Here is a 123,519-nt window from a genome sequence, read left to right on the forward strand (position 1 = left end):
GTGTAGACCGTTTAAGTGACTGGGGGACTGCCTAATTTGAATAAAGACATTTGATTTCCTAAAGCACTCTTGATTCTCGCAAAAATTATGTTTATGCTATGCGTTTTTTACGACCCCACTGGTACATTGTGTTCTGTCTGATTTTTCTTTTTGTTTTTATTATATTATTACTAGCTGTACCGGCAAACGTTGTTTTGCCTTAAAATAAAAAAAAAAAATATGAAAAATAGATGTTGGCCGATTCTCAGACCTACTCAATACGCTCACAAAATTTCATGAGAATCAGTCAAGTCGTTTCGGAGGAGTATGGGAACGAAAACTGTGACACGAGAATTTTATATATAAGATGGTAGTTGATTACTGGGATTCGTCTGTGGTTTTTTTATAGAATAGGCTGTCTCATCATCATCATCTTCACGCCAAATGTCATTAAAATCAGTCCAGCCGTTTATTCGTGTCTGTGGTTACAAAATTGCCTATGTCCGTTCTCAGCTTAACACCAAAAATTTCATTAAAATTTGGCCAGCCGTTTAGTGGTGATAAGGTAGCAATAGGTCTGGCTATTTTCTATGTATATTATGTATGTAAATACAAGTAATATCTTTGTATTTTTTTTTCACGCCGGAAACGGCAGGGCGTGTTTGGAACTATTATAATCTTAAGACCATTATGTACACATTTTCCAGTAAATAAATTGAATTGAATTGATTAGTTGATTACCAGGACTTCGTCCATGATTTTTTTTTATTAAACTTAACGCCAAAAATTTCATTGAAATCCGGTCAGCCGTTTACTCGTAGTAAGGTAGGAATAGGTCTGTATTTACAAAACAAAATATATCTATGTATTTGTATCAGTTATCTAGTACCCATAACACCAGTTTTAGCTAGATTAACTTGGATCTAGATGGCGCTGTGTGAATTGTCCTGATATAGTATTGTAAGTATGTTCGCATCTGTATTTATATTTAATCACATAAATTTTCTTTGTTTTTTAATTTGATTTTCAAATTTTCATAATGCACATCCCACTTAAATCTCTGTTTGCCCAGAGAAAAAGTGCGTCAAGGTGTTAAGTCCACCATGTGCACTTTTATTTATGTATTTGTGTTTTAATAAATAAATAAAATTAACTTTAAATTTCTATTTGGCACCAAATTATTTTAATAACTACTAAGAATTATTTTAACACTTCTAAGTATATTTTGGTTTATATTTAGAATATCTCTGTTGATGTTTATGTTACTTAGCTGGTTGGAAACGCTTTTTCTTTGTTTAACTTTGATAAAACGTAATAGACCTACCTGCCGATTCGAATCACATAAAAAATGGACAACGGTCACGCGAGGCACCTGTTTCTATAGCTTTTGTAGAAGTCCAGTTTGAAATGTTTATATTGTTATGCCCTCAATTGATCGTCTTATTTATTTGTGTATTTATTACACAAATAAACATCTACACTAATGTTTACATTGCTTGAAGTATACTGTAAAAATAACGACTTTTTACAGTCTACTTCTAGGTTTCTACTTCTTCAAAGGCAATCAATTACACAATTAATTACACAAAAAACATATATGTACACTAATATTGCCATTGCTTGAAGTTGACTATAAAAATGACGACTTTTGACAGTTTACAAATGGTATTGGTTTATTTTTTACAATAAATTAGTAATTTATTGCACAAATATACATCTACACTAATATTGTCGTTACTAGAAGTACATTGTAAAAATGATGACTTTTACAATTTACAAATGGTATTGCTTTATTTGTACAATAATAAATTGTATGATTTTTTGCACAAATATACATATACACTAATATTGCCATTGCTAGAAGTTGACTGTAAAAATGACGACTTTTTACATTTACGAATACAATTTAATAAATGGATAATATCAAAACATAAATATAGATCAATACAAAAATAAACCTATAAAATAATTCATTCATTCATAATTTAAGAGCTGTGCTCTTGTCGGTGGAGCTCCATGCCACCTTCCACGATCTTCTATCAGTCCTTTTAGCTGTTGATACGACACTAAATAATATGATATAATTATATAAATAGCAAAATATTTTAGCTCATGGATTATTTTACTTTAATATTTTATTATTACATTATTACTTACTTATTAGATTATTACTTTATTATTATAAGTATATATAAAATCTTATATTTATATGACTAAGTGAAATTTAAGGACTCCATACAAGATCGGTACTTAACGAGTCTTAATTAAATAATTACATACTGTTAATAATAAATTCCACGTTTGATAGAGGGCGTATACAATAGTGTTGTATAATAGTCGATAGTATATCACTACCAATAGGGTTGTCCGTGATATTTCAGATCATAACATCGATAGTACTCGGTAAACACTTTTCTTACAAATATAAGCTATTTGTATAATAATATCAGTTATTTTCACGGACATTTCCTGTATGATATTTTAAAAAAATTGTCTTAATGTGTCTTATTGGTGACTTTAATTCCCGGATATGACATGGTATAAATAAAAGAATGCGAAATGAAAAATGACACGTCTCCACCAGTTAAAGTCGTGATGCAATTTCCTTAACTTCGCAGGGTAATATTGTTATATTGACTGCCTAAAGCAGTGATTCCCAAAGTGGTCTATATCGACCCCCAGTGGTCTATGTCAAACTGCAAAGGGTCTACGACAGCGGTCATCTTGTTATTTTACTTTATTTTTAACACTAAACTTTACTACAGTTAGAAATTTACAAAAACTGGATACCAGTTAAGAATGGGGGGTCTGCCCAAAACCGAAAAATATGGCAAGGGGTCTACGACACAAAAATGATTGGAAACCTTTGGCCTAAAGGATACCCAGCAAGTGGTACTACCCTAAAAAATTCAGTGAACATATCCTTTGATAACAACAATCATTCTCTGCACCACCTCTTTTTTGGTGTCTGGTAGAAAATGTTGTTTGGTTGTCTGGTAGAGAATGCCACATGGTGTTAAGTCCAAATGTACTGTACTGTAATAATAATCGCATTTCGAAAAGAAACGTGTATGGAGCATATCAGTTGAACAATTTCAATCTATAACAGACATGGGTAGACATTTTGTTTTTATGTATACATAAATACGCAGTCTCTAAGTCAGTGCTTCCCAGCGTGGGGCCCCACATCCCCCACAATTTGATTATTGAGGGGGGCAATTCTAAGTACTCTTTATTGAAATTATATAACGTAAATTTCAATTTTTCATTATTTACTTACAGCCTCATTAACTATTCTCTAGTGATTTTTCCCTAAAACCTATTATTTAAGTTTCTTAAATGAATAATTCAATTTTTTATCATTATCATTTATAAAACTGTAAAAAGGCTAAGGTGGGGTATGGCACTAAAAATGTTGGGAAACACTTTTCTAAGTAGTGTCATACGGAAAGTATGATATCGATAAATTTGATAGATTAATGATTGTAGGACAACACTAGTCCTCAATACCTAGTCCTGCCAACGCACGTACAATGAAGGCAGTAGGTCGGCGGTCGGTGGGTTGTGGGACGTCGCAATTCAATCATTTAAGTAGTGTTTGACGTAACTCCTACATACGTACGCTGTAGCATGGTGCTGGAGACAGTTTCATTAACGTTTCGTTTCACTCTTAAAAGTTGCCGCGATTTACAAACTATAACTTAGTATTTCAGCTGTACCACATCATGACATAGTATACAACATACTCGCTGTTGCTGTCTGTCTGTCCCTATATGCTTAAATCTTTAAAACTACGCAACGTATTTTGAAGCGGTTTTTTTAACAGATAGAGTGATTCAAGAGGAAGGTTTATATGTATAATACATGTACGCCCGTGCGAAGCCGGGTATAGGCCAGCTAGTTGGTAATATATTAAATCATTAATAACAGTATTAACTTAAATGTAGCAATTGTTAAATGTAAATTTAGTAACTGTCACCCGCAACATGCTACAGCGCACACAGTATAAGTGGCACTGTTTGACGTAACTCCTAGAGTTATAATAGGAAATTTAGGGCAGACATTCCGCATTTTGACGTGGGGTTACAATTTACTATATTTGGAGTGACTAGTTCTGTGTCAATAACACGTAAATAATCGATGGCTGACCTTTTATAGAATAGAATAGAATAGAAAATCATTTATTCAAATAAACTTACATTGAAGCACTTTTGATTAGTCATTACATTTTATTATTTATTTATTTATTTATTTAAGCTTTGCATTCCATAATTTTACAGTAAATAGATAGACAGGTACATTTCAAAGTAGGTTAATTATGGACCCTGTTGGGCACAGCAAGCGGAAGAGAGGAGAGGAGGACGAGTTATTTTTTATATAATATATAATAATAATAAAAAAATAGTAATAATAATTAATAATTTGAAATTGTATATATTTAATTACTAAAATTGTATAATATTTAATTCAATATGTCATTTTTATATTCTAAAATTGTATAATAACATTTTTAATCAATAATGTCTTGAGATTTCTTATAAATATTTTATCATTTTTTATCTCTTTTAAAGAAAGTGGTAGGTGGTTATATATGTTTATGGATGACACCAGAGGACCACTTGAATGTAGTGCTAACGTGGAGGAAGGAAGAAGGAGCCTGTTTCTGTGTCGTAAATTTTAATCTACCGCTCGTTCGGAAAGCTGTCTCATCACAAGAAGAACGAGTTTATATAATGATGTTTGAACCTGTTTAAGGGTAGAGTTGCGAATGAATTATTATTAGGACTAGCTGCACCCGTGACTTCGTCCGCGTGGAATTTAACTTTGTTTTTCTAAATTAAAAGTAGCCTACGTTACTCCTTATTACATCAGCTACCTGCCAATAAAGGTCCCGTCAAAATCGGTCCAGCCATTTCAGAAATTAGCCGGAATAAACAGACAGACAGACAAAAATTATAAAAAATGTTATTTTGTTGTATGTACCGTATTTATATTCATATGTATGTAGTAAAAAACTGTTATTTCAATGTAACAAAGAGACACTGCCGCTTCAAAATTCGTTGCGTAGTTTTAAAGATTTAAGCATACATAGGGACGGACAGACAGCGACAGCAACTTTGTCTTATACTATGTAGTGATAACCATATATACGTAGTCGTGCAAGATCCATCGATTTTGCTTCGCTCATTTGGTATTCACGTCCGGAGAATTAAGGGCGACGGGCGACGGAAACAATAACTTCAAAGGAGTGGAGGAATAAAAACGTACATAAATGCCTCGTAAAGAGAGATATTTATTAGACGGGTTAATGGGCGACACCAATTTATCAAATTGCTATTTCAAATACATAACCCTGCACAATTAACACAGCGCCATCTAGTTCCCAACTAAGCAGAGCTTGTACTATGGGCACTAAACCTGATATAAATTCTTCATTCATTGATTCATTCATAATTTAAGAGCTGTGCTCTTGTCGGTGGAGCTCCCGCCACCTTCCACGATCTTCTATCAGTCCCTTTAGCTGTTGATACGACACGACTCCAACTTTTTCTTTAGCTTGCTTGATATAGCTGTGTCTTGGTCTTCCCCTTCCTCTCTTTCCATCTATTTTTCCTTCTATAATGTTGTTAATTAGTTCGTCGTGTTGTATCAAGTACCCCAACAGTTTTCCCCGCCTATTCTCAATAATATCTATGATCTGTCTCTTTTCTTTAATCCTCTTAAGCACTTCTTCATTCCTTATTTTATCTTTCCAGCTAATTCTTTCCATTCTTCTCCAACACCACATTTCAAAGGCTTCCAGTTTGTCTCTTTCCTTTTGTGTCAATGTCCACGTCTCAAATTCTTAGGTACATTTTAAATATTACATAACATATATAAAGACATCCAGACCAATATAAACAATTATACTCTTGAATACATTTGTATTCATGAGAATGATTTGTATTGATTATACCGTGCGGGGAATCGAACTCGCAACCAAATGTATCTAAAGTTATACTTCCCATTTTTTAGAAATATATATTCTATACTCATTACTGTGAATTGAACCTGCGACCATTGAAAGCGGTGTAAACCACTAGACCATCAAGGCCGTGTGGCCAATAACACAGCACAAGTCTAGAAATGCTTGTGACGAAATTCTATAGTGCGTGCCTTTGCGTCGTAAACGCGGTGTGGAGGCGAGCAGATCGATAGCATATGGTGAAGCGAGAACGACTTTAGCCAAAAATGTGTTTTAGGTATTGTCCGATCACAAAATCTAGATGATACAATTGAAAACTAAATTTACTGTTATTTGTTTAACACGTTAAACACCGCATGCCCACCGGTGGATCACTCCGCAACGAAAGTAAGTTTACACGTTGGGACCGGTTGATCAACTGCGGGCAATTGAAATAAAACTAGGGGGTTAAATAATGTCTACCTCAAATTATTGTACACTGAAAACATATTTAAAAAAATAAAATACGTAATTAAATATAAAAGTAAGAAATAAGATTTTTCAACGTGTTAATGATTTTCAGCCTCCGTAGAAAGCTGCTTTGTCAATGTAAGAATATCACACCAATTTTATCGGAAATGGTTCTGTCCGTTGCCACTTTGAATTTAGATTAAAAAAATACAGTAAGATTCCGTTATTCTATTCCTTTACAAATGATACATTGATTTTTACTAGTTTGGCCCTATTTCTTCATTAGTTATTTAATTTCAAACAGTTTCGAATTAGTTTTCTCGGCAATATATATAGACATACGTCCTTTGCCCTAATTGGGCAATTAACCCAATATTTTCTTAAAAAAAAAATATACTCAGCGAAAAGTATTACAGTTTCCACGTTACATATCGTCATTTAAAACAGATAGAACTACATTTATGCAACCTCTTTGCTATATTGAATTTAATTACTAAAAAAAAAGAAAATATTCTAAAATAATATTTCAATATGTCATTCATTAGCGGCTTTTACACGACACGTTCTTTCACGCGCGATCAGAAGCGCTCGGGATTTAGCGCGGGAAATTTAGCGCACGCATTCGTGAGTGACTGCATTTAATTATTCATATTCAGTCTTTCGCGCTGTTACCGCGTATGTTTATTTTTTTTCGGACTACTCTATTTCGCCGCAGCTGGCTTTTACAGCTTCACCGGACGATAGAGGACGAGTGTAGATGGCACTTCAAACCCGCGAAAGGACTTATGGAGCGGCTGAAGGTCAACTCCTGCCTGACGGATACGACTTTAGCCTGAGGGCACCGCTAGTGGTTCGAACCTCGGCTCAAACCGTCGGTCGTAATATCATGTTTCGATGTCATTTCATATTTTATATTCCACAGATTATATTTACCAAAGACACGTCTAAGACTTATAAATCATCAATAACTCTACAATTCTAATATTTGCTCTAATAGACAAACGTCCGCCATTTTGCAATGATAACTGTTACAAAAAGGCGCTAAAACACGCACGGTAGACGGAAACAGGAAAACGCGAGCTGGCGGCGCGCGGTCTTTCTCGTTCTTTGTCTACATTTTACATGCAGATTCTTTTCTACGTGAAAGGCATTGAATATGGAGCGGAAATACAATCCCTTTATAACAGAACATATTAGTCTCACTACATCATCTGCTTCTTCCTTATCCCATTTATTTGTGGTCGGCGTAATATGTTTTTCGCTTCCATTCATCCCTGTTCGCAGTCAGCGCGTTATTTACTTCCTTTCTTAGCATATCATCTTTCACACAGTCCATCCATCTCTTTTTTGGCCTTCCTCTGCCCTTATAACCATCCACATTCATATGTAACACCTTTCTTAAAATATTATCCTCGTTCCTACGCTTTACATGTCCATACCATGATAATCGATTACTCTTCAACCTCTCTGACACCGGTGCCACTTTCATACTTCCTCTGATGTATTCATTCTTTATCTTGTCCATTCTTGTATTAGTCTCACTACATAAAACAAAAACGTTGTCGCTGTCTGTACGTCTCTATGTATGCTTAAATCTTTAAACGGATTTCGAAGCGGTTTGTCTAATTATAAATAATTACACACAAGTTTCTTGCTCGTTCTTCTTGTGATGAGACAGCTTTCCGAATAAGCGATAGATTTAAAAAAATGTTGACTATTCAAAAGTGCTTAAATTAAGTTTATTTGAATAAATGATTTTCTATTCTATTCTATTCTATTCAAAAAGCTGTAAACGTTGTTTATAATGACATTCTGTAGTATGTAGGTATATTTATTATCAGTATTGCACCCGTGCGAAGCCGGGGCGGATCACTAGTTATTGTATAAATCTATTTATTTACATAAGAACAAAGGTATTAACAGCGTCTACGTCGTCTGGGATTAGTCACGAATATATATTATTATCATTATATATCAAGAAGTGCATGCAATTTTGATCTTTATGTGTACACATATGAGTCCCCATTCAGTCGCCCGCTTGCTTTTCAGCCGTGGTGGAATTGATGCAAACATAGCTTGTTGTTGGGGTGAGATGCAACCCTTATACAAAAAGGAAACTCGACGTTTAATATTCAATGACTTCACTATTAGATGAATATGCATATCCTCACGACTAGAATACAGATATGGTCGATAGAGGTATTGCCAACGAGAGAGATAGAGTTATCGACGATGATAAATTGGAACAAATGAAATCAAAAATTATTTATTCATGTAGGACATTTTAGCCGCTTACGTACATCAAGTTTTTGTATTAATATTTTTTCCAGTGCAGTATTGATTCAATTGGGAAAAACTGGCAAGAAACTCAACTGTATTTTTCTTTTTATAGGTAGTTTATTTACTTTGTATACTTTATAGGTGTCTATGTCTAACATTAAATAAAAATGCCATGCCACATGCCATGCATGCATGGCAATAGTTGCATGCACACAACTATTGCCATGCATGCTCGTCATTTGAGTAATCGTTCAGTGAGTAATAAACAAGGAACAATATTAAAGTATTACAACTATCTGGAGTTGTATTATTATTATGTATTTAATTTTACATTTTATAAATTCAAATTCAAATTAAAAATATCTTCATGCATGTAGGTCTATTACAGACTCTTATGATATGTCAAATATACCGTCAGTTCGGAATGATTTCGAGATGAGAAGAACTGACAAGAAACTCGGCTCGTATTTTTATATGATAATTATATTAATTAAAACAAATAGCTCATAAAATTAAATGAATTGGATTGTTGCCATTGAAGGAAATTTACTTCTTCTATTGAAACTTTGAGTTAATTCATTAATTTAGGTTTCGTGGGCAATGTTTCCCATGTTACTAGTGAGCGAGCAGTTTTTGTATTAATTTTTATCATATTTTTAAATCTTGGTAACGGTTCTAACGACTTAAATCATATTGTGTATTCGTATAAGGTTCAATTTTCAAATACGTGTATGTATATGTATATAAAATTTGATCCGAGATAACAAAAATTAAAAAAAAATCTAATTATAGTTAAAGCTATAAAAATTGATTTGTTATTAATGCAATATTATTCATTACTATCGGGCAATGTTTCATTATGTATAAAAATAATCAAATCGTTAGCTATTAGCCGGAGCTGCCATCGGCGCACTTTGCTCGTACAAAACAGTGGTGCCCAAAGTGGTCCTGGTGGGCCACCAGGGGTCACGTTTTCGTTGTTGTTTAATAACTGGTATTTTACAGGTTGTAATTGGAAACCCGCGAATGGGGTATAACAGTTTGTTAGTAATATAGACGGATAGCCCCATTGCTAGTAATGTACCATGTCAAGTTGACCTCCGCTTGGAATCTATCATGATAAATTCCTGGTGAATTTGTCACGATGGGCTAACTGAACTGATTTCATGGTTATCTTATTATCTTTCACTGGTGCCCTGCCAGCTCGTCCGTTGGTGTTGGCGGGTGTACTATTCTTTTATCATCCAATAAAAAAAATGAGATATCACGTCAGATTATTATTTCTTATAAATAGGCTAATAATGTTCTTTTGTTAAATCTACTACATCCCTCTCATTTACATGTATAGATATTGTTTTTTAAATTGTTGATTTGCTAAAGTTATGGTACATTATTATTAATGTATAATTTTATTTATTAAGTCTATAATCATATTAATCTAACAAATAGAATAGAAGAAAGTGTAATATTTTTCCGTTTCGGAAATTCTCATCTTTACATTAGTTTGTCATCTTCACTTTTTTTACGAGTTTTGGCTGTATAAAAGAAATGTTGTACTCAGGGTCCCTTGAAAATAGCGAAATAAAAGTGAAAATAGCGAAAAAGGTTTGGGAACCTCTGGTATAAATTATCATAATGAGCTCAATAAGAATTTTACGAGGGGCGTCCCATCTACATTGCGTCTGGCTCGACGTCATTACCATTGATGCCAAGCGGATCCGAGGATATAGCGCGACATCTGTCGGATTGTGAAGAAACAATTCTAGAATTCATTCTGAAAAGCTACGAGGTCGCACTAGAGGTGGGCTTTGAATGAACGATTTTGTCAAACTGTTATTTGTACGTGAACGATTAAACTACACTCGCGAACAAAATTATGGAATCATTTACTTGGAATTGATAACTTACTATTTGATCGATCCCCCGTCCAATTCAAACGGGGATTGAAATTACGACGACCTGAAACGAGGTTCGGATCCCTAGCGGTGTCCTCAGACTAAAGTCGTATCCGTCAGGCGGAAGTTGGTCTTCAGTCGCTCCATAAGTCCTTCCGCGGGTTTGGTGTGCCATCGGCACTCGCCCCCTATCGTCCGGTTGTAAAGGCCAGCTGTGGCCAACAGCATTAGAGTAGTCCGAAAAAAAAAACATTTGAAAAGTTAAACTGTTAAACTAAATTGATACCAAATTCATTTAAATCACACACAATTTTGGTATCAATTTAAAGTTTACAGTCTAACCTTTCAAATGGTATCATTTTTATTATTCTTAACTAGTTATTATTAAGTACTCAAAATCGCGCGGAATCAATTCCAAGTAAGTGATTCCATATCAACATTCCATAAATGTTTCCAGATCTTGTCAAACTGAAGAGGAAACGCAACTACACATCCTATGTGGTTGTAGCCCATTCATGCATAAACGAAATATCTCCTTTGAAAAGTTTACGCTCTTTCCCGAGAAGATAATAACCATCGCTCGAAAGAATATCCTTCAATTCTTATCCCTGACGGGTCTAGGTAGCGAACTCTGAAAAAGGGCAAGCACAATAGATCTATGTAGGTCGCAGTACTACAGGTGCTACAGGCACCTGACAATAGTCCAAACAACCCAATAAAAAAAAAGTGATTCCATACTTTTGGTCGCGAGTGTAGTTACAGTTCCCAGATAAACTAGTTTTCGTAGACCACGGCGTCGCGATCTTTAGTGATCCGATCGAGACGGTCACTCCAAAATCATTCGTTTACGTTGACCAATCGTTTGTGTGAAGTAATAGTTTTTTCAACGATGACGTCTAGTCGAAAGTTAGCCTGTTTTTTAACTAGTTTGTCGTCGACGGTAAACGGTATCGTTGCATCGACTGTAATCGACAACCCACTACTAAAAGAATTAGAGTACTTTATTTCTATAGAGGTTATTATCTACTACCATAGAGTACGAATTTTTTGTTTCTCTTTCTACCACAGAATATCCTATCGCACTCTCTACTGTCTGATCTGTGAAGCAGTTTCTATCTGCTTTGTATGCTTATAGGAATGCGCTGAGCCAAGGATATACTAAAAATCGGTACAATAAAAGAATCAATATCTTATATATAAAATTCTCGTGTCATAATGTTGGTCATAGTTCTCCGAAACGGCATGACCGATTTTAATGAAATTTATATGCATACTTAGTAGGTCTGAGAATAGGCTACTATCTTTTTTTCATACTCCTAAGTGATAAGAGTTGTCCACCTCTAACATTATTTTTTTATAAAAAATTTCACCCTTCTATCACGAATTCCAATTTTTTAATAGCGTTTTTAATGTGTATGGCAAAACAACATTTGCGGAGTCTAGCTAGTTGGTATATATATTCTTTAGAACTGAACAGAAGAGCACTGAATGGAATCGACTCGAAGGTACAAAGATTCCGTTTGCCTATATAGAATCACAAAAAAATCTTAACAGCGCCTTTTAAGAAAGAAAGAAAGAAAGAAAAGTTGACATTGTTGAGTAACGACATCTAGCGATATAAGTGGAAACTGTTACTGACATTATTATTTGACATGATATTTGTTTGACTAAATTATAGCTATTCTTTGGTCTATTAAACGATATTACTAAATGGGCGACATGCAGTTTATAGCAGCTAAAAGCCATTATTGACAATAAATTCCCATCTCCATAAATTTCAATTGTACAGACGTAGACTTTGTAAGAAGGAATGACTTTGTAACAAGAAATGACTTTGTAACGTGTTATAAAAGCAGAAAAAGAAATGGATGTACTGTGTAAAAGATATGGCAAGAAAGGGAGTGCATAACGAGATGACTGCGAACAGGGATGAATGGAAGAGAAAAACATATTACGACGACCACAAATAAATGAGATAAGGAAGAACCAGATGATGATGCTTTTGTAACAACGAATAAAAAAAAAAGTAATATCCTTTTATAAATTTGACGTCATCATTATTTATACGTACAATTAGGATTTTTATTAACTTATTTTTAGTTTTACTTTTTCTTTACGTAGATATACAGATTCAATTGAGAAGAATTGGGAAGGAACTCAACTGATTGACAATAAAAAGAAATAAAACGTGGTAAGATCGCGTGATAATCGCTAATTGTAAAGGGAAAGTAAAACTAAAAATAAGTTAGTAAATAAACGGAACCCATCTGATGCGACTTAGTCTTTGATCGCTCACAACCTTGTATTTTAATGAAAAATTTCGATAAAATCACATCGCAAGTAAATAATATACCAAATGTAGAAAATCTTATAAAAAGGCGGATTTCGGAGAATCTTGACATCTCTTTCAGACAACTCAGTTAGTTACGGTTTCTTAGACTTTGACATCTCCCTCTGACAGTATTACCTAGTTAACTTTTTGTATATTATCTGAGAATAAATTCCTCGTAAAAATAAACCTATTTACATAAAATGAAAATCGTCTGTCGCTCGCAATTATTCCGAGCGGTTTCACATCAATATATCGGAGCTCTTTGGAAGGGTATAGGGCAGTGTTTCCCAACCTTTTTCGTGGCATACCCCACTTTACCCCACCTTTTTAAAATTCTTACAACCCCTATGTAACATACATAATTTATAGCATGAAAAAGTACAATTGTTCACTTAAGAATCTTAAATAATAGTCGTTAGAAAGAAATCACTAGGAAATTGTAAATGAAACAGTAATTAACTTTCCAAAAATTTTTTTAGTTGAAAGCTAATTACAAAGTGCATTTAATTAATTCATTCATTATTTCTATTTCTAATAATTCACGTGTTATTAGGAAATTGTTAATAAAACAGTAAGTAAATTTTCAAAACATAATGAAGATATGGAATTCAAATTCCATATAATTTTAATGAACTCCATTTTCGAATTGACCCCCTTAGCAATCTTTAAGCAAACAAGATTGCTAAGGGCGTTTTGGAAACACTTTGGGAACCACTGGTATACAGAGATATGTCCTGAGATTATCGGCTAACGTTCGTGAAATGGAATGGTTCGTTAACTCGTTTATTCGGCATACATTTCTGGGTTCTAATTAGTAATATATGTTTTACTGCATAAGGCTATTTAAATATGCTATGTTGAATATATATGTTTCCGTATATATGTATACTAGCTGTTATACGCGACTTCGTTCGCGTGGATTTTTTTTTTTAATTACCTTATTTGCTTCTTATAACATTAGGTATCGTATGTGATAATACCACCAAAATCGACCCAGCCGTTTCAGACATTAGCAAGAACAAACAGAATTGTCTGTTTGTTCTTGCTAAAAAACAAACAAATTTTTTTGTTGTTTTATGTAAGTACCGTGTATTCAAAATTCGTCTTAAATGCAAGACGCACATGAAAATAACATATATATATATATGAAAACAACATATGAACGTATCATATGCACTTAGTGAAAATGTATTGATTGAAATGACAAACAGACTTTCAAATTTTAATTATTTGTGTATATTTTATTATTAATCATTAGACAATAGATTTATTTGTAAATGAGTAATTATTGGTTTCATGTGCATCTTGCATTTAAGGCGGATTTTTAAAAATATATTTAAATAATTTGTTAGAAGAGCAACGTAGCCTGTTATAATATTAGTGAAATTGGATTATAATATGATTTGTACCGTGCGAGGAATCAAACCGGCGAACATCGGACGTAAAGTGGTATGCTAACCCGCTAGAGCACCGAGGTCGTCGTGTTAATATTATATTATTAATGTTATAATAATGTTGTAACAGTATATATATGTATAAATATATATATGCAATGTGTGTTGTTCATTATTATTATTATTATTATTAATTTTTTACCATTCTATTTTAGCGCCACCTACCAATGACAAGAGTATTTTTTGATTTAATATTATTATAATTTATATATTGTGTATCAAAGTAACAAAGGTTAAAATGTTCTGCTTTTACTATATACATAACTGTAATGATCATATCATTGCCAATGAAATAGACAAATGAAGACTTTTCCGGTTTAATTTTTTCATCCGCGTACAAATTATTTTTTTTATTTTAGCTAGGCAAAGGAAATTAAAGATTGCAAATCTTACTCGTTGGAATAAAGAAATCATTCCAGCATAAATTAAGAATATATCTGTACACAAATAAAATTTGAGTGTCTGTTTGTAATATTGAAATAACCGTTTTTTACTACATGCATATGAATATAAATATGGTACATACACTAAAATAACATTTTTTACAATATTTGTCTGTCAGTCTGTTTGTTCCGGCTAATCTCTGAAACGCCTGGACCGATTTGACGGGACTTTTATTGGCAGGTAGCTGATTTGAAGGAGTAACTTAGCCTATTTTTAATTTTTGAAAAAATCTCAAATTAACTTTTTTGTTAAACTCCACGCGGACGAAGTCGCGGGTACAACTAGTCTGGAATAAAATAATAAAACAATGAATTTTAAATTTTTTCTTGAATATAAAAACATATAGAACTCATAATAAATTATCCGTTACCAGTTTAAAGGGCAAGTGCTTTGTTTCAAGATGGTAAGTGAAACCCACACGTTACCTACGCCATTTTTAAGGATTATTTTGTTAAAAGAAAATATTGAAAGACATAAAATGGCTCCCATCAAGGTGGGGATGTGATATTTAGAACAGGTCCCTTCCCCTTACAACTGCATACATTTTGTATAGTAATGAAAATATTTTTGTTTCATTCAATATTAATTTGTTTCAGATTGCAAACCGTCGAAAAATATATACATATTCACAAAATGAACGCGCTCTACTTATGGTAAGTTTTTTTTAATATTTTTAAATCTATATATATAAATGAATTGATGAAATGAAATATAAATTAATGATGTAAAGGGAGGGGACGCCCTAAGAAAAGATGTATGGATTGTGTGAAAGATGATATGAATAAAAGAAGAGTATAGCTCAGATATGACGACCGATAGAGATCCGTGGAAGAGAATGACATACTGCGCCGGCCACATATAATTGGATAAAGGCAAGGCAATGATGATGATATGATGATATAAATGAATTGCTGTTCGAAACTCGAGAACGGCTGAACCGATTTGGCTAATTTTAGTCTTGAAATACTCGTAGAAGTTTCGTTTCTATATTATTACCATTATTACATGTGGTACAATATAGTACAATATTTCAGTGGAGCTTCCTCCCGCGTACACTTAGATTGTGGAATGAACTACATGCCGAGGTTTTCTCGAGAGACTACAGCATGGGGTTTTTCAAGAAGGGTATATTAAGGTTTCTTAAGGGTCAGCAACGTGCACTCCAAGTGTTTTAGGCGTCTATAGGCTACCGTAACCGTTTACCATCAGATGGGCCGTATGCTTGTTTGCCATCTACGTGATATAAAAAAAATATTATAACATAAAGTCGCTGTCTCTGTCTGTGTGTCCCTATGTATGCTTAAATCATTAAAACTACGCAACGGATTTTGTAGCGCTTTTATTGTTAATAGAAACAGTGATTCTAGAGCAAGGTTAATGTATATAATATATGTACACCCAGGCGAAGCCGGGGCGAGTAACTAGTTATATATATATATATAGATGTTACACTGTCGTTATTTCGTTTTAACTCCCAATTTAACACATCAAAGTTGAAGGAATCCATCTCGTTAATCTCGTACCCAACAAATTTTCGTAGGTGTTACCAAATTTTCCCAGCGCGAGATCAAATGTCAGACTTCAAACGGCTCCGAAGATTTACTCGATCTCTTAAATATGTAAAACACCATCCTATTTATATTCTATCATGGTATTAAATAATAAAATAAATATGATCTTATTATTTAAACTATACATATAAATAAAATTGGAGTGTCTGTTTGTAATATTGAAATAACCGTTTTTTACTACATTCATATGAATATAAATATGGTACATACACCAAAATAACATTTTTTATAATTTTTGTCTGTCCGTCTGTTAGTTCCGGCTAATCTCTGAAATGGCTGGACCCATTTTGATGCGACTTTTTTTGGCAGGTAGCAGATGTAATAAGGAGTAACTTAGGCTACTTTTATTTTAGAAAAATAAAGTTATATTCCACTCGAACGAAGTCGTGGGCATCTAGTATATATGTACCTTTTATTTGCTGTGTCGTCGGTTAGTGATGTAAAATATAAAGTAAATGGAAAAGGGAATGTGTCAAGAGAGATGTGCGTGGTGATTATGGTGAAGGTAGACAGTGATTGATGGCCACCCACCTTCAACCTAAACAACTGAAACAAAGTTCAATCTAATCAACATATATTTATGTAAAAAATATAGCCACTTTTGTTATATGACAATAACTAGCTACTTGCCTCGGCTTCGCACGGATATACATGTATTATACATATAAACCTTCCTCTTGAATCACTCTATCTATTTAAAAAAACCGCTTCAAAACCCGTTGCATAGTTTTAAAGATTTACGCATACATAGGGACCGACAGACAACGACAGCGACTTTATTTATACTATGTAATGATTCAACATAAATATAATAATACTAGCTGTGCCGGCGACTTTGTCCGCATGTTATAGAGATCTTGACCAAATATAGAATATATATTCAATAATCTAATCTAAAAAAAGCAAAAAGTTTCATCGTTCCAGCTTCAAATATGACGAATTTCCATGTCAATATTCATCCCCTATTTTATTTTACCCCCTTAAGAGTAAATTTTTTACAAACTTTGAATGTCATATTTAGTTATGTTTAATCAACAGCCTAAAAAATAAGTTTCATGTTTCTAGCTTTGAAAATGACTTACTGAATACTTTCATACAAACTTTCATCTACCCTTTCAACCCTTTAAACCCTATTTTCGCGTTATATAGTCGCCTATATCCTTTCTCAGGGTCTTGACTAGGTTTTGCTGTTCAGCGTACCGTTTAAATATTTAATTTAATATACATAAAAAAGAGTAATCATCAAGTAAGAATAAAATTATTTAAAAGAGCAACATGCAAGTTTCTTGCTCGTTCATCTTGTGATGAGATAGCTTTCAGAATGAGCGGTAGGTTAAAAAAAATGTTATGACTATTCAAAAGTGCTTCAATATAAGTTTAAATAAATGATTTTCTATCCTGTTCTATATAAGTTTCTAACAAATGAAATCAAAATATCTTTATACATGTAGGTCTATTACACACTCTTAAGATATCTTAAATCTACCATCAGTTCGGAGTGCTTTCAGGCTAAGAAAAACTGACAAGAAACTCAGCTCTTATCCTTTTCAAATGAGCTTATACATATTTACAAAAATACAGTTTTATTTTTAATTTATTAAAGTACAATAGAGTGACCACCAACAGTATGGTACTGCAATATTATCAAAAGGAAATAGTGTTATCATTTTTTACTACAAATGTTGATGGTTAAGTCTTTGATAATGACTAAATTTTTTTTTAAAGGATGATGATAATTGAATGGTTCACCCTCCTGCGTTAACGGTTTACGCTGGCGGGGCACCAGTGGAGAATGATGGGATGAACATGAGGTCAGATCAGTTAGCCCATCGTGGCAAATTACAAGGAACTTATCACGACGGTTCCAGGTGTACCACGGTCGAAGGTCAACCTGACATGGTACATTGCTATCAGTAGGTTCCTCAATCCACATTACAAACAGTCCTCTTCAGCCTTGAATAAAAGGTTATGAACTATGCTTCAGTACTATTAGACCTTCAGAATTGCACGTCGCTTGCGTGGAGATCGTAGTAAATTATTTTAACTACTTAATTACGGTTTAGATACTACAACGCTGTTACGGTAGCTCTAGACCAGTGTTTCCCAACGAGAACCCACGACCCACACGGTCGCAATTTGATTGTTAAGGGAGACAAATCGAAATGGAGTCTTTCTAAAATTATATGAAATGTGAATTTTATTTTTTCATTTATATTTTGAAAGTTGACTTACTGTGTTTCGGTAACAATTTCCTACTGATTTTTTTCTAGAACGTATTATTTCAGTTTCTTAATATATTTTGAAAGTTTATTTACTGTTTCATTGACAATTTCCTAGTGATTTCTCCCTAAAACCTTTTTAAGTTTCTTAAGTGACCAATTATTTTTTTTAATTATAGAAATTATGTAGGTTGCATTGAGAACGGGGGTAATAAGAATTTTAGAAAGGCTAAGGTGGGGCATGGCTCAGTAAAGGTTGGGAATCACTGCATACCCTACCAAAGAGCTCTCCGATATATTGATGCGAAACCCCTCGGAATAATTGCGAGCGACAGATAATTTTCTTTTTTACGATGAATTTATTAACAGATAATATATAAAAAGATAACTATACTGTCAGAGGGAGATATAAGGAGACTCCGAAATTCGTATTTTTGTAAGATTAAGGAGGATTGGGGGTCATGGCTAGAAAAAGGTTGGGAAACACTGCTCTAGGTTATATTTAGCCTAGCCGGGAAAAGTGGGGAGTAGGTATGGGGAGGAATACTAACAGTACACCTCCATTCATTATTTGCGGGCAATTCATAGCACCGGGCCCTCAATGAAATTGTAAACTCATACAAAATACTTTCTTAATGCCTCCGAGATATACTTCAGTATTTATAATATCTTGTTACAGCTGAACTGTTTCAAAGGCAATTGTTTGCGTAAAGTAAAGAAATAGAAATAGAAATAATTTAAATTTAAATTTATTTATTCAGATAACAGAGATCCAATTTGTTAGTAACAATTGTACTTAGCCTATGTTAGTATATCTAAAATTACATATTATCATTTAAGGGCCCCCGTAACAATTTGGGTCCAAAAACAGAGTATTGGGCTGTCAAATTTATTGCACAGCATTTTTAGAATGCAGTTACTGCTGCCCCGCAGTCTGTGCAATAGAGAAACGATCCGTTTGCGTCTGATGGCATACAGGTCGTCTGTTGATGCTCCTGCAAACATTGTGGATGCACTACAAAAGCGCGGCAAACTCAGAATAATCTTTATTCAAATAAACTCATTACAAGCACTTTTGAATAGTCATATTTTGATTCTACCACTCATTCGGAATGCAGATTCGTCACAAGAAGAACGAGCAAGAAACTTGTGTGTTGCTCTTTTTAATAGATGTTTTTTTTTATGTAAATAATTACAGTATAACAAGTACAACAAAGGATTTATTTAATCTTTTTTAATGTAATTTTAATAAGTTGACGTAATAATATTACCTTGGACAATTCACACAGCGCCATCTAGTTCCAAGGCAAGCAGGCCTTGTGTTATGGAGGCCGTTCAAGTTTTACATGAGCAGATTTACTACAATTATTTACCCCTCCAACCCCTTTGTCAGGAAAAGTAAGAAAATCTTACCCCCTACCCCATGCTTACGTAAACAGTTTTCAATTTATGTATTGTCTTTTTTGGCAAAGACAATGTGGGCGTTGCCGTTTTTGTAAAAAAGTAAATAATTACTGATGACGTAATCATCATCTCTACCCCCCTACCCCCCTTGTCATCCAAAATAAGCAAATTAAAAGTGAGTGTGTGTGTGTAAGATCCTCTATACTATCGAATAAGTACAATCATAATATATATTATCTTAATAATAATAATAATTTCAGGACAATTCACACAGCGCCATCTAGACCCAAGTTAACCAAGCTAGCTAAAGCTTGTGTTGTGAGTACTAGATAACTGACACAAATACATAGATATTTCTAAATACTATACATAAAATATTATACATACAAAACACCCAGACCGACACAAACTCATGAATACAAACGTTTGTGCCGTGCGAGGAATCGAACCCGCGACCATCGGAAGTAAGGCAGTGTATTTAACCACTAGACCACCGAGGCCGTCGAATCTTGCTTTACATAGTCAATTTCGAGAGATAAACTTTAGTAGATCTGAATTTCCATCCATGTTTGCAGCTAGCGCTTCCGATTGCCAAGTTTAAAGCGGTTTATGATCGTGACAATGTTACAAATGCTGGCAGGATACCGACACCTGCCTCCTCTCATTACCATACTAAACAGATTGCCACAAATACGCAAGCATCCTCCTTGACATTTAGAATTATTATATACTAGCTGTGTCCGCGCTTTCACTCGCGTGAATTTCATAGCCTATAAAATATCTTATTCTGATGTATAAGTAATGTCACGGTGAAATTTCACCAAAATCCGTTCAGTCGTTTTTGCGTGAAAGAGTAACAAACATACGTCCATACTCACACTTTCGCGTTTATAATATTAATAAGAAGATCAAATCTATACAAAAAATATAGTTGAGCTGTCTGTTTATAATTTCAAATTAACAGCTTATCATTAAATGTATATAAACGTATTTACGGTACTTACATCAAAATATAAATATAAAACATTTGTCTGTCTTTTTTTTTATATATAATACAGGGGACAAACGAGCATGCGGCTCACCTGATGGTAAGTGATTACCGCCGCCCATGAGCACCCGCAACACCAGGGGAATTGCAAGTACGTTGTCGGCCTTTTAAAAAGGAATAAGCTCTTTTCTTGAAGGTTTCAATATCGTATCGGTTCGGAAATACCATTGCTGGAAGGTGATTCCACAATGTGGTTGTGCGGGGCAAAAGTTTCTAGAAAACCGCACTGTGGAAGACCGCCATTCATCCAGATGATCAGGATGGTATTTCAGTTTCTGGCGGGTGGTACGGTGGTGAAACTCAGCAGCTGGTATTAATCCGAACAATTCCTCAGAACTGTTCCTGTCTGTTTGCTCTTGCTAACATCTGAAACGCCAAGGCCGATTTTAATGGGACTTTCACTCGCAGTTAGCTATTAAGGAGATACACCGCTTTACTCTTGATAATCGCAGGTTCGATTCCTCCCACAATGCACATATTTGTATTAATTTATATGATTGTTTGTGTTGGTCTGGATGTTCTATGCATATTATGTCTGTATATATAACATCCTAAACCTTTAAAACTCTTGTGATTTCTGTTGATAATATAGTAACCACAAATTTTACTATTCCGGGCGTTTTGCGTCAAATTTGACAGAGGACAGAGGCAGCTCATGCTGGCGCTGGAAGGACGATTTGTTATGACCCCTTCGACCTGTGAAATATAGCTGACCGACGCTGAATCTCGCCCGGTATACGTTTGTTTTTATTCGGACAAATGGTCCAATTTTACGAGCGAGGTATGGTATCATTATGATAATACCACAGAGATACGGACATATATGAATACTAGCCGTTGTTTTGCCACATATATTAGTATCACTTTAAAAAAATGGAGGTATGATAAAAAAATATTAGTTTAAAATTTTGTGCAATAAATATTTATATATATGTTTTACTAGCTTTTGCCCGCGGCTTCGTTCACGTTAATTTATACCCTTAGGGGTGGAATTTATCAAAATCCTTTCTTAGGGGATGCCTACGTGATAGTAGCTTTATGCATGCAAAGTCTCAGCCCGACGGTAGGGCGGTAGGCGGTAATAAATACAATAACAATATTTACTGCAATCTTCTGTTTTGTACATCATTTGAGTCCTATTTCTAAATCACAGCAGCCTTTCAATTTATCAAAGAATTCAAATTCAAATTTAGAACTAGTACATTTTTTTATAATATATTTTCATAAAGTATTTATAAGTTGCTAGTACTTTGAAGATGTTCACAACTTACTTGTGTTTCAAGTCGGTAATAAAAAACAATAACAATATTTACCGCAATATTTTGTTTTGTACACCATTTGAATCCTATTTCTATATCACAGCAGGCTTTTAATTTATCAAAAGAATCGGAAAAAATAAAAAACAATAACAATATTTACCTCAGTATTTCGTTTTGCACACTTTTTTGTAATATCTTCATAAAATATTATTATATTTATAAGCTGCCAGTACGTCGACAACAATCGCCATCTACTTGTCTTCCAAGGCGGTAATAAAAAACAATAACAATATTTACCACAATCTTTTGTTTTGCACACCTACTATTTTCAATGTAACAAACGCTGTGGGGTGGCGGTCGATGTGACCCCATTCTTACCACCGCTGCTTACAAAAGGTAAACTTATTCAAATATCAGATTCAGCATAATATTACTGGCGTGTGTATTTCCTCAAAATCGGTAAAGGTGTGCCCTCTTATTCATAAAAACGTAATCCTACAAATTCATTTTAACTCTATGAATTTTTTGTCACATTCTTTTGAATGAAAAATATAGTTTGAACGAAAAGGACAGAACAGTACAATAGATAAAATAGGTTTACCGTGTGTGAGATGTTTTTTTTCGGACTACTCTTATGCTGTTGGCCGCAGCTGGCCTTTACAGCTTCACCGGACGTTAGGGGGCGAGTGCAAATGGCACTCCAAACCCGCTGAAGGACTTATGGAGTGGCTGAAGGCCAACTCCTGCCTGACGGATACAACTTTAGTCTGAGGCCACCACTAGGGGTTCGAACCTCGGCTCAGGCCGTCGTAATTTCGATCCCCGTTTGAATTGGATGGGGGATCGATCGGAGGGGGATTGGATGGGGGATCGATCGGAGTGGTATTTGAAAAGTGTATGTTATCTCTTATACAACGGACTGTGTTCTGAAGAATTGTTCGACATGATGCCTACGGCCACCTTTTACCACCGCACCGCTCGCCATCGACAGGTGTTTGGGAAACTACTCTGCTACCAAAATGTTAGGGAATATATAGGGGGATTTAGTGTTTCTGGCGTACCTGTATGGTTCTGCGGATTTCTTGGGCTTCAGGGTCTCGAAGATATCTTCGCTAGCTTTCACACACTTTCACAGTAGGTATCACAGTAGGTTTAACACAGTAGGTTTCCAGTTCTAATTTATTTCAATTCACAACAAATGCGCGCGCGCGTCAAGGCCGCTGTACGGTCCGTTTGTTACTAGTTAAGGGAGGGGAAGGAAAGACGCGGGAACAGAAAACTAACGGACTCTAATATAATATTATATCTGTGCTTACGATGTTACAGGGTAGATTTTGAACAACAGGGAATACATCCCCACACGCTGGAACCTAAGTGGTTCCGAACAGTGCGATTTCAGAGGAGTTTCCACCCGTGTACACTTAGATTGTGGAATGAACTTCCTGCCGAGGTTTTCTCACGAGACTACAGCATGGGGTTTTTCAAGAAGGGTATATTAAGGTTTCTCAAGGGTCGGCAACGCCCACGTGATACTCCTAGTGGTTCAGACTACGGTAACCATTTACCATCAGATAGGCCGTGTGCTTGTTTGCCACCATAAAGTAGTATAAAATCAAACAATTTTCGAAGCTTTTGAAGTAAAGCCAAAAGGTATAGATAATATCTTATTTTACAAATTTTATTTTATACTACGATGGTGGTAATCGCTTGACTTGAAATTTAGTAATTATTATTTGCCCATACAAACTTTAATCCTTTCAAGTTTTATGTTCACTATAAAATGTATGTAATCGTTTCAATAATTCATTTATATTATTATTTATTAATTTATATTACATACCCAAAAACATCAGATCGATAAATTAATAATCATTCATTCATTCATTCATTGAACGCGAGTTCTCCCACCCCCTCCTCTGCAAACATCAAATCAGTCTTGCGATTTTTTTTTATTTATTCTAAAACTACATCAGAATATATTTAACAAATAAGTAAACCGAAATTTCTTGCTCGTCTTCTCGTAATGACTCTGCTTTCTGAATGAGCGGTGTTAAGTTCATTTCAATAAAGATTATTTCTATTTCTATAATTATTGTGTCCTATAAAACAGGAAAGGGTTATGCACACACAGGGACGTCGTATCGTATCATCATCATTACATAGTATAAAATAAAGTCGCTGTCGCTGTCTGTCCCTATGTATGCTTAAATCTTTAAAACTACGCAACGGATTTTGAAGCGGTTTTTTTAATAGATAGAGTGATGCTAGAGGAAGGTTTATATATATAATACATGTACACCCGTGCGAAGCCGGGGCGAGTAGTTAGTGATAAATATATGCTAAAATAATAATTTTCAACACTGAGCAATAAACATAAAATTATTTCAAAATAGGAACTAATTTTTTTTTTTTGTGAATGATTTCCTTTAATTATTACAGTGGATTTTACAAACTGAGTCGCTGGTACTTTTAGTCTAGACTGTGGTTTGTGCTAGTCATAAACACTGGTTTGCACAGAATAAGAAATTCCCACCCAAGCAGCGGACGCCGCGTCGTCCTCCCGATGCATTTTGCATTTTTTTAAATAATATATAAGGTAGTGTTTTGTGTGAAGACGTCTAAAAAGATTGATAACTGTTTCTATGTTCATTATAATAATAATGCTGTTGGCCGCAGCTGGCCTTTACAGCTTCACCGGACGTTAGGGGGCGAGTACAAATGGCACTCCAAACCCGCGGAACGACTTATGGAGCGGCTGAAGGGTGGCCTTACACATATACACACTCTGCACTTACTTGGTTTCGGCCCGTAAGTGTGGAGAAAACCAGCAAAAGCAGAGAAAAAATAAATAATAATAATAATCTTAGGACAATTCACACAGCGCCATCTAGACCCAAGTTGAGCTAGCTAAAGCTTGTGTTATGGGTACTAGATAACTGATACATATACATAGATTTTTTTGTATATACATATATATTATACATAGAAAACACCCAGACCGATACAAACAATCATACTCATGAATACAAATATTTGTGCCGTCCGAGGAATCGAACCCGCGACCATCGGTCGTAAAGCGGTGTGCTGGACCGCTAGACCACCGAGGTCGTCATATTTGCCTAACATATTTGCCCAACATGCCTAATCCTTGTTAATATGTATTTACTTAGAACATTTATCTAAAAGAGCAACACGCAAGTTTGTTGATCAGTCTTCATTTGATAAGTCTGCGATCCGAATGAGTGGTAGAATAAAAAAATGTGACTATTCAAAAGTAATTATATTAAGCTTATTATAATAAAGAAATAATGTATAGTTTATTTTAATATACATTATTTCTTTTTCTATATAGCTACATCTATCTGCTATTGCATTCACTAAGCAACTTTATTTGCAAGCACTTTTTAGGCCAGAAGTTAAGATGTGGTACAAGTGTTTACCTATACTTTCAAAGAGATTCCAGTCCTGGATTAAAAAAAATATAAGTATAATTTATATTAAAATGTAAGAACATACATTATTTTGATGACACCCTTAAATTACATACTATTTTTATTACTTTAACCTCACAGGACACTGCAAACATATAGCAAACCTAGGTACAACAAAAATCTACAGATTCTACCAAACTGAAGAGGAAACGCCAGTACACATCCTATGTGGTTGTAGCCCACTCATGCATAAACGAAATATCTCCTTTGGAAAGTATACGCTCTTTCCCGAGGAGATAAAAACCATCGCTCCTATCCTAAAAATATCCTTCAATTCTTGTCCCTGACAGGTCTAGGTAGCCAACTTTGAATAGAGCGAGCACAATAGATCTAGGTCTCAGTGCTACAGATCCAAGCACCTGGCAATACCCCAAATAACCCAATAAAAAATTTACCTTTAGGCTTAAAATTAGCAGCAGTATAACTTAACCTATAGCTATTTGACGACTTCGGTGGTCTAATGTTTTAGCACACCGCTTTACGTCCGATGGTCGCGGGTTCGATTCCTCGCACGGCACAAACATTTGTATTCATGAGTATGATTGTTTGTGTCCTTCTGGATGTTTTCTATGTTTAATATGTGTGTATTTACGAAAAAAAATTATATCTATGTATTTGTATCAGTTGTCTAGTACCCATAACACAAGCTTTAGCTAGCTTAACTTGGGTCTAGATGGCGCTGTGTGAATTGTCCTGAGATTATTATTATTATTATATACTGAGCGGAGGCATTTTTAGCAAATATTTTATAGTGGCATATAGGTTTCAATTGTTTTATTATGTTGGTGTGTTATATTATATTGTACTAGCTGTAATCGCGACTTCGTCCGCGTGGAATTTAACAAAAAAGTTAATTAGAGAATTTTTCTAAAATAAAAGTAGCGTAAGTTATTCTTTATTACAAAAAGTCCCGTTAAAATCGGTCCAGGCATTTCAGAGATTAGCCGGAACAAACAGACAGACAGACAAAAATTGTAAAAAATGTTATTTCGATATATGTACCGTATTTATATTCATATGCATGTAGTAAAAAACGGTTATTTTAATATTACAAACAGACACTCCAATTTTATTTATATGTATAAATTAAAGTCACAAGTCGTGGCCATATCTAGTCGGCATAGAGTATCCACTAGTATACTCTATGGTAGTACGTAATCACTATAAACCCTAGTTTGCACTGAATAAAAAATTCCCACCAAACTGGCTCAGCGACACAAATTTGTACGTAGCTGTCGCAGGGTTGTCAACCCTCAATTTATTTATTATAAATGTAATAATAATAATAATAATAAACTCTTTATTGTGCACATAGAAGAAATACAATAAGAAAAAAAAAAACAATAAATAGAAAATTATGAACAAAAGGCGGTCTTATCGCTAAAATGTAGATAGGATAATTACAATAAAATATTGAAATACCGGCCATACAATATATACCAATTATATTGTTTATTAGCTTTGCCCCTTTATTATTGTAGTTTCATCAAAATACGTTCAGAAGCTAAATAAAGAGAAAAAAATCTATCCATACTCACAAACTTTACAAATTATAATTTTGTATATGTATAGCAATACAATTATTTATTTATTTAATTATCTTCAATGTACAAAAATAATGTGTACATATGGCGGACTTCGCATCTTACGGCGTTATGTACCAGGCAACCATGAGTGGTGCAGAGAAAGATTATTGGCGGTGCACTAATATAAATGAGAAATGTCAAATTATGCCAATATAAACTAAATAAAACTTTTTACCTTTTTACCCTTTTTTTACGTACGGCTTTCGAAACTACAGAGGTATAGGGGGCGGAGGCAAAAGTATTTATAAACGAGTTGGGGCGGCGCATTGTCGACAGAGGCCAAGATTGACGTTCCGGATTGTATCTGGCGCAAAGGATTTCCCTAGCAATTCAACAATAAGATACCAAAGGATATATTGAAATTACCCTTAAATAAATTCAAAACATCTGTTAAATCATATTTACTGAGCAAGGCCTATTACTCACTAAACGATTACTTGAATGACGAGCGTACATGGCAATAGTTTTCATGTTCGGGATTTTCATTTAATGTTAGACATAGACACCTATGTAAATACCTATACATTGTAAATAAATTGGCTTTAAAAAAAAAGTAATTCAATTGAGTTTCTTGCCAGTTCTTCTCAATTGGATCTATATACCGAACTGGACGGTAGGGAAAGAAAATATAATGTAAAAACTTGACGTTCATAAGCGGCTAAAATGTCCTACATGAATAAATGATTTTTGAATTTGAATTTGAACGTGGAAATGCTGCGAGTGTTATGGGAACCTTTAAGCCAGATACGATACGGGACAGTCTTAGCATTTAATTTTTATGTATTTTTTTTTATTGTATATTATGAATTTCCCATGTAATTATTAATGTAATTAATTATAATACTAAAACATGTTAACGATTTAAATAATAAATGTATTGGTAAGCTTTTTACTTTTTACATTATTTATATTATTAACCGGATCTTAACACGGATAATTTTATGGAAAATCATAATATTTACCTCTACATTTAAGACCCGGTTAATAATATAAATAATGTATATTAAAGACGAAAGTTTAAAAATAACTATTTGTACTTCTTCATAACAAATATCATATTCATTCATTCAAATTCAATTCATAAAAAGATCCTATAACATTCTAGGTTTGCTGGAAGAAATCTCTTTTTAGAGATAAGCTCGTCCTTGTTCATTACATTTATTCTGTATAATTTTTTTATTATGTGTGTGTGTGTACAATAAAGAATAAATAATAAAGAACAAAAGTTGTGAAATTGCCAACCCTGAGGCACGGCGCGGCGTGGTCGGCTCCTGATGCATTTTGCATTCATTTCCCAGGGTGCATGTTGTTAGCCGGGTTGCGGATTCAGGATAATAGCCAACGGATATTTAATGGGTTATGCTAGTTTGCATTTTGTATGTTTGTCACATTTGTACATTATGTTTACCACCATGTATAAAACTACTATAACTTAGGCATCCCCTAAGAAAGGATTTTGATAAATACCACCCCTAACGGGATAAATTAACGCAAGCGAAGCTTCGGGCAAAAGCTAGTTGTAAATAAACTGGCTTTTAAAAAAATTTAATTCAATTGAGTTTCTTGCCAGTTCCTCTCAATTGGATCTATATACCGAACTGAACTGGACGGAAAAACTAAAATAATAATGTAAAAATTTTACGTTCATAAGCGATCGTTGTGGAGATCTTTGAGGGAGGCCTATGTCCAACAGTGGACGTCTTCCGGGCTGCGATGATGATGATGATGATGATGAAGCGGTTAATATGTCCTACATGAATAAATGATTTTTGAATATCATATCAAGACATAAAAAGAATGACTTAAGATCGTACATAGTGTAATATTGTTTTATTTATTGAAACAATCTTTAGTACGTTGGTCCGCTGTTGTGAAAACGTAGCTGTCTAGGCTTTTTAGCACCCCACACGTGACTGTTTCCGAAGCACATATCCAGGCCATTACCATATATTACAATATACGTTAGAAACTTTGTTACACGACACATCTGTATGTAATAATGAATATTTATGGATGTCTGTGGAACTTTAAACTTCCTAGTGTGCCTGTGATAAATGCGAAGCATGTTTATTATAATAAGTTAATTAATAATCATAATAATAACTCAGAACAATTCACACAGCGCCGTGTAGTCTCAAACTAAGTAGAGCTTGTGTTATGGGTACTAAACGGGTGATGTAAATACTTAGATACATTTTTTATATATATAAATATATACATAAAAAACCCTGACTGATATAAATAATCATACTCGTGAATATAAATATGTGTACCGTACGAGGAATCGAACCCGCTACCATCGGAGATAAGGCGGTGTGCTAATTAGCTAAACCACCTAAAAAAAAATAAAGCTAAATAGGACAAGGGTCTTTCCACTAGCGATCAAAATTATAATTAAGAATATCGTGAGCATTTTATGTGACAGAGAAGTGACTGCAATGAGAAACAAGCCGAGTAACCATCGTCTACATATGACGTTCTAGGTGGTCTAGCAGTTAGCACACAGCTTTACTTCAGATGGTCCCGGATTCTACTCCTTGCACGGTACAAACATTTGTATTCATGAGTATGATTGTTTATAATGATCTGTATATTTTCTATATATTATGGGTTTACAAAAATATATAACTATGTCTAAAATATCATATTCATGCATTTATTGGTCGTCAGTGTCAGATTAGCGCCTTTTTATAATAATTAATTATTATTTCAAAATGGCGGACATCTGCCTATGAATGAAAGAGATTGAAGTGAATGTATACTCTGTGACATTTTATATCAATAAACTTTATGACATTTGCGAATTTTAATTATTCCAGAGTTCTCATAACAGGCCAAGTTATGTAACTCGGCGATTAATTATTTTGAAAATAATTAAATTAATATTATAAAGTTTCTAAAATAAGCTACTCTGCAATTAATTATTTTTGTTGTTATTTTGGAATCATTGAAATAATTTTTACGTAAGGCACATTGATGACTTACGTAAGTTTTATTGAGACGTCTTTTACGTTTGACATTTATATTTAAATGTTTACAGTGACTTGTACAAAGCTGAACTTTATAAGTACATAATAAATTGCTTTTTTTTTTTTGGTCCCGTTATCCTCTATCGGAAGGGCAAAGGGAACTGCGCCCATACAGCCAGATAGATTTCTATATTTTTATCTAAATGTATAATCCTATTAATATTGTTTTTTTTTTTGTATTTTTTTAAGGTGCAATAAAGAGTTATAAATAAAAAAAAATGACAGACAGAATGAATGACAGCTGAAGGCTCATAGTGTAGTGGTGTAGAGTCTGTTCTCTTTTCTTAATTAATGTTCATAGTTGAGAATTCATTTTGTAACTACCATGTAGTTGTTCATGTATAGCATTATTTATTTATTCTTTATTGAACAATAGCTCTTATACAAAAGGCGAGTTTAAACTATTTCTTTTTGGCAAAATTGCAGTAGCATACGCTAGTAGTAGTGGTACTCTATTCACCTTAATGTGAATAAATAATAAATCTGCATTTTTGTAAACATAAAAGATCATTTGGAAAGAATAAGAGCTGTTGTCAGTTCTTATCTTGACAGCACTCTGAACTGACAGTGGATTTGACACATCATAAGAGTCTGTAATAGACCTATATGATTAAAGATATTTTGGTTTAAATATTTCCTCCATTGTGTAAGTCTATTTACAATATACAATGCAAGCAGACCGCTGGGCGCCTCGGGCGATACTGCCTGGCAATCTTCCAGAATGTACGAGTAATACTTATCATATAACGATAGTTGACAAAGAGGATGAAAGGTATACAACAGTGATTGCGTTATCGGTTGATGTAATACTGATGTATGAGTGATTCACCATGTCCTTATATGTTAGAATAGAATAGAATAGAAAATCATTTATTCAAATAAACTTACATTCAAGCACTTTTGAATAGTCATTACATATCACAAGAAGAACGAGCAAGCTCTTTTAAATAATTTTATTATTACTTTACATTTTTAAGTTTAAGTGTGTGAATACAAACCACCAATTAGCACTAATTCTATTAAATACTCAAATAGAAAAAATATTGAATATATAACCAACTGGTTAAACAATTAATAAGAGGAAATCAGTCATAGTGATTAGAGCAGACCAGTCCCTACAAGCAGCACCCGTTCACGAGTATGACGGATGAGCCAGCCATCACTGCGCTCGACCATATTTTAGGGACCTCAGTGACCCGGCCCACATGTAAATAGTATATAGCAAAATAGCGGTTTTTCGTCTGTGTACTTGTCGGCTAACTTCTAAAGTATGCAATGGATTTTCATGTGGTTTTCACTGTCATTTAGAGAATTTCTTCCGGAATGTTTATATGTATAATATATGCATCTATTTACATACTTGGGCATGCAATGTACAGGAATGAAGATAATATTTTAAGGAAAGTGTTACATATGAATGTGGATGGTTATAAGGGCAGAGGAAGGCCGAAAATAAGATGGATGGACTGTATGAAAGATGACATGGTAAGAAAGGGAGTAAATAACGAGATGACTTCCACAGTTTTTTTTTACAAATGTAAAAATCTCATAAATAATGATACATATAAAGAATTTTTTAAATCTGATAGCAGAACTGGTGATTACCCTGAACAAACAAACATACAAACTTACCCTCTTAATAATATATTAGATATGGTCATTAGTGTTACTATACATCTACCGAAACGTACACAACGATCCGGTCAGGACGGCGCGGCGCCTTACCAGAATATATAAATTCTTTCCCTTCTAGTAATAAACAAAACAAATTCTTCCATTCCTCAGAGACATGCCAGGCAAATAGGAAACATGAAACAGACACGGATAAAATGTTAGTTAAGCAGTAACCCTTGCTATTCAGACATCGCTCTGATTTCCGTACCCCGGGGAACGCTTCGCTGAAACGTCGGGAATTACAGCCGCCGGGAACGGAGTTCGGTGCCGTCACTTAATATTCTCTGGGCCGTGTTTTTCGCTGCATCCAACTCTAGTAAATTGAACGGCGATGTAAAGAAATTGACTGTAATAAAAGTGGTCAAGCGTGAGCTATACTATATATGATTTAGAATTTGTAGCTGTAATGATATAAAGAGGTACTAATGTATTTTTTATCGAATTAGATATTATTGCGGATTCAATTTCGTTACTTAATGGATTTATATCATTTTGTTTAATTCCACGTGAGCTAATGTGAGACCACAAATATTTAGTGCGGAAACCTAAGCAAGTTTCCGCACTAGAAGTGCTACTAGAAGCTTTATGATCTTCCCTATAAGTGATCAATGATCAATGTGAATTCTGACCGTTATTGGATCTACACTCGTATTGCGATTCATGTTTCGCCTCTAAACGAGACATGATCAGGCAATGAATAGAGTTCGGATATAGCTTGGAAGCCTAGTGTTGACTGTTCGGCGATCAGACCATATTACGACATTCACAGCAGACGTAGTAATCAGAGCAGACCAGCACAAGCAGCGTTCATAAGTATAGTGTAGTTTACTAGTCATATAGATTCTATAATTCCAGTAATAAAGTTAAGTTATATTATTAATATGGAGAAACATGTTTTAACACGTAATATCTGTCTCGACGTTCCCAGTCCAGTCAGACAGTGACCACGGGCAGTGCAACCTAGTTGAAAAACCGAAAGAGGTAAATACTTTTATTTACCACGTAATTATTCGGGTTGAAACCTTTTTTTGAGTAAGCTGAAAGGCAGGTACTAATTCACGTAGCCAGTGCACAAGGCAAGTGCAGTTGAGTACCACAGCGGAGTCGAGGGCCGTGCAGGGCTGCGCTAGCCAGTAATTGGAGCGAGTCAAGTAGCACTACCCTAAAAAGCTACGCCACATTATCTAAAAATATTCATAAATGATATAAATATCTAAAAGTTTTTCCAACTGTAAATTGAATTGATGTCGTGGAGAATTTGATAAATTGAAATGTAGGTTAGGAAATTGCGAAGTGTAAAATAAATGGAAAATATGGAATTTTAATGCTACAATTCCACCCAATTCCATCATATTTTGGTGATTGAAGGTGGTGAAAAGTATGAGCAATTGGTATACATACATGGTATACATCAGATAAATCAGTTTTCAGACAAATTTAAGTTCTTTGTATTTTATATTTTCCTAAAACTCAACAAATTTCGATCCCCCGTCGAATTCAAACGGCGATCGAAATTGCGATGGCCTGAGCCGAAGTTCGAACCCCTAGCCCTCAGATTATAGTCGCATCCGTGATGCGGGAACTTATCTTCAGCCGCTCCATAAACCCTTCCAGTTTGTATTGCCATCTTCACTCACCCTCTATGATTCGGTGAAGCTGTAAAGACAAGCTATGGCTGACAGCATTCGAGTATTTCGAATGAAAACACAACAAATAACTGTTTGCTAACAAAATCGCTTACGCCACTTTCGCCATCTGGAAAATGCGAATATTGCAGTTTGAAACTAAATTGAAACGTGCCCACGGTTCGATGTCCACTGTGCTCGCAATATTGATACCATACAATATCTCACCAATAGTGTAGTCAATATGTAGACAAGAGCTTTGACCAACGACCCACATAAAGCCAATGTAGACTTATGGAAGTCAAACCATCCTGCTCCTTTGGACTTTCTTCAACCATCCGAACACCTGTTCTTAGGTAGCGACCTGCAATGGCCCACTTGTAAATCGCTTAGCAGACTGTGAACCCAGATGGGCCGCTGCAGGTACAAAATTTGGTAAAATGGGGTGTCGCATCAAGGGAGGCTTGTGACTGCGGAACACCATCCCAGATTATAGCCCACCTATTGACATGTCCTTTGTGCAGAATTTTGGGCGCAAAGGAAGATCTAAAAAATGCGACAGAACGCGCAAAAGTCGTCGCAACATTCTCGGGAAAATACATTTAGTTGCCATTGATACGAAAGAAGAAGGCTGTAAATTAATGGATTAATGGAACATCAAACGTCGACGCTTGAACATAAAGCTCAATTTCATTTACGTACCGATACAGGCTATAATTATTTGTAGGATGTACTTTATCCTGAAAACAATAACAGTGTGGTCACTGTTAATTAATGGATTAATGGAACATCAAACTTCGACGCCTGAACATAAAGGTCAATTTCATTTACGTATCGATATACTCGTAAGTTATAATTATCTGTAGGATGTTCGTTATCCTGAACACTAACAGTTTGGTCACTGTTAATTAATGGATTAATGGAATATCAAACATCGACGTCTGGACATAAAGCTCAGTTTCATGTACGTAAAGATATAGGTTATAAACATTTGTAGGATGTATTTTATCGTGAAAGCAATCTACAGTAATTATTTTTTAAGTATTGTACAAAGTTCGTGTTACAATCTGCTTCCGTTATTTTTTTCGAACTGTTCTAAGCATGATCTACCCTCCAATTCAAACTGAGATCGAAATTACGACGGCCTGAGTCGAGGTTGGAACCCCTATACCTACGTTAGCAGGAGTTGGTCTTCATCCGCTCCATAAGTCCTTCCTCTTTGAGTGCCATCTGCACTCAATGTAAAGGCCAGCTGCCGCCATACTAGCATTAGTGTAGTCCGAAAAAAAGTAGCACATGTCTTTGGACGACGGTTGCCATTTTGAATCTAGCCGAAAACAGCGTGTTTTCCATTGCAGTTGGGCAAAAAATTTTTTTTGTATCTTAATAATATTATAAACGCGAAACTTTGTGAATATTGATGTTTGTTACCCTTTCACGCAAAAACTACTGAACGGATTTTGTGGAAACTTTACAGTAATATAGCTTATGCATCACAAACACATAGGCTATAATTTATATTGAAATTTAACGCAGGTAAAACCGCGGGCACAGCTAGTATGTTAAAATGACTGGCAACTCACACACATTTCTATGACAACCTCTTTTTGGATAGATTAAATATGACAATTCAATTTTGTCAGAAACAGCTTGTTTCCATTCCAGTTGCAAAATGAGTATTTTTTTTATATAGTTAAACTTGTTTGTTCTATTTATAAATATTAAATAATCTTAACATTTTAATGAAAAAATACCTGGCACAGGTAATGTAATAAGTGAACTGGCATCTTCGAGCTACGCACCTGTAAATTGCCACTTAAAAATGGAGATTGCTAATTTGTGGCAACATTATCGCTTTAATGATACTCCAACATTTAGCAAGGTTTAATATTTATTTGATATGACTTCATTATTCATAATATTCATTAGGTCAACGACCACTTTACGTAAACTGATATGAAATTTTTATTTATTTATTAGTTTGCACACTAAATTAATTAATTCATGGCTGATGGCATTCTCTACCAGTGAAAGTGGCACCGAGTTGTTAAAGAGTAATAGTCTATCGTGGTATGGGATGTAATGCGTAGGAATGAAGATTATATCCTGAGTACGGTGTTACATATGAATGTGGATTGTTACAAGGGTAGAGGAAGACCGAAAAAGAGATGGATGGACTGTGTGAAAGATGATATGGTGAGAAAGGAAGTAAATAACGAGATGACTGCGAACAGAGATGAATGGAAGAGAAAAACATATTACGACGACCACAAATAAAAGGGATAAGGAAGAAGCAGATGATGATTGTATATATATATATATATATATAAATGTACATGAAAATCTAGAAATATACTAATATTGTTATAAAATTATATAATTACATAAATAAGCACAAGGATTATCATGCAAATTAAATATAATATTAAAATATACTAAATGTACATATGGTGTCGCTTTCACAATGTTTTCGAGTTTATGTAATTGATTCTTTTTTTTTATTTTTACATTTATTTAGGGAGTTTTATCATAATATGATAATGCCAGTCCCATCGTATCTTATTACTAATCTAATCTACTGTACAATGAAAATAATAATTTTGCTGGCGATGATACAGGATCAGACAGTATACCATGGTACATACCAACATCAAATTCAATCCAATTTTTTTTATAAATAGATAGATAAAAATTTATTCACGTTAAAGGCACACACACAAGGCGCTGTAATAATAAGAACAAAAATAAAAACAGATATACACATTACATTAGTGAAGTCAAACAAAATACAATACACGACAAATAAACAGATAAAATAAAATGCAATACAGATAACAAAAAACGGTATGAGTAAGGTAGTGTGTGTGCATAGCCCATACGTAAAAAGGCAGCACCTCAGTGTATTGTTTGCAGCATACAAGCAGCAAACCACTGATATTCAGGCACTGCCCAGAGACATACGCGAGGACGCATGTAACAAGACCACAGCTTGTAATCAGCCCTATTATATTATCATAAATATTAATATATTAAAAAAAACTATAATAAAACAAGAAATAGGTATAACATATAGGCATAAAATATATAGGAAATTATTATCAATATATATATATATAATATCATATAATAAAATAACTATTATAATATATAGGAAATACAATTCCCTTTTAACATCGTCTCAGACACTCTCCATTAATATGTGATGCAGATCTTCTATAGTATTGCTTGTTTCGCAGTTGGGGGAAATAGATTTATGTATTAAAAAACCAAATAAATTTAATTGATAATGCATGCTGTGACAATTAATTTTCTATTAATTCCATTCTATTATTTCTATTTGACTATTAATTGATTCTTATGCACATGTTTCATTATGTATGTTTATATTTTAGTCAATCAGTTAATATTGATACGGTAATAGCACTTCTATAGGCGTTTCTAGATTATCACCAATTTCTCAAGACATACACACATCCACTCACACTCACACACACACACACACACACACACACACACACACACACACACACACACACACACACACACACACACACACACACACACACACACACACACACACACACACACACACACACACACACACACTCCTACGATTACACCAACCTACTTAAATTGTAATATATCATAACAAACTCACTTAAAGTACACCTCAATATGGAAGAGGACACTGACTTCTGAAACACAGGTATTTTCTATACCTACCTCAGAATTCAGGGACTTCTAAATTATTTGTATTTGTAAAAAGAAAAAAATATTAGACAATAAAGATATTATTATTATTATTTTAGTCAATCAAAACCTAGACAGTCAACCTTGCTTGCTCGATATATTGACCGTAAGGCAGAATTCCCTTTGACCTATAAATGAACTATTTCTGTATTAATTATTTTTTCTTTTTGTCCACAGACGTAATTGGCATTGCGAAGTCTTCCAATCGGCACCAAGACTGAACCTGTGATAGCCGGAGCCACACCCGCTGAGTACAGGGGTGTCTGACAATAACCCGGCGGATCCAATATATGGAGAGGAACTCACCTTTTACAAGGACATTCTCTTAAAGTGAGTACCTTTACTAGTGGCATTTAGAAAAAGTAATAAGTCATTTCTCTAATAAAAATGACTCAAGGGCATTTACACTAAGGTTATTGTATATATTTGATATAATTGAATTAAAGGTTAATAATGATTAATAATGAGCTAAAACAATTGATAGAGTAGAAAAAAAGTATGTCCCGAAAAAGTTTGTTTTAAACTTTTTTATTTTCCCGCGCAAACCTCAATATGCCACAGATACAAAATATTGTACCGCGCACAGCTGCAATAAGATGACGAGCGTGCCATAGCTGTATGCATTGTTAATATAGACATTGAGTATTAACACTCCACTGTTACGAATGTGTACCTGAGCCTACAGGTTTCACTGGAAATGATGATGCTATCTGTAATTTGCCATGATCTTCATCTTTCCATGGTATCTCGACAGTATACAAGTTGTATCCTGGCGTGACCATAACGTGTACACAACCATATATGTACGCTACCTTATTATTCGAAGAATCTGCTTACGACACCGAAAGACCCCGCAAGCGCTCCCTTGTCATATAATAATCAATTTTATATTTGTACCAGCTGATTTGTGCGACTCCGACTGCGTCACACATTTCCCGATTCTGCAACATTTTTCATTACAGCTCGGCTCCTATTCATCGAAGCGTGATGTTATATAGCCTATAATATCCTCGATATATGGACTATGTAACATTAAAAGAATTATCATAATCTGCTCAGGAGATGCAGAGATTAAACAATATATAAAAAGATAATACAATTTTCTTTCAATTTCTTTATTCGAAATGCAATTTACAATGTGAAAACACATAATTTTTACTAAAGGTAGTGATATATACAGCTAAAAGGCTCTGATAAACATTGTTTCAAGCGAGATCAGTAATGTGCGCGATTTTGCGCGGGAAAACCAACGCACGCTACCGATTGCATTTTACTATTTTTTGTGATCACTCTTTCGCTCGTGATAGCGCGTATGTTTGAAGTCACTTTCTTTTGAAATATTATTTTTCATTCCACAAAAATTTTATTTTCCAAAAACGCGTATAAGATTTATAAATTATCAATATCACTATAATTATGTCATTGCGCCATAGTCAGATGTCCGCCATTTAACAATGAGAATCCTTGCTAATATTATAAATGTGAATGTAGGTATGTTTGTTACGCTTTCACGCAAAAACTACTAAACAGATCATCATGAAATTTTGTACCCATGTTTTTGGAGATATTAGAATGAACATAGGATACTTTCTATTTAAAAAAACAAATATTTTTTATAAAAAAATCAACATTTTACTACTTCAGCGCCATTTAGTGATGAAATTATATAACGAACTCAATGCGAGCGAACCCGCCGGAAGGCGCTAACTAGCGGAGCACGCGGTCTTTCTCGTTCTCTTTGTCTCATTTACATACAATGTGTATGTAAATGACACAAAGAGACATTGAAAGCATACGTGTATAGGCAGTTAATGTCAGGAGTGCTTGCCCCCAGGTAGGGGTGGTCCATGCCCCACGCGGCGCCCCCAGCCTCCGCCATGTCGGCCCCGCCGCGCCACCCTCACTTCTATACCGTGGAGGTCGGCGACACTCGTTTCACCATACTCAAGCGCTACCAGAACCTGAAGCCCATCGGCTCCGGCGCCCAGGGTATCGTTTGGTAAGTCACGTTCAGATATCCATACATATCTTTAATTATTTTTACTCGATCAGTCTAAACACTCCTCTCCGCCTAGAAGAAATCGCTATTTAGCGATAAGGCCGCCCATTGTTAACGCTATATTGTAAATATGTTGTTTTTTTTTAATATTTGGTATACCTATTTAAGTAATAGTTATTTTCTTTCTATGAGAGGAACAATAAAGAGGAACATTTCATTGATTTATTAATACGTGAAATAAAATTTACACACTTAAGAAGTTGTATTTTAAAAAGATCAGTTAAGCCGTTTAATTGAAAAGGTAAGAGACAGACCGACACACAATCGCCTATAGCTTGGATAGACCGTAAGCATTTTATTTAATCGAATCAAAATTCATTTATTCATGTACGACATTTTAGCCGCTTATGAAATTCAAGTTTTTGTATTATATTTTTTTAACTGTCTTATACAATCTCAATGATTTATATTGTCAAAAACATTTTAAATTTACCTCAAATGACTAAGAAGGAATATTACTTATTTTTATATTTATTTGTTAGTTTCCTCACTAATAAAGCTGATTTTTTCAGTAGAAGTCATTTATTCATAAATAACTACTGAAAAAAAAAAAATACGCTTTATTTTCATTCCTCATAACAACTAAAACCTATTTTAACTATTACACTTAGTTTAGTCACTGTTATAGTCAAATAAAGAGAATAGACAGTAAAAAAAAGGACGTAACAAATATCTAAAATACGTTATTAAGATTGTTTTGTTTGTTTTTATGAATTCTTACATTTTTTACAAAATTTAAACAGCATGTTTTCATATTCAAATACTTGATAATTTCATTTTGACATCGACTGAGAATTAAACCTTAAAATATTAATAAATTTTGCATTTAATGCTTATGTAGATAAAGTACAAACTTACAAGAACGCAATTCACCACACCAATATTGTTGTATCACATGTAGTTCACATAGATTTTGTTGTACATATAGACAGTAGCCTAAAATGGAGTATGGATGAGTTTTACTCTGTGGGTTGGGATATTCGGTTTAGACTTGTACTATCAGCATAAATAGTTGTAATTTCTCTTTATAGTTGATACGGCAGCCTAAAAGGGATACTCTGTGGGTTTGGGATATTCGGTGTTCACAATACCGGCCCAATACATCACACCAAAATTGTGGTTCACATAAACTTGTACTATCAGCATAAATAGTTGTAATTTCTCTTTATAGTTGATACTGTAGCCTAAAAACTTGTACTATCAGCATAAATAGTTGCCCAATACATCACACCAAAATTCTTTATAGTTGACACTATGTAGCCTTTAAATACGGGAGTATGGATGAGTTTTACTCTGTGAATTTGGGATATTCGGTGTTCACAATACCGGACCACATACATCACATCCAAAATTGTTGTCATTTCTCTTTATTGTTTACATAAAATGGATGTTTTACTCTATGGGTTATCAGCACCAATACATCACACCAAAATTGTGGTTCACATAAACTTGTACTATCAGCATAAATAGTTGTAATTTCTGTTTATAGTTGACACAGTAGCCTAAAAGGGAGTATGGATGAGTTTTACTCTGTGGGTTTGGGATATTCGGTGTTCACAATACCGGACCAATACATCACACCAAAATTGTTGTATCGCGTATTGTTTACATACAATTGCGTTATCAGCACCAATAGTAATTTCTGTTTATAATTATCACAGTAGCCCAAAAGGCAGTGTGGACGAGTTTTACTCTGTGGGTTGGGGACATTCGGTGTTCACAACACCAACCCAATACATCCCACCAAACTTGTTGTATCGAGTGATGTTTACAATGATTACGCAATTGGATATTGCGCTATCAGCACAAATAGTTATAATTTCTCTTTGTAGTTGACGCAGTAGCCTAGAGTATGGATCAGTTTTACTCTGTGAGTTTGGGACATTCGGTGTTCACAATACCGGCCCGTTATACCCAACTCACATTCAACGGCATGGGTGCAGGGGGGGTGGTGTGGTAAGCTGCCATGTCCCCAGGACAACAGTCGCTTGAATCATACATAATAACATATTAACCTGATTAATACAATTGTTTACTTGAGCATTTTCTATATGCACCTTAATAACTAATGAAGGAATGTTTCATTGTGCTTAATGAAGTAACTCTGTCTGTTGCATCCATGCTATAACTTGTATTGTTCTAGGATAGTATAACACAGACGCATTCACATACATACATACAAACACACACACAGCATAACTTACTTACTGTTGGCGAAGATTATTACTTGGCATAGGATAATTTGATATGACAAGTAACATGTAAAATTACACCCTTAATCTTCCTAAATAAATAATATATGCACATAATATATGCAAGCAAGGAACACACAATATAGTGCAAATGTTATAGTTACTTTGTTAATTTATATATATATATATATAATATTAATTATAAAAAATGTGTGTTTATTATATTAATTATACAAAAATTGCGCAAAGGCAGGAATATGATATTTCCTACACTTAGAGTTTATATAGAGAAGAAGTCCAGAATGCTAATATTTTTTTAATAAGTATAAAAATACATTAAATTTAGAAAAAAACATTACACCCACGCATATATACTCTTTTGTTTATTGTTAAAATATATGTATTTGTTATTGATGGTTCACCGAACTTTTTGTATTTTTTATTACAGTTGAATTTCGACCACGGGGTTGGGGGCACTAGTATCTTAGTAATATTATGAACACTGAATGGATTTTAATCAAACTTTACAATAATATAACATATACACCAGAATAAAACAGGCTATATATTTGACGCAGGTGAAACCATGGACCAGTTTATAATATTAGTACATTTCCCCGGCTAAACCAGTGGTAACTCTTGTAACTTACCTGTTGAGTCACTAACTGACTGATGTTGCTCACAGCGCCGCTTACGATACCGTCACACAGCAGAACGTCGCAATAAAGAAGCTTTCGCGGCCGTTCCAGAATGTGACGCATGCAAAACGCGCGTATCGCGAATTCAAATTGATGAAGCTCGTCAATCATAAAAATGTAAGTATAGTAGAATAGAATAGAATAGAATAGAAATCATCAAATCATTTATTCAAATAAACTTACATTGAAGCACTTTTGAATAGTCATTACATTTTTTAATCTACCGCTCATTCGGAAAGCTGTCTCATCACAAGAAGAACGAGCAAGAAAATTGCGTGTTGCTCTTTTAAATAATTTTATTATTACTTTACATTATTAAGTTTAAGTGTGTGAATACAAACCACCAATTAGCACTAATTCAATTAAATACTCAAATAGAAAAAATATTGAATATATAACCAACTGGTTAAACAATTAATAAGAGAAAATCAGTCATAGTGATTAGAGCAGACCAGTCCCTACAAGCAGCACCCGTTCACGAGTATGACGGATGAGCCAGCCATCACTGTGCTCGACCATATTTTAGGGAGCCCAATGACCCGGCCCACCACGCCGCCACAAGTCTGGGCATTTTAGTGAGCATGACTACTCAAAACACTAGTAAAAAAAATATACCTGGCTTTACACTTACGTTAATTACCACGATCGATCCCCCGTCCAATTCAAACGGGGATTGAAATTACGACAGCCTGAGTAAGGTTCAAACCTCCAGCGGTACCCTCAAACTAAGTCGTATCCGTCAGGCAAGAGTTGGCCTTTAGCCGCTTCATAAGACCTTCCGTGGGTTTGAAATGCCATCTAAAACTACTGAATGGATTTTAATGAAACTTTAAAATAATATAGCCTATATATCAGAATACCACAATTAGTTTAGAAATAAGAATGAAATTACGGTAGCACAGAACATAATATTCTGGTAGATTAGATTGTCTGCACTCGCCCCCTATCGTCCGGTGAAGCTGTAAAGGCCAGCTGCGGCCAACAGCATTAGAGTAGACCGAAAAAAAACGCGTTCTTCCTCATCACAGCCTCACAAAAGGAGAGTACCGTAAACCAGAACCCCTCGTTGCTTACCATCTCACTTACAACTTTTGGCAACGAGACGTCGAATAATAATAAACCTTGACAACCCAAACCATCCACCATATGGTTGTACCGTATGGTATTTTAGACACCATCTAAAATACAAACAACCATAGAAATAGAAATAATCTTTATTCAAATAAACTTAATATAAGCACTTTTGAATAGTCAAGTTTTTTTATTCTACCGCTCATTCGGAATGCAGACTCATCACGAGAAGAATGAGCAAGAAACTTGTGTGTTGCTCTTTTAAATATTGATTTACTTGTTTATACTTGTGTTAAATAATAATACAAATGTGTACACCGAGCAAGGAGTCAAATCCTCTATCTTGCTATAATAGTAATATATTTTTTATCGTTTTAGAAATATTCATTCATGTGATTGTATATTCTGTGATCAGAACAATAAAGAGATTTTCATTAATTCAACCCATTTCTACTAACATACGAATTGTAATGAAGTTGCACGAAATCCCAGTGCACGAAGTCCCAATGATAATCTCGAAATGATGATGTTCCAGATAATCGGCCTGCTAAACGCGTTCACGCCACAGCGGAGCCTCGAGGAGTTCCAGGACGTGTACCTGGTGATGGAGCTGATGGACGCCAATCTCTGCCAGGTGATCCAGATGGACCTGGACCACGAGCGGATGAGCTATCTGCTCTATCAGATGCTATGCGGTATCAAACACTTGCATCTCGCTGGGATTATACACCGGGTGAGAAATTCTAAATAAATGTCTAATGTATAAAATTTTCGTGGTAGAGTGTTAGTTGCCATACTTCTCCAAAACGGCTTAACCGTTTTTGATGAAATTGAATTTTATATTATTTGGTAGGTCTGAGAATAGGTTATCTATTTTTTATACTCCTAAGCAATAAGGGTGGCCAACCCCATTTTTTTTAACAGATTTTCTTTGTGATTTTGCATTAAAAATGCACACTAAACTAAATTTTCACCTCTCTATCATTAATCCCTGTTTTTTAATAGCGATATTAGTACTTTGATTTATGTAGGCCTCGTGGAGGTCTTCCTTACATAGTAGAGTGCTAGCTATGGTTTCATTAGCCCACTTTACTAACAATCCTTCATTCCTCTATACTATATGTAATATTGTAATTACGAAAGCTTCTGTCTGTTTGATTGTAATCTTGACTTGACATCTAAACGACTGAAAGGAGCTAAATAAAAATTAATATTAAAATAGATTGTCTTTTACATAAAAAAAGCATACGAATACAAAAGTAACAGCTAGTAACCTATATATAATAATAATAATAATAATAATAATCTTAGGACAATTCACACAGCGCCATCTAGACCCAAGTTAAGCTAGCTAAAGCTTGTGTTATGGGTACTAGATAACTGATACAAATACATAGATATTTTTTTTTGTAAATACATACATATTATATATAGGAAACACCCAGACCGATACAAACAATCATACTCATGGTTTTATATTGATAGGATCTGAAGCCGTCCAACATAGTGGTGAAGAGTGATTGCACGCTGAAGATCCTGGACTTCGGCCTGGCGCGCACCGCCGGCACCACCTTCATGATGACTCCCTACGTCGTCACCAGATACTACCGCGCGCCAGAGGTATCTACCACCACATCCTGATTGTATCAATATATTTATAATATAGCTAATAGGCTCCAGGCTGTTAGGTTGTGGAACTCTCTTCTCGCTCCTATTCGGCGCGCTCAATCTCTTGCTAGCTTTAAAGCATCAGTAAAAACTCATTTCCTTTCCCTTTAGTTCTACTTTTCCCTTTTCTTACAGTCCCTTTCTTTCCTTCAAACTTTTCATGGATATGTGTATTATTAAGTTTATGTATGTTTATATAGGTATGTACATATGTATGTCTATATATATTTATGTATATTTGCATGTATTATTTATACCCATCTTAGTTGTGTTGTCATTTGTATCACCTACTCTTTTTCTTATATTTTCACTGTCTACCTAAAGGTTGCTGTAAGAGATTGCTTAGCGATAAGGCCGCCTTTTGTACTCGTCATTGTTATACATATTTTTATAGTAGTTAATATTTTCTGTAACTGGTGCAAAAAAGTGTAAAAATAAAAATAAAATAAAATAAATAATATTATAAAGCTGAAGAATTTGTTCGTTTGTTTGTTTGAACGCGCTAATCTCAAGAACTACTGGTTCGAAATGAAAAATCTTTTTGTGTTAGATAGTCCATTTGTCGAGGAAGGCTTTAAGCTATATAACAATACGCTACGATCATACAAGCGAAGTGCGCTGCGTAAACGTTTTAAGTTACCCAAAAAATATGTATATCGCGAGCACAGCTAGTATTACATAACTTCTGCAGTCTGACTCCGGTGCAGAGGTTTACCAACCCATTCGGATTCTATAAATACTACCATACTTTTTACATTCTACCTCTGGTGCAGAGAAGTACCACTACATCCTGATTCTAATGTAATATGGTAGTAGATTTCAAAACGTAGAATCAAAACACAATAACACTACTGTGTTATTTACCACCACCGGAATCAACATTACAAACATTTTACAGTCCTGTGCCAGTGTACGTTAGATAGGTCACTTTATCTAACGTCACGTAATTCACGTAGCTTTTAATATATATAGTCTAGATATCAACAGTTATCAGTTCATACAATTTCAAAATGTAAGAATCAAAACACAAGTTCTAACACTACTGTGTTATTTACCACCACCGATCCTCTCATCACACTATCAACATTACAAACATTTTACAGTCCGGTGCAGAGGTGTACCACTATATCTTGATCAAATCAATATCACATACTTTTTACAGTCTACCTCTGGTGCAGAGATGTACCACTGCATTACATACCTTTTGCAGTATAACTAGGTGCAGAGGTGTACAACTACTTCCTGATTCCTTCAATATTACATACTTTTTACAGTCTACCTCTGGTGCAGAGATGTGCCACTGCATTACATACCTTTTGCAGTATAACTAGGTGCAGAGGTGTACAACTACTTCCTGATTCCTTCAATATTACATACTTTTTACAGTCTAGACACCTCTGGTGCAGAGATGTGCCACTGCATTACATACCTTTTGCAGTATAACTAGGTGCAGAGGTGTACAACTACTTCCTGATTCCTTCAATATTACATACTTTTTACAGTCTACCTCCGGTGCACAGATGTACCACTACATACTGATTCTATCAATATAACACACTTTTTACAGTACAGTATAGTGCAGAGATGTACCTGCATACTGATTCTATCAATACGACATTCTTTTTACTGTCTACCACCAGTGGTAGACTAGAAAAAGTGGTTATTATTTTTTATCAATTAATATTTTTATATTTTTTTTTAAGGTAATCCTGGGCATGGGCTACACTGAGAACGTGGACATCTGGTCGGTCGGCTGCATCATGGGCGAGATGATCCGCGGCGGGGTACTCTTCCCGGGAACTGACCACATCGACCAGTGGAACAAAATTATAGGTCAGAACATAAAAATATATCCTATATCTTTTTTTTTATATATACCACTTAGGTGGCAAACAAGCATACGGTCCATCTGATGGTAAACGGTTACCGTAGCCTATGGACGCCTGAAACACCAGGGGTGTCACATACGCGTTGCCGACCCTTAAGAAACCTTAATATACCCTTCTTGAAAAACCCCATGCTGTAGTCTCTCGAGAAAACCTCGGCAGGTAGTTCATTCCACAATCTAAGTGTACGCGGGAGGAAGCTCCTCTGAAACCGCACTGTCCGAGACCACTTAGGTTCCAGCGTGTGGGGATGAATTCCCTGTCGATGGCGAGTGGTGCGATGGTAAAAGGTAGCCGTAGAAATCATGTCAAACAATTCACAGTCTGTTGTGAATCTTAATGAAATATACTGTTTTAATTATTGAGGGCTTCGGTCGTGTAACTGTTTAACACATCACCTTACTTCCGACGGTCATGGGTTTGATTCCTCGCACGCTACAAACATTTAGCCGGAAGCAACAACTTCTGAGTAATTGGGGTTGTTCTAGTTTTTGATATTTCAAGCGAGTGCTTAGGTTGATCTCAGTAGTACCTCTAGTGTTATAAATGATCCATAAAACTGCTTTACAGTCAATAAAGCAGTTTTATGGATGATAATGGAATGGTGCTCCCGCCTGCGCGTACGGTTTACGCTGGTGAGGCACCAGTGGAGGATGATAAGATGTGCATAAGGCCAAATCAGTTAGCCCAACGTAGTAAATTCACTATGAATTTATCACGGTGATTTTCAGGGGGAATCATGTGGAGGTCAACCTGACATGGTATATTGCTAGCAATGGGGTTCTTAATCCACATTACTAACAAAGCCCATGTTCATATTAAGTGCTACGTTCACCACAACATCGACATGGACAGTGTCCCACACTATCCCATATCTGATTGCGTGAATGTTGATGATTATTATGATGTTGTTGATGATGATGATGATGATACAGAGCAACTGGGCACGCCGTCGGCGGCGTTCATGGCGCGGCTGCAGCCGACGGTGCGCAACTACGTGGAGAACAGGCCGCGCTACGCCGGGTACTCCTTCGAGAGGCTGTTCCCGGACGTGCTGTTCCCCTCCGACAGCAACGAGCACAACCGCCTCAAGGTACACCCCACACGACACTACATAACACAATACTGCACAACACATCACATTACAACACAACACACAACAAACACAACACATATACTCAGCTCCAATAGAATGTACATAAAAAGTAAACAAAGGGTTATTATATGACTATTCAAAAGTGCTTAAACTTAAATTTATTTGAGTGCAGAGTTTTCTATTTTATTCACTTTTGTCAATCTTCCATTTAGTAGATTGTATTGACTCCTAATCTGAAATATGTGATGCTGAATACATTTATTTAAAACAGCAATATGTAACTTTCTAGCTTGTTATTTCTGTACTAAATTTGCTTTCCGTAAACGCAACACAAAAGAGCGTTCTGATTCGCACACCCATCCAATTCAAATATGCAACGTAATGTAACAGACTTAAAAAATCAACCGACCGATCTAACGTACATTTTGTTCACTCCACCAAATTTGTAATAAATAGTATATTTGCCATTAAATTCGAGACTATCAAGTGAAATCTATCATTTCTACAACCCTGTAACCTGCTGAAGACAACCTCACCGACCATCTGAGCATTCGAGCCGCATCATCACGTACCACATGCCAAAAAAAATGTGATGATGCGGCTCGAATGCTCGGATGGCAGGTGAGGTTGTCATCCGCAGATTACAGGGTTGTAGAAATGATAGATTTCAATATGTAATGGCAAATATACTATTTATTACAAATTTGGTGGAGTGAACAAAATGTACGTTAGATCTTCGGTTGATTTTTTAAGTCTGTTACATTACGTTGCATATTTAAATTGGATGGTTTCCAATCAGAATGCTGCTTGTACGCGATATATATATATAATATAAAAGAAATTATAAACAAATCAACACAACACACATATACTACGATCCAAGAAAACGTACATAAAAAGTAAACAAAAGGAACACTATTACTATTATATGACTATTCAAAAGTTATTATATTAAGTTTATTAGAATAAAGATTCTTTATATTTCTAACACTTAATTCGCGAAAGTTTGTCTACACATGCTTGTCATTTATCGTTATAGTTCGCCCAATTTACATAATATCTTTTTAAATTATATCCTACGTGTTATTGTGATGTATACGCTATAATACTGTAAAGTTTCACCAAAATCCGTTTAGTACTTTTTGCGTGAAAAAGAAAATGTAACCACACATTCATCCATACTCACAAACTTTCGCGTTTATATATATATTTTTTTTTATTTAGGTCAACAAACAGTTACACATTATACATATGACTTATGGCTATTTACTAATAAATTTTAACAAATGTGTCACCCACTACGTTAACCACTGATTACTATAATTATACAATACTGCCTAAGGCATGTTACAGAGATTATGTTACTTATTAATTAACTACCACTAACAACTCTTAACAAAACTATTTTATATTAACAATACAAAGAAAACTAAAAATTTTATGATGAATACACTGTAGACTACACTATTACAAATAATTATTATGTTAGTTACGAAAGATGATATTTACGCCTCAGTTCATTAATTATTTGGTTTTTGAAAGAAGAGAGTTTACAGGAGAATAAATCTATTTCACTAAAGTCACAATTATAGCTGTTAGATATTCGATTAAGTGGTATGCGCTTACCAGAATTAGTACGATAATATTAGTAACATGTATATGTTTGTCTGTATAGGCATCACAGGCGCGCGACCTGCTGTCCCGCATGCTGGTCATCGACCCCGAGCGGCGCATCTCCGTCGACGACGCGCTGCTGCACCCATACATCAACGTCTGGTACGACGAGGGAGAGGTCAACGCGGTACGTAACACGACACCGTCCAACTGGGCCCCGAACCCTTCTGTGGTGTGCCTCGTTGCCTAAAACTGGGACATCTCAAATTAATAACCAAACGAGAAGCACTGAATCACTGGCAAGAAATGCCAGGATTAACACATTCAAAAGACCTAATATCGGGCTTCACGACCAAATACTCCAATAGATTACTGCTATTGAGTAAAAACAACATATGCATGATGACTAGGGCCCTCACAGGACACTGCAAATTGAACAAGCATATGGCTAAGCTAGGCCTATGCACGACAAGTATCTGCAGATTCTGCCAAACTGAAGAGGAAACGCCGCTTCACATCCTATGTGGTTGTAGCCCACTCATGCAGAAACGAAATATCTCCTTTGGAAAGTTTACACTCTTTCCCGAGGAGATAAAAACGATCGCTCCTAAGAATATCCTTCAATTCTTGTCCCTGACGGGTCTAGGTAGCGAACTCTGTAAAGGGCGAGCACAATAGATCTATGTAGGTCGCAGTGCTACAGGTGCTACACATCTGACAATAGCCCAAACAACCCAATAAAAAAAAAAATAACACGACATTCCAACTCTCAAAAATACAATCATGTCACACGAAGAACTGCCAATACTCAAAAATACATCATTATCTGCTTCTTCCTTATCCCACTTATTTGGGGTCGGCGTAATATGTTTTTTTCTTCCATTCATCCCTGTTCGCAGTTATCTCGTTATTTACTCCCTTTCTTATCATATCATCTTTCACACAGTCTATCCATCTCTTTTTCGGCCTTCCTCTGTCGTTATAACCATCCACATTCATATGTAACACCTTCCTTAAAATATTATCCTCATTCCTACGCATTACATGTTCATACCATGATAGACAATCACTCTTCAATCTCTCCGACACTGGCGCCACTTTCATACTTCCTCTAATGTATTCATTCCTTATCTTATCCATTCTTGTCACACCACACTTCCATCTCAACATTGGCATTTTAGTTGCGTGCAATCGTTTTTCACCCGTCGACTTTACGGAATCTCAAGCATACATTCATCTCATATGAAGAACTGCCCACTCTCAACAATATATTCTTATCATATGAAGATCTGCCCACTCTCAAGATTACATTTATATAAAAAAAATATGAAGAACTGCCCACGAAATTTCAGCAGATTTGACATATCATATCGTATGAATAAAGATATTTTGAATTTGCCCATTCTCAAGAATACATTCATGTTACATGTAGAAATGTCCACTGTCAACTATACATCCATGTCATATGCTGTCGGTCAGTCATTCATATTATATGAAGAACTGCCCACTTTCAACAATACACTGAGATCTATTGTGCTCACCCTTTTTCAAAGTTCGCTACCTAGACCCGTCAGGGACAAGAATTGAAGCATATTATCTTAGGAGTGATGATTTTTATCTCCCCAGAATATAGTAATATTTATACTCTGTGCCATTTTATATGTGTAATGCGAGTTTGTATGTGTGTTATAGCCGGCGCCGGCCGCGTACGATCACTCGGTGGATGAACGCGAGCACACCGTCGAGCAGTGGAAGCAGCTCATCTACCAGGAGGTGGTAAACTAAACCTTCATATATTACCACTTTATAACTTACACAAATAGAATATTTTTGTTCAGCGCAAATGAGCGCTGGAAGCTATGTTTCTAACATTATGTTGATTTTGATCCACATTTAAATATATTCTTTATTGCACTTATATACGTAGTCAGAAAAAAGATATTTGTAAATGAAAATGTGAGCACACTTTTTTTTTAATAAATAATAAATGTGGCAACATTTATTATTTATATAAAAAAAAGTGTATAGTATTTATTTAAAACTTTATTGACCAATAAATTATGGTACAATACACATTCTTTACCAGTCAACCTTCGGGAAGTGCAGAATTACTCGATGGTGACTTAATATTGATTATATAAATTAAATATACATATATAGTTTAGTCTTATTTGTATATATATATATATATATACAAATATTAGACTGAACTAGAATAAAATTCACATTGATAATATAACATATACATACACAACGATTGTATTGACGGCCTCGGTGCTCTAGCGGTATGTATTTACCAAAAAAACAAAAATATATAAGTATTTATTTCAGTTGTCTAGTACCCATAACACAAGCTCTGCTTACAATGGGTCTAGATGGCGCTGTGTCAATTGTCTTGTCTTGCGCTTGTGTTATGGATACTAGACAACTTATATAATAAATACTTTGTATGTAAATACATACATAATATGTATAAGAAACACCCAGACAAATACAATCAATCATACACATAAATACAAATGCTTGTACTGCGGTATGTCTGAAGTGTTGCCATTCTCGAAGACTGAGTTGTCATGTTTTTTAATATGTAATTCGAGTGCGTTATCTGAGTTGTATATATAATTTATATATAGTATAATATATGCAAGGTTAGTCGGAAAGGATATACTAAATCGCAAGGATATAAAAATACCCATAGTAACCAACAACTTTCGTTCTATAACTTTCCCTGAAACTTACAGACAGAAAACAGATACAGTCTTAAAATCAGCTATTCAATACGAGGTCAAGAACTCTATTGGAAGTTGTCAAATAAAAGTACAATAATATGTATTACAATAATAATATCTAATACTATACATAGTCCTAAAATCAGCTGTTCTATTTCAAGGTCAACAACTGTACTGAAAACGGTCATAAAAAATGGACGCTTCACTTAGAAGTTTTATTTTTATTTTTATTTAATATTTTACGGCTCTGGAACAAGTCCTTTTTAGCCTTTTTGCTTCTGGTTATTCAAATAACAGTGTTGCCAATTAACAAAACTTTTTACATTTTAGTAATTATTTTACCCTCTCGGAAACAGCAATATGATTTTTTTTAAACCGATTAATAATTATAATGAATAATCACGTCAAGAACGGGCAGTTGTATTATTCGTAAAAAGTGCTTCTTTTAGAAAAGCATGCGTAAACTTAAAAAGGTAAGAAATTTCAGTTCCTCTGTCAGGAATATATCTGTCATCATGTTGGCCTCCACAAAGTCACCGCTAGATTAATTTGATTTTTAATTCCTGGTGAATTCGTGAGTGTAGGTAGTATGTGACGCATCTGTAACAATAATATGCATAGTCACTGTGTATTCAATTATAGGGTTGCCAATTCTTAAAAAAAATACGTTTATTTTTATTCGAAATAGAAATCGTTTCCAGAAATAATACTAGCGGCTTAGCATACCCTTTTCGATTAATCATGTATATATATATATACAATACTGGTAATGCACTCCGTATGTATAGGTATATAGATATAATAGGTTACATATATACATATAGGTAGTGATGTAGCGCGTGAGTACGTACTCGTATGTGAGTGGTGGGTGGTGTGCAGGTGGTGGAGTACGCAGCGCCGCCCCCGCCGCCGCCGCACCAGCCGCCGCCCGACCACGCGCAGCCCGCGCTCACCACATAGGTACACCCTGTATATAGAGCTAGTGTGTAGCGAGCCTCACCGCCCGAGTATAGACGGTGGATGGTGTGCAAGTAGTGCAGTATGCGGCGCCAACCACGCGCAACCCGCGCTCACCACATAGGTACACCCTGTATATAGAGCTAGTGTGTAGCGAGCCTCACCGCCCGAGTATAGACGGTGGATGGTGTGCAAGTAGTGCAGTATGCGGCGCCAACCACGCGCAACCCGCGCTCACCACATAGGTACACCCTGTATATATAGCTAGTGTGTAGCGAGCCTCACCGCCCGAGTATAGGACGGTGGATGGTGTGCAGGTGGTGGAGTACGCGGCGTCGACCACGCGCAGCCCGCGCTCACCACATAGGTACACCCTGTATATAGAGCTAGTGTGTAGCGAGCCTCACCGCCCGAGTATAGGACGGTGGATGGTGTGCAGGTGGTGGAGTACGCGGCGTCGACCACGCGCAGTCCGCGCTCACCACATAGGTACACCCTGTATATAGAGCTAGTGTGTAGCGAGCGGGCACCGCCCGAGAACTGGACGGTGGATGGTGAGTGGTGGGTGTGTGCAGGTGGCAGAATACGCGGCGCCGACCACGCGCATCCCGCGCCCACCACATAGGTGCACCCTGTATATGTAGCTAGTGTGTAGCGAGCGGGCACCGCCCGAGTATAGACGGTGGATGGTGATGAGTGGTGTTCAGGTGGTGGAGTATACCATCCTGTATATTTAGGTAAAGATGCAGCGAGCGTGTCAGTGTGCGCTCACCACATAAGAGAAAAATAAAGACGCGTTTTTTTTTATTAAATATCAAAGCATAGGGTTGCCAATTCTTTGCAATAAGTAATAGATTTTTTTTTTATGAAAAAGAAATGTTTTTCCGAAATATTATCGCGCGAGATCAATTAGTTATTAATATTATATTATATTGCTAGCGACTTAGTATACTTACTTACTTGCTTACTTAGTATACTTACCTTTCCGAGTAACCCTGTTTGTAGGTAGTTTTTTTTCTGGACTATTCTAATGCTGATAGCCGCAGCTGGCCTTTACAGCTTCACCAGACGATAGGGGGCGAGTGCAAATGGCATTACAAAACCGCGGAAGGACTTATGGAGCGGCTGAAGGCCAACTCCCGCCTGACGGATACGACTTTAGTCTGGGAGTACCGCTAAGGGTTCGAACCTCGGCTCAGGCCGTCGTAATTTCTCCCCGTTTGAATTGGATGGGGGATCGATCGGAGTCGAGCATGTTAGTGTGTACTCACCAGCAGTGGCGGACTAAGGCTAAAGCAGGCGCTAGCCAATGTTGTCTGTTAAATAAAAATAATAATTAACTATCAATATGGGGTTTTTAAGAAGGATATATTGAGGTTTCTTAAGTGTCGGCAACGCGCACGTGATACCGCGGTGTTTCAGGCTACCATAGGCTATGGTCGCCATTTACCATCAGATGGACCGAATGATTGTTTGCTACCATAGTAGTATAAAAAAAATCTAAATTGAAATCCTAATTTTAGGGCACCAAAAATTACGGGCCCTCGGATGCCTAGGCCTTAGTCCGCCCCTGCTCACCACATAGGTACGCCCACTCTATACATCCGGAATGGCAACCAAGCTGATGGACGACCTTCCTGATGCTACATGAACTCCACTTCGTCACGTGACATCCGTTGCCTCATGTTTTGCCATTCAGAATGACCAGGCTGTTTTACCTTTGCACCCTATAATTTTACTCCCTATATCACATTCTTCAACCCAATACAGCATATAAGCAATCTGCTTCGCAATTAAAATAAAAGAATCAAAATCGACCACGGTCAATTTGATATTCTTAAGGACAGGGTCTTTGGGGTCCCTAAAATATGGTCGTCGTCATACTCGTGCAGCTGCTTGTAGGGACTGGTCTGCTCTAATCCCTACGACTGATTTACTCTTATTTGGTTCTCAACCAGTTGGTTGTATATTTAATATTTTCTCTATTTGAGTATTTAATTGAATTAGTGCTAGTTGGTAGTTTGTATTTCACACACTTCAACTTAAAAATGTAAAGTAACAACTAAATTATTTCAAAGAGCAACACGCATGTTTCTTGCTCATTCTTCTTGCGATCAGACTGCTTTCCGAATGAGCGGTAGATTGAAAAAAAAAGTAATGACTATTCAAAAGTGCTTCAAAGTTAGTTTACTTGAATAAATTATTTTCTATTCTATAATAAAAAATTCAGTAATGAAAAAAACTTGCGCGAAATATAACCTAATTCTTCACTCACAACATTGTTCTGTTACAGGTTACGACCGAGCTCACCGCCGAGATATAATCGTCTGTATACATATGTATAACAAGGACTATTATCGCATGAATGTCTGGGCCGCCAGCACGCGGCCACTCGGCGGCAAGCTATCTGTGAACCCAACTGATGTAAATATTTGTCAGATGTTGATTATGTGCAATACAAACAGACGGAAACAAGTGCAAACTAAATAAACTGATTCGACTCGTTCAGTCACATATAAAGAGTGGATGTCTCAAATATAGGCAGCTTATCAAAATATATTTAGCGTAGAGGATTTGTACTCCACTAAGTATCGATTTGTTTTGTTTGTAAACGGTTGTCAGGCCTGTTTCATGTAGTTTCCTTATTCTAATGATAATGTAGGGTAAGATCTGAATTTGTTTGCTTTCGTCTGAGCTCGACGTTTGGTTCCTATACCCCCACCCGGTTTTGGATGTCAACAGTTAATTTGCATCAAGCAGTGCCTTTTGCGGAATACCTACTGAATAATATTGGTGATTTCGGCTCACGGACTGACTTTGATATTTTTGTAGAAAAAAAATGGCGGTAATGTAATTTTCTACCATATTTTTGTCTATGGACCTTTATTTGTGTGTATTTCCGGTTTCGAGCTGTACGAATGTGAGTTGAGGGCTGCCTATGTAAAATGAACTTTATTATTACATGTTTAAAGGTGGATTTCACATTTCTCCATTATAAATTAATCGAGAAACTGTAGATTCATCAATTCACATTCGTGTTTCTCGTGCACCGGTATATTTTGTCGATACTTTTACACCACAAAACTAAATATTACTTGTCTAAATGTAGGTTATCCTTTTCTATTGTATTTGAAAAAAAGGGATAGCGTCAAATACATAGTGCGAGATTAGTTCGGTCGTGTATCAGAATTGGCGCCAAAATGTAATACATTAAATTACATTTGTTAATAAAAAGTTGAGCTTATCGATATGTTTTTGATCGTGATTTTTAATTTTATGAGTATTGTTATAATTAATATGAATAATCACAATTGCAATGTTCCCCTCTATTACTAATATGCCAATACGTATATACGTACAGTGCCATTGTTTAATCTGTACTTTTGTATTATTTGGACGCGTGATGTTTGTTCCTTAGCCACACACATTGTGAAATAGTTAATTGAGATTTTGTGATGTTAATAGTTTCTGTAGGTGATCCTTAGCTGCGTTGTTGAAACCCTATATAAATTACGAGGTTAGTGTAAGTACATTTTTACTAAGCAGTCTCTTATAGACTACCTCGCACGTTGCTCGTGGCAAACAGACATAAACAATCGTGCAATTTTTTTCGTTATATCGAGTAAGTTAGTATTTGTATACTTAATAACGTGATTAGTATATTATAAATGCGTGTTTTTGAACAGAATAAGTATAACACCTCGGAAATACAATGCGGAAGGTGTGAAAAGAAAATAGTTTTGCGAAATTCGTACTAAGCGACATAGTTTCAAGTGCGATTTTTACAAAACTATTTTTAAGTACCTAGACAATCGTCAACTATAAAAAAAAATATTTGACGACTCGCATCAAGTCGGTAACTGCCATAGATACCGGCAAATAAATTCAGTATTATGTTTTAAACACACCAGATTACTTGTCTATGGTCTTGTTTAAAGTTGTTTGCCGCGAACTGGAGAGTTATAAAACCCGCTTTACCAGCAATAGGATGTTTATATAACCGACCAAGTTTGATAGGTATCCTGCGATGAGGATGCAATATTTATGGACTAGTATATTTATATCGGTTATATAATATGCTGTTACGATTCTGGTAACGTGGGTTTTTAGCCTTCCTGTACCATAGAGAATCTCAATTTATAATGAGACTCAACGTGCGAGGATTAAAGTAGGTTATCGTTTGAAACCTCATTAGGTGATATAAATATAAATTAAGGTTATTAAAGAATGACGAACGGTGACAGTAAATAGCACAATTTAGCTATAGTGTAAAACCGGACGGCAACACGTTTGTGATGTAACATTTGTATAATCAGAGTTGGTAAGAAAAGCAATAAATATATCATTCTTTTCTATATAATGTCCCTTATGGAAGCGGTCAAGTCATCTTTACTTCGGCTCTAAACATATCACGGACGACAATAGTTCACTTTCTTACACCAGACATTGTATCGACCATTGAGGTGGTATACCTACTAGAGGAGACACTGCACAGTCCAATCTATTGCGGCTATAGCACCGCAAAATGGAACTCTTTTGCTTCGAAATACTACCAATCTACCTGCATCGAGTGTAATGAACTTGAGTTGACATTTTATGAAGCAGAAAGCTGGTTGTTATAATTACAAAAAAAAGTATAATTGAATGGTGTTTAGATATTCTCTATTAAATTAAAATGCGAATAACGAAACTCCAGTTACAATAAAATGCTTATAAATAACGGCTAATAAATTATCCGCCTAAAATGGAATCCAATAAATAGCTACAAGTGAATAATTGTAGCAAAGGAAGAATTACAACACTTTTTTCAAAGTACTTAACGGTTGTTTAGAGTTCTCTCTAGTATGTTAGTATATATCACCTCAATGGTGCGACCGCTTCGCTGTCACACATGTTACTTTACTTTTGTTCCTGCAATCAATGGCGGATGGAAAAGGCGCGAAATCGACGCATTGCTTTTCCCATTTCTAATACACAAATACAAATCTATTCAAATAGTTAATCAACTTGATTAACTTAGCTTTTCATATAATATACTGTTGATATTAATTATATACTTAATAAAAAAAAACTTAAAGAGTCTTTGGGAGTATACCTACCTACAATAATTTAGGTGTAAGGATATATCTGTAAATATAAAAATGATAGACTAAACGGAACGAAAGTGAAGCTAACATAATACATTAGGCCTTTCTTTTATCACTATAGTGAATAATCACAACTGTACGTCCAAATTGTCCATTTATATGTTAAAATGTACCTAATAATGCAAGTTACAATAATATAATCGTTAGAATGTATTTTAGTACACTTGGAGAACAAGGTTTATCGTAGTCGCGTCGCTGGGAGCGGGAACGGCCGCGAAGTTGAGCGCGCCCTTGCCGAAGCTTCTAGCGTTATTTTTTTGTTTATTTCGATGACTATCTAAAACTTATTTTTACTGTACACGTAAGTTATTTCATATTTTAACCGAATAAATTGAAATGGTTATTATAAATTGTGTATTATTTCTCATAACATCTATTCAAAAGAGCAACACACAAGTTTCTAGCTCATTCTTCTTGTGATGAATCTGCGTTCTGAATGAGTGGTAGAATAAAAAATATGACTATTCAAAAGTGCATCTATTGAATTTATTTGAATGAAGATTATTTCTATTTCTATAAAAAATCTATGTACATCTTCACTTCCTCTAAGGTATGGGTACCAAAGAATATCCATTGCATTAAATCGAAATTATGTAGGTATAAGATAAAAGTAATCCATACTATGGGTGCCAGATATGAGATGGGCGTGAGAATATCAGGGTTTGTATGCTGTAAGTTAAAGGCCCTCTTATGGAAATCTGTTTTATTTTGTAAAATACACATACATAGTATGGGTGCCACATATGAGATGGGCGTGAGAATCTCAGGGTTTGTATGCTGTGAGTTAAAGGCCCTCTTATGGAAATCTGTTTTATTTTGTAAAATACACAAAACCGAATGGTCAACTCTAAGTCGACCAAAAGGCGTGTGTTTTAACTAAGTGCAAGGAATATACTAATTATCATATTGACGCAAGCAATATACTACTTACAATACGTCAATTGTATTTATAAAATAACGAGTTGAGGTGCGGCCGCGAGTACCAAGGATTTTTGGGCTTGTTCCTCCAGTGGTAAAATTGATTATTTGTATCAGTTGTCTAGTACCCATAACACAAGCTTTAGCTAGTTTAACTTGGGTCTAGATGGCGCTGCTGTGTGAATTGTCCTGAGATTATTATTATTGTAGTGATTGCCACAGTACTAATATTACTAACTATTGTTTCTCCACCAAGAAGCATGAAACGACTAGTATTATAAACAGATATACAAATTCAAGTTTGTATCTTTGTTACTGAATAAGCAGCTTATATATTAAGCATTCTTAATTTGAATTGACATAAACAACATTGCGGAATACTCAGTTACGTAAAATTTCATTTATATAGGCGTCTGCTCAAAATAAAAATTACAACTGTTGAGAAATCACCTTGTTTTTCAAATTACTTAAACGTGTTTTATAAATTGAAAAGTTTACAAGCTCACAGCTTAAACCCAATTTCAGATTCAACCAACATTCTTAATACCATACTATGGAATAATCGAAAAAATATATGTCAAATATAATCTCTAACGTATGGGCGTGAATACTCTTTTTGTAATTGGTTGGTGCTGTAGAGACCACAGACTATATAAAGACTTAGTGGCACAATTGACAGTTTGATTGACAACATAGAGTAATAATCTGTTGTCTCAGAATTCTCAATTCTGTATTATGATCTGTACTGACTTTCCTGAGCTGCCGAAAATGTGAAATTGTTTGTTTATTATTTATTTGATTATTATCAGTTATCCGATTATTCTATATGTTTAAAGACTCCAAGAATAGTTTAATAGTGATTTAGTGCTACGTGTAAAAATAAATACAAATCAATATGTCGGAAAAAGATAAATCAAAGTCGAACACGCAAACAAAATATGTCCCGAAAGACGCTCAAGTTATCATGTCCATTATGAAAGAAGTAGGTATCGCAGACTATGAGCCGAGGGTGGTAAACCAACTATTGGAGTTCACGTACCGCTACGTAACCTCAATTTTGGATGACGCGCGTGTATTTGCTAATCATGCAAAGAAGAAAACCTTAGACTTAGATGATGTGAGGTTAGCCGTGCAGATGCAGTTGGATAAATCTTTCACCAGCCCTCCTCAGCGGGAAGTGCTTCTCGAAATTGCTAGGGTGAAAAATGTGAACCCGTTACCTTTGATCAGGCCACATTGTGGTTTGAGATTACCACCCGATCGGTAAGTGTAATTTTTATTGATATTGGAATGATGAACAAGCTGGAACCGTTTTTTTTTATGAATGATAATGGAATGGACCGTCCGCCTGCGCTAACGGTTTACGCTGGCGGAGTACCAGTGGCGGATGATAAGATGAGCATGAGGTCTGGTCAGTTAGCCCATCATGACAAATTCACCAGGAATTTAACACAATGGTTTTCAGGGGTAACCGCGTGGAGGTCAACCTGACATGAGTCCACATTACTAACAATCCCCTTCCCCCAGCTGGAACCGTTTTTTTTTAAAGGATGATAATGGAATGGTGCACTCGCCTGCGCTAACGGTTTACGCGGGCGGGGCACCAGTCGAGTATGATAGGATGTCATGAAGTTAGATCAGTTAGCCCAATGGGACAAATTCACCGGGAATTTATCACGATGATTTTCAGAGAGAACCGCATGGAGGTCAACCTGACATGGTACATTGCTAGCAATGGAATCATTAGTCCACATTACTACCAGTCTCCTTCCCCCCAGCTGGAACTGTTAGTCTACGCCTGCATACATAAATAGCATCATATAACAGTGTCACCCATAGTACCTCTCATACTCATATTTGGAATTGAATTGTTATGACTCCATCTAGTCATTGCATTCAGTAGCAGTCAAATGAATAAGCATTGAGTAATTCTTTCTCTAGAACCTTATAATTTTTAAGTTAATTCACACAGCGCCATGTAGTACGAACCTAAGCAGCATTTGTGTTATGGGTGGTAAAAAATTGTTAAAAATACACAGATATATTTTATATAAAAATATATTAGCTACAAAACTGATGATTCTTCCATAAAACATATTATTCCCCCTTTCAACCCCTTACCACCCTTTATTCACATTAAAAATAGCCTATGTCCTTTCTCAGTGTCTAGACTATCTGTGTACCAAATATTATTTAAATAACAGACTACATTTACAATAACAGCTATTAAAAGACAGACAGACAGAGTTACTTTCGCATTTATTATATTAGGATATATAAAAATCACCCAGACATATATAAACATTCATTCTCATATATACAAATGTCTGTACCATGCAAGGATATGAATCTGTGACCATTAGAGGTAAGGCAGTGTGCTAAACCTCTAAACAACACAGACTTAACACTTAATAACTTGTACATATACATGTACATATTGCCATCTTCTCTTGATGACATCCAGAGAAGCACTATTTAAGTATAATTAATTATTGGTATCTACACAAAGAGAAACTTGAGTTTTGTAACTTGGTCATGAGCATACCCTATATTTATCAATTATTGCATCATTTTAAATTATTTTAGTGAGAATTTTATAATAAATATTATAAGGCATTCGATTATATAATAAAAATATAGGTATTCCATATAATCCAGTGATATCTGTTGAACAGCATTTTTTTACGGTTATCGAATTTGATTTTGTAAACATCATAGTAGAGAATAAATCTTATTAATATTATAAACACAAAAGTTGATGAGTACGGATGGATATTTGTTACTCTTTCATGCAAAAACTGCAGAATAGATTTTGATGAAACTTTACAGTTATATAGCTTATCAGAATAACACATAGGCTATAAAATTCATGCAGATGAAACTGCGGGCACGGCTAGTATATAATAATTGAATCCTATCTTTCAGATATTGTTTATCAGGAGTGAACTACAGATTAAAACCTGCAACCAAGAAGGTGATCACAAAACCCACTGTTGTGTCCACACCAGCAATCAAAACTATAACAACAGCAAAACCTACACCCGGCCATCAAAATGTGGTGGTAAAGAGGCCGCCGGGAACCATAGTGAATGTATCCAAACCTAATGTTGTTCCGAAACCTGTACTGAAGTTCACTTCAACTAGTAAGGTTAGTGAGTTAATGATTATTTAGAAACTGTTGATAGAGTAAGATATTTTATATATATAGAACTAGCTGTTCCCGCGACTTCGTCCGCGTTATTGTGACCTTGACCAAATATGGAAAAAAATATTTAACAACTAACTCAAAAAAGGCAAAGAAAAAAAGATTCCTCGTTATAGTTTCAAAAATGACTATTTTCTATTCAAACTTTCATCCCCTATTTTTTACCCCCTTAAGGGTAACAATTTTACAAACTTAGTCATATTTATTTATATTTAATGAACAGCCTAGAAAATAATTTTCAAGATTTTAGTTTTAAAAATGACGATATTTCCATAGAACCCTTTATCTCCCCTTTCAACCCCTTACCACCCTTTATTCGCATTAAAAAGTAGCCTATGTCCTTTCTCAGGGTCTTGACTGTCTGTGTACCAAATTTCATTTAAATTCTGTTTAGGCGTGAAAACGAGTCAGACAGACAGCCAAAGTTACTTTCGCATTTATAATATTAGAAAGGATAGCATACAGAGTAGCTAGTAATAATAACCTAGACAATCCACTCTGCACAATCTAGTCATAAGCTGAGCTTGTAGCCCAAGAGCCCACGACTGCCAGACGTACGTCATTTTAGTAAACGTGAAAGTTCTTGTATGTGTGTCCCCAACACAGGTAAGAACGATCCCCAAACATGAAACCTGGATCGTGGTTCCTTTGGCAGGTAACAAAGGTGTAAAAAAATTCATATCAAATTCGTTATTTTAAGTCATTTCTAATCTACGGTTTCCCAATATACGGTTTCAATGAGTCTGGTAGGATAAGGAACCAAGAAAACTGTCTGGCAATTTAGGAAACTCAGTTTAATAGTTCTCTCAATAATATATATAAAGTTCAGCTTTATTAAAATGACGTAAGTTTATTTATAAAATAGTATAGTTTAGGGGGGTCCGGCGGGGAGTTGGAACCACACTAATATATGGGGTATAAAACGCGTTATATTGGAATACTCCTATAAAGCGGAGCTGTTCGTGTCATCGTACAGTGATCCCCCTATAACATATATGCAATGCATACATAATATATATAGAAAACACCCAAACCATATCTGAGGCAGGGATGTTAAGGAGCTCCGTAACCGTAACCGAAACTATCGGATATCCGATATAAAAAAATACTCGTAACCGTAACCGAATCCGAAATAAAAGTTTCGGATTATTTCGGATAGGGGCGGAGCCTAATAGAGACACGTTATGTAACCATTTTATTAGCTATTTGTAATTTACTTTTGAAATTCCTTAAAAAAATAATATCCGTATCCGAAACTAACGGATAATCCGAAATAATTTCATACCCGCATCCGTATCCGGTATAATAATCATTCCTATATCCGAAACCTATCCGTATCCGAAATTTCATATCCATAACATCCTTGACCTGAGGTGTAACAAGTAAAATAAAATAATATATTGAGTTATGCAGTGTTATTTGTGTTTGTTGTACCAGGTGATCGCCAAACCAGCGGTTCGCGTGACTGCAGGCCCATCATCTCAAGCTCCTGTCAAGATGGAGGTGGATGAACAGCAACAGACGGCTCAGAAACGGAAGCGTGAGGACGACGACTATGACTTGTTGTAAACATAAGTTTTATACTCAAAAAGATTATAGTTTGTAAATTATTTAAATATATGCATAGATAATTTTTTTATGGTACACTCGTTGGTGCTTGCGCTAACTATATACGCTGGCGGGGCACCAGTGGAGGGTAATAAGATGATTATGAGGTCAGGTCAGTGATCGTGGTTAATTCACCAAGAATTTAACATGATGGTTTCCAGGAGGAACCGTATGGTCAACCTGACGTACATTGCTAGCAATGAGATAAATATTAATGTAATGCCTTTTTTACATATAGTTAATTGTAAGCTAAATGTAATTTGTTACTATACATTATATTTTATTATAGCTTAGCTTTAGGTTGTTTTATTTATTATACATATACTTACCGGCTACTTCACTCCACATAATGTTAATTAATTACTAGCTGTCCCGGCAAACGTTGTTTTGCCTTAAAATAAAAATAAAAATTAGGGGTGGACTACCCCTAACATTTAGGGGGTTGAAAATAGATGTTGGCCTATTCTCAGACCTACTCAATACGCTCACAAAATTTCATGAGAATCGGTCAAGCCGTTTCGGAGGTGTATGGGAACGAAAACTGTGACACGAGAATTTTATATATATAAAAAAACGTTAGGGGTGGTAACATTTAGGGGGATGAAAAATAGATGTTGGCCGATTCTCAGACCTACTCAATACGCTCACAAAATTTCATGAGAATCGGTCAAGCCGTTTCGGAGGAGTATGGGAACGAAAACTGTGACACGAGAATTTTATATATAAGATTTATATATACTGGCTGAGCCGCGCAACCATCTGCTTCACACTTACTTGACATTTATCATTATATTTCGCCCAATTTACATAATATCTGTTTAAATTATAGCCTACTATACTAGATGTGCCCTCGGCCTCACCGGCGATAAATTTCAATAAAAAATATAGCCTATGTGTTATTTGATGCACAAGCTATATCACTAAAATTTCATCAAAATCTGTTCAGTAGTTTTTGCGTGAAAGAGTAATAAACGGCTATATTACACACTTTCGCATTTATAATATTAACATGTGTTATTCTGACGTATAAGCTATATTTTTGCAAAGTAAACTTTGTTCAGTAGTTTTTGGGTGAAAAAGTCACAAATCTATCCACAAAACTTTCGCGTTTATATATTATATAAGATTTCTGACAAAAAGTACTAGAACCAGTAGGTACCTACTAGACCCCAGAAGTCACAATGTTCCAAGTAAAATAAACTTTGTTTTGAATTGACACTGACCGCCATATCGAAACGAGAAGGTAAATCTGAACTGGACTCCAAAAATCAGAAATTATAATAAAATGAAACTATATATTTTATAAATACATTATAATTGTATCAACAATAACAATAAATCTCTCATATAAACACTACATAAATACTTCAAAAAATATCTAATTGTATATTCACGCTGGGTCTCTTATGGGGTATATAGAGGTAAAAATATAATCATACAAAAATACACTTATACAAACTTATTTCTTATCATACTTATAGAATCCCTCGCCGGTTTTAATGCCAAGTTTTCCTTCAGCTACCAATTTATTCAACAACGGGATTGGTTTAAAGAGAGGTTGTTCGGGGTACTTCTTGTGCCAACCGTCCAGGATGAACTTGTTGGTGTCCAGACCTACGTAGTCAGCCAGCTCCAGTGGGCCCATAGGATAGCCGGCGCCCAATTTCATGGCAATGTCGATATCCCGCGCTGACGCATCTCCTGTTCAAATCATAAAGTTGATATATAAATGTTGAGAAAACTCTTTTGATATTAATACGCAAAAATATCTCCTGTTTCAAATCATTAAAATAAATTTTGCAGTTAAATATATAATTTTTATACAACAATATGTATTTGAACTTCCTGCCGAGGTTTTCTCACGAGACTACAGCATGGGGTTTTTCAAGAAGGGTATATTAAGGTTTCTTAAGGGTCGGCAACGCGCACGTGACACCCCTGGTGTTTCAGGCGTCTATAGGCTACGGGAACCATTTACCATCAGATGGGCCGTATGCTTGTTTGCCACCATAAAGTAGTATAAAAACACAATTTTCGAAGCTTTTGAAGTAAAATCAAAGGGTATAGATAATATCTTAGTCCTTTGGAATGACAATGCATGCGGGGTACTATACACATGTCACATGATCACGTGGCTTCGTTCGTTCTTCATTTTGCCACTTACAAGGCCAAGCTGTTGTATGCCATTCGCGTTAAAAATAAGTGGTATAAGGCAAGGGACCGCTCTAACAAGCAAGGAAAGATAACGTAGTAAAAAATATAAGTAAACAAAAATTCCTGTATATAGTTATAAACTACTTGTTCAAGTTTTTTTTTTGTGGCTTGGCACGTTGGTGCATTTGCCAAAGACTAAACTAATTAATAACTTGTCCAAGTTATCAATTAGTTTAGACATTCAAATGGCATTGTCACAATGTGACACATAGCCAAAAAGAGTAACCAATAAAGATGTAAATATAATAAAATGTATATCCAACTTTACTTGGTTGTGTAAAACTCACAGAATTGTTCGATTGGAGATTATTAATATAAAATTAATATTAATATTATATATGTATAAATAAATCTTGTATATTACCTAAAATATCACTTGAATGATAATCTCACAATGATTTGGAGAAAAAATGTAAATCTGCCATGTGTATGAATATTAATACTAGTATTATATAACAAAAAATAAAAATAAATACAATAAAAAAAAATCACAGATGTATGTGTGTAATTTTTTATTATTGTATTTATTTTTCATAATCTCATTGATGATACTGACCTCTCTCATATAGTCTGATCGCTTCACACAGATATGGCACCAGCAATCTGTTGACAATAAATCCAGGAGTGTCCTTACAAGAGACACAGGTCTTCCCAACTGCCTTGCCCCACTCCAGCATGGTATTGAATGTTGCATCTGAGGTGTCTGCTCCCTTAATCACCTCCAGGAGCCTCATAATTGGCACTGGGTTGAAGAAATGTAGACCTCCAAATCTGAGTGGTTACAATAATTACATATTACAATTTGTTAATTATATTTCAGCAAGTGTTGGTAGATTACTATTTTTTGTAAACTTTTATATTTGTATACTTATACTATACATATCACACACTTAGTATAATACTGGGTTAACTCAAAATATATATTTGTATAAAATTATACTTTAAAGTTAAAGATTTAGAGAGTCTTTTCCAAAGTGTGTGTGTTTTAGCACAGTGTAACAAATTTTACTTGCAAAATATCTGTTGTATTATTTAGAAAAATTTTATTTAATTAAAAAATTCACACTGAAAATTTATTAACAAGAAAATAGACCATTGGAAAACTACACACAAATTGGTGAAGCCATTTCTGATTTTCTGTATAAAAACAGATCTCTTACAGAAAAAATTGTAAGAATAATTGAGAAAATACATTTACAAAAAGTGGTTGATTTTTTTGTCATGAATAGATGGATGAATATATATATATAAAGGTAATAATAGGGATAGGATAATAATACCAATAAATATTAAAAAATAACACACATTATATATACTATATATAAAATATATACAGGCATAGACATATAAATATAAATATACAAAAATTACAAGCAATATATACATACATATATAAATATATAAATACACAGAAATACAATATATCTGTTGTATTGATTACCAACAAAAAAAAATTGAATTATTTAATTAAAAAATTCACAAAAATCATGTTATTAACATTAATTTTGTGGATGATACTGTATTTCATATAACATTAGATACACCATTAGTTGCAATGGGGTACACACATATTACTAAATTAGCATTTCGATTTTCTGTATAAAAACAGAGTCCGGCAAAAAATTGTAACAATAATTGATTTGGGTTCAAATACATTTACAAAATACTTTGATTTTTTTGTCACATATTTTATTTATTTTTCTTCCGTGTTCAATCAGTAATCAGTATAGTATGCTGGACTCTACTTTCTGTATTTAGCTTCTCATTCAAGCGTTTTTATTATTATTTATTATATATTTATTATATTATAATTATTATTATATTATTATATTATATATATTATAATTATTATTTATTACGTATTTATTATAGCTTAAACTTCCACATTATATTCTTCCAACATTATCCTTTTGGTTATTTTTTGGAAAAAAGTTTATTTTTATTATTATTTTTGCAAAAAAGCTTATGATAAAATTGAAGAATTCGTTAACGATAATAATGTTTTTGTAGAAAAATTTTTACATAACTGACAATATTATCTGATTAATTTAGTAGCTTTTTTTTTAATTTTTTATTTTTTATTAATTAATATATAATTAATTTAATAGTTAGATTTTTTTTTTATTGGGTTGTTTATATAAAAGATGTTTCTATCAAAAAGAGCAACACACAAGTTTCTTATTGTGCTCGACAGTAGTAGTAGTTAGATAAGTAAATCCATAATTGAAAAATTTATAGAATTAGACAAGACAGCTCTTAGAATTAGTTAACTTTGTCATTACTGGATACAAATATCTATCTGTATATAGTAAAAAACCCGCATCTTAGTTTTTTTTAACGAGTAATGTATATAGGTGGACCTCATTGAGGTTGAACTTATTTTAGCATTTAAGTCTTGAGGCTGATTAATTTTGTTTTTTTTTTTTTTTTAATTTTTATTAAATAATATATATTTTTTATTTCTTATTTTGTGTCTTATTGTAAATTATATATTATTTGTGTTATGTTGGTAATAAATCAATTATCTATGTAAATAACTGTTCATTTAGAATTCAAAGTTCTAGCCAGCATCTGACGTAAATATGGATGTATTATGGATATTAGAAAATGAGCCTCATTTTCTAATATCCATAATACATCTTCTGATTATAGCTTGTAAGGTTAACTGCAAATAGGAAATGCAATTAGTTTAAGAGATAATTCCTTACCTGTCTTTCCTCTTCACAACAGACCCAATTTCTGTTATGGACAATGAAGATGTGTTGGATGCAAAGATTGTATGATTTGGAGCAACCTGTAGATAGAAAACAGTTAGTTTAGTTGTCATTTAATGTGAAAACTTAAGTGCTTAACTGACTTATTAATTTAAGAATTTAAAAAAGTATTAATTTCTAATTAATAATTCCTTTATTATATATATATTTTTTTGTTTCAAAATTCATACAGGCAAATTTTTTTTGTTTTTAGTTATCCTTATAGGAAAGGCAAAGAGTCTAAGCCCATGCAGCTGTACAAAGCATTTATTATTAAAAAAATAAATGTATTGTGACATCTTAAAATGTTGATAAAAACTTTTGTCTATATTAAGATTTTATAATAAGACATTTTAAGATGGATATTCTTTCCTATAAGGATATATAAAAACAAAAAAAAAACGTTTGCCTGTATTAATTTTGAAACAAAAAAATTTATATACATTATTATGTATATAATTTTTTTTGGAGTTTTAAGGAGTTCTTATTAAAAAATTAATACTTTTTTAAAGTCTTAAATTATTTATACACTTAAACACTTTGCCTGTATTAATTTAAAAGTAGAATACAACAAACCTCATCCAACTGCTTAAATAGTTTATGCTTCACATCTATATTCTCAACAATGGCCTCCACAACCAAATCAGATGTCTTTGATGCTTCAACAGGATCAGTAGATGTCTTGATCCTTGCTAAGGAGTCGGCAACAAACTTTTCACCCTCTTGAGGTTTATCTTTGTATACTTTCTTAGCAACTCGGCCAAGATTGTTACCGATAGACTTCTGGGCCTTGGCCAGCACATCATTGCTGACATCTACAAGGATCACATTCTGACCAGCCTGGGCGCTCACCTGTACCACAAAATATATTACAATTGATTAGAAAATAATATTGAAATTAGCATGTTAACATATATCTTAAAAATGAATAATATGATAAAGATGTTGCATAACACATGAAAAAAAAAGTTGTTTTTGAAGTTAATTTGAAACAAGTAAATTTTTTTTCATAAGATTTTTTTAAGGTGTATCAAAGCTCTAATTAAAAAAACTTATTAGAATATTGTTATGCAGCTTAGTTATAAATCTGGAGTAGAAATTGAAATTTATGTACTTTTATACTTGTATAAATATCGTATTAATGATGCCTAATTTTGGAGACGGATCTCCGGTTCCTAAAGGATACTGGCCGAGCTGTTTAGTATTTTTTTTTTCGACTTTCCATACCATACATTTTACTACCATAAAAGTATGGTAAATATCAATAATATTTATGGCCAGTCCGTTTATACCTTGATTATCTGAGAGGAAGAAAATAGTTCTTACTCTGTCTCATTTAAAAAATATATAATTTTGAATAACCTGAGCGATCCCGGAGCCCATCAAACCACCTCCAATAACTGTAACATTTTTGATTGCACTTTGCACTGCACTAGAACTAGAGAAGTTTCTAGCTATTAATCCGAATTGATTCATTGTATTTAGATGTAATAAGTCGATACAATTAATTTAATTAATAGTAGTAAGTAAATTATAATTGAAATTACGATAACAAGATGTGATAAACAGATAAATCCAAATTCCAAAGTACACTGAGTCAGTGTTGCCAGCTCGGGTTAAGTTTTCCTGCTAAACTTCATTTATAAACCGGCTAAAATGGTTTGAAAATTTGAAAGTTATGCTACGTTTCTACATAATGAAATAAATGGAATATTTTGATTCAATAATATTAAAATGAATCTATTTATTAAATAAAATTCATAAATCCTAACAAGATTTTATTATCTATCTTAAAACTTTTATACTTTTTGCAATTGCAACTGCCAAATGGATTGTACATAATCAGATTTTTTTTTATTTAAACATGTTTAAAGTATCAAGAAATATAAACAGCGTTGCATAATCTAATCCATTTTTATCCTGTAGGAATTTATTGAAAAACTAACTCACACAAAACTCATAAGGGTTCTTTTTATTGATGATAATAGAATGTGCACCTACGCCAACCATAAGCGTTGTGGGTTTCTTAGCGCATTGTGACAAATTCACCAGGAATTTATCATGATTATTTCCAGGGGAACCGCGTGTAGGTCAACCTAAAATGGTATATTGCTAACAATTGTGTCATCAAATCACATTACTTAGTCAGTAATGTGTCCCTGTCCCCTCCAAAGTCGAGGGTAAATAGGGAGTGTGGACATCTACTAAAAAACCGCAAGACACGATGCCTTGAGGTACACAATGGCGTGATAATGAGAGAATGCTAACGAAGCATTCACGAATTCACGACCTTGGCGGTCAATCTAAAACGCTCCTAATATGTTTTACTGTTAATAGAGCTAGATTTATTTCAGTCAGCGAATTTCAAGTGAAGCACTGACATATACGTTAAAAATAAATTCATGACTAACAGGCAGCGATCAGTTGATTTATTGACGGAATCAAAGTATTTTGGAACTTATATATTTGGAAGACGTATTTTGAAATGATATCGAGGTGGCGGCTGACCTATATGATTGATTAATGTCATAAATATAAAGATATGTACTTATCTTTAATCATATAAGTCATAAAATCGTTAACTAACCATGTTACTACCTACATTGACTATTTTGCAAAGCAACAAATCGTACACGTATTTCTGCTATTATAGCGGAAACGGTAACTTACGGTTTACATTGGCGAAGCACCAGTGGAGGATGACAAATGAGCATGAAGTCAGATCAGTTAGCCCATCCTGGGAAATGCCAATTTATCACGCTGGTTTCCAAGGGGAACCACGTGGAGGTCAACCTGACATGGTACTTGTGATGGTAGCGGGTTCACTTTAAAATGTATTTAAGTATTTGTATCAGTCTTGGGACTAGTCCTAATGGATCTGGGATGATCCCAATGGGTCCCATCTAGATGAATCTGTGTGAATTGTCCTGAGTTGTAATTATTGTGGTAAAAAAATAATACTTTTTACGATTTTCGTCACTTTATTTGCACGTTTTTGGACATGAATTTCAGGAATGGTTCAATAGATTAGAATTCACCTGAAAAGTTGCATTGCTAGCAATATTGAGACTATGACATATAATATTGCCTATGCAATCTCTTTCCCAAAAGAACTATTGACTCGCAACGTAACCCTTCAGATCGATTTCAAACGGCGATCCCAATTACGACGGCCTGAGCCGAAGTTCGAACTAGTAGTGCCATAAGGTACTACTAGGAGTCGTAGTAGTAGTCTTATCCGCAAGGTTGGTCTTCATTCGCTCCATTAGTCCTTCCTTTGGTTTAGAGAGCTATCTGCACTCACCCCCCATCGTTAGTTAAAGCTGTAAAAGACTGATGCGACCAATAGCATTAGAATAGTTAAAAAAAAAACTGTGTAATGTAAATAAATCCGAATCATCGATTACAGTTGAATTCTATATGACATGGGGTGAAATAACTACTTTGGATTAATTTTGTTTGTTGTAAGTGTTTCTTCCATCACAGGAGAGTCAGTTCTATAGATAGATATATTATTACATAACCAGTGATCTATGGATATATCGATCCTCACGCTAGATGCCTTACAGGGTAGGCAGAGATAACGGAGAACTAGGGCCGACGCTAGGGTCCTCAGTGCCCGCATGCATTTTTTATCCTAGCGCGGTATATGTCTCCGTACTCATAGTTAAGTTAGATTATTTATTATAATTTATTAAGTATTCTATAGATTCTAGACGAGGCGCCCGCATGCTCTGCATGCGTTGCATGCCCGTTTCCGCCGCCCGGCTCTGCCGAGAGCCATTGGTTTCTGACTGACTCGGGTCTTCTATTATTCTCAACAATCATTTACTTCTACTAGCCGTGATAGTAAACCACTACGCTATAACAGTTGACTGTTTTAAAATTAGCGGTTAATCAAACAGTCAGAATCGTGACTGACTGACCGTCTGACTGCAACTGTCAGTATTGTACAGCACTAACAGCTGATCATCTGAGAATGACGTTACCGTCAGTGACGTATAACGGTTAAGGTACATTGATATGTATCGTATTTTTGTGTGAAATTCTATAAATATTTTGTGATATTCTTACTAAAATGTGTCGTATAATACCGGTATATCATCAAGATATGTCTACTTCATGTATGTATAACAATTTATTATTGTTTGCTTTTCTACAGCTGCGAATCTCTTTATTTCACGACTGTTATTTCTTATCAGTAAGTTGACGTTAGTGCAAGTGGGTTTCATTTATATCTGGCGAATAAATAACCGACTTATTTACGTATCTACTCCGTCGGCGCTAATGTAAACATCACGGATCGCCTCGATACTGAGTAAATTATCATTCGTACGCCTTCTCGCTTCAACTGCGCACGAGATTTATAAATCTAAAATGAATAAATTAGTCAGTTTGACAAGGAATTTTTCTAGTTCCTCCTCTTTAAATGCGATTAAAACGGTGACTGTAATTGGCGGAGGGCTTATGGGCTCCGGAATTGCTCAGGTAAGGTTGAATATCTCTTTTTATTACGACTAGAACTATTAATTGTTTAATATGAACTGTAAAATGTTACCATAAATTTATTCTATTATTTTTTTTATGTTGCGAGTAATCATAATAAATATGGATGTTTAGGTTGCAGCCCAAGCCGGTCAAAATGTGACCATAGTTGATTTAAAACCAGAACTACTTGAGAATGCACAGAAATCCATTCAGAATAACTTACGAAGGGTCGGCAAGAAGACTTTCAAGGATGATGCGGCGAAAATTGAAAACTTTGTAAAAGAGTCCACATCTAGAATTAATACATCCACCAAGGTGGAAGATGGTGTCAATGCTGATCTTATAATTGAAGCAATTGTTGAGAAGCTGGATGTAAAGCAAGAGTTATTCAATAAACTTGATCAGGTAAATTCTACCTTAAATTTTTTTTTTTATTCTATTAAATATTGAGAGTGTATTCTGGAAAATATGCCGCCCTATCAGTTCAACAATACATAATATCTAAGTTATGGTATATTTCTTGCTTTAATGCCAAGTTTCACTATATTAATAATTCTGATGGACTCTGTAGTTAATTGCTTGATTAATTACAAGAGCAGTACTGAATACAGAGATGTATATTCTCATATATAGACCACAGAGGCTGTTTACCATGAGCCAGTTTAAAGTCCCTTTGCTGCTATATATTCTACTAATTTAAAAAATAAGTTTTAGTCTAGATTGTGTCTGTGGTAATGCAGTGATCTGTAAGCTTGTCTATAACCTTGCTGTTGTATCATCATAATCATCATCTGCTTCTTCCTTATCCCATTTATTTGTGGTTGGCGTAATATGTTTTTCTCTTCCATTCATCTCTGTTCGCAGTCATCTCATTATTTACTTCCTTTCTCACCATATCATCTTTCACACATACATCTCTTTTTCGGTCTTCCTCTACCCTTATAACCATCCACATTTTATATGTAACACCATCCTTAGGATATGATCTTCATTCCTACGCATTACATGCCCATACCATGATAGATGATTACTCTTTAACCTCTCCGACATCGGTGCCACTTTCATACTTCCTTTGATGTATTCATTTCTTATCTTATCCATTTTTGTCACACCACACATCCATCTCAACATTCACATTTCAGTTGCATGCAGTTGTTTCTCATCCGTTGGCTTTATGTATATGTATACTGTAGGTTTCTTTTTTTTTTATCACAAGAAAACAAAATATATGATTGAAAAATGGAATGATTACTTCCTATTCATTTTTTTTGTTACTACAATAGTAAAATGAAACACCAATCATCTTTATACTATATTCTAATAAGTATCTCTCCTAATATTTTTAGTTTAGAAACAATAAGAATTACTATCAATGCTTTTAAAATTGTTTATTTAATCTAGTTTGCTTTAAGTACACAGCACATTGATAATATTTATGGCCCGTATTTTATGATAAGCATTGTCTAGTAAATACGAACTTACATAATGATGATAAGTTATTGTATAGATTATAATAGATATCTATTTATTTAGGGCTTGAGACCTTCAAGGGTTCTTTCACTTATTTGAGCAAATTATTCTGCTGAAGTTAGCATGCTGCAAATGAAGGTAACTGAAAAGGTAATTTTTGTATGTAATTAGACTGTTGAACAAGCTGATGACCTGTTAGGTAGGGTACTAGGGGCTGTATTGATATTCGGTTTGTTGTATATAAAAGTAATATATTGAAATAACAGTAAATTTAAATGTATAAATGAAATTGAAGTGTCTGTGTGTAATATTGAAATAACAATTTTTTACTACATGCATATGAATATAAACTCGGTACATACACCAAAATAACATTATTTACAATTTTTGTTTGTCTGTCTGTTTGTTTGTTCCGGTTAATCTCTGAAATGGCTGGACTCTGAAAGATTGGAAATATTACTTCATCCATTTACATAAAACTGTATTTTAAAAAACAAAATCCGAACAGATACATAAGGTTAAAAAAAACCATTAAATTCTGAAGTGTACTTTTTACAATATTACATTATTTACAATTTTTGTTTGTCTGTCTGTTTGTTTGTTCTGGTTAATCTCTGAAATGGCTGGACTCTGAAAGATTGGAAATATTACTTCATCCATTTACATAAAACTGTATTTTAAAAAACAAAATCCGAACAGATACATAAGGTTAAAAAAAACCATTAAATTCTGAAGTAGCCAGTACTTTTTAACTGAAACTATCATTTCAACTGGAAATACTTAAAAAAAAAGTACTCTTCTATTATCTTATCATGTACAGCAGTTGATAATTCTCCATTATTGCTGATTAAAAAAGATAAGTGGGAATTTTGTCAATAACCTGTGGATATTCATTGGTCCCTCTTTTATAAAATGTAGCATAATGTTATATATATAGACTTTCTCGATAAATGTATAGACAACATTTATTTTTTTCTTTATTAAACATCTTTCATGAGCTTGGCGCGTTCAATCAAACAAATAAAGGATTCAGGATAATTAGTAGGTATGTATATATTCGAGAGTTGCAGTTAAAAACTATACGTGATGAGTATGCGTTCGTAATGAGTGGTAGAATAAAAATTTATGACCATTCAAAAGTGCTTATATTAAACTCTCAAATGATCCATACGTAATATTAAAACTAGATTTTTATCTGTTTTATATGATAATCTTTAGCAACGAAATTAATCAATGAAACCTGAAGTCATTCTAGATTTTTATTTAAAAACTAGCTTTTGACCGCGGCTTCGCTCGCGTTAATTTATCCCCTTAGGGGTGAATTTTATCAAAATCCTTTCTTAGGAGATGCCTACGTCATAGTAGCTTTATGCAAAGTCTCAGCCCGATCGGTTTAAAATTGACACAGTTTCATATAAACTTTCATCCCTTTGGGGGTAGAATTAATCAAAATCCTTTCTTAGCGGATGCCTACGTCATAACATCTACCTGCATGCCAAATTTCAGCCCGATCCGTCTAGTGGTTTGGGCTGTGCGTTGATAGATCACTACGTCAGTCAGTCACCTTTGAGTTACATATATTTAGACTAGCGATCCGTCCTGGCTTTGATTTGTATAACTTATTAAATTCGTAATATCTATTGAATGGAATAGCCGATTTGAACAATTCAAAAAGTAATATACAGAAATTGAAATAGTTTTCAAAACAATATGATTTATTTAGATAAAGATTTAAACAGAAGTATGAATAATATAGTGTAAGTTTGGTCAGGTATTTCTATCTACTTTTAAAATGTAAAAACTTGAGTTACGTTACTAAAGTTTTAGTATGGATCCCTAATCTTTTCTAGCAATAAATATAGCCTATGTTACTCAGGGCAGTGGGGATCAATGGCATAGTAGCCATTTTTAGTTCGAAAAACGGATTTAGATGGCGTCATTGGTATCGAATGGAATTCAACATTGTTTTGTAATCGTTTAAAACCCAAAACTATGTTTTTAAAAAGGTTTAATCTATTTTTAAAAAGTCATATATAGATGTTAAAATGAAATAATGCGTTTTGAAAAGTAATTTTCATATATTTACTCATTTTGTTGTTGCCCTGTATTTGTTTACAATTTAATCATTGCTAATTGGGGCTTATTGTTTCCAAAATACTTTCATAGATGGCGCTGTTTTCATTTGTATCACCGTATTTTAAATGTTTATTTTATATTTTCAAATAATAAGTACTTACTATATTATTATGATAAATTAAACATAAAAAAAGTTTAAGTAAATATAAAACAGCTAAACAAGAAAACCATATTATTCCAGTAATACTTATTTAGAAAGTGTTGCCATATTAAAAATAAATGCATAGATTTATCGATTTTTTCGAATAATCGATAACAAGATATTACAACACATTATTCGATGGTGCTTTTAATTAGTCTTTGCAAACAGTAAAATTTCATCATTTTGTATTATACTCTTATTTGGAACGAATTGCAATGCATAATTTTTACTCGACGACGGCAAAATAGAGAGATTTTGACAGGTATGCAAGTACTATATATTTATCTGTTCGCTCATAACTTCGAAACTTGAAGAGGGAAATATTAATTAGATTGATCTGATACAAGTGTACTCTATTATATCAACCTCCACGCGGTCACCCTGGTAATTATAGCAATTAATGACATTAGTGACATAGTTCTTCTATTAAAAAAAATAAATACCTACTTATTGTAATTTAATGAATGAGAATTTTATTATCGGGTCGTCCGCTGATCCTTTATATGGACCGCTGGGTACGGGCCCCGAGCTTACGCTCTTTACCCGAGCATACTGCTGGGGTATACCACCCCAGCGTCGTTCGTTTACCGGCCGGCCTGCCGGCCGGCCGGAAGCCGGCGGCGTCCCAGCACCCGGCGGAGGGAGTCGGTGGGTAGGAGGACTCTATAAGTCGCTCGCCGAGCCGGCTTAACGCCGCCACGTGAATGAGAATTGAATGTGGTATAGAGTATATAAGGTCAGCTATACCTTTATGAAACCTCAATAAACAAGTGTTATATGGTATCTAAATTACTGACATTGGTAGCTAAATGTGAGGATCCTCGAATTTTTAAAAATACTCATAAGAAACTTTACAAATACTCGAATTTTGCTTTTGTAGAAGGATATTTTCAACCTTACTAAATTGTACAAGGTTTTGAAACGATAATCATTCATAATACTATGATATATTACTGATCCTAGTACCTACTATTCATGATAATTAGTTTTTTAATATCTCCATTCGAGGGTAGGTTATTCATAATTTATATTATTAGATTTCATCACAAATAAAAATATCGATTTAAAATCGTAGGTTGGTCCATATTTTTTTATTATATCGAAATGACAACGAGTACTGGCAACATAAATGAAATGTTAAAAATATAAAATATAGCAATAAAAGAATAGGATAAACGACTTTAAGTCAAATGCTTAAAACATATTTTCACTAGCATTGGATTTTTTCTCTTTTTTCATCATTTAAGTTAAGTAGGTACTTCAACTTTTGAATTGTTCCTGTTCAGAGTTCATTGAACTTCTTATTTTTTGTTTTTTGTCAAACTCAATAATTTAAATGTGTCTAAGGACTACTACAAATATTTATTAAACTATCGTGTCTTTGAGGATTATCTCATACCAGGTATAACTATAAGTTGTTAAAAACTTGCATATGTATGCGTGTGTATCTTTCATATTAAAATATAATAAACATAGGTACTTGGTGACCGCTTTAATGTGGTATTATTATGTTTTTATTATTGTTATGAATGTAACTTCAAAAAACTAACACTGATTTTATAATTTTTGATTGATTGAGAAAATACTGAAAATTATTAATCAAAATAAAGTACTAAACAGTAGTATTATTTTTATATTTTATTAGAACTGAATGAATATGATGTATGAATAATATGTTTATTGTGCTAATAAGGTTACAGTATAGTTACTTTCATGTAAATTCATTCATGTAAGTTCATGAAAATGTAACATGGTATATGATATTGTTTTCAGATTTTCCTGACATCAACAACTTAATACTGAACAAAGTTTAAACAAATAAGAGATGATATTCTAAATCTCCTAGTCATTCAGATGAAGATAAATAACATTTTTACTGTAAAGAACAGGAGTTCAAAAGAATAAGAAATATATATATATATATATATATATATGAACATTTTACTGTATAAAATAATAATGCAAGTAAAAATAAGAGAAAAAAGCAGAAGAAAAATCTGTAAATTATTAATCACAATGCAATTAATAATATAATTAAATAAGTAAGAAAGCAATAGACTAGTGATGAGAAGAAATTCAAGTAATTATGTGTAACCGACTGCAAATAAGTTTATGATTTAAGCTCATGATTATTATTATATTGCTTCATCAACAAATCCAGGAATATTTTGTGTACCAGGAATTAATTATGAAATGATTTTGATGAAATATTATGTCTTGATATTGATTTATTTGGAATATAATATAAAAATAACAGAAGTGTTTGAAGTTTTAGTGGTATAACAGACAAGCAGTGAAAGAAATATTATTGTAAATTATTAACAATTGTTTATTCTGTGATTAATAAATTATTTAAAAGTGTTTTATTACCTGAAATAAAAATTATGATCTTCAAGTGTTGTGTTCATGCAATGTTAGTTTCACCTCATTCGATTTAAAATGTCAAGAATTATTTACTACATAATGATTTTGTATTAGATGGTAATCATATATATTTTTTAATGCAATGTGTATAATAATTCCCATTTACATCAAAAAACTTTGTGTAAATCTATATTTCTCTGTCTATAGACTTTGGTTGTGGAGTACTAATAAGAAACAAAATCTAGAGACTGTAGTATATCACAGCATCCCAGAACCTTGTATTTAAGTCATATAAGGACTTAGTACCTACCTAATACTTGCTAGTTTTTTAATCAATTAATTAATTTGATCTTAATCATCATGATGAACAATGATGATAATGTTGAGAATACTGCCAATGATGAATTTTATGGTGGTCATAAATATAAATACCACCGTCACTATCGTCAGCAGTCATTATTGATCTCATCATCATCACCGTTATTCCCGTCATTCCGTCATCCCTCCTTCATCCATATTGTCAAAAGTTACTACCTACTATTATGAACTGAAATGGTAAATAAGCTGACGATCCATCCAACCACGACGCTATCCGACGTACATAATATTACGTATATATTATTAAACAGCATTACGTCATCATGTCGTGCCCGCTATATCCCGCATACGTTATCATTCCGGAGAACATAGATGTTATGTCCAAATATCCTGTAATTTCGCAGCTTAATTTCAACTGAATAACAACTTACATAAATACCAAAAAACTAGCAGTAAAGGCGTAGTTTGTAGATATCGAAGGTTCTACAAATAGGTATAACATCAAAATAAGTACCTACATGTCATTAGCACCGATGTAGTATCCCTGAAAGAACCTACATATAACAGATTGATGGTTTGCAGATATTATTTTCAGTTTTACAAATTGCCAGTTTACCGTAATTAACTACATATTGAGAAATAATTATATACTGAAAATTATATGAGGTACCCATATGCACATTAATTGATTATAGCTAAAATCTATCACTATCACATAACAATTTAAATAAAAAAAACCGTATTAAAATCGGGCTATTCGTTAAGGAGCTATTGCTCCTTAACCGATAGCCCGATTTTAGTGCAGACGCGTTACGACATATCTTCGTCGGGAGAAAAAAGTAGGCATGTAAAAAAGTAACTGTAACATAGTACATAGATACATAGGTACATTAGCCGTGTCTGTAGACTGTCAGCGAACAATATTATACCTACATTGAATTTTCGATTGTACCCAATCAGGAGTTCGATACAGTTATATATCTATTATGTACGTATCTTTGCAAAACAGATGTCATGTAGACCGAATTCTCTGCCATCTATTTTCATGCTTTATTACTAATCACCCACTAGTAATCCGAACTGCTTCAGATATAGCGACATCTAGCGCCTACGGCGGCGAAATAAAATAGCCCGAAGAATAGCCCGAGTTAGGAAGGAACCATTTTCTTGTATGGGATGGGGTATCTGTATGTAATATTATATTATCTGTGCTCAGGGAGAATGTAGCTTTCTAATGGTGAAATAATTTTTGAAATCTGCTAAGTAGTTTTTGAGTTTATTCAATACAAACATACATAAATACAAAAATGCAAACCTTTCCTTTTTATAATATTAGAATAGATATACATACATTTATAATAATGCAATCTTCTTGTAGATTCTGACCTCTGGTGCCTGTTTACCTTATTACTGTAATAACACCTAATAATTGCCAGACGGTTGATTAAATAATTAATTATTTTATTGATTGATTATGTTTTACTATTAATAATTAGGTACTATTACAATAATTATAATTGTTACGATGTTTATGTTCAGTGGCAATGACTTTATTGCAAATTATTATTATTCAATAGAGAACAGATGTCATGAGATAGTGCTTGATTACATTAACTAAGACCGGTGATGGGAACACCGATAACAAAAATTTATCGGAGATACGACAATAGGCTTTTCTGCCACGTGGTATTTAAATATAATAGACGACCTCGGTGGTCTAGTGGTCTAGCATACCGCTTTACGACCAATGGTCGCGGGTTCGATTGCTCGCACGGCACAAACATTTGTATTCATGAGTATGACTGTTTGTGTCGGTTTGGTCTGGTCTATCAAAAAAATAGTAATCTACAATTCACATAGCGCCGTCTAGTCCCAAATTAATCTGGATAAAGCTTGTGTCATGAGTACTAGATAACTGATACAAATGCATAACTATTTTTTTTTATTAATAATATCTTATATATATAATTATAAATTATTATGTAATTAATAATATCGATTGTTAATTCGACCAATTTAAAAAGTGAGTACATTAGATAGCTTATACATTTAGAAGGATACATTTTAAATTACTGGGATAATGCACTAGTAGGTTGATTTGAAACAATTTTTTATTGCGTTCAAGTTGGAGTTATTACAATTTTGGTCCCAAAATAAATTTATATGTGATTATTTTAATCGCTTTTTTTTAATGAAATATAACCCCCGGATAAGATATAGATAATTAAAGTAGATTAATTATTACGCATCGAAACGTACATTAATCGTATGGACAAAGTTCTTTATCAGGGGTGAGCAACCTTTTTAATCAACGGGCCGATTTAATTTTTATATTTTTTGGCGGCCCGCACATAAAGTAAGTAATATTAATAATGTACAAAACCTTATTTATATAAAAAGTAGCCGTTCCCGTGACTTCGTCCGCGTGGAATTTAATTTTATTTTTCTAAAATAATAATAGCCTATGTTACTCCTTATTATATCAGCTACCTGCCAATAAAAGTCCCGTCAAAATCGGTCCAGTCATTTCAGAGATTAGCCGGAACAAACAGACAGACAGACAAAAATTAAAAAGAAATGTTATTTTGGTGTATGTGCCGTATTTATATTCATGTGCATGTACTAAAAAACGGTTATTTCAATATTACAAACAGACACTCGCAGTTTTATTTATATGTATAGATACAAACAGTAGCAAGCCAAAAGTGACAATTAAAATTGATAGAAAAATAAATATGTAAAATTGTGTAAAGAATTTGCAACAACAATATATTGATGGAAGTAGAAAAAATAACCTCAATTATAGAAATGTTTGGTGGGCCGCATAGACATGTTGAACGGGCCGCAAGCAACCCGCGGGCCGGTGTTGTTCATCCCTGTTCTTTATTATAGTGTTTATGGTATTAAATCATTTATTATCTATGTAGGTAATTAGACAAATACTGATCATTACAAGGTAATTAGATGGAAATATATCATCAAGATGTCATACAATTATTATATATTAATTACATAGTATAAAACAAAGTCACTGTCGCTGTCTGTCCGACCCTATGTATGCTTAAATGTTTAAAACTACGCAACGGATTTCGAAGCGTTTTTATTTAGTAGATAGAGTGATTCAAGAGGAAGGTTTATATGTATAATACATGCACACCCGGGCGAGGGCTTCGACGTTTTGCACATCGCTCTACTTCCAAAGATCGCGGGTTCAATTCCTCGCACGGTGCATGAATATCATTGTTGTTTCTATCTGGGTGTTTTCTGTGTATATTATGGGTCATAAATTTTTGGGGCATAATGGTATATGTATATGAAACACTGTGATTACTATTGCTGGAAGGTGATTCCAATGTGGTTTTGCGTGGAATAACCTTTTTTTTGTCAATATTTAGACCAGAATTTACCGACCTCTAGGGCACTATTGTATATGTATAGTAAAGACGATGATTACTTGAGCCATTAATAAAGTAATCGAGGTAGACTTTCTAAAGTACACCAGTCTACCAGTTTGTTCTGTATATAAGTTTTGTTGTTTATGATTATTTTTTTTTAATTCACAGTTGGCTCCAGAACACACGATTCTAGCTACGAATACGTCTTCGATTAGCATCAATGCTATTGGTGCTGGCATTAAGAGGAAAGACAGGTAAATAATATGTACATGTTTTGTTTTGGTCTGACTGACTTTTGGTGATGACGGTGGATGGTGATATGGTACACCGAAATAAAACTAAAAATTCCCTAAAAAGCACTTGCCATTTTGATTTCTCATGAACCAATCAGAGGTGTAATCACTGAATCAAGGCAAACATCCTCTGATTGTCTCATCTGGTATACCAGTTGTGGTTTTATATATACATATCAAACCAAATCAAAATATCTTTATTCATGTAGGTCTATTACAGACTCTTATGATATGTCAAATCTACCGTCAGTTCGGAGTGCTTTAGAGCTAAGAAGGACTGACAAGAAACTCGACTTCTTCTCTTTTCAAATGAAGCTATATATGATTACAAAAATACAGATTCATTTTTAAATCCAATTAAAGAGAATGTAGTATCAACCCAGGATATGCTATTGCATTTTTGACGAAAGGAAATAGAAATTAAAAAATAAACGTTTCTATTGCTTTTTGATAAAAATACAATAGCATATTCTGGATTGTCACTACATTCTCCCCAATAAAAATACAGATTCATTTTTAAATAGAATTAAGGAGAATTTAGTAACTAGCAGCATATACTGCCCCTGGTGTTCAGACGTCCATAGACTACAGTAACCCGACCATCATCATTATTTTAGACGGTAGATTAAAAACAAACATTGTTATGACTGAACAGTCATAACAATGTTTTTTAACAAATAAACTTAATTTAAGCACTTTTGAATAAAAGTGCTTAAATGAAGTAATAAAAGTGCTTAAATTAAATTAAAAGTTTATTAATAATAAATGATTTTTTATTTTATTCTATTCCACCATCGTAATATAAAAAAAAGAAAAAAGACCAGTCCTCACTATATTTGAAACTATTCGCCACCAGATATGGTGGACTCCATTTCTTCAACCCGGTGCCGGTGATGCGCTTGCTGGAGGTGATTAAAGGTGACCAGATATCAGAGGCCACTTACCAGACCCTGATGGAGTGGGGGAAGTCCATCGGAAAGACCTGCATCACTTGCAAGGACACCCCTGGATTCGTGGTGAACAGACTCCTGGGCCCGTACAGCGCTGAGGCAATAAGGCTGTATGAGAGAGGTTGGTTGAATTTTTTTATATATTACCCTTTTATTCATAAAAAGACACGGCACGATTAGTAATAAAATGTGATAAGTAAAAAAAGTGGTTTTGGGAAATTGGCTTTAAGGCGTAAATCTTAAAGTCTATTTTCGATTTATATTCATATGAGATTTATATTCATATGTGACGACCGATAGAGAGCAGTGGAAGAGAATGACATACTGCGCCGACCCCAAATAATGGGATAAAGGCAAGGCAATGATGATGCATGTAGTAAAAAACAGTTATTTCAATATAACAAACAGACACTCCAATATTATTTATATGTATAGATATTAGGTTCATTAGTTATTTGCAAATGTCTATATTAACATTTTTGTATATTACATTCGTTACTGAATTTGAAAAAAAAAAATTATCTAAGAATATATTTTTTAGTAATATCTGAACTGAACCGATTTTAAAAATAGATGAAATTTTATTTATTTAAACAGTTTGTTGTAACAATTGAATTTTAATTGACTTAAATGCATGTAGGCTTTATATTTATTATTGTAATCATATTATGGTATATCATTACAAGTGTTTCGATGAACAAAGGCTTCTTATACATTATTATAACAAGGAAAATAAATATATAATTAATATATAAAACAAATTTTGAATGATTTTAAATATTAATATATAAAAGTGTTTTGTCACGTAGTTCGTCCGCGATGGAATCCTAAACTGCTGAATTAATTTTTATGAAATTTTATACGCAAGGTAGGTCTGAAAGTTTTAAATAGGTGTTATCTATGTTTTAATAGATAAATCTCGAAAGCATAACATAACATCTCGAAATCATTCTGAACTGACGGTAGATTTGACATATCATAAGGGTCTGTAATAGACCTACATGAATAAAGATATTTTGAATTTGAATTTATATCACCGATGTGATAATGCGATGATGGGATGGCTATTGCGGTCAAAAACTAGAGAAAAAATTGTATTCTTTATTTTTTGACCGAGTTTTTATTGTAAAAAATATACTGATTTTACTATACGGTAGGACTACATATAGGACTTGAAAATGTCCTATTAATAAATATTGTTTTAATTTTATTTTGACCATTACCTTCCCCAAAGTTGAATATTGACCGAGTAATTTTGTGGTAACATTTCTGCATTTGGTATTATATTAGGACACGAAAACACGAATAAATATTGTTTTAATTTGACTTTTACCATTACCAACAACTCCCTTACCTTCCCCAAAATTGAATATTGACCGAATAATTTTGTGGTAACATTTCTGCATTTGGTATTACATTAGGACACGAATAAATATTGTTTTAATTTGACTTTTACCATTACCAACAACTCCCTTACCTTCCCCAAAATTGAATATTGACCGAATAATTTTGTGGTAACATTTCTGCATTTGGTATTATATTAGGACACGAAAACACGAATAAATATTATTTTAATTTGACTTTTACCATTACTAACAACTCCCTTACCTTCCCCAAAGTTGAATATTGACCGAGTAATTTTGTGGTAACATTTCTGCATTTGGTATTATATTAGGACACGAAAACACGAATAAATATTGTTTTAATTTGACTTTTACCATTACTAACAACTCCCTTACCTCCCCCAAAGTTGAATATTGACCGAGTAATTTTGTGGTAACATTTCTGCATTTGGTATTATATTAGGACACGAATAAATATTGTTTTAATTTGACTTTTACCATTACCAACAACTCCCTTACCTTCCCCAAAGTTGAATATTGACCGAGTAATTTTGTGGTAACATTTCTTCATTTGGTATTATATAAGGACACGAAAACACGAATAAATATTGTTTTAATTTGACTTTTACCATTACTAACAACTCCCTTACCTCCCCCAAAGTTGAATATTGATTGAGTGATTTTGTGCTAACATTTCTACATTTGGTATGATATTGTAAGTATTCTATGAAATGTTTATATTTCCTTTAGTAAAAGTATTTTAACACGTTAAACACCGCATCCACACCGGTGGGTCACTCTTTAACGATAATAAATTTCACTTAAATTTTAATTTTCACTTTCTAACTTTCAATAAATTTCAAAGTGCCTTTACCTAAATTACCTAATAACTTTAGTTGAAATAAATCTATAGGTTAAATAATGTCTACCTCAAATTATTGTACGCTAAAAACATATTTAAAACGTATATACGTAATTAACAATACAAAAATAATATTTAAAAAATAATATACGTAATTAAGAAAAATAAAATGGAGGTCCTTATGTGAAAAATAAGATTTATCAATGCGGTCTTGAACGTGTTAATTTTTTGAAATAATATAGTGATACTAATAACATTCATACTATAGTCATACCAACATACATACAGGGTCACTGGAAACTCGACGTTTTCCCTCAGGACGAGATAGAGGAGCTCAAAGGCAATAATTTTAAGTACACTTAGCTTGGCACTTAATGTAATGTTTAATGTATAAAAAAAATCGTTTTTAGTCACATCTATTTCATATTAAGCATTCATGGGTATTTTGTGAGTTTATGTTTTGTTACCAAGTCCTCTACACATAAAAATTACGTTGAAAGACATTCAACAAGCCATTTTTTTTTAATAATGTTGTAAAGACGCTGAATTGGATTTTTTTTTTAAATCACAAAATTCATCATTAACTTTCGGCCATACATATAGAGGGTCAAAATTATTGCATTTGAGCTACTCTATGTCGTCCTGGCGGGAATACGTTGAGTTTCCAGTAACCCTGTATATATAACATACATATAATCATACAAACAATATTCTCATTGCATCGTGACAACTCGTATCTAATCTCTACACTCAAGGTTAGGTTACACTGTACTTCGCCCCGCTGGGATTAAATCTATCATATTTTTTTTGTACAGTCATCTATAGACATGATATATAGATATATATTATATACATATATTGTACTAGCTGGAATAGCAACTTCGTACGTTTGTAATAGTGACCTAATAAAGGAAAAATATTTAATAATCTAATCCAAAAAAGTCAAAGAAAAGTTTTGTCGTTCTTTCAAAAATCATCTTCAAAAATGACGAATTTCTATATAAACGTCCATCCCCTATTTTATTTATTAAGGGATGGTTCAACAAACTTTGAATGTTATATTTATTTATATTTAATCAACAGCCTAAAAATAAGTTTCAAGCTTCTAGCTTTAAAAATGACGATACTTCTATACAACCTTCCATCTACCCTTTCAACCCTTTTTCACATTAAAAAGTAGTCTTATGTCCTTTCTTAGTGTCAAGACTATATGTGTACCAAATTTCATTTAAATAGATTCAGTAGTTTTGGTATGAAAGTGCTACAGTCAGAGGGATAGAGTTACTTTCACATTTATAATATTTCTAAGGAAGTAAAGATAAGTGTGTGAAATTTCATATTATATTCTAAGTCTGCGCAATTTTTGTAAAAAGGGTATTAAGTTTTTGCTTTATGTTTTATATTATATAGATTACTAGCTGTCCCGGCAAACGTTGTATTGCCTTAAAATAAAAAAAAAAAAATTAGGGGTGGACTACCCCTAATATTTAGGGGGATGAAAAATAGATATTGGCCGATTCTCAGACCTACTCAATACGCTCACAAAATTTCATGAGAATCGGTCAAGCCGTTTCGGAGGAGTATGGGAACGAAAACTGTGACACGAGAATTTTATATATAAGATATTTGTTGCAAAATATGTATATATAAGACGTAATAAAGGCGCTAAAAAGGTAGTATGATGTTAACAAAAGCGTTCATGGAGACTGTTTAATATTCTAATTAGATTCTACTACCGACCCGTCTCGGTTTCGCACGGGTGCGTTACAAATCTTTGAATTTCTCTACTCCTTCTATACTATAACACGCATGTACTATACATATAAACCTTCCTCTTGAATTACTCTATCTATTGGTAAAAGTGCATTAAAATCCGTTGCGTAGTTTAAAAGATCTTTGCGAAATTTTTTTTTTGTAAAGATGTGTTATTGTGAAGATCAAATGTTACATATATATTTATACAAATAAACTTTCCTCTCGAATCACTCTATCTATTGCTAAAAGTGCATTAAAATCCGTTGCGTAGTTTAAAAGATCTAAGCGAACAGACATCGGAAACGAGTTAATTTTTAACTATGTAAAGATGTGTTAATAAGAGATCAAATATTACATAAATACATATATATCTTGGTTACTAGTACCATATGATAACTGAACTGTGTGTATGTATTCTTGTGACTTGATATCTTATCATGTAAGAGAACAATTTACTTTTATATTATAGAAAAACAATTTTTTTATATATTTTCTTTGGCTACATCAAAATTGTTTAATAAGTTCTAAACAAGTATTTAATTGTTTAATTTTATCGAAGGAAAATATTTATTATTTTATAACTGCTTCAATGGTCTAGCAGTTTAGCGCACCGCCAGACTTCCGATGGTCGCGGGTTCAATTCCGAGGAATCGAAACCTATGCGTTTGTATCGTGTGAGCACGGTATCTAGATTTGTATTCATGTGTAAGATTGTATGTATGTGAAGATACTTGGAACTGATCTTGTACGTGTTGATGAGGCAAAAAATCTGGGTATTATTTTTGATAGCCAGTTGCGATTCGAGCGTCATGTATTAAATGTAGTCCGAGACTGACCGTTTAAAAATATTATATAAAGTACGTAATTATCTCACAGAGAGAGTAAGAATATATATCTCTCTAAGTTCAATTACGGTGATCTAGTATATGGTCCTCGCCTTGTATGTAATTCTCGGAATATAATGCAACGCGTACAAAATGTGTGTATCTGTTTTGACATTCATGTCTCTCCATTTCTAAATAATGCATCAATTCTTAACATGGAATCACGGAGGCGGTTGCATCTCGCAGTACTGATGTTTGATATAATGACATTTAAAAATCCAGAATACTTATATAATAAATTAAAATTTTCATCTTTTGAAAGTCAAAACAGCACGGGTTCCTTTTTATATATTACCAGGCGACTAAATGCTGGAATAATATCCCTCCACCTATAAGAGCCAATTGTATTTAAGAAAAAGATAAAACTTTTTCTACTAGACAAGCATTTATATATTATTATTATTTTTTAAGCCTTTGGTCGCTTAGGTAATGGTCTGCGTCAACAGTTATTTGTATTTGAATTGATATTGATATTGATACATTTTGATTTATTTATTTTATTATTTTTTTCTTCTATTATTTTTATTAAGAATTAGTTTAATTTAAATTTTGGTAACATTAAGATTGTTTGAATATGTCGCTGCACCGCACCACCCTGACTTCCGAAAATCAGTGTTTTGCTCGCTGAGCAAATTGTTCACTGAGTAGCTCAACCCTTTCGTATCCCTGTGGCACCTAATATATATTTTAATGTTTATTTTATGTGGAAGTTAAAGTATTATGTGTTGTATTTTTTTTTTTTTTTTTATAATTATTTACTATTCTTATGTGTTATTTGAATTTTGTTTGTACTATCTTTGTTATCGGGATACGAATAAAGATTTTTATCTATCTATCTATCTATGTATAAACGAAAATAATAATAATAATAATCTCAGGACATTTCACACAGCGCCATGGGTGTTGTGGGTACTAGATAACTGATACATATACATAGATATTTTTTTGTAAATACATACATATTATACTTAGAAAACACCCAGACTGATACAAACAATCATACTCATGAATACAAATGTTTATGCCGTGCGAGGAATCGAACTGCGTTTGACTGGGTCATCAAGCATTAAATTTCCTTTGACGGGGCCATATCAAGCATTAAATTGCGAATTGTTGAACAGGTTGCATTAAATAGCGTATTGAAGGACAGTTTCCATTAAATTGCGTTTGACTGGGTCATCAAGCATTAAATTTCCTTTGACGGGCCATCAAGCATTAAATTGCGTATTGTTGAACAGGTTGCATTAAATTGCGTTTAATGGCCCATTTTACGGTTACGACGGCCAATTTTCAATAAACAGCGTTTGACAGGCATTAAATTGCGTATTAATTGGGCAGATGGCATTAAATTCGTTAGATTGGGTCATCAAGCATTAAATTGCGCATTGATAGACACGATGCAATAAGAGATTATTATTTATTAATTTATTATTATATGTTAACAAGATTCACCCAAAATTATTTTCCCATAGGACCTTTCAGTCTCTTGTGCACGTTATATAAAGTTCTGGTACTCTAACTGTAATTCGTACTTTCCAAGTTCTTTTATTACTTATTTATTTCACATTATTTCGTTTAGTTCATTTTAGTTTATTAAAAAAAATATACAAGGTACATTATTCAACCTCGAGGACATAGCTGAAAATCAGTGTTTTGCTCTTTGAGTGATTCTCCACACTGAGCTATGTACCAATTTTGTATTGCTGTAGCACACACATGCAGGTTTACCCTTTATTGAACTGTTATATTGTAGGTACTTGTCATTTGATGTTGTAATTAAGCCTGTATGTGTGTCTATCTTATATTTTTATAATTATCCCTTTCGTGCAATTCGACTAGCAACCTCGTTTGAGGCGAACTGGCAAGGAACTTAACTGGATATTGGTTATTATTATTTGACGACCTCGGTGGTCTGGCGGTCTAGCACACCGCTTTACGAACGATGGTCGCAGGTTCAATTCTTCGCAGGGCACAAACATTTGTATTCATGAGTATGATTGTTTGTATGTATTTACAAAAAAAATTCTCTATGTATATGTATCAGTTATCTAGTACGCCTAACACAAGGTTTAGCTAGCTTAACTTGGGTCTAGATGGCGCTGTGTGAATTGTCCTGAGATTATTATTATTATATCATATTATTTATTTGAATATAGTACTAATACCTATTTTATGTATTTGTGACCATATAAACTAATATTTGTATGTTTTTCATATGCTTTTATTGAACATTTTGTCTACCTGTCTCGGGGTCACATTTATGTAATTCATAACTAACCGAGAAATAATAATTAACAGCAATTAATAATGAAAGATGCTTTTTTATTGGAACTAAAACGATAGAAATTTCTAGATTAATTTTATAGACATTTTTTAATAATGAATCAGAATGACTTTCAATACAGTTATTTTTAGGTATTGATTCAAAATGATTTCCAAATTTATTGATAATTTCATCTATTTATTACTTTAAAGTTTCATCAATGCAAAAACATCTTTTTTACATTATTTCCTTGCAAATAAATTAACTTTTCTATTTATTAATATAATTATATATAATTAATTTTCATAACATAATACGTTCCAGGTGATGCAAGCAAGGAAGATATTGATATTGGAATGAAATTGGGCGCCGGCTACCCTATGGGTCCGTTCGAATTGGCTGACTACACTGGTCTGGACACCAACAAGTTTGTGATGCAAGTTATGTACGAACAAACAAAGGACCCAGTCTTCAGGCCTGTACCATTGCTTGACAAGATGGTCGCAGAGGGCAAACTGGGAATCAAAACTGGCGAGGGTTTCTATAAATATAAGAAGAGTAATCTCTAAGTTACAAACCTTCATCAGAGTGGTGGAAATTTCAGTGGCGTAAAGGTCAACATTTTCGTTCATTAGATTAAATAATTTAAATATCAAAATGCTCATTCAAACACCTCAGTCCTAAATGGAGATATAGGTGGTCAAAAATAGTCGTTCATTAGCTGTTTCAATAATTATCAAAATGCTCATTCCAGTCCCTTTTTAACATTGTTATGTACACATATGCATTTTATTATGATAGAAAATTAAAAATTCAAATTCAAACTATCTGTATTCATGTAGGTCTATTACAGACTCTTATGATATGTCAAATCTACCGTCAGTTCGGAATGATTTCGAGATGAGGAGAACAGACAAGGAACTCAGCTCGTATTCTTTTCAAATAAATGTTGTACATGTTTACAACTCTCTCTGTTGATTAAAATTCTATTCTATGTTTTTTTTAATAATTTAATTAAATAATTGGGTATTGTGTGATCTACTTTTTATTAGTTGTTCTATTTTTTGTTTCTTTTTCAACTGTACATAGTGTTTAAAAAAGGTTTCATAAATATTTTTATATTAAATTACACAATAATAAACCGTACCGAGAAATATCATTGCATTTGCACAAAACAATATATTTTTAGATATTTTTTCTGTAGAAGATTTTTATAAATCTATGAATATTTTTGAGGACTTTTACATTTTTAACAGAAATTTTATTAAATTATATAAAGAATCACCATGTAGATGAGATGTTTAAATAATGTTTGTAAATGTATGCCTTATACAGGGTGTTTAAAAATTGTTTACAATAAAAATATGGTTTAGATAACTCTACAGTATAGTATACTGTAGCTATATATAAATTTAATTTATACTCAGTCTTTCTGTTCATTGAAATTATAACGTGCTACAAAATGTACTCTAATGTAACCCATCTTTGCATTATGAATGTCATACATACGCAATAGCATATAAATTAATATTTTTGTCAACTATCAATTAACCATGACAACTTTGTTGCTCGAAATATATTATACTACTTATTGCATTGTTTTAATTTTTAATAATTATGAATAATATCAAATATTTAATAAATACTTTAGTCCTCAGGGATGGTAATATGAGAGATCATATTTTATACTTAAAAAGTATAATGTAATAAATTTTTTTTATTACTGTTAAACAATCTAACTGCCCTCCTGATGGAAAACGATAATTAACGGAAAATAATAATGTAAGATGTGTTTTAGCGGAACTAAAATGATGGAAATTTCTAGATTAATTTTCTAGAGTTATGTTTGAGTATTGATTCAGAATGACTTCCAAATTTATTGATAACTAGCTGTACCCGCGACTTCGTCCGCGTGGAATTTAACTTTATTTTTCTAAAATAAAAGTAGCCTAAGTTACTCCTTATTACATCAGCTACCAGCCAAAAAAAGTCCCGTCAAAATCGGTCCAGCCATTTCGGATATTAGCCGGAACAAGCAGACAGACAGACAAAAATTTTAAAAAATGTTACTTTGGTGTATGTATCGTATTTATATTCATAATATTGGCCTATGTGTCTGTTAGAGACAATTTATGGTATGATGATCCGTGAACAGCTCTTTTATGTATTCTTATAGTTAGTATAGTCACATGTATGTAGTAAAAAACGGTTATTTCAATATTACAAACAGACACTCCAATTTTATTTGTATGTATAGATTAGCAGTCGAGAATACTGGTTTGTAAGCTGAGATGACGATTTAATATATGGTGCGGCTATTGGAACTTTGGTTATTAAATTTATATTAAATATCTTCTATTACCAGATAGTAGTTGTATCATGGTATGGACATGCAATGCGTAGGAACGAGGATAATATTTTAAGAAAGATGTTACAAATGAATGTGGATGGTTATAAGGGCAGAGGAAGGCCGAAAAAGAGATGGATGGACTGTGTGAAAGATGATATGGTAAGAAAGGAAGTAAATAACGCGATGACTGCGAACAGGGATGAATGGAAGCTAAAAACATATTACGCCGACCACAAATAAATGGGATAAGGAAGAAGCAGATGATGATGATGATAAACAGATAGTAGTTGCTCGTGAATTTTGCTGTTGACATGTTATGAGTTTCTTACTTTGTGGGTTCCGCCTGGTGTTTAGGCACAATACACTTATTTATTAATTAACAGAAGGAGGTCAACAATATGGAAAAATGAAAAGTCCAGAATGATATGGTTTAACGACGGGCGCGTAAGCAGATGTACAGAACAAGGAGCTTATTATAGAAAGACATGAGCTTCGCGTAACCTTTGAAACTTACTAGTCTCTGAGGTCGTATTGTTTACATATGAAATTTGATTTATTTACATTAATCTGCCTCGGCCGGCGGGACTCCAGCGCAATGCAATGCGCTAGAAAGCTATACTATAAAATATATTATTGCTATTAAAAGTACTTTATGTATGTATTTATATCCCATCAAAAACATAAATGTGAAATGATAGCCGAGTTTAATATTATGATATATGCCTTGATTGTTGACTTCTACGACAAAAGAGATGAGATCTAAATAGGTGCCAAGTTCAATGGTCTGTCCTGAAATGTATTTATAACAATATAAAATATCATTTCTTCTTATAACTTAGGATAATATACTGTAGCCTAAGGTCTAACTTGGCTAGTTTTCATATACGAAATATACTGTAGCCTTCGCAAGTTCTAAACATGTTACTTGTCGGTTCCTATTTTAATATTAAACATACATATATATATAGTGTAATGTATGTATGTTTAATATTATGTTATTAATATGTGTATAAGTAGACTACTACTTTTAACAATTATATACACTTACTTTATATTTCACTATATTTAGCATATTAAACCCATACAGTGGACGTTCTGTAGTCTGTTCTTGTGTTATATGCCATATATATAACACAAGAACATTTTGCGTGGTGGACCATCACCTGCGACCGTTAGAAGTAAGGGGCCGGGGCCGTCAATAGACAGAGGTACACGGTACGCAAACAGCTTTTAGTACCACCTGAGGTCCTGACGATCCTTGAATTCAAAGCAATCTGTTTTTCGGTAATCATGCCATTGTACTAATTTACAGCCATATGGCACTTTTTGAACCGAAACAGCAAAGGAATTAAGCAGAAATATTGGTAGGCAGATATGGTGCGTCTTTGAACAAATAAAGTAATAATAAAGTGCAAGTACAAAAATCAATCTAGGCAAAAATACAACACTACTTTATATATCTGTATCTTTATATACACTCTCCTGTATCTCTTGTTTGACTGTATTTATATCTATTATCGCCTTGTCTTTTGTGTACTATCTCTATTTTAGCTAAATGTGTATTTATGTATATTAATTTATATCAATTTATTATATATTTAGTATTATATTGACGACCTCGGTGGTCTAGCAGTCTAGCACACCGCTTTACGTCCGATGGTCGCGGGTTCGATTCCTCGCACGGCACAAACATTTGTATTCATGAGTATGATTGTTTGTATCGGTCTGGGTGTTTTCTATGTATAATAAGTATGTATTTACGAAAAAAAAAAAAAAAAATGTGTATTTATATCAGTTATCTAGTACCCATAACACAAGCTTTAGCTAGCTTAACTTGGGTCTAGATGGCGCTGTGTGAATTGCCCTGAGATTATTATTATTATTATTTTTATATCATATAATAAATCGTGTACAACACAGCAATACACCATCCCAGGTCTTGTGCTGAAAAACAGCGTTGCAGCGCTCCAGCCGCTGCAGCATTATGCTGAGCACGGACCTATTCAGTAGATGCTTCGACAGACATACACATGCACGCACAAAAAACACACACGTAATTTGTGTACTGTTTTTTGTAATTGTCGCACTGTTTGTTATTCTTTTTTTTGTTTGTTTAATGTGTGTTTTAGTTTTTTCTTCTACTGAATAAATATCATTTCATTTCATTTCAAATAATATTGTTAAGTGTTGCCACTGTCAAACTTCATGCAATATATAATCACAACCACGGATAATACACACAGTGCCATCTAGTCCCAAGCTCTAAATGTACCTAAGTATTTATATCAGTTGTTACCGTAAACGGCAACCGTGCCCCGCCAGCGTAAACCGTTAGCGCAGGCGGGTGCATCATTCCATTATTATCCTCTAAAAATAAACCGTTCGCCATTGGGGTAGAAGGGGATTGTTAGTAATGGACTGATGATCTCATGTTAGATGTACCATGTCGGGTTGACCTCCACGCGGTTTCCCCTGGTAACCATCCTGATAAATTCTTGGTAAATTTGGGGCTAACTGACCTGACCTCATGTTCATCTTATAATTTTCCACTGGTGCCCCGCCAGCGTAAACCATTGGCCAATGGCCAATGTCAATTTACCACGAAAGTTTCCAGGGAGACCGCGTGGAGGTCAACCTGGTATGGTATATTGCTATCAATGGTTATTAGTCCACAAAAAAAATCCCTTGCCCTCCAATTAGATGACGCTGTGTGAATTGTCCTGGGTTATTATTATTATCTTATATATAAAATTCTCGTGTCACAATGTTAGTTACCATACTCCTCTGAAACGGTTTGACCGATTTTTATGAAATTTCATATGCATATTCATAGGTCTGAGAATCGGCTCCAGCTATGTAGGCTCCAATTTCGAGAAAGAGGTCAATCGTCGAATCCAACTCGGATGGGCAGCGTTCGGGAAGCTCCGATATATCTTTTCGTCCAAATTTCCGCAGTGTCTCAAGACGAAGGTTTACGACCAATGTGTGTTGCCAGTGATGAGTCACTCAGAGGGCTATACTCGGAGTTTCTCTGCGTAATCGAATCAGAAATGAGGAGATCCGCAGAAGAACCAGAGTGACCGACATAGCCCGAAGAATTGCGACACTGAAGTGGCAATGGGCAGGGCACATAGCTCGTAGGACAGGTGGCCGTTGGGGCAATAAAGTCCTCGAGTGGCGACCACGGACCGGAAGACGCAGCGTGGGAAGGCCTCCAGCAAGGTGGACCGACGATCTGGTCAAGATCGCTGGAAGGCATTGGATGCGAGCAACGCAGGACCGATCGTCGTGGAGATCTTTAGGGAGGCCTATGTTTAGCAGTGGACGTCTTCCGGGCTGTGATGATGATGATGATGAAAATCGGCTACTATCTATTTTTCATACTTCTAATTGATAAGAGTTGTCCAATCTTAACATTTATTTTTATTTTTTGGACATTTTTTTTATAATGTTGTTCTAAAAATATATACAAACCTAAATGTTCACTCTTGTACCATTGACCCCTATTTTTTAATAGCGATTTTAATTTGTATGGCAAAACAACGTTTGCGGGTCAGCTAGTTATAGTATAAACATAGAGTTTAAAATAATACTTAAGTTCCGAAGAAGTCGCGAGATAAAGACTGGTTGGCTATAATTTGATAATGTTATCACTGACTACATTTATTACTCATTATTATAATATGTCTTTGATTATCTATATATGCTTTATGAGGGCGCCATGTCTTATATGTTACTGGATGACACAGCTAACGTTGTTTTGTCTTTTAATTTGAATACTAAAAGCGCTATATACTATAGAGTTGGTGGTAGAAAAGTGAGTAGTATAATATATTCCTAAAATATATGTATTAATAAATACATATATTTTAGGAATATGTATATATAAATACATATATATTAGGAATATATTATACTGCACATCTTTTTATTTTTATTTTATTTAATTAACACAATATAAACTTACAGCTAATTGCCAACACGTTTATATTTTAAAACTATTTATACTACTTAAAATTATACGATGATAAATATATTCTTATTTTAGTAATTATGGAAGGCAAGGCTTCGGTATAAACGTCAGCATCTTGGACCTTAATAAATGTAAAAAAAAATGGCGTTGCACAACCTTATCATTTAGGTTTTGTCCCAAAAATTAAAAAATAAATTTTGGTGGACTTTGGAGTCGAAAAATAGGTAAAAATCTACTCTCAGAATCACTGAGTATACATGTGAAATATCATAAAAATCGCTTAAACCGTTTCGGAGAAGTATGCCAACTTATCACTGACACGAGAATTTTATAGTAGACTAACTGTGCCTTTGGCTTCACCTGCAAAAAAATGATAGTCTATGTGTTATTCTGATGTATACATACACTAATAACAATAACTATATTACTGTAAACTTATATCAAAATCTATTCACCAGGAGCGGAGACAATATCCTATTTTCTATTGGATTTTTTTTTCAAATTCCTATGGGAACGAACGAGACAAAAGAACGCAACACTTTATATTCCGTGTTTTTAATCAGTTTGTTTAAAAACACGGAATATTAGCCCTGGGGATAAAAATTCAATATTCAAAAATCATTTATTCATGTAGGACATTTTAGCCACCTATGAACGTAATTTTTTTTATATTATAATCTAAATGAGGGATCAAATTCTAAGTTCAAAGATCAAAAGCTAAGTAAACATATGTTTTTTTAAATTTATACATTACGGAATAATAATAGTAATTATTATTGCGGGCAATGACGACTGGTCGGCTAAAATATGTTTTTTTTTTTTCGGACTACTCTAATGCTGTTGGCCGCAGCTGGCCTTTACAGCTTCACCGGACGATAGGGGGCGAGTGCAAATGGCACTCCAAACCCGCGAAAGGACTTATGGAGCGGCTGAAGGCCAACTGACGGATACGACTTTAGTCTGAGGGCAGCACTACGGGTTCGAACCTCGGCTCAGGCCGTCGTAATATCGATCCCCATTTCAATTCGACGGGGGATTGATCGGAAGGGGCTAAAACATATAAAAATATATATGTATTTATAATATTTTTTACAGGAGATGCGTCTGCGCAAGACATAGATGTGGGTATGAAACTCGGCGCGGGGCTACCAATGGGACCGTTGGAATTGGCTGATTTCACTGGACTGGACCTTAAAAAGGCTATTTTAGAAGTCATGCTAGAAAAAACTGGGCATCCCGTATTTAAACCAATACCACTTTTGAATCAGTTGGTTAGCGAGGGTAAATACGGACGGAAAACTGGAGAAGGGTTTTATAAATATAATAAATAAATAATCAAGAATCGGCAAATTTTGTTATTCCTGAGATCTGAGTTTTTATCAAATCAATAAATTTGAATATGCAATACTGTTTTTTTTTATTTATGACTGCTGCCCGCCCCGGTTTTGCACTGGTGTACGTGTATTATACACACAAACCTTGACGCCTGCGATTGATCCCTCGTCCAATTCAAATGGAAATCGAAATTACAACGGCCTGACCCGAGGTTCTATTCCCTTGCGGTTGTTTCTGTTCTCTTCCCTTCCTCGGATACTCGGAATCTAGGAACTCCCGCCTTATGGATACCCATAAGGCGGGAGCTGGCCGTCAACCTCCATAAATCCTTCCGCGGGTTTGCAGTGCCATCTGCACTAGCCCCCTATCGTTCGGTGAAGATGTAAAGGCCAGCTGCGGCCAACAGCATTAGAGTAGTCCGAAAAAAAAACAAACCTTGGATCAACAAACTGGATTAAAATCCATTGCATAGTCTAAACGATCTAAACATACAGAAAGAGGGAGCGATTTTGTTTATACTATAAATATTTAATACCAACATATAGACATAGAAAGCAAATTCGTGATTAAAATAGCCATATCACTACCCTGCAAAACTCATGTCGATTACTTCATAACCTTAAGAGTAACTTTGTAATTTTATTGCTATTGATAGTGGATATAATTGAATGGATCCAGGAAATGTTCAATATAATATCTATATTTATCTATACATACCTACCCGTGCACACTCATATGTTTTATCTTTCGCGAATAATAGAAATGATCGATAAATTTTAGTCAATCTTGACGTATTCGATTAGATAAATTCTTTGAATGTCCACCAAAGTCACGCTGTTTTTTAGTATATTGTTTTTAAACAGCTGGCCACTAGTTGATTATATATTTCCTCAACCGTTGCAAAGGTATTTACAAAAACGTAGAAATATAACTTTGTGGATCGTGTTTTGTTCTTTGGTTGCTATTTCGTGTTCTACATTTTCCCGCCATATTTAAAAAAGAGTGCTAATTTTGTGATATATGTGTATTTGGAAGGAAATCTTGAAACATTGGTGCTATTTCTAAAATTTATTCATTATTTGTAAGGTAAATTAAATTAGATGGCATCTAATGTTGATTGCCTTAGCCTCCTTCCGCGATTTGGTCTGACAGGCGACTGATAGGACATTCGTCTTTATCCATCTTATTTTTTTATGAAATGGTGCACCCGTTTGCCATACTATCTCCCCACGTATATTTAGATCATAATTTGTTGTGGAAGTATATATAAACAAACACACTTTTGCATTTATAATATTACGATATAACTAGCAAATGATATCTTAGTGATAAAAGTTGTAGTACTTAATTAATATGTTGTTATTTCAAACTGCTACAACAGTATATAATAACAACATTTACTACTAATAAATGCTATATGAACACACCCATTTCGTTATCTGTGCCACAGATAATATAATTAATATTATTTTCTGTGGTAAGTAACACATACTACGCAAAAATAATATAATTTGGTTACAATAACCATTACAATAGAATAGAAAATCATTTATTCAAATAAACTTAATTTAAGCACTTGAATAGTCATAACATTTTTTTTTATGTACCGTTCGTTCGGAAAGTTGTCTCATCACAAGAAGAACGAGCAAGAAACTTGTGTGTTGCTCTTTTAAATAATCCTTGTAAGATATTATAATATAATAAAAAAATATATTAAAATATAATAACCAGTCTATATAAAAATTATGATTAATGTCGCATACCCAACTAATCGAAGTAGAACTGAAGGCGTTATTACAAAAGATAAGTATTTTTTTATTGGTCGGTTTATATGAAATGAATCAGAACATGATTGGTATCATATGACTGTTTAAGCTACCCGTCTTAGTGCACCCGCTACCAAAAAAAAAACCGAAAAAAGAATAATAGAAAAGAATTTCGAATTAAAACAAAAAACAAAAAGTTTATTCCTGTAGGACATTTTAGGCGCTTATGAACGTTAAATTTTTGTAATTAATATTTTTTCCCTACCGTCCAGTACAGTATACAAATTCTGGCAAGAACTGACAAGAAACTCGACTCATATTTTTTAAATGCCAGTTTATCTATATCGTTTACTCTTATACGTGTCTATGTCTGACATTAAATAGAAATGCCGTGAGTGAAGTAATTATTTAATAGGCTTTGTTCAATAAATATGATTAAATATCGAAAACCAATTACCGAAACGAGTAGGTGTCGACATCTAAATAAAGAAATTAAATTGATTTTAAACGACTTGACTTGGACAGAGATTTTAGTGAAAAGTTATACGTGTCTATGTTATTTAATAGGAACAATTTTTGTTCGTTTGTCAGTGAAGTAATTATTTAATAGGCTTTGTTCAATAAATATGATTAAATATCAAAAACCAATTACCGATACGAGTAGGTGTCGACAGTAGGTTAATTATGTTTTTTTATTAAATGGATAGGTAAATTATGTTTTTTTTTAATTAATTAAATAGGAAATTATGTTTTTTTTTATTTAAAAAGATAAAGAAATTTATACATAAAGAGATTAAATTGATTTTAAACGACTTGACTTGGACAGAGATTTTAGTGAAAAGTTATACGTGTCTATGTCTGACATTAAATAGAAATGCCGAGAGTGAACAATTTTTGCCATGCTCGTTTGTCAGTTAAGTAATTATTTAATAGGCTTTGTTCAATAAATATAAATAAATATCAAAAACCAATTACCGATACGAGTAGGTGTCGACAGTAGGTTAATTATGTTTTTTTTAATTAATTAAATAGGAATTTATGTTTTTTTTTAATTAAAAAAATAAAGAAATCTATACATAAAGAGATTAAATTGATTTTAAACGACTTGACTTGTACAGAGATTTTACTGAAGAGTTTTTATGAACTGGAGTTTGTACATAATTATCTGCGTGGGCACATCTTTCACATCTATTTTAGCCAAGCATTGTGTTATATACTGTTTTGGGAGCGTGTAATTAAAATGTATGGACACATGACGCCTTATTCATCCGAAATGCTAGCATTAGGGATATCACGTATATTCCTTGACGACGATATGCCTTGGTGCTGTTTCTGTACATATATAAACAACCGTTACCACTTACCATCAGGTTGTTTGCCATTCCAATTATACCATAACCAGCTACTCGCCCCGGCTTCGCCCGGGTGTACATGTATTATACATATAAACCTTACTCTAGAATCACTCTATCTATTAAAAAAAACCGCTTCAAAATTCGTTGCGTAGTTTTAAATATTTAAGCATACATAGGGACGGAGAGACAGCGATGGCGACTTTATTTTGTACTATGTAATGAATATAAAATAATTGTATGACATCTTGTCTATCACCTACATAATAACCCTGGATAATTCACACAGCGCCATCTAGTCCCAAACTAAGCAGAGCTTGAGTTATGGGTGCTGGATCAGTTCTCTTTATTACACATAACACTCTCCTTAGCTTATTGTATAACTATATTTTTGTATAAAATACACAACAATACAAGCAATTATACTCATGAATACAAATGTTTGCACCATGCGAGGATCGAACCAGCAACCAACTACATAGTAAGGTAGGGAAAAAATATTGATACAAATAACGTTTTTAAGTGGTTAAAATGTCCTACATGAATAAACATTTTTTGATTTGTTTAAAGGCGTTGTAATGTAATGTAATGTAATGTAAATTGGACTCTATTTTCCGCAATCAGCCTCTCTTCTAGGCCGTTGTGCGTGTAGAGTCGAGACTACTAGCGTAGCCAGCCAAGCTCCCCTAATTAAGGCGTTGTGCAAAAACAGCCATCATCATCATCATCATCTGTTTCTTCCTTATCCCATTTATTAGTGATCGTCGTAATATGTTTTTCGCTTCCATTCATCCCTGTTCGCAGTCATCGCGTTATTTACTTCCTTTCTTACCATATCATCTTTCACACAGTTCATCCATCTCTTTTTCGGCCTTCCTCTGCCCTTATAACCATCCAAATTCATATGTAACACCTTTCTTAAAATATTATCCTCATTTCTACGCATTACATGTCCATACCACGATAGACAATTACTCTTCAACCTCTCTGACACGCCACTTTCATACTTCTTCTAATGTATTCATTCTTTATCTTATCCATTCTTGTCACACCACAGTTCATTGTGCAAAAACAGCCGAGGCCGTAAAAAAATTAAAAAAAAAAGCTGTTTAATCAATGATCCATTATTTTGCCATTAGGTCGCCAACTAAATGAGCAATGACAACAACAGGCCACGCGTCAAACTTCAGAGACAGCGCTCCATTCACGGAGTGCACTACCACATCGAGAAGCGTGAAGAGGTAGTGACGCGGCCATTCAAAATGCCACCGCCAGATCGTGACATACGAGCGTATAATCGACAGGTGGCTGGACATGCCTCCACTACAGATACAAAATTTTCAGGTGAGGGAATAATAATAAATAACCCTGGACAATTAACACAGCGCCATCTAGACCCAAGTTGAGCTAGCTAAAGCTTGTGTTATGGGTACTAGATAACTGATACATATACATATTTTTTTTTAGTAAATACTTACATATTGTATATAGAAGCCACCCAGACCGATACAGTTGTTGAGATGGGCTTTATCTGGATTAGATTTATGTGTATTTAAATAAACGTTTTATCTAATTTAATTTTCTAGGAGACAAACAGAATGACATATTTCAGTTGTGAGCGTAACTTCGCATACGCGCTGCCCATACAATATGTTTAGGTATATACGTATACAGTTGTTAGATATATCAACTCTATGTACTAGTAAAAGTATGTATTATAATAAAATAACAACTATATAACATTAATTTAACTATGTCTCTAACACAATTCATTTTAGCAATTAAAATACAACCAGCACATCCTGTGCTCAAAGACCGAATGCCGCGGCTTTTTTTTTTTTTTTTTTTTCGGACTACACTAATGCTGTTGGCCATAGCTGGCCTATACAGCTTCACCGGACGTTATGGGGCGAGTGCAGATGGCACTCCAAACCCGCGGAAGGACTTATGGAGCGGCTGAAGGCCAACTCCTGCCCGACGGATACGACTTTAGTCTGAGGGCACCACTAGGGGTTCGAACCTCGGCTCAGGCCGTCGTAATTTCGATCCCCGTTTGAATTGGACGGGGGATCGATCGGAGGGGCGCCCGGGGGCGCGGTGTGGAGCGCCCGGGCGCGCGCAGGCGCCCGGTTGAATGCGCGATATTGTGTGTTTGAGGTCGTCGTCTTCGCCGGCGAGGACGGTGTCGTGTGTGTGTGTAAAAGTGTGGTCGGGGTGGAACGGGTGGGCCCGTGGGGAGGTTACCTGCCGTTATGGGGTCGTCGGGGTCAATGAGAACGTGCCTCGGGCGACGTTGTCGCGTATGTCGGATATTACTCCTCGGTGCGTAGTCGACCGCACTGACTATAAGCGGATTAGGGTGGGATTGGGCAGAGTCGAAGTAGCGTCGAGACGCTTCCTTCATAAACTGCTTGATGGAGGGCAGATTAAGATCGCGGTGGAGATCTACGCTGCGAACGAACCACGGCGCACCGGTGGCTCGACGCAGAAACCTATTCTGAATGACCTGCAGTCTGTTGATTAAGCAGTAGGGTATGTGGGCGAATACGGGACTAGCGTAGGTCATGATGGGACGGATGCAAGCCTTGTATAATGTCAGCTTGTTGCGAAGCGACATTTTACTGTGCTTGTTAATAAAAGGATAGAGTCGCCCTAGTATAAAGGCGGCTCGGTCGCGGACACGCTTGATGTGAGGACGAAACGTTAGTTTCCTATCTAGGGTGACGCCGAGATATTTCGTTTTCGAAACCCACGGGATGTTTTGGCCGAATAGTTCGATCGGGTGATTCATAGAGTCAAATTCCCTGCTAAAGTACACTGCTGCACTTTTTTCGGGATTGACTTCTATGCGCCACCGACGGAACCATTCGCCCAGTATCGTTACGGCTTTCTGAAGCCGTCTGGCTATTGTCGCACGGGACTTGGCGGATGTAAAGAGAGCCGTGTCATCGGCAAACAGCGATATTTCGACTTTTAAGTCGGAGAATTTGGGGATGTCGTTGGTGTACAACGAGTAGAGCATCGGAGAGAGGACGGCGCCCTGAGGGACGCCGGCTCGTATGGGGTGCGGGTCGGATAACGCTCCGTTTATACGGTAGCGATAAGAGCGATTCGACAGGAAATCTCGTACAATGAGTACTAGCCTGTCGGGGACACCTAACTGATGAAGCTTGTAAATCAAGCCGTTGTGCCAGACTTTATCGAAAGCCTTAGCCACATCGAAAAATAGGACGCCTGTACCGCCTTTGGGGGACTTGGTGGCGAAGTACAGAGTGTTTTTGTGAATGTGCTCCGTGATGCGGTGCACTTGATGGACGCATGAGTGTTTGGCTCGGAAGCCAAACTGCTCATTGATGAGCAGGCCTTTGGAGTATATAAACTCCTTTAGGCGGGCGAGGAGGATTCGCTCGTACAGCTTGCCTATAGCCTTGAGGAGGCTGATAGGACGATAACTGGACGGGTCGGATTTATTTTTACCGGGCTTGGGGATGCCAATGACCACGGCTTCTTTCCAGCTGTCTGGAAATATAGCGTTGGACAGCGCCGCGTTAAAAATAGCGACGAGTAATAACAAAAGTTGGGATGGCAGACTTTTGACTAATCTATTCGATATGCCGTCTGAGCCGGGTGATTTTTTGATAGGTAGTTGTTTAACTAGCGTTTTGACCTCATCAAGCGTGACTGGTGAGAGGGATTCGGTGGGCGGGGTGGACGCGATGCGTTCGACTTCGGTGTCTATCTTCTCGAGATGACCTGCCTCGACTGGGAGCGTGCTGGGGGAGCATTGGGCTTCTAAGTTGGACGCTGGACACTCAGCCTTGTCTTCGTCGAAGAAGGCTATAGTGTTGTCGGGTCGGACTAGCGGGGGCATGTCGTTTGTCTGTTGGTCGGTTTTGAGAGATTTCGCTATGCGCCAGTACGCGGTGTGGCATGGCGTTATCTCTTCTAGGAGCACCCCACCGGCCGTCCCGGATCTGCGCGATGCGCTCCTTAACACTACTGTAAGGCTCGCAGGCGCACCCGGTTCGGTTCGGAGGGGTAGCGATCGTACGCTCTAGTGGCTGCGTTCTTATCGCTTATTAACCTCCTTACGTCATCGGGAAGCTGCCAGCGACGGTCGTCCGTCGCTGGTTGGAGTCCTTGACTGCCGACTGCAGGTGGTTAGTAAGCGAGTCGATCGCAATGAGAGTGTCCTCGGTGGACTCTATGACGTCGGGAATACGGTTTAGTATCGGTGTGTCGGTCGATTCGAGAGATTTCTCGAGTCGTTGCCAGTCTGTTATTGTTTTGGTTGGTAGTGGCGTGTCGGGCGGAGGGCCCAGAAGGATTACCGGTAGCTCGGCATGGACTTCTGGGGAGCTCACGTGTTGTTAGTGCCATGTCCAGTATGTCGGGTCGGTGGTTCACGTTATGGGGATAATGAGTAGGGCGGAGCGGGGCGATTATCTCGAACGTCGGCTAGTCTGAGTTTGTGGCCGTTTGTCGTGGACACGTGGCAGTTCCAGCGGGTGTGTTTATTCAAATCGCCAGCCAGAATGGTGGCGCTGTTGATAAGAGGGCGCACGTTCAGGCTGATATACGGATTCGGTATAAATTATCGGAGGCCTAAATATAGGCGGTGTTTGTAGCGGTATACAATGTAGGGACCGTTTATAGTAACCGCCGTACAGATGTTTAACTAAGTTGTAATTATTATCGCGGATGTTTAAAGGAGAATATCGACTTGGTGGTCAGTGAGAAAGGAGGCGATTTCCTCCTTTTGTTTTTTTAATCCGAACGCGTTAAAAAACGCTATTACGGACCGAGGCTTTTCTCTATATATATATATATGAGGATGGCGGTAAGTAATTCGCAGACGGCTGCGAGCCTATTTTGGGGCGACTCCTTATACAGGCGGAGCTTGGAGTCCAGAAGGGCAATCTCGTTAGGGTCGATGGTGCTGGCTAAGCGAGCGACCAATGCGAAGTCCTGCGCGAGGGAGCTGCCGTTGGCCTTGGGGGCCGCGGGCAGTGTTTTGGGGACGGGTTTGTGTATGGGCACGACTGGGCGGGCGGGGCCGACTGGGCGGGCGGGGCCGATACCTTGAATTGCCGGGGGTTTAATCCAGGCATTGTTAGCAGGCTGTCATTGGCGGGGGCACGTGCCGGAGCACGGTTGGGTGTGGGTGGCCTTCTTTTTGGCGGGACGCGGGGCGCGTGAACAATACCTATATATTGCAACTGGGGGGCGTGGGGGTGTTTACGGCCGCAATCTGCGGTGGCGTGAAATGACGCACCGTTTCGTAATTATAACGGTGGCATTGTATGCCTCTACGGAGAGCGAGGATAGTTGGCAAACGCTCTTTATATCAAAGATCGATTTGCCTTCTGGGGATAAATCTAATACGACTAGAACAAGGTCGATCGCGGCCTTGTTGCGTGAGCGCGACTGGTACATACGATGTACCTCGTGCGCTGGGTAATTCTGGGACTGAAGGTCCTCAAGGATGGAGTCTGTTGACACTTGGGTAAACGTATTACAACTTTTTCTCTTATAGGTGTGATAATATGTTTTCTCCCGCAGGAAGGTGGTGAGACGACGATGGTAGATGATGGGACTGATACTTTGAAATATATATATGTTTTTATATATACGGTGTTCCAGGCACTTTTGTCCTGGATGATGACGGGGGGCGGGGCTTTGGTCTGTTCGGACCGGGGGCGGTTTTAGCGGTGCCGTCATGGGCACGCTTTGTTTTGGCTGGCGCTGGGTCTTCTTGGCACGCTTGTTGCCAACAAGAATAAAATCGTCCTCGTCTGAGGAGACCGGGGGGATGGGAGAGGGGACGTCGCCGTCGCGGATGGCGTCGAGCTCCATACTCGGAGCGTCAAGCTCCGCGACGGAGTCGTCCTGCTCCATGGCGGGCGAGGCGGGTTCGGCCTGGTCGGCTTGGGTCGGGGGAAGCGGCGGGAGCCGTTGCGAGTCGTCCTCGAATTCGTCAGTGTCAGTGTTCGGTTCGTCGCGCGAGTCATCATTTTGTAAACATAAAAGCATTTAAGATGGACACTTTTTTTTCCAGGAACTGGAAGAACAGAGGCATATCGGCCTCTGATAAGGACATTTTTTTTGAACAGTGATTGTTCAAAAGAATAGAATAAGAGTAGAAATAGTAATATAAAACAATACAATAACAATACAACACAATAACAATACAATACAATGAAACAATAGGGTAAGTCAGTACTTAAGATAAGGACGGTCGTCTATATATAAGGGGGTGATGCCTATTGATATGTGACCCTAATATGTAAGATCACTAATCTTATTGAGTACAAAAAAAATGTGTATTTAAGCGAACCTACTTGGTGGCGTCGGCGGCGGGCGGCAGGCAGCAGGCGTCGGCGGGTGTTGGTGGCAGCGGCAAGCTCGGATCGGCGCGTCGCGCAATAGGCGTGACGCACCTCCCTAACTCACGACAGTCCGTGCCACTGAACGTCCACACACAACACTTCACTTCACTTGAACGAAGAGAGTTTCTCCTTCAGTCCTCACAACACAACACTACACACGCGGAAAGTCCGGTAGCACTGTGTCGGAACGGATGCCGAGAGCGCGGTCGGCCGCGGTCGGCGCGGGACACGGAGGCCCCGGGCCACGTTAGGTGCACCGAGTGCACCTAACACGCGGCGAAGTATATGAATAAGAACGCGCGAACGTAACTGCGCTACGTGCGCGCGCGCGGTGGTTTGCTCGAGGGAGCAGAGAACAGCGAGACGGCGGCGGGACTAGCGAGCACATACGTGCGTTCGCTAGCGCGTCGGTCAGCGGAAACCTGCCGCGGCTTACAAAAACCCTCCCTTTTATACAGAGAAGATATGAGTGGGGGTTATATGCAACTAGTTTAACGATACCGAGTAATAATGAAACTACCTTCTTTTAATATAAAATATCAGATTTTTCGACAATATCGATGTGAACCCTAACACAGTCATACAAGACAAATGTTTGTGTCGAGGAAAGAATCGAACCCGCGACCATCGGTCGGACCGGTCGTAGACCACTTCGAACGTCATTAATAATAATAATAACTCTTTATTCATTTTCCTTCCCTTTTTGAGCTCGTCACCACGACTAGTGCAACCTAGACGAAACGTCGAGAGAGGTAAATACTTTTATTTGCCATAAAACTAATAATTAGGTTAATAATATCATTAACTCTTTACTGAATATAGATAACAAATTTGCGTGTATGTTTCATGTCATTTCACTTTAATTTTTTTTTTAATCTAGATTTTATATTCTGTGATGACAGGAGCGGTGGTGAGAGTAAACACACACAGTAGGGTGTAACTTGTATATTAACTGTTACATCTTGAATTACTCTAGCTTACACTAATTACATAAACTATATATATGAGGTACTGCGTGACCTACGTGTTGTTATACAAAACGTACACTCGCACAATCTTTTACTGAACGTGCTGATTTGCATCACTATACCACAATTCCAAAGACACGTTCAAGATTTATAAATTATCAATAAATATAATTGTCTTTGCTCTAACGTCAGATGTTTAAGTATTAGATGTTTAAACTATTGCAAAATGCAATTAAACTATTACGCAATATATATATATATATGTGGCGAATTAACTACTATCGCGCGGCAACACCGTTGCCTAGTTACGACAGACGAATAGAATAACAAGCTTGTATTCGAGACCGAATCACTTTCTTGTACATACCTATATATTCATTGTAAATATTTCGTAATTATAAATATGTACATAACAACAATCTGGACTCATCATTTCACCTCCTTCTTTCCCGCTGCTGCTACAAGAACACAACATAAACACAAATAATAGCGGTAACAATAAAGACGCTAAATATATATATGTATATATACACATAATTGTTAGCAATACGCGCTGAAGCTCGCACGATTGAAGGAGGCGAGAATGCGCGAGCAACATGTACATGCTCATTCTTTCCTGCATGAAAACCGATTCCTCGCGCGGCACATTTGCAAACATTTGTATTCACGAGTATGATTGTTTGTATCGGTTTGGGTGTTCTACATGTATAATATCTATGTATATGTATCAGTTATCTAGTACCCATAACACAAGCTCTGCTTACCTTGAAATTCCGAGCATAGCCCTCTAAGTGACTCTGAGCTTGTTCAAGAGGCCCACAGTTAGCGAAATAACATATACATAGTCTATTGATGACCTTGGTGGTCTAGTGGTCAAGGAAAACGACCGATATATCGGACGGCACAAACATTTGTATTCACGAGTACGATTGTTTGTATCGGTCTGAGTGTTTTCTATGTATAATATGTATGTATTTAAAAAAAAATATATCTATGTATATGTATCCGTTGTCTAGTACCCATAACACAAGCTTTAGCTACCTTAACTTGGGTCTAGATGGCGCTGTGTGAATTGTCCTGAGATTATTACTATATTATTACTATTATTATTGTCAAATTTCCTCTACCATCTTTAATTAATGTAAGGACAGCCTTTTCATAATTAGGTATGAAATTTTTTCCAGGTCTCCTTCAATGTAACGACGGCACAATTCTGAAGCCGATCCTCAAGGAAGCTCAAAGGCGAGAGGTGGAGTTCTATGAGCGGCTGGCTACCTCCACGGATCCTGATCTGGTGGAAATGAGGAACTTCGTGCCGAGGTACTACGGCTGCAAGAAGGTCACTTATAATGGGCACGAGCAAGAGTATATAATATTAGAAGACCTCACGAAGAAGATGCTGGAGCCATGCATTATGGACGTTAAAATAGGTAGGTTTGAATATCAGGAATTTTCTCATTATTGTGTACCAAGTATATAATAATAATAATAGTAATCCAGGATAAGTCACACAGCGCCATCTAGTCCCAAGGAAGTTTCTCTTATGAGTTGGGGTATGAATCATGAATACAAATGTTTGTTTTCTACGAGGAATCGAACCCACAACCATCGAAAGTAAGGGGATGTGCTAAACGGTAATTAAAATTTCTGGAATTTCATAATCTACACAAATATATATATAATATCATCTTATATATAAAATTTTCGTGTCAGAATGTTAGTTACCATACTCCTCCGAAACGGTTTGACCAATTGAAATTTTATATGCATATTCAGTAGGTCTGAAAATCGGCTACAATCTATTTTTCATGTTCATAGAGTTGTCCAACCTAACATTTTTTTTTATTACTTGGACAAAATTTTATTTTTATATAATGTGGCATTAAAAATATATACAACCCTAAATTTTCACCCTTCTATCACCAACCCTTATTTGTTAATAGCGATTTTAATTTATACGGAAAATCTGCATTTGTGGGATCAGCTAGTATTATATAGTATATACATACTAGTATATATATATTTCACTTTTAGCCGTAAGTTTGTTTGACATTCAAGTTACATTAAAAATCTGTAACTCCCATATGCAGGAAAATAATACCTTCTTATTTATTCAAGGTAGACGAACATGGGATCCGCTGGCCACAAAAGAGAAGATAGCAAGAGAGAAGGAGAAGTACGCTCGGTGTAAAGAGCAGTTCGCGTTCTGCATACCAGGGTTTCAGGTGTACAGTCTGTCCTCAGGGAAGCTGCAGAAGTATGACAAGAATTTCGGGAAGAGGCTGCACGGTGATAAGGTGATAGATGGTGAGTTATATAGAAATTTACCGACTTGAATAAGGAAGGGATTTAGTCATTATGCAGAATTTTTGTGTGTAACTAGTTACTAGTTAGCTCGCCCGGGTGTACATATATTATACATATAAACCTTCCTCAAGAACACTCTATTAGAAAACTTAAAGACTGTACAAATAGAAACTTACGCAATAAAAATAAGCTAATTTTACCTAAATGCCGCCTGCACAAAGTCAGTAATTCATTCTATGGTAATTGCGTAAGATTTTATAATAAACTGCCAGAATCTGCACTAAATCTGACAGAGAGGCAATTCAAATCTTATATTAAACAATTTTTATGTAAGAAAGCCTATTACAGGATAGACGAATTCATAGAAGACAACATATCAAGTAAATAATTAGTTTATTAGCATACAACGTTATAATTTGTTTATCTCATTGCTTTCTTGATTCAATTATTTTAGAAATATGAAAGCGTAGCGGGTTTTGTATTAATTGCCGCATGCATTCTTATGTGAAATGTGAATACTATAAACATCAGATGGCAATTGTGAGTAGCTATGACGTGGTCTGGTGTTTTGAGTAGTCATGCTCACTAAAATGTCCAGGCTTGTGGCGGCGTCGTGGGCCGGGTCATTGGGCTCCCTAAAATATGGTCGAGCGCAGTGATGGCTGGCTCATCCGTCATACTCGTGAACGGGTGCTGCTTGTAGGGACTGGTCTGCTCTAATCACTATGACTGATTTCCTCTTATTAATTGTTTAACCAGTTGGTTATGTATTCAATATTTTTTTCTTTTTGAGTATTTAATTGAATTAGTGCTAATTGGTGGTTTGTATTCACACTTAAACTTAAATTGTAAGTAAGAATAAATTATTTAAAAGAGCAACACACAAGTTTCTTGCTTGTTCTTCTTGTGATGAGACAGCATTCCGAATGAGCGGTAGATTAAAAAAAAAAAAAAATGTTATGACTATTCAAAAGTGCTTCAATGTAAGTTTATTTGAATAAATGATTTTCTATTCTATTCTATCTATTAAAAAAGACCGCTTCAAAATCCATTGCGTAATTTTAAAGATTTAAACATACGGACAGACACCGCGATTTTGTTTTATACTATGTAATGACTTGCATGACAAAGTGATGATCAACATGATAGTAAGTGGTAATAATTGCGTAATTACTTTTTTTTTAACTACTCTAATGCTGTTGGCCGTAGCTAGCCTTTACAGCTTCACCGGACGATAGGGGCGAGGGCAGATGACACTCCAAACTAAGGGAAGGGCTTATGGAGCGGCTGAAAGGTTAACTCCCACTTGACTGATACGACATTAGTCTGAGGGCACCGCTAGGGATTTGAACCTCAGGTCCGGCCGTCATAATTTCGATCCCCTTTTGAATTGGACGGGGTATCGTTTAGAGGGTTTATGTATTGGTATGGTATTGGTTTTCTATGTATTTTTAAAAATGTATCTAAGTATTTATATCTGTTGTCTAGTACCCATAACATAAGCTTTGCTTAGCTTGGGACTAGATGGCGCTGTGTGAACTGTCCAAGAGTATTATTATTACTATTTCTCCCCTACTAGATAAAAAATATAGTCCATGCACATGTTTGTGAAGCAATCTATTTTCGTTTCAAATCTCATTAAAATCTGTTCACCCGTTTAGTGCTGTCAAGGTAACTGATTTAGGCTGGGGGAAAGGGGATTGTTAGTAATATGGACTCATGACCCCATTACTAGCAATGTACCATGTCAGGTTGACCTCCACGCGGTTCTCCTGGAAACCATCGTGATAAATTTCTGGTAAATATGTCACGATGGGCTGACTGACCTGACCTCATGTTCATCTGATCATCCTCCACTGGTACCCCGCCAGCGTAAACCGTAAGCGCAGGCGGGTGCACCATCTCATTATCATCAATAAAAAAAAACTGATTTAGGCTGGCCGTTCGAAACTTTGTCGATTCAGGCAGTGGCGAAAATTAGTGAAGCCTTGATGAAGGCAAGTTGTATTCCAGAAGACGATATCACCAGGTTTTAGCTAGTCGTATTGTTGTTGCAGCTATCCGAAGGTACCTGAACAGCGAGCGCGGGGGCCCGGCGCGGGCGCTGGTGGTGCGGCTGGCGGGGGAGCTGTGGCGGCTGCAGCAGTGGGCGCGGAGACAACGCTCCGTCAGGCTGTACGCGGCCTCACTGCTGCTGGTTTACGACGCCGCACGGCTGAGGGTGGCCTCACCACCAGCACCACACCCCAGGTATGTTATCATCATTTCATAATTGTTTTTTGTTCTTTATGTAACACAAATGTTAGTAACTGCAAAATAATTCACCCTGCGAAGGTACGAAGAAGGTAAAAACACCTGAGATACAGTCCTATGGATGATAATGGTATGGTGCACCCGCCTGCGCTAACTGTTTACGCTGGCGGAGCACTAGTGGAGGATGTTAGATGAGCACGAGGTCAGATCAGTTGACCCATCTTGGCAAATGGTCATTTATGATGATCAACCTGGGATGGTAGATTGACACTTGTATCATAATTACATATTCTAGAATATTCTTTTTTGTAAATATGACCTCCCAGACAAATATATACAATTAATGTTTTTACCATGCGAGGAATCGAACCCGCGATCACGGGAACTAAGATGGCGCTAAATCGCTAGAACACAGAGGCCGTCAAAAAGGTTCAAATGATCGTGCAATGATTCCTGCATTATTCTGTTATAATATCTATTATTGTATTTAGATTACTTTATCAGTTTATCACGCTAGTGACGCACTGTCATTATAAATAAATGACTTTACATAGTCTAGTGAGTGAGTGTTTAATAACCGTACTATCATTACATAGTTTTGTTTCTGAATGATAATGGGACGGTGAACCGCAGACAGGTCTACCTTTCCATTATCATTTATAAAAGAACAAGTTGCGCTGGCGGGGCACCAGTCAGGAAGTCAGGACAATTAGCCCATCGTGATAAATTCACCAGAAAAAACATATACAAAATATTAAGCAACACATCTATAATTACAGTAAGGTAGCACATTATGTTGTATCTCAGGGGAACGAAAGTGGGGGAAGGGAACTGTTAGTAATCTGTACTAATAACCCCATTACTTGCAATGTGTCATGTCAGGTTGACCTCCATGCGGTTTCCCCTGGAAATCATCATGATAAATTCATGGTGAATTTGTCATGATGAGCTAACTGACCTGATGATGTCAGGTCAGTTAGTCTTCCTCCACTGGTGCCCCGGCAGCGTAAACCGATAGCGCAGGCATCATTGCATCATCATTCATCATAAAAAAAATTGTTCGACCCAGGTCATAGGAAAAAACATATCCTGCACTTATTCGGCGGCGATCCATCCATTCAGACCACAGTCCAGGAATTTTACAATTGAGGAAATTTATCAGGTTGGTTTCCAGGGGGAGGCCAATCTGACATGGTACATTGCTAGCTATATGATCATCAGTTTACATTACTAACATACCCTTTCGACCATTTGCCAAGAAGGGTCAACTGACCTGACTTCATACTTATCTTATCATCCTCCACTGGTGCCCCGCCAGCGTAAACCATTAGTGGGTGTATCATTGAATTATCATACATAAAAAAAATGGTTTGATACAGGTCAAAGGAAAAAACATATCCCGCACTTATTCGGCGGCGATCCATCCATTCAACCCACAGTCCAGCGAGCGCCGGCTCCAACTTCAGCGGTCTAATGTCATCAAAGGGACTTATCTTCAAAAAGTTAAAGCCCCCACCTCTCTCGCCCATGACCTCTGCGCAGACCAGCTTCGCCACCCCACCTCCCATAGAGTCCACCTGGACGGACGCTTACGACAGGGTCAACCAGAGCCACTCTCCAGACCACAACTACGATGAAAACATATGTAAAATGAAGATGAGCTTCAGAGCTACACTGGAAGATTTGGTGGCAGATCCCTCAGGTCCTAACCCTTTAGGTATAGTCAAAATAATAGATTTCGCTCACGTATTCTTCAATGAGAAGGAGGAAATGAGACCAGACGGCAACTTCATTGAGGGCATAGAGAACTTTGTGAAGATTTTCGATGAAATTTTGCAAGAAGTCAAGGATCAGGATATTTGATATATTGTAGAGTATACTTTAGTACTAGATATAGTGATATTTGTTAATTTATTTGTTTTCGTCCTTTTGCAGACAAAGTCATACTACTTTATTAGTCTGTAAAGCATATTTTATACATACTCTATGGTTAGTAGTTTGCTATGAGCAAATGATCTAATTACTTCAAATAGATAGTTACTATATACACTTAACATTAGTTATTAAAAGGGTCATAATCTAGTGGTTTATTATTTGCTACTCACATCCCGAAGATTGTGAGTTCAAATTTAGCCGATATTTTGTGGTGTGTCAGACTGATTCTCCGGTGACGGATACACAGATAACAATTCAAAATTCCAAAGATGTAACTAGTATTTATTTGATCCGTGACCCTACATGGCTGTAAGAATTTTTAAAAAATACGGCCAGCATTATGAAGTGTGCATATGTTACTGACCGATATATATGTCACATATATAATTTATACAATATTTTTAAAAATTTGTGAACAATTTCTTTTTAAAATATTTTTTTAATCAGAATACGTATACTATAGATAGCACAGATAACATAATTTTACATGAAGTATTCCAATGACACAACGCCATTTATATTATATTCGTTCCAAACAAAAATCTACTCTGCGACATTTACTATAGGTTAATAAGAGAAACCTCACATATTTTTTATGTATCTACCTTGTTTAATGTAAATAAAATATTATTATTTATCTGCGTTTATGTCCATAATAACATACCATCACGACTCTTATCCGAGATGGGGTAGACAGAAGCTTCGCCAACTGTCTATGTTGGGGTGTATCTTATTAATATTATAAACGCGAAAGTTTGAGAGTATGGATGGAGGTTTATTACTCTCACGCAAACACTACTGAAAGGATTTTGATGAAACTTTACAGAAATACAGTTTAAATATCAGAATAACATATAGGCTATAAATTTCACGCGGCTGAAAGCGCGTGCACAGCTAGTATTGTTGTAAATACATATACAAATCATTCCTTCGGTTGTAGCTGATAATCAGTGTTTTGCTCCTTGAGTGATTCTCAACACTGAGCTAAAAGCTATTTTGTATTGCTGTGGCACACACATGTGCTTATGTTGTATTGTATTGATCTAAATATTTTGTAATGTATCCTACTTGTTATTGAAAAAACTATATGTATAATTTAATAATATAATATATCAGATCAATTCACATAGCGCCATCTAGTCTTAAGGTAAGCAAAACTTATGCTATAGGTACTAGACATCTGAGAAAACAACAAATACATTTATACCACATATACAATATATCATTAGCGAATTAAAAAAATTTAATCAGACATCAAGTTGGTTCAACTTTGAGTGATGGTCGGTGGTTGGTAGTACTATTATATTATCTGTGGTAGTACTTTTATACTGACTAAGTATAGCGCTGCATGCCGTCGGCCCAGTAAAAATGTAATAAAATTATTAATTTGAGTTTCATTCAAAAAAAGAGAGAAAGGAGATCCAATATATAAATACATTAATAAAAAATAATAATACATAGATACTTTTCTCTGTAAATACATAATATACATAGAAGAGGAGGAAGGGAATTGTAGGGGATAGTAGATTATAAGGAGATAGTAGTAATATCACAGATAACATAATGTAATACAGTCCAGTGGCCCTATTGCTAGTAATGATATACCATGTTATGGCGACTTCCATACGGTTCCGCCTGGAAACCTAAATGGTTTCCAGGCGATGCCATCACGATGGGCAGACTGACTTGACCCCCGCCAGCGTAAACCTTTAACGCAGGCGGGTGCAGCATACCATTATCATCTATGAAAAAATATATATACATAGAAAGCACCAGACCGATACAAACAAACATATTCATAAATATATATGTAGTACCGTGCAAGGAATCGAACCTGCGACAATTGGAAGTGAAGCAGTGTGCTAAACCACCAGACCACTGAGGAAATCATATATGTATACTAAGATATAAATAAAAATACTTATCTGTTTAAATAAAAACCATAGAGTCGTTTTCGCATTATAAATATTTAATTCGAAATCATCCAAAAATTAATTTCCCAAATAAAAATTATCTATAAACTTAATGTACAATCTATTGTGAAAATCAAACGCGGCACACCCGGCCCGGCAGGAGACCGCGTCGGCTACAAGTGCCGACCTGTTTTGCACACGTTACTTTGAATTATTAAATAGAAGGGCATTTATTAATTACGTCACACGATGACAAAATGTGACAAGGGGACAAGAAGAATTGCCATTATGTGACAAGGTGCGAGGATTATTGACATTATGTGACAAGGAGCGAGGATTATTGACAATATGTGACAAAGGTATTTTTTGTAATTGTAATGGCAAACAATCTGACGTTTCACTTGATGGTAAATGGTAACCATATCTGCTACTAAACACATGAATACCAGACTGACATCACGTTAACACAATTGTGATACCACTCACGCGTTGTCATTCCAGTGGACTTAGATGCCTCTTACCCTGTAATTTCCTGGGAATCCAAATTTCGTCACATTTCAAAGACTAATATAACCAAGTATATAAAATTCGAAATTTGAAGTATTAACGAAAAACTTAAAAATATTGCCATCTGTACAAACTAAAGATTAAAATTTTGTAGTCAACGAGTTTTACTAGTTGTTCTATTAATTTCACTCGGTGTCAAAATGTGTCACACTGGGTCACACTAGATGTGACAAGCGGGGGGAAGGGGTCTAAAGTGAGAAATCGTGTGACGCAATTCATAAATGCTCCCGTTTGTTACAAGAAGCCGGTGACCGAAGTGAGATATCAGTAAACATAGAATTGATGTCAATTTTACCTTCAAACATTGAATAAATTACAAACGCAAATAAAAGTTTTGTCTATCTATCTATCTAAACGAGACTTGGAGCGGCTAGCAAATGACATTCCCATAATCCAATCACAAAGAGACTCGTCGCCATATAGTACTAGATCCATGGAGACTCATCAACGTATTGTATCAGATGTTTCATTACTAAATAGGCTGTTAATTAACGGTAAGGAAACCGAATTCGATATTTAAAATTTTAAAAAATAATAATGAAAAGCGCGGGTAAACACTCCCTCTCCCATATAACAGATTATTAAAAAAAAAATACCATAACCTAAAAATATTTTCTTTACTACGTTGTATTAGACAACATATTCAAGAAATTTAATTAAAAAACAAATAACGCCGAATACATGGAGGCTACAATTTCATAAATATTTTGTGATGATTAAAAAAAATTACTTAGTCGAATTTACATCTCCTTTTCATTATCTCTTACAGTTTTTAATGTAACTTTTGTAAATAAATGTTTAATTTGCACAATTCTCCTCAAATCACGTTTCATTTCCCAGTGCCAACGTTGCCACTGGGCAGTATAAAGTAACATTAAGTACACGCAGTGTTGCCAACCGTATATTATTTTGGAAATTACCTTTGAATTTTGACATTTAATTTTATTAAAGCTTTGATAATTATATCATATTTCTTTTTTTATTATTATTATTTACCCTCCCTATATTGTATTCTATTTATTACTATCATTAAATTATACAAAATATAATATAAAGATATACTGTTTTTGATTTGATATTTACAGTTCTTTCAAGCTTATATACAGTTTTCTTATATTCTGGGGTTGGCAACACTGAGCACACTGAAGAACTTGTATCCATGGCCATGAATAAAGCATTATTAAAAAAAAATGCCATATTTCTGTTTCAAATGGTTTATGAGAGAGATGACAAACGCGAAAGATTATTGACGTCAATTCTATTTTTACGTTACACTCTATCTGGCCATAAGTTCTTGGTTAGGCTGTATTTTACGGACTAGTATGTTATACCTACAATCTCAAAATCCTAAATACGTCACAAAATAGAGTTAGTCTGTGTCTAGTACAATTAATATAGTAATATTTTATACAATTACAGTGAATAAATTCTAACATAACAATTAAAGTCAAACATTACATTATAATATTAGTTTACCGAGATCATAGATGTATTATCTAATTAGTCTGTGCCAATGGAAGAGAGATAGAGCATATCAACGTGTATGGTAGAGGGAGATAGATACAGGTTACTGCAACTGTCTAAAACAGCATTCACGACAATAAAATTATGGGGTAATATCGGAGTTTTGATGGGAATCTTCACTGGATAGACTCGCCCTTTATGTTTTGGCGAAATCAGGGTCCATTTTACATAGCGTGACCATCAATTTGATATTACCCTCACCTCTCATATATAGGGGTATATATACATTAGACCCCCCTTAACGCCGTTTCGGTTTTAGCGCTCCTTTATTACAACCCGGGGATTCGGAAAAGAACGGAAGCTCTCGAGGAAATAGTTTAAGAAGCAGCAGCTAGTCTTTCTAATGAGCTCAAGGAATTAACTGAGCAAGAAAACAAAAATATTGATAGTGATTCCGAAGAAAAGAAACAATTCCTCGTTTAAGTTTGTTTTGTGTAACGCTGTAATTTGGAACGGATCTTACTGTATCTATTTTCTTTTTTCTTTTCTCTTTCCATTGCCTTATAAGTCTATAAACCGGTAGATAATACATCTATACGCAAAATACACGTTCAGCCTAATTTTTTCAAATAGCGTGTGCAAAATGTGCCATATCGACTGTATAATTAATAGATAATCAACACTAACAGTCAACATGGCGGCTAATTTGGGTCTAATTTAATAATTACCAACTGAATTTACTGAGACGCAGTTATTATTTTCCAATTTTAGTCTAATTTTTCCAGTCGACAATTTGCGGTAGTCAATTTTACAAAAAAAAAAAAAAACTTGTATAACAAACCTGCTCAAAAAAGGTTCAAACATTTACAGGCGAAAAAAAAGTAAATGCCACGCTTGTCTATGGTCATATGGCACCACAGATAAAAAAACTTCCCTTACAAAAAAAAAATATCGGCCGTTTGAAGTGGGTGACCATTATTGTTATAATTATTTCAGTTACATGTATCTCTACATTTGTATCTTTTAACCGACATCAAATAATAGAGGTTTTGGATTGAAAAAATAGTCGCCCATATCAGATTTTTTATACAATCATGAATTGAATTACCGTAAATACTTCACACAAATACAAATAGACAAATAACAAATCAATAACAATACAAAGAAAATTAATATATAACCAAAATATACCATCAAGTGTTGATAATAAAGCATATTTTTAATTAATCTACAAACACGAGTAAAATATACCTGCGCCTAATTCCTTTAAACAAATTAAAAATAATTAGAGACAAAATTTGATTAATTTATATTTTACAATTCAATTAGGCCGAATATCCTAGGATGTAATTCAGCTACGTGTTTAAATACAAAACCTAACATACAAATATTCTAACCTAATTCTTAACTGCATCTCAGTTTACATGTGACGCTAGTGTCAACATTATATAGTGCAACACTGAATCTCGTCCTATGAGACGCAATATCGTTTCTGGCAACATTATAGGCGTGCTATAAAAATAAAATAACTATACATTTTACTGTTCATATCAACCTCTTCCAATAGGGAAGTCTATGCAAACCTCTGCAAAGGTAAAGCCACTGTTTTATAACGTAAAGAAGCCAGGCTGGCATACAGCCAGCCGTTTTGACAAAAAATGTTTTAAACTTTTTATTAACACTGATGCATATAAAATAGTTATTTTTACGATGAAGTTTAATTTATTTTCTTCTGGCTTGAGCTTTTAAATCATTGCAATATTTTACATATTTATTTCTCATTTATAACCATAGACAAAATCAGAAAATGTTTATTTACGTTATAACACACTAGCGCCCTCTATTGAAGTATATTCTCTAGCTACCTTCCCCATTTTTAGAAACAACGAACCTTAGGACAATTCCAAACACTAACATTTAACATCCGCCAACAAAATCATGCTACAAAATTCATTTGTATATATTATACAGGGTGTTATACAAGTGAATTTCATATTTAACACTCTATATACAATAGTATGAGTGAGGCAGTCCATACAAGAGATTGCACCAGGCGTCCTCTGCACCAAAAAATTAATAGAAAGCATTAATTAAGGTATTAGCGTTACAGAATGTAATATACAGTAACAAATTACAGAAACCATACGAATACACATCGCGTGGGTAAGCACCTCGACGTAATAAAGAGCGATATTTTAGAGCAACTATAATTATATGATTTTTTTGATAATTTTCTCGATTATTTAATTATAAAAAAAAAAACAAAACACACACATGGCAGAAGATTTCCAACATTTTATACTTAGGTCAAAATATTATCACATTCGGTCGCTCCGCGCTCAGGGGCGGACTCGCTGCAATTTCACGTGCAAAATCGAGCCAGAGGGCCTAGACGGGTCGCAAACTAATCTATCATAGATTAATCTAACGTTACGGCGCGAACGAGACAAAACAAGACGGCTATATAGAATGTCTTTGTTTCTCTCATGCGTGCCGTACACTCATGGGTGTTGTGACCAGACAGAATTGATCAGATCGTGAAATATTTGATTTGCAGGTTGTCTGTAAGAGATCGTTTTTAATAATAAGGCCACCTTTCATTAAGGACATTCTTACAAAGGGTTATTTTTGTACTCGCTTTATAGAGTGGACTAATAATCATACACATTATAAAAATAGGATATCAATATGATCATGTCATTTACGAGCTGCCGGTCAAATTATAACCAGAAATGATAGCAAATATCTTGTTTCTATAATATGTACAATTTAAACATTATAGTCTCTCCGCTTCACAGAGAGGACTGCAATACGATTCGTGCATCGTTACTAATGGTGGATATCGATAGATTCGCTGGGCCCTTCAGGTCCCTCGGGTCCTGTTGGAGTGTAGGGGCGAAGGGCAAGGGAGGGGGGGGAGCGCGGCCGCCTTCTTTGTAGTGGGGGAGAGGGGGATAGGGGCGGTATATCGAGAGGCAACGCGTGGCGGCCACCTTTATTGGGGGGCGTGATAT

At 35.0% G+C, this 123,519-nt stretch overlaps 5 protein-coding genes across 7 annotated transcripts; 4 read left to right on the forward strand and 1 right to left on the reverse strand.

The window, feature by feature from the left end:
- The first annotated feature begins 15,394 nt into the window (after positions 1–15,394).
- On the forward strand, positions 15,395–57,160 carry LOC131851247 (stress-activated protein kinase JNK). Of its 2 annotated transcripts, XM_059201715.1 has the most exons (12): positions 15,395–15,452; positions 37,633–37,785; positions 39,290–39,454; positions 42,392–42,521; positions 44,011–44,208; positions 44,961–45,095; positions 46,847–46,976; positions 47,965–48,122; positions 49,801–49,926; positions 51,432–51,512; positions 53,348–53,428; positions 55,719–57,160. In XM_059201715.1, exons 3-11 carry the CDS (start codon positions 39,303–39,305, stop codon positions 53,426–53,428), a joined length of 1,191 nt encoding a protein of 396 aa, XP_059057698.1. In that variant the 5' UTR covers positions 15,395–15,452; positions 37,633–37,785; positions 39,290–39,302; the 3' UTR covers positions 55,719–57,160. The 2 variants fall into 2 exon arrangements, with proteins under 2 accessions (XP_059057698.1, XP_059057697.1); XM_059201714.1 differs by lacking the exons at positions 15,395–15,452; positions 37,633–37,785; positions 39,290–39,454; positions 53,348–53,428 and having other exon boundaries at positions 42,408–42,521.
- Positions 57,161–60,223: 3,063 nt separating this feature from the next.
- Positions 60,224–64,596, forward strand: LOC131851248 (transcription initiation factor TFIID subunit 9). Its single transcript, XM_059201716.1, has 3 exons — positions 60,224–60,753; positions 62,416–62,638; positions 64,133–64,596. Exons 1-3 carry the CDS (start codon positions 60,386–60,388, stop codon positions 64,262–64,264), a joined length of 723 nt encoding a protein of 240 aa, XP_059057699.1. The 5' UTR covers positions 60,224–60,385; the 3' UTR covers positions 64,265–64,596.
- A 1,020-nt stretch (positions 64,597–65,616) lies between these two features.
- LOC131851246 (hydroxyacyl-coenzyme A dehydrogenase, mitochondrial-like) lies at positions 65,617–70,877 on the reverse strand. Its single transcript, XM_059201713.1, has 5 exons — positions 70,633–70,877; positions 69,847–70,122; positions 69,226–69,311; positions 67,074–67,288; positions 65,617–66,004 (listed from the first exon to the last, which is right to left on the reverse strand). The coding sequence occupies exons 1-5, from the start codon at positions 70,744–70,746 to the stop codon at positions 65,763–65,765; spliced, it is 933 nt and encodes a 310-aa protein (XP_059057696.1). The 5' UTR covers positions 70,747–70,877; the 3' UTR covers positions 65,617–65,762.
- Positions 70,878–73,274: 2,397 nt separating this feature from the next.
- On the forward strand, positions 73,275–116,760 carry LOC131851220 (inositol polyphosphate multikinase). Its single transcript, XM_059201676.1, has 6 exons — positions 73,275–73,394; positions 103,849–104,053; positions 111,251–111,496; positions 112,185–112,373; positions 114,431–114,623; positions 116,006–116,760. Exons 2-6 carry the CDS (start codon positions 103,861–103,863, stop codon positions 116,487–116,489), a joined length of 1,305 nt encoding a protein of 434 aa, XP_059057659.1. The 5' UTR covers positions 73,275–73,394; positions 103,849–103,860; the 3' UTR covers positions 116,490–116,760.
- LOC131851221 (probable 3-hydroxyacyl-CoA dehydrogenase B0272.3) lies at positions 73,448–99,623 on the forward strand. 2 transcript variants are annotated; one of them, XM_059201678.1, is made up of 5 exons: positions 73,448–73,758; positions 73,891–74,163; positions 83,752–83,837; positions 84,733–84,947; positions 99,352–99,623. In XM_059201678.1, the coding sequence occupies exons 1-5, from the start codon at positions 73,648–73,650 to the stop codon at positions 99,585–99,587; spliced, it is 921 nt and encodes a 306-aa protein (XP_059057661.1). In that variant the 5' UTR covers positions 73,448–73,647; the 3' UTR covers positions 99,588–99,623. The 2 variants fall into 2 exon arrangements, with proteins under 2 accessions (XP_059057661.1, XP_059057660.1); XM_059201677.1 differs by lacking the exon at positions 99,352–99,623 and adding an exon at positions 92,258–92,551 and having other exon boundaries at positions 73,471–73,758.
- Positions 116,761–123,519: the final 6,759 nt, after the last annotated feature.

Source organism: Achroia grisella, unplaced genomic scaffold (assembly GCF_030625045.1).
Source record: "Achroia grisella isolate CSIRO2021 unplaced genomic scaffold, CSIRO_AGI_Agris_v1 utg782, whole genome shotgun sequence".
Taxonomy (NCBI): Eukaryota; Metazoa; Arthropoda; class Insecta; order Lepidoptera; family Pyralidae; genus Achroia; species Achroia grisella.

Excerpts from the sequence above, each read along its gene's own strand:
- LOC131851247 (XM_059201715.1), top strand. The coding sequence starts at position 39,303 with ATGCCCCACGCGGCGCCCCCAGCCTCCGCCATGTCGGCCCCGCCGCGC. Across the intron at positions 45,096-46,846 it reads GATACTACCGCGCGCCAGAG|GTAATCCTGGGCATGGGCTA; the intron begins GTATCTACCACC and ends TTTTTTTTTAAG. Across the intron at positions 51,513-53,347 it reads AGCAGCTCATCTACCAGGAG|GTGGTGGAGTACGCAGCGCC; the intron begins GTGGTAAACTAA and ends GGTGGTGTGCAG.
- LOC131851248 (XM_059201716.1), top strand. The coding sequence starts at position 60,386 with ATGTCGGAAAAAGATAAATCAAAGTCGAACACGCAAACAAAATATGTC. Across the intron at positions 60,754-62,415 it reads TTGAGATTACCACCCGATCG|ATATTGTTTATCAGGAGTGA; the intron begins GTAAGTGTAATT and ends CCTATCTTTCAG. Across the intron at positions 62,639-64,132 it reads AGTTCACTTCAACTAGTAAG|GTGATCGCCAAACCAGCGGT; the intron begins GTTAGTGAGTTA and ends TTGTTGTACCAG.
- LOC131851246 (XM_059201713.1), bottom strand. The coding sequence starts at position 70,746 with ATGAATCAATTCGGATTAATAGCTAGAAACTTCTCTAGTTCTAGTGCA. Across the intron at positions 69,312-69,846 it reads TATTTAAGCAGTTGGATGAG|GTTGCTCCAAATCATACAAT; the intron begins GTTTGTTGTATT and ends TTCTATCTACAG. Across the intron at positions 67,289-69,225 it reads GTTGTGAAGAGGAAAGACAG|ATTTGGAGGTCTACATTTCT; the intron begins GTAAGGAATTAT and ends GTAACCACTCAG.
- LOC131851221 (XM_059201677.1), top strand. The coding sequence starts at position 73,648 with ATGAATAAATTAGTCAGTTTGACAAGGAATTTTTCTAGTTCCTCCTCT. Across the intron at positions 74,164-83,751 it reads TATTCAATAAACTTGATCAG|TTGGCTCCAGAACACACGAT; the intron begins GTAAATTCTACC and ends TTTAATTCACAG. Across the intron at positions 83,838-84,732 it reads GGCATTAAGAGGAAAGACAG|ATATGGTGGACTCCATTTCT; the intron begins GTAAATAATATG and ends ATTCGCCACCAG.
- LOC131851220 (XM_059201676.1), top strand. The coding sequence starts at position 103,861 with ATGAGCAATGACAACAACAGGCCACGCGTCAAACTTCAGAGACAGCGC. Across the intron at positions 112,374-114,430 it reads CGGTGATAAGGTGATAGATG|CTATCCGAAGGTACCTGAAC; the intron begins GTGAGTTATATA and ends TTGTTGTTGCAG. Across the intron at positions 114,624-116,005 it reads CCACCAGCACCACACCCCAG|GTCAAAGGAAAAAACATATC; the intron begins GTATGTTATCAT and ends GGTTTGATACAG.